We start from the raw sequence: 141118 nt of genomic DNA, 5'->3' as shown, positions 1-141118 counted from the left end.
ACCGCAACCTCCCTGCTCCAAGTTCAGGGCTGCGCCCTCTGGACGCACGCCCCACATGAGATGAAGGATGGACGCACAGGCCTGGCCGCTGCATGAGTCATCTGAGGAGCTCCGCAGACTGACCCGTGTCCAGGTCCCACGTCCAGAAGCTGATTTAACCCGCGTGGGGTAATACCTGGACGTCGGTATTTTATAAGGCTCTGCAGACAAGGCCAGTGTGCGGCCAGGGTTGAAAACCATTGTGCCAGAGAAATCTAACAGAAGGAGATAAAGCAATTATACGCAGGTCTCAGGGAGCTTTAGTGCCGGTCAAACACCATCCACACCAGAGACTGGAGTGTCACAGAGGCAGAATCCAGCACTGCCCTTCTGACGCCCATCTCCTCAATACACACGACACGCCCAGACATACGCACGGACATACCTGTAGACACACACACATGACAGCCTGATGATACGTAAAGGATACATTACGCTTTGCGGGAGCAGGACTGGCCCTCTTTTCTAAATCCTTCACACCCAGACCTAAACAGGGGATCACCAGGTTCCTACCACTCCAGGGTTAGAGGACCCCTTTGCGTCTACTGGACTCTGTTCATCACTCATGTCAGATATCAGAACTCAGGAATATCGCCCAGGCCCTGGCCCATTCCCCCGCTTTCTCCGATCCGAGGACCCCAACAGGTCTCAGGTCAGCAGGTCCACACCAACCAGTTGCCCCCGGAGATGCCCACACAGAAAATGGAGCAACTTGATTGCCTGAACTTTGGGTTTTACTTGGGTATGTCATGCAGCATTTTCTGTACCAGGAGAAGACTGGGTTGAAGTAGGACACCCGTCGCCTCCTGTCCCCCCCCCATCGGGCCGCCCCTGCATGGAAGCCAGTGATGCCGGGGTTAGCAGGGGCAGCTGCGTGTTCAAGTCCAGTCTCCACTTCACACCCAGGACCCAGAGACAGCACCCCCAACAAGGCTTCAGGCCCTCTGGGCATGATGCAGAGCGATCATTCACTCTTTCAACTGATATTTATGAAGCGCTTGCTGTGGGCCAGGCTCTGGATATATAGCAGTGACCAAACACACGACCCCCGCCCTCGGGAAGGTTCTGTTCTAGTTGGATGGACAGACAGGAAAAAAGAAAAAGATAAAAAACAATACATATGCACATCAGCTAGTAATTAAGGCTAAGGAATAAAGTCAGAAAAAGGACAGGATGAAGTGTGGGAATTTAAGATAAGTGGGAGAGAAGGTGACGTCTGGCATGAGAGGGGCAGCGTGCAAATATTTGAGAGAAGACAAAAGGAGTATATGTAAAGGTCCTGTGGTGGCTGCAGGTCCGGGGAGTTCAAGAAACAGTGAAGAGATGAGTCTAGAGGGAAGAGGAAAAAGAAGCAAGAGAGAATCAGAAAAGTCGCTCCCCATACATCTCTCTCACCATGAATGGAAGGATGCATTGGGCCCTGGACCTCCTGACAGTGTCCCACGTTTGCTGACCCACAACGTCCAGGATCCAAACAGTTCCAAGGTCACCCAGGGCAGAAGGAAGGCAGGTGGGACCACCCACTGACTGGGGCCAGCATGTGGGACTGGACCAGGGGTAGCGTTAAATGCTACAACAGGGATGAACCTCGAAACACTTATGCAAATGAAAGAAGTCAGGCACAAAGGGTTCCATATTTATCACCAATCGCATTGATAGGAAGTATTCAGAAAAGGCAAGTCCACAGAGACAGAAAGCAGACTGTCGGTTGCCAAGGGAGCACAGGATGGAGAGTAACCACTTCAAGGGGACGGGGCCTCCAGGCAATGAAGACAATGTTTTGAATGGATGCAGAGTCAGGGCCTGTAGGCAAATGCAGGCCTGGCCTTTCGGGCCCAGCAGTGGGTCTGTGTCCCCTGGGCAGCGAGGAGTTCCTATCCACAGCCCTGGAGCCTGTGGTCTACCCCTGATTAAATCTTCCAAGAGAGCCACAGAGCCTGCTGAGCGCACGTGTCTGCCACAGGCCAGACCCTACCGAGGGCAAGGTGGCCAGTGTGGAGCCAGACTTTGCCACGAAACCTCCCGAAGGATAAAGAGCCAGGAGAACAAAGAATCTAAGAACTTTCCTCTTTAGGAGGAAAGGCCATAAGGACTATGAGGTTTAGCCAGACAAGTGGAAGAGAGGGGGATGTCTTCAACCATCCAAACACCGGAAAGAAACGAGATGAGCTCTGCAGGGACCTAGATGATAGAATTAGGACAAATGGGCAGAAATGTGAAAGTGCAGGTTTTATCCGATGTGAAGAAAAATGTTCCAAAAACTTACGATCTGGGGGCAGGGAGGCAGCTAGCCCATATGGTACCCTTGTCGGGGGGGGAATGGGGGACCCCCTGGGACAAGACCATTCACGCAAGTGCACCCGGAGGCGGACAGAGCCCGGAGCTAGGGCCCAAGACTGGTGAACTGTGTGCACGCCTGTGTGGGCCACACATGCATGACCTCGTTGGGCAGCCCTACGCGTGAGTATGACAGGCTGTCCTGGAAAGCAGTGAGTCCAGGAGGCTCCAGTTACCGTGGCCTCATAGCCGCTCCAAAACCTAGTGGCTTAAAAACCGTACCATCCTTCATTTTGCTCACCAGTCCGCAAACCAGGCAGGGCTCAACAGAGATAGCGTGCATGTGCCCCGCTCCGTGTCGCTGGGGTGGCCTGGAGGCGGGGGCTGGGACCTGCGCTGCCTGTCCATGTGGCCCGGGCCTCCCCACAGCAACGCACCTGCATTACAGAGCCGCGCTGCCCGAGAGAGAAAGAGCCAGGGGGCAGCTCCGTTGCCTTTTAGAACCGGTGCTAGAGGCCACATTGCATCTGTCCCCCACGGTCTAGTCCTTGACAGAGTTTCAAGGGGAGGGAAAAGGGACTCCCCCTCCTCACAGGGGGAGTGGCAAGGTTCTAGAAGCATCTGTGGAACTGGGAAGAGTACTGTGGCCATTTTGGGGATAGAGGCAATGTGATTGAGGCAGCTCTGCTCGGTCTGGCCCACAAAGCCAGGTGGGCCCCCTCTTTCCAGAGGCCCACTAAGCACTCGATGCTGGGGGGATTCTTCTGTCCCAGACAGACAAGGGCTTCAAGTCTCTAGCAATTCCCTGACGCACACTGCAAGTTCTAGCCCACAAGCACGGACACATTGCAGGAACCTGTTTTGGATGTACCCCAACATCTCTGTAACTATTCGAAAAGTATGGAATTTGGGGTTGGCCCACGCTGGGTCAAAGCCAGTTCTGCTGCTGTGTGTCTTTGGGAAAGCTACCTGACTACTCTGAACCTCAGGCTCCTCGGCCTATATAGAGCTGTCACTACAGGATTAAATGACGTTCTGCAGGTTTAGTGCCTGGCGTCAGAGCCCTGAAGGGGCCAGCCCGGCGTGCTGCCAAGGACGGTGCCGGTGGTGGGGCTCCCACAGAGAGGGACGCGGCACCGCATGGCCGGCACACAGGTGTCTCGCTGGCCCTCTCTGGACACAGCCCTGAGGACTTCTGTCCCACCCCCGAGACGGCCAGACCCCGCGTGTAGCATCCCCACGGTGCAGCTCGCCCAGATGCAGCATTCCTGCGCCAAGAGCCCTCTGCTCCAGAGGGTCGCCTTCCCAGCAGTGCCATCGCTGAGCTAAGGGGAGCGGAGGAGTCTAACAGGATTAGGTTAATGAGGTCGTGGCCGGGTGGCCTGCCTGCTCCTTACATGGTTGCATTTTCCAGCTGGTGATTAAGAGGCAGGCCCTGCAGGATTCAGGCTCATTACCATGCAATTGAATCTCTTCCCAGATGCCAGCTGAGGCACGGAGAGGTTAAGTACATTTCCCAAGACCACGAAGCCGCCATCAGGGCTCCTCGGGGACAGTTCCGGGATGCTGGAAAGTGTCAGGCCCTCTGGGGACAGCCCTTGAGCCGAGAGCTCTTTCTGTCAACTGGCGGGGGCCCCAGCAGGTGCTCTGAGCCAGGGCTGCAGGTGGGATGCCATCCCCTTCTCCTCAGCAGCCAGCCAGTGCTGCCCAGGGCCTTGGGCCAAAAACAGGGGCTTGGTGCCCTCGCTGACAGGAGTGACAGCAAGAGCCTTGGAGATGGGGGTGGCCGGGCCAGGGTTGCTCAGCTGACTTGCTGGGGGTGTGGGGGTGGAAGCTGGAAGGGTGGGAAAGCGGCGTGAGTAAGCAGCTAAGGGCAGGGCTCTAACTCAACTTCTACCACTTACTGGCTGAGTGACCGTGGGCAAGGTACTAACCTCTCTGTGCGTCAGCTTCCTCATCTGTACAACGGTGAGAATAAAATTTCTATCTCAGTAACCGGCATGAAACGCTGGCCAGGGGCTTGCAGCTGGTCTCCTCTCTCTCGGGTTTCACGCTCCCCGCATGCTGTTTGGGAGCAACGGCTGCCCGTCAGACCTGAGTGGGCCTGCACGTGCCCGGGACTCCATGGGGCTATGCAGTAAGCACTTGACCATGTTCCAGATACTGAGCGAGGTACTCACGTCAGGACACCCAAGGGCAGGGTCTGCTACAAGGGAGCAGGCTCCGGACCCTGCCCGGGGTCTCACACCCACAGCCAGGGAGTGACCGGGCCTCGATCTGATCCTAGGTCTTCATGATTCCAACGTTCATGCTCTTGCAGAACACGTCTTGTGATGCTTGAACCGATGGTGGTCTTAAGTCCCAGGAGAGAATCAACAGGAGGGTAGCCAACGAGGCTCTTACACCTCTGTGTCAATGGAACACAGATGCCTCGAGATGGGAAACACCACTAGACGCTGTTCATGTGTTATTTGTGTCCGCATTGCTTTCCTCTCTTTATTCCGTGTTGACGCAGGCATCTATGTTCTTTATGCATCACCTACATCACTCTGTCTGTTAGATGCCCACAGCACACACATCTCCCCACCCACCACAAGTTGTGACAACCACAAATGTCTCCACACACTGCCAACTCTGCCAGGGGTGGGGTGGGGCAAGGGGCAAAACTCATCCAGGGGTGAGAACCACCGTGCTACATCTTAACACCATTCTGGTAAGTTCAAGCCATTGCAATCAGACAAGAAAATGAAATCAAGTTAGTTATACAAGGAAGTTAGTTCACTCTTAAGTTTTCAATTTTAGTTGTTGGTTCACAATTAAATTTCAGATGGATTAAAGAACTGAGATTTAAAAAGAATCAAAGAATTAAAAAGATAGGAGAATGTGAGCCCATGGTCCAAATTTAAGACTCTGTAAATCAAAACCACCATAAATAAAAGATAAAATTCAATGTTACTATTCTACATGACATATATAACAGATACGAATATATGACAGTCTACACTCATTATGATACATAAGGGATTAATGACCCTACATTATAAATAAAGTTTATAAATAGATAAAGAACGGCTACTGCCCCAGGGGAGGAAAAATATAAAGCAAAGTGTATGAACTGCAAAGGAGAGGCATAAAAGAAGAAAGGCAAGTAGTTGGCAAACTTCAAAATGTCTGTTTTTCGGTAACCAAAAAAAAAAGTACAATGAAACATCTGCAATGTACCTTGCATTGACAAAAATTGGTTTTTAAATAGTAATATCCCCAGTTGTGGGGAGAACATACAGAACCTTTTTCTGCAGATGGGAATTTATGTAGTAGTATCTTTCTGAAGAAGAATCTGGTGTTAAAAATGGCACATTTTTGGCCCAAACATTTCACTTCCAGAAATTTTATCCAGGGAAAAAATCATGAATGTGTACAAAATGTATCATCAAGATTGCTTATCAGAGCAGGAGGCAGTTGGCTGCATTAATGATGCCATATGCGTAAAGGTGGGTACGGTGCCGTCTGTTAAAAGGACGCGTAGGCAGTATTTTCCAAACCGGCCCTTCCCAAGTCCAAGGTGTTCCCTGAGCTGATTCACTGTTTGCCTCTGCTGGGGGTGGGGAGAATTGTAGGAAGGGAGAAAGCCAGGGGAAAAGAGCAGGTAAGACTAAGAGCTTCCACCCCTATTTCAACCAGTCTAGCTCTACTTCTATCTGTTTTATATATTAGGCTGGTGGGGAAAATCCCTTTAAGAATGCATGCTAGTTGGGGCGCCTGGGTGGCTCCGTTGGTTGAGTGCCCGACTCTTGGCTTTGGCTCAGGTTGTGATCTTAGGGTCCTGGGATCGAGCCCTGCATTGAGCCCCATGTCGGGCTCCATGCTCAGAGTGGAGTCTGCTTAAGATTCTCTCTCCCTCTCCCTCTGCTTCTCCCACTTGTGCCCTCTCTCTTTCTCTAAAAAAAAAAAAAAAACTAGAATGCATGCTAGAGCTAAGAGTTTGCAGAACATTGGTGTTGAATAACACCACGGCAGAAGAGGCGTGGGTCTGGAGGTCCGACAGATGTAATTATAGTCCTAGCTCTGCTACAAACCTAGCTGTGTGATCTTAGGCAAGATACTTGCTCCCTCTGTGCCCTGGTTTCCTCGCCTGTAAAACAAGAATAATAATGCTTTCCTCCTATCATCACTGGCGTGAGAAATGAGATAACACATGTAACGAGCCCAGAGCTCGGCACATAGTAAGCCACAACAAAGGACAGCTACTATTATTGTTCAATGAGATGCAAAAACGTTCACAGAAGCACTGGGCGGAGAAGACCACGCACAGTAGGATCATACACGTGTCAGTGCATGACAGATTGCGCGTGAGACGGTGTATATAAAATGCTAGCACGCGTGCTTGCTGGGAGGTAGCATTACAGCTGGTGTGGAGTTAAAACTTTTTGCTTCTTCTCCCAGAAAGTGCTTTCACAGATTACTGCATCTCTTCATGTGAAGGGAGGGTCATCTGATATTGACTCGCATTCTTTTTTTATGATGTTCCGACAGTCTAGACAGAGCCAGACTTCACCTTTAGCCTATCTGGTAGGTAGGATTTATATCGTCTTCAGCGTTTATCTCATCTACTGATGCTGGACATTTCGGAGATGATGTATTGGTGTCAAGATTTGGGGATCATTAAATCCAACTCAGAACTGTCTCCTGGGAGCTGATGGAAGGATGTTATACATCACTGGATGGCCAGCATCTCATAAGCCCAGAGGACAAGTATCTCTGAAATGGGGTGGAGAGGAGATTGCCGATGTACCAGCCTTTCTCCTGTCTCTTTTGATCTAAATGCAGCTGCTTATTATGGGATACCCTTGTTATTCCGATAGGAGGGGGCAGGACCGCAAAGGGGTTGTAGAATGTGAGAAAGGGCATGGCTTATATAAAACCATCTCAGATTTATCTCTTTGGGGCTGTGCTTGAGGCCACATCATCTGGCAGCCATCAGGAGGGCAATGAAATCTTCAAATCAGACTGACCCTTGTCCTTTTCAGCCCAGGAACGCCACAGCTACTGATGGAAGCACGTGTGCATGTGTCTTGCAAGGGGTTAGGGGGTCGAAATGGTGCAGAGCAAAGTGTCCAGGTCTACTGCAGAGCTGTGCAGAACTCTCTGGGAGGATGGACACGTCCTCTCTCTGTGCTGTCCAGTATGGTAGCCACTCGCCACATGTAGGTAGGGAGCCATTTGAAATTAGCTCAGGGGACTTACTGGATTTGAATGTTGTTTACTAGCAACTAATTCATATTTAAATAGCCATGTGTAGCTAGTGGCTACCTTATTGGATGGCTCAGCATAGCGGTTAAGAATGCAGAGCCTGGATGCATACTGTCTGGGTTTGAATTGCAGCCACTCCTCCGCTGACATCGGATGAGGTATTTAACCTCACGGTACTTATCCAGAAAATGGTATGATGCCAGTACCCGCGCCTCTTCTGAGAATTACATGAGTTGCTATGCATGTTATGTGCCCCAAGAGCCCATAGGAAGTGTGACGTACGCTACCAAGCTGAATACTCCCTATCTGTCCTTCCTGATCCACTGTCCACTCTTTCCCACCCCACTCAGTCTTCCAGAAGCTTGACCCCTATGGATACATCAATGACCCCCTGACTTGCCCTCTGGCTTCTAGTTGGGTTCAGTCACTGAGAAGTACTGACTGGAAGCTGGACGGCGGGAGGAGAAAGAGGTCACTCCCTCCCTGCCTGGCTGCCATGTTGTCCCCCCACCCCCGGCCGAAGGCCACGGCTCACCAGGCAGCTCTGTTACAACTACCCTCTCTAGTTTCTAGTCGCAGCTCCCTCTCCTTGCCCCTCAGGCCTAGAGGAGGCAGGGATTTGCTCCTGCCTGTTGTCCGTCCTGTTGCTTCACTGATGACAGTTCTAACTGGCTTCTCTTACTGTGGCTCACATCTTGATAAAGAGTCTCTTATTAAGTTCTCTTTAGTCGATCCATTTGAGGGTGCTTTCCATTTCCTGCCAGACTCTGACAGGCAGAGTTCATGCTATGCCACTGTTTCATTCCACACACACACACACACACACACACACCCCTGGTTACCATGGGACGGTGTGCGGGTGCCTTCTAGGCTCCCTGGCCCATTGGCTTTCTCTTTTTGACGGACCCCTAAGTCTTATTCACTGACTTCAGCTGGTTGGTTGCGGTCTTTACAAGTGGGAAAATGATCATCAGTGAAGGGAAAATGCGTTTTCTCCCCAAGAATCCCTGCCCCCAGAGGACAGCTGGATACATTTCATTAGCAAGCCAAAGCCAGAGAACATTCTGGTTGCTGCTTTTCTGTGCTTTGCATGGGAATAATGAAAGCCCGAATCCATTACCCGTGTCCCAGTGAGAGCAGCACTCATCCCATCCCCACCAGCCTGCCCGCTCGTCACCCCCCTAACCACGGCCATCACTGAGGACAGCTGGCATTAACTCTGTGTCCTTAAGGAAGAAACGCAGCTGTGTCTCTACCCACCTCAGGCTTTACTGGCTGGGGAGATGGCCAAGGGCAGGAGGTGGCTGCTGGGTGTTCAGGGTAAGGACCAAGCATGGGCTTGACAGAGAAGAAGGTAAAAGCCGGAACAGCAGCTTTGAGCCCAGAGTGGCTGGTCCACTGCACCAGCGAACGCTTACTGCTTGCAAGGGACCAGAGTGTCTGTGAGGGTGTGTACGTGCACGTGGGAGAAGTCAACTCTGGTCGATTTGGGGAGAAAAGTAATTCATTGGGAGGACATCGAGTGGGTGCCAGAATGGCCACAAACACTAGAAAGTCGGGTTCTGGAAATGGGCAGCTACAAGGGAGGCCCAAACAAAGTCATGCCAAAGAGCCAGTCATGTGGCTTCTGCCACCCAAATCCTGGGTCCCCAGCTCACTCTGCTACACGGTTGCCTCTGGGAACTTGATCCTGCAGGTGCCATCACCCAAATGCATTCTCCCCCGTCCCTGCTTCTCTGGGTTACCAGCTCCTGATTCAAAGCCCCGGGTGGGTGGGAATGCTTGGCTGAGACAAAGCCACATGCCCATGTCCCTGCCTCCCAGGGACTGGGAGGGCAGCATCTAGACCTTTCATCTTCTGTGGGGAAGTGGGCTTTGTCTCCTACCAGGACAAGATGGCAGGGAATTCACCAAACACGGGAAGGGAATGAGACTGTGGGCAGCCATTGCCCCAGGGTGTGCATGAATGACCAGCATTGCCTATAGCCTGGAGGAACTGACAGCCTCCAGACCAGTCGAGGTCAAACATTTATGTTAACATACCTAAGGACCAACTGGGGTAGTTAGGTAAAGATGCAGATTTGCCACGCCATCTTTTTTTTTAAAGATTTTATTTATTTATTATTTATTGAGAGTGAGTAAGAGGGGGTAAGGGCAGAGAGAGAGTCTTAAGCAGACTCCACGCTGAGCATGAGCCTGACATGGGGCTCAGTCTCATGACCCCAAGATCATGACCTGAGCCAAAACCATGAGTCAGATGTTTAACCGACTGAGCCACCCAGACACCCCATGCCACGCCATCTTTAAAGACTCTGACTTCTTGGGCTGATCATGAGGTCTGGAAATAGACACGATATTGAGGCAGGTGGTCCCCACACTGGTGTAGACACCTAAGCAAACGCTAATACCATGCCCAAGTTGCTCCGAGGGCACACAGGAGACTGGGATCTAACCCAGAGAGATAAGCTGAGTCTTGAAGAACAAGGGGGGGGGGGCGTGAGGAAGGGGAGAAGGACAGTTCAGGCAGAGCACATGGGACACGCCGCAAAGCACAAAGTGAGGACCAGTGTGGGATGCACACAGGAACTCGAAGAAACAGAGACTGACAAGAATCCAGAGCCGGGAAAGCAGGAGGCGGTCAGGGTCACCAAGCAGCCTTCCACGCCATTCCAAGGGAGTCCCGCTTTAACTTTCAGCCAGTGTTTGCAAACAAGTCATGGCTCAATCATGGATCGTGAAATCAGTTTAGTGGGTCCTGGCCAAAGGCTTTAAAAAGTGATCTAGAATAGAAATGCAGGCCACTACCAATTCTCGGAAACTTTGTGTCACGTATAGAAATAAGTGCACTGTAAAATCGACTGCAATGTAAAATACATTTCTTACTGCAGGTCAAGGTCACAGAAGTTTGGAAGCCACAGTCATGGGCAGAAAGGTGGTTTGAAGTTTTTTAAGGAGAATGGTGGGATCAGATGTGCAGTATTGGCAAAGACCCCTCTGCTGCTGGTTGGACGCGGACGAGAGCAGAGGACAGGCGCAGCGGGAGAAGCTTGCAGTCCATGGAAAGATGCTGAGGGCCTGAACATCAGTGGTCCTCACCAGAATGGAGAGGAGGGTTCCAGGCAAAATCAGTAAGGTCGGCGCTGGCTGGAGGCCCGACCGAGAAGAGGACAGGCTCCCTGTTGCCAGTGTGGGTGACTAGGAGGAGGATGAGGGTTCCAGTACCCGAGTTGGGGAACAGCGGGGAGATGCGGGTTTGGCTGTTAGCAGAAGCAGAGAAGGTGCAGAAAATGAGCCGAGAGGGGCGCCTGGGTGGCTCAGTTGTTAAGCGTCTGCCTTCGGCTCAGGGCGTAATCCCGGCGTTCTGGGATCGACCCCACATCAGGCTTCTCCTCTGGGAGCCTGCTTCTTCCTCTCCCACTCCCCCTGCTTGTGTTCCCTCTCTCACTGGCTGTCTCTATCTCTGTCAAATGAATAAATAAAATCTTTAAAAAAAAAGAAAAGAAAAAGAAAATGAGCCGAGGGCTGAACACTGTGATCAGGGAGGCCTGTGGAACCTCATGGGGGTTAGCCTGAGACATGGGCCACCTGCCCTAAGCTAAGCCATCCGATACTGTCTCTGGGATTGGAGCCATGGGCAGAGGCACGCAGGACCATCCATTCTGTAGGGTCGCCCTGGACAGAGCCGTGTTCCTTCCAGAGAGCTGGTCCTTCGGTTTTCTGCTAAATCAGTGAGCTTCCCTGTACCTGTCCTTTTCGGTTCGGTTAGCCAAAGCCATCTTCTGTTGCTTACCACCAAGGAGCTCCGACTGATAACCAGCACCCGCTCTGCTGACCTCACTGTGTCCGCGGGATTAATGTGCTACAGTTTCAAAGGTGCTGCAAACTGTGAAGTGCTGGACAGATGTAAGGAATGACATCTCCCTGAGGCCCCTCGCCTCCGCTAGTGCTAGGATGCCCCTCCTTTCTCCACCTCTCCTGCTGAGAACCTGGGGCATGGCTCAGGGCTAGGGTAGCAGTAAAGAACTCGCGGAGGAATGCCTAATGGTCCTTAACCTCCCACCCACAGAGCAATCAACCAGAACACCAGCTGCAACCCGCGCTGTGCACCACCACCCTTTCCAGACGGGAGCACATTCGTGATGGGCAGGAGAAAGGGGGAGGACAGTGGCCAAGCATAGGGACAGAAGCTGCAACTTTGCTGGCCAGCTCCGTCGCCGGGTGGAGTCAAGGCTCTGAAGTAGACGCTGGGTGTCTATTCTCAGAGTCCTCTCCGGCCCCACCCCAGGGCTATGCTAGTTGCCTCCTCTGTGTTCCCAACTAGGGCCCTGGACTTCCCCAGGGTAATCATCCTTGCTTGACTGTCTCCCCAGAAGCTGTCAGACTCGAGAGGGCAAGCACAGTATCGGCACCGTGTCCTTCATATGGTGCTTCGCCCTCAGCAGGCTCCACAAATGTCAAGAGAATGAATGAATAAGGGATCCTTATTCCTGCCAAGTGGCCCCAGGGTCCCTCTTCCCACTGAAGCGTCAGACCCGAAGGCTGTGTGCACACGGCCCCGCGTGGCCTGTCGCCCCCAGAATCTGCTGCCTTGGTTCCTTCCCTTGGGGCTGCGTGCAGAGCTCTTGTTTACCCGGGAGATAAGCAGAAGCCGGGTCTGGTCACGAAGCAGGCAGCGGTGGAAAATCCCCAGCCCAGCCCTCAGCTTGCCCGGCCGCTGCAGGAAACACCCCGGAGCGGGAGCTCGGAGCAGGGACTCCCTTCTCCAGCCGTCCTGGAGGGCGGGCCGTCTGTGAGCAGAAGCCCCCTTCACCTTCCCCCCGCCCGTCCTCTTTAACATCTGGCAGCGCGGGCCCAGGGGAAGGCCCAGGCCCGGGGCCTTCTACCTCAGCCCAACCCACCAGACCCCTGCAAAGGCCGGACAGGGGTTGGCAAACATTTCCTGTTAAGGGCCAGCTAGTAAACGTTTCAGACTTTGCAAAACCAGACGGCCTACGTCACAGCTACTCAACTTTGCTATTAGAGCAAGAAAGAAGCGTGCAACAGGCCGGTGAATGGGCTGGGCTGCGTTCTAGGAAGGCCTTAGTTATAAAAACAGGGAGCAAAGTAGGGAGAAGTAGACCTGCCAAGACTCCCGCAGAATCCCCCCCAACCCCTCCCACCCCCAGGGCAGAGTCTAGAGCAGTGGTTCTCACCCAAGGTGACCGTGTCCCCCAGGGGACGAGGGGCAACGCCTGGAGATATCGGGTGGATGGAGGCCAGTGAGGCCGCTCCTGCAACGCACAGGACGGCCTCCCGTCCCCCGCAACCATGAAGCCTCATCCAGCCTCCAATCTCCATGGGGCCCCAGCCTGAGAAACTGTGCTCTGAAGCAGGGGGTTTCAAAGCGTGGCCAGTATCAGCTGCGGAGCTGTTCGATTTGCACACTTTCAGCCCCTCCCCTCTCCCTACTGAATCAGCAACTGGGGATGGGGCCTAATGTCTGTATTTTAATACCCACTCCATTTTCTCCGCGTTGTCACCAACACGTGGCTTTCCTCTTCCTGATAGGCGCCGGCCGAACAGGTGTGAGGTGCTATCTCACTCCAGTTGTGATCTGCATCTCACCTGATGGTGAGCGATGGTGAGCGTCTGTTCTTGGACCTGTTGCCCTTTGTGTCTTCGGGGAAAGGTCTATGCAGGTCCTTTGCCCTGCTTTTAAATTAAATTATTTGGTTTTTTGTTGTTTTTTTTTTTTTTCCCCTATCAAACTGTATGAGTTCCTTACACGTTTTGTGTATTAACCCCTTATAAATTCTGGAGCATTAAGGTATGATAACGTGACTATAGTTAACAATACTGTACGTCTACTTGAAATTTGTTAAGTAGTAAGGGTAGATCTGAAGTGTCCTCACCACCAAAAAAGGAAAAGGGGGGGGGGAATGGTAGCTTTGTGAGGTGATGGATAATATGCTAATCGGCTCGCCCGTGATGATTATTTCACAATGGATAAGTATATCAAATCATCAAGTGGTACGCCTTAAGTATGTACCGTTTTTAATTGCCAATTGTGCACCAAGTAAAGCTGGAAAGAAACACAAACAAGCCTTCCAGGTGATCGGGCTGCGTGCAGAAACTGGACAGCCGCTGGGGCAAAGGGAACAGGAGGCACTGGAGAAGAGGTGAGGAAGGGCAGGGCCAGGTGGGCAGAGCTGGGAGCAGAGCAGGCTGGGGTGGGAGAGGCAGGGGTTCCAGAGTGCGGAGACCTACATCCTTATGACCTGCAGGGATGGGAGCCAGTGGAAGTGAGGAGCGCACGAGGGTGCTAACCCTTCAGGAAAGACTCAGAGGAAGAGATGGGCTGTAGCAGGAGGGGCAGGAGGGGCTGTCAAGGCAGAGGCCCGGAGGGTGCCTTCCCTCTGGGACACTGCCAGCCACTCAGCCGCCCAGCACATGGCTAGCAGGTGGGGGGGGCGCAGGAGGGCGCCGTGAAGCTGGACAGGCAACCACGGCCATAACGGGGGCATTGTGGCTGGCCCAGCAGCCTGCGGTGGTTCTCAGCCCAGGGGGGACCCAAGGGTCACCTGGGGGGCTTTTCAAAAATACTGGTGCCCAGGCTGCATTCAAGATCGAGGATCAGAAAGGGGTAGGAGAGGCCCGCAGAGCCCACTGGATGTTTACAGCTCTCAGGAGATGCCACCGGACAGCTGGGGCTCAGAGCACCTGAGTTAGGGCTGTGACAGGAAGGAGGTGGGAAGCTCTCACCGGAGGCCATTCCAGCCACTGATTTGTGGCTCCCCCACCCGCCAACACCGGGTTACAGATGAAACCATCAAGGCTCAGCGAGGACAGGAGGCTTGCACAGAGTCACAGAGCTCATAGGTGATGGGACTGGGCCCCAGGGCTGGCAGGCAGAGGCCAGCAGAGCTCCACTGCCCATCTGCTGGGGGCCTAAGGACACTGCAGGGAGAAGACAGGAAGGAATAAGAGGAGCTGGGCTCACCTCCAGCCAGGGAGTGAACAGCCAGGCCTGGAGAGGGATGGCCATTCTGGATGGCCATTCGGGAGTCCTTCCCACCCACAAAACGGGGCTCCGCATCCACTCCCTCCCTGTGCCCTTGACTCTCCCTGAAGCCTGGACCTGGACACACGTCCCTCATTTAGTGGGAAGAAAGGCATCTCGTACCATCTTATTTACTCCTCACAGAAATCCTGTAACATAGGGTGGACGATCGCCTCTGTTTCATGGATGGGCAAACTGCAGTCCAGAGGGGTTAGGGAACTTACCCAAGGTCACACAGCAAGGGCATGTCAAAGCTGAGACTCCAAGAGCTCAGGAAGGAGCCCATGCCCTTGGCTGGGCACATGGAAGTGACTAGAAATCAGGAGGGGACACAGAGCCTGGCTTTCCCCACAGGCTCCTGCGGTTCAAGCTGATGGTGACCCATTCATGTCAGCAACTGGAATGCCTTCCGTACCCTGCTCCGTTCGGCGGCATCCCCACTCCCTCCCCATCTCACTCTTTCCTTTCTCCTGTTACAGGAGGCTCAGCCAACTGAGGCAAGCAACTGTTACAAGTTTCAGAGAGGCCCAACGCTGGGAGGTGAGAATTCCTCTTGAAGTCTTTTCTCTGCCAGAGACACGGCCGGGGACAGGGACGCAAAGACAACGCTCCTGTACTTGTCCCCGACCCCTTCTGTCCCTATTCATCCTCTAAACTGTGCCATCCTTAGTCTGGATTTTAGATATCCAGATTAGATATTCTCCCCAGCTAAATTTTCCTTCCTGCCATACTTTCTGCTGGATTTCAAGAGCGAACCAGAGATTTTCATCTTTGTGATTTACTTAAAATGTGTTTGCTCAATGGTTAAGAAAGACAGCCTTCACCGCTGTTCACACCTCTTCAAAGGCCCTTCTCTGGCCTCTGAAGGATCGATCTCCTGGCTGCCCAGCCCAAGCGGGTGGGGAATGTGTGCGCTTCCGGCTGCTGGAGCCCTCACACCCCATTGCCTGGACCACGTCAGTACCATCCACCCCCCTCATTGGGGTCCAAATGAGCCAGAAAGGAGGGTCTATCAGATGCATCATAAGAACAGACAGGGCAAATGCCATTTGCTCTTTGGGGGAAGGAAACCACGAAAGCAGTGCATGGCTGCCTTAATGGGTGGCTTTGAGTTCGTGGGAGAAACGTGTAGAAAGGGGGAGCAGCAGCTGCCTCCGAAGCGGCCTCACCGGCCAGCCCCTCGGAAAGAGACGCACATCTCCTGGGGGCACCTGACATAGAGGGATGAACAGTCGGAAAGGAGGCGACCGATGGGTGTCCCCAAACCGATCACCCCAGGATTATTTTAACCAAGGGGACCCACACACCCTCACACACCCTCACACTCCCTCACCCGGCTGCACCCAGCCACAAACCAGCCACAAACCAGTCTGTCCCTTAGGTGGGTCTCGGAGTGCAGCCATCGGGGAAACAGCACATCGGACGGGCCCCACAGTGAGGCCAGTCCCAAGTTCAGGTCCCAGCTACAGACTTGGTGCTCAGGGGAGCACATATCTGGAAAAGTGGAGGAGAGAGGAGGTATTTGAGGAGACCCTGAGGTCAGCAACTCAGAAGCCGGGGGTCTGGGAGTGTCTGGAGGCAGCCAGTCGGGCTGATAGAAAAGGGGGACAAATCCTTGACTTGTCACAGCAGAAACGTACTTGGGCACATTCGTTTACCTCTCTGAGCGTCGCTCTCCGCATCTGAACAGTGGGACATCGTCCTGCACGGGACCGTACGGGTGCAAGTGTCCCCCGCACTCGTGGACGCGGTCCAGGCTGCCCCTCCGCCCCACCCACCTGCATCCCAGACTGCCTGGTCATCCCTCCTGCGTGCTCCTATTTTAGGGGATACTCGGATTGTTCTCTAGCTTTCCTGTAAGCGTAGGGTTTACCAACCAGATTAAACAAAACCTGGAGGTCAAGATGAGGGTTTTAAACTCCACAGTGCAGCGTAGCACACGAGACCCGTGTATTTCCAGAGACAGTCACTATCTGTGGCTTGATAAGTATACACAGCAGAGGCACCAAATATATCTACGGAGTGAGGGAGTGAACGAATGGATTTAAATCCTCTTGTAAACTGAGGGCCTCAGAGGGGACGGGGGTGGGGGAATGGGATAGACCGGTGATGGGTAGTGAGGAGGGCACGTATTGCATGATGCACTGGGTGTTATACGCAACTAATGAATCATCGAGCTTTACATCGGAAACCGGGGATGTACTGTATGGTGACTAACATAATATAATAAAAAATCATTAAAAAATAAAAATAAAAAAATAAATAAATCCTCTTGTAGTAAATCTTCCTGCGAGGACAAACCCAGGACATCTCCCCGGGCTCCTTCCTTGGGCCTCTGTAGCCCGAAGCTCTGGGCAACGGCCCCAGTGGGAAGGGCAGAAGCCAGCTGCTGTCCCCCAGCGGGGAGGGCCCACAGTGGGGCCAGGGAACCCAGGAGCAAACACACAGTGCCCCACAATGAGCGTGGCAGGACCCTTTGTTTCCTCCGCCCTCTGTGCACAGCCCGCGCTCCCCCAGGGCTGCCTGTGCCCGTGCCGTTGCTAAGGAACCATCTCTGGGAGCACCTAAGGGAGGGGAACTGTGCTCTCCAGGGCTCCGCGGCCCATCCCTGCTCCCCACTCCAGGGCTTTGTGGTGGGACCCGATGAGGCCTCACCTGGACCATCACCTACACTCACTGAGGGCTTTCTCCCAGGCCCAGTCAGGTTGTAGATCCAGGAAAGTGAGGTGCCCAGGTTGTCCTGGAAAGAAAGATAGCCGCCGATCCCTCCCCGAAGAGGGGAGAGAGAGAGATGGGCACTCCAGCCCACCTGGGAGGCAAGAGGATGATGGCAAGGCTACAAGCTCAGAGACGCTGGGAGACATTTGGTGGCGTTTGTTCCTTGGTGTGAAGCCCCCGAGGGAAGCAGAGAAATGCCACTGTTGCAGGCAGGGAGACGGGCCTGCTCTGTCCGGCACCACCTCTCCACTTTCTCTCTGTGTCCAGCCTCACTACTTCTCCAACAGCACCATTCTTCCCCCTGCCCACGAGGCTCTTCCTTCTCTTTGTTAATTCCTGCTCATTTTTAGGATCTCCTCTTGCCCAGGAACCCTTTCCGGAAACACCCCCAGGCTGGGTCAGCTGCCACCCCACTCCCCTTTTACTCTCTCGGGGCACCCTGCACTCAGCAGCCATCTTACTCACGGTGTAACCCCCAGCACCCAGAACGGACAGACTGATGAGGAGCACATATGTTCAGCATCGTACTCTTCTCCAAATCTTTCATTTCTTAACATGGTTGTCCCGGATTTTTAGACAAATGCCAAATGCCTCAAAGACATTTACTGAAACCCAGTAAGCATCCGTCCCCTCCCCTCCCCCACACCCACCCCTCAGCCCTTAGTCCAATGTCAAGCACAGGAGTGGGTAATCAACAACAGTTGGCTGAGTGCTTGCTGCCCGCTCGCTGCCTGACCTGGGCCTCCAGGACACCCCTGCCGGGAAACAGAGTGAAGGATTCTCGGGTGTCTGTAGGGACAGAGAGCCAGGAGCCTGGACTCGGCCCCCAGGCAGCAAGGAAGGAATTAGCTCCAATCGCATTAACGTGGTTCTCAGGAAACGCTGCTCAATCAGAGGTTACAGCCACCACCAGCTGCCTCTTTTTAATAGGACACTAATGCTCATTCTGAGCAATTACTCTATTTGCAATGGTTTCTTAATGTTCAGCCTCTGGAGCCCTAAGAGGAAAGCGTCTTGTGTTTCCAGTAACCAGCTCTGCACTGGGCAATGCAGGAAAATGAGCTGGGGAAATGCCTGTCCTGGCCGGTCCAGGGGACCCAGGCTCCAGACAGCCCGAGGAAGGGGCGGGAGGCTGGCTTTCCTGCCCAGCTTACCGAGGGTCAGCCTATATAGGCAGAGGCAGGTGGGTCTCTGTGCACAAAAAAGCTTCCGTGAGCCTTCTCTAGGGCTCCCTGCACAGTTATACCGCTGTTAAAGGCAAGTTCCTGCTAAGTGCTCTAACAGCATCCAGCACCTCTCCCAGTGTAACACTTATCACGCTTAGCATTTTGATGTTAATAGCATTTCCCATCTTGATTATTAGAGTAATTAAGGCTCGTTGGGTGGGAGGGGGGGAAGCAAAGTGTAAAGGAGGAAACAGATTGCATTACCACAGTACTCAAAGATCATATCTCTAACATATTTTCCATGCATAGGCACACATAAAGATCTGAAAATACCATTTAATCGTACCACCCACCCTGTTTTTTAACAATAGGATGGCCATACTTTATTGTAACTGCTTATGTAATCTATCTGCCTTTTCAATAAGTCTTTGGTGCAGTGTGGCTAGCACCTTCTGGGGAGGAAAAATTTTTCTTCTACCCCTCATGATTCCTCTGGTTGGTCTAAGCATTAAATTGCCCTAAGAACAGATTAACCAAAGAAAATAAAATTTAATTATGTACATACAGGGAATCCACGTAAACATTAGAGATTCCAAAGACAGGCAAAATGAGGTATATATGTCATTCTGGACTAAGGAGCAGGGGGTAGGGATCTGGGGCTACAAAGGGAACAAAAGCTATTCACAGCATAATGGAAAAGGTGAATATTTGGTAAACAAATGTTTGCTGGGCCATCCAGAAACACTGGAACATAGGATTTTGATCACACTGGCCTTGCTAGGTTCCTCCCAGTCTACCATACCTAGGTTCATATTATACTAAAGTATTCTATGATAATAGCTTCCTTCCCTGAGCAGGTCTTCTATCCAAATTCTTTTTTTTTTTTTTAAGATTTTCTTTATTTACTTGAGAGAGAACAAGCGGTGGGGAGGGACAGAGAGAGAGAGAGAGAGAGAAGCAGCTCCCCACTGAGCAGGGAGCCAGATGTGGGACTCGATCCCAGGACCCGGAGATCATGACCTGAGCAGAAGGCAGATACTTAGCCAACTGAGCCACCCAGGTGCCCAATACCCAAATTCTTTTAGGCAGTTAAGGGGAGGGGGGGGGAACCTATTGAGTCTTCTGTTTCTTCAAAATGGCCTAAAAAAATCTGCATGCCAAAAAAATACATTTTAGGGTAGCAAATTTTGCTCCCCTGTATACCCAACTCCCCCAGGTTCACTGGTGCTTACTGGGCAGAGAGCCTAGCACATGGCAGTCACTCCATAAATGCTACTGGGTGTGTCAGTCAGGATTCTCTGGGTTGCAAACAACCCAATTAAAGTACCCAATTAAGCACCCAATTAAAACTGGCTAAAGCAAAAAAAAGAACACTTTAGCTAAAAAATCTTGGCTGTTTGGAAATAATTCTAACTTCAAATAAGACTTGATCGAGTAAGTCATCCAAGACCTAATCAATCTCAGTCACTGTGTCTCTCTCTCCTGTCTTGTGTGGTGTTAGTGTCATCTTTAGGTTCCTCCTGGTGGCCCAGAAACTCTGGCTAGACAACATGTCACATCCTCACAATACATGGTCCAGGAGAAGAAAGCAAGTTACTTCCAATAACGGTAGCATATGTTCTGGAGGGAGAGGATCACTCCCGTTAGCCTGTATCAGGGCACATGCCTTTCTCTGAACTCACGCATGTGGTCAAGGGAATGGCTAGAGCTGGGCACAGGGTCAATCTCACCCAAGTCCCATGGGGAAGAAGAGAGAATAAATGAGTTTGATAAATCCCAATTTTGAAAGGGAAGAGAAAGGAAAACACAAATACCCACTAGAAACCTGAAGCTTGGGAAATAAGGGATTTTTGTCTGTTATCAACCAGGTGAGAAATAAATTAGGCCATCCAAGTGAGGATGAACCTCTAAGATAATTATGGAATTAATTTATGCAATTTTGTGTATGCTAAGGTCAAATAAACCTTTTTGTTCATTTATTCATTCTTTTACCATACTATCTGAACGGAGGCATTCAAGAGTAAATAGAAAAAAATTTAGCTGGTTTAAAAACTTGGGAATTCTGTTTTCTCAGGGATTTGTCTTGGGTAACTGGTTTCCTTTATGTCAGAAAAGAAACTGGAGTGCTGCCTCATTGAGCCATCAGATGTCTGGGTTTGCAAAACTCGCACTCAGGGCCGTTCATTTCCTCCAGAGCACTTGGCTTGAAGTGAAGTAATGAGGTTTCCCATAAGAGGCAGCAAGAGATTCAAACAGGAATCCCTCCCTAGAAGGAGAACTGCAGACCTTCCCACTTCATTATCCTTAACAATAAAGGCAATTCTGCATTAGGGAAGTCAGTCTGGGGTGGCCTGCCCTGCAGGTGGTCTAAGGACAAGTGCCCCACCCACAGCCCTGCTGATTGCTATGCCTGCAGATTTGGTTCCGGGTGACTTCCCATCCTCCCTCCCCCCACACCCCTCAACATCCCAGCTCTGCCAAAGCTGATTGGACAATGGTGGTCAGGTGACCCACAAACAGCCAATCCTGGGCTGGCAAGCTACATATGATGTGGCCTGGGACAGCAAAAGGAGCTGGACCAGTCAGATGTACTCTCTCAGGAATTTAATCGGGGTGATGCTGCTATTAGCTATGGGAGGAGAGCAAAAAAAAGGAGGAGAGTGGGGCATGGGGTGAGAGATGGACAGACCAATATAGCAGAGAAGAAACACAGAGCAGCTGAGTGAGTAAGCCAGCAGGGGCATGAGAATGAAGGGACAGTGAAGTAGCTGAGCCACGTTAAGGACGGGAAACCCAGCCCTGAAGTGGATGTGGATCCCAGCCCCATGTTCTACCTCCAGGCTCTGGGAATCATACCATACTGATTGAGTCCAGGTTCAAGAACCTGGGATTTCTGGGATTTCCATTTTCTCATTTTGCCTGTGCCGTTCTTACAATAACCACTCCACCCCCAACCATTTTACTTATTTCTTGAACTAGCCAGTGTTTTGTCTCTCTTCCAACCAGAAGGGCTAACTCAATCCAATGTCTTCTTTAATTTGACCAAGCATCGATATTAAAGGATGAAGTGGTTAGGTTGGAAGAACTTGTCATTAAATGGAATTCTGACTTCCCGATTGAAAAGCAGTTGGCAACAGCTGCTTAATCTAACATGGATTCCCCATCTCAGAGTTAAAAACAACTACCGTTTATTGGCTGTCTGCCATGGGATGTGCCTTTTCTGTGTGCTTTACATATTTCCACTTGTTTAATATGCTATGGGGTCCTACTGCTTTCATATAGCCCTTTTCAGACAAGGACATACAACTAGTAGGAGGTAGAGCTGGGATTCGAACCCACATAGCCCAGTTCCAGAACCCATGTTCTGAAGTCCTCTAGTTTTCAGTCCCCTTTCTAATGTACAAACTACCCTTTCTAATGTACCCTAACTCTGTGGTTGTTTCAAACCTCTATTCTCAGTTAAAATATTCCACAGATCCACAGTATAGAAAACAAAACTGGGTGGAGCTGCTCTGATTGAAGATGGGGCCGGGCAGCTAGAGTCATGGCCACCTGATCCCCTTCCATGCCCCTGGCCCCTTTGCAGTGGTCCCTGGAGAATCACTTCCTCCCTCCTCCCCAACAGAGAGAATGGTTTGAAAATATCCAGTGTGTGTGTTTGTGGGCAGGGGGAGGGAAGCTAAGCATCTGGGACCTAGGCTTCCAGGGGGGCTCTGCCCCCAACGCACTCTGTGACCCAACAAGTCACATCACCTCTCAGATTTCAGGGTAACACCTGTAACTCACAAGGGGACCCAACTTTCTACCCATCCCAAGCTGCTGCTTGGTAGTTGGGCCAGGCTGTTGCCAAAGCCTCTCTAGCAAATTATGTTCTTCCCAGATCAGCTGGAATCCAAAGAAAGGAAAATAAAGGAAGGAAAGAGCAAGGCTTACTCTGCCCCTAGCTCTCAGCTCACCAGCTGGGTGCAGAAGCAATAGTACCACCCATGTCAGTCATCGGCTTGAACCTTTGGCATTACTCCTTCTCAAATGTGAAGGGTTAACTCTCTCCCTCTCCCCCTTCCTCCCTCCTTTCTTCCCTCCCCCTTGCCCTACCTAGCCCCCCTGTATGTGTGTGTTTCCCAATCTCCCCTCTTTGTCTTGCTGCTTTCTATCAGGTATTTGGACTTTTATCAAACACAAGTACTACATTATCAACCGAGAAAGTGTTGATGGTAGAACTTAAAATGTCCTTTCCGATAAATGAATCCTGCTTCTTTCCATAAACTATGATGTCTTAAAAACACATTTACACAGAACATAATTCAATTTTTAAAAGAGCTATAAAGCAGGTTTCTCCACAGAGATCAAAGGCCCCACTTCCTGCAGGTCGTATGCAGGGCTGTATCTATTTGTCTGTAGAGATAAGAAGGGCCAACATCCAAGCTGAACTAATTTCAGAGCATGCCCAGCAGATCGGTGATAAATGCCTTTTAACAGACTCTGTTGAAATGTGCAATAGCACCGTCTTGCAGACACAAGAAAGCCCTATTCTCTGGCGTGTAATTACGGAGTGATGGTACGTTAGGGTCATTTCAAAAAAATGCTCCCCAGGCAGAAACAGGGACAGGGAGCCAAAGGAGGAAGGGGCTTAGGTAGGAGAACAAAACTATTTACCAGGAAGGGGGTGGCAGTAATTTCTGGGTCATGTGACACACCAGCTTCCAGGTCAATAAAGCAACTTCTGACTCACACCGACGATGGAAGTGCCCAAGGGATTAAGGTTTTTTCCACTCAGGTCTCATTTGGGACCAGAATCAGGTCTTCCCGCACTAATTCTGTCCTTTTTCTCCATAAAGGGCCATAATCATGGTAATGAAAATCATTTTGTGAAAGCATTTTCTAGGCTAGCACTGAGTTAGGTGTTTGTTCACTCGTTCATCCATCCTACAAATCTTTATTGTTAAGCCTACTGTGTGCCAGGCTCTATTTGGGGTGTTGGGGATACAGTGATGCGTAAACTATAGGAAGTTCATCTTTTCATGGGGCTCACATTCAGGTGGGAAGAGAATTTTAAAATGAGCAAGTAAAGGGGCAGCTGGGTGGCTCAGTTGGTTAGGCATTTGATTCTTAATCTCGGCTCAGGTCTTGATCTCAGGGTTATGGGTTCAAGCCCTGTGTTGGGCTCCATGCTGGGCATGGGGTCTACTTAAAAAAAAAAAAAAGCACATAAATATACAATGTTATGCAATGAGAAGTACTTAGGAGAAAAATAAAGCAAGCTAAAGGGGTAGAAAGTAAAGAGGGGTACTATGCCAGATAGAGTAGTACAGTCTTCAAGATAGGGTATCATCTGAGAGCAACAGAAAGAAAGTGAGACATCAGGCCATAGAGAGAGAGAGAGAATAGTCCAAGTAGAAGAAATACCACTGGGAAAGGTGACTGTATGCTTGGTATGTTGGAGGAATGGCTGGGAAGTCAGCAGGTGTGGTATAGAACAAACAGAGGGGAGAGAGGTAGGACATGAGATCAGCAAGGTCATGGGCCTTGTAGGAAGGATACAGACATGGCACTTTATTCTAGCACCAATGGAGAGTCTAGATTTTTTTTTTCTTTAGAACAGTTCTGGCTACTATGGGGATAACAGAATTTAGGAGGACAACGGTGGAAGCTGAGATGACATTTAGGCAGCAAATGGAACAGTCAGGGTGAGAGACTTCAGTGCTAACCACAAGGGTGGAGAAGCGTGGCCCCACTGTGAACAGATTTCAAAAGTGGCAGCAACAGATTTGTTGCTGAATTGCCTCTAGAAGATAAAAATAGGTCAAAGATGAGTCCAAGGAGTTTGGCTTGAGCAAATGGGAGAATTGGTGTTGCCACTTACAAAATGAAGATTTGAAGGGGTTGCTTGTGGGGAAAGATCAAGAATTTGGCTTTACCACGGTATGCCCTGCCCCCAGTGCTCTTTGCTGGCCTCACTAAAGCCAAGAGTGTGCACTGCTCCAGCACTCACCCCTTGCATCAATAAAGCTGTGGACATGCCCCACCCTCAACACTCTCCCACAGCCCTGCTAAGGCTATTGGGAAAGTGTCGTTCACTCAGGAAACACCTAGTGATCGCCTATCTCTGGTGGCCAGAGGGGGCTAGTGTTCCTGGGCCCCCTGGGACTGTAACAATCAGAAAGACAGTTTAGAGCACACTCAGGGTGCTCATGCACAGAGGCTGAAACACACACCCACTCTGACTGTGAAAAAGGCCCATTTACTTGTGGATAGGCTTCAGGTTGGCCACACATTTAGAGGTTACAAAGGCACTCTCAGGGAATGTAGGCAGAAAGATATCATTTTTACAGTGTCCTGTGGCCTTGCCAGAGCTTGCTGGTACCTCCCAGGAAAGAGCTTATATACTTTTCTGAAGCCCTGATTCTTTCAACTGTCATCCAGGGGATACCTCCAGATCTCTAGTTCCACAGGACTGCATACTTACATGTGTTAAAAGTTGCTGCCTAAGGACCTGGCTTCCAGTCAGCCTGAAACTAGGTGCTAACTGAGATCACTCCATCTGGAACACACTTGGCACACCCTCAACAACTGGAACCTATTGGAACCTATCAAGAATAAATCAGACTACTTTGACCAGAGTAAAGATACAAGAGACAACTAAGAGCTAGGGCAAGGTTGAAAGATAAGTTTCCCTCCTACACAAGCCCACTCCTTCAGGACTGGGAGAGGTGGCTATTTTGTATAATACATAGAAACAAACACAGAGAGTCCAGCAAAATTAGAAAACAAAAAAATATGTTCCAAGCAAAAGAACAAGACAAAATCTCAAGCGGGGGCGGGGGGGACACCAAAACACAAACCCTTAATAAAACAGAGATAAGTAATCTGTCTGATAAAGAGTTCAAAGTAATAGAAAAATGCTCACTAAACTCAGGAGAGTATGGATGCACACAGGGAGAACTTCAAGAAAGAGACAGAAAATATAAGAAAGTACTAAACAGAAGTCACAGAGCAAAAGAATATAAATACTGAAATGAAAAATACACTAGAGGGGTTCAACAGAAGATGAAACAAAAGAACAAATCAACAACCTGGAAGACAGCACAGTGGAGCTCACCCAAACAGAGCAGCAAAAAGAAAAAGAATTCTGAAAAGTAAAGATATCTTGGGGCCCCTGGGTGGCTCAGTCAGTTAAGTGACTGCCTTTGGCTCAGGTCATGGTCTCAGGGTCCTGGGATCAAGTCACACGTCGAGCTCTCTGCTCAGTGGGCAGCTGGCTTCTCCCTCTCCCTCTGCTGCTCCCCCCGACTTGTTCTCTCTCTCTAACAAATAAATAAAATCTTAAAAAAAAAAAAAAGTAAAGATATCTTAAGAGATCACTGGGACACCATCAAGCAGAATAACACTCACATGATAGAGGAAGAGAGAGAAAGAAGCAGAAAATTTACTTGAAGAAATAATGGCTGAAAACTTCCCTAATCTGTAGAAGGAAAGTCTGGGGATGGAAACAGACATTCAGGTCCAGGAAGCAAAGAGAGTTCCAGATAAGATGAGCTAAAAGAGGTCCACACCAAAACACATTATAAATAAAATACCAAAAATTAAAGATAAAGAATCTTGAAAGCAGCAAGAGAAAAACAACTTGTTACTAACAAAGGGATCACCATAAAACAGCTGACTTTTCAGTAGAAACTTTGCAGGCCAGAAGAGAATGGCATGATATAGTCAAAGTGCAAAAAGGAAAAAACTTTCAACGAAGAATATTCTAACCATTAAGACTATCATTCAGAATTGAAGGGGAGATAAGAGTTTTTCAGACAAGCAAAAGCTAAAGAAGTTCATTACTACCACACTGGCCTTATAAGAAATATTAAAGAGACTTTTTTTAAGTAGAAAAGAATAAATTAATAAGAAAACATATTAAAGTAAAAATGTCACTGGTAAAGGTGAATATATAGTAAAGGTATGAACCGCTTATAAAGATAGAATAAAGGTTGAAAGAATAAAGTAGTAAAAATTAACTATAATAATTAGTTTAGGGATACACAAAATAAAAAGATGTAAAATATGACATCAAAAACATAAAACGTGTGGGGGGAAGTAAAAATGTAGAGGTTTTACAATGTATTCAAATTTAAGCTGCTATCAACTTAAGAAAGCATATGAATAAATAATATATAATATCAACTTTATGAATAAATAATATGTAATATCAACTATATATATAGGCCGCTCTATGTGAACCTCATGGAAAAAAAAAAAAAAAGCAAAAACCACAAAGCAAAAACCTATAGCAGCTACACAAAAGATAATAAGAAAGGAATATAAACACTAAAGAAAGTCATCAAACCACAAAGGAAGAAAAGAAGAAAAGAAGAAAGGAAGAGAGAGGAACTACAAAAACACCCAGAAAAGAATTACTTTAAATGTAAATGGACTAAAATCTCCAATCAAATGACATAGAGTGACTGAACTGAGTAAAAACAAAACAAACAAAAAAGACTCATCTACCTATTGCCTATAAAAGATTCATCTCAGATCTAAGGATGCACATAGATCAAAAGTGAAGGGATGGAAAAAGATATTCCCTGCAATGGAAATGTAAAGAAAGCTGATGTAGCTATACTTGTGTCAGACAAAATAGACTTTAAAACAACGACTGTGATAAAAGACAAAGAAGGGCATTACATAATGATAAAAGGGTCAATCCAATGAGAGGATTTAGTTATAAATATTTATGCATCCAACACAGGAGGACCTAAATATACAAAGCAAATATTAACAGACCTAAAGGGAGAAATTCACAGCAATCCAATGATAGTAGGGGGCTTTAATACTCCACTTACATCAATGGATAGATCATCCAAAGAGAAAAATCAACAGGGAAACACCAGCCTTAAATGACACCTTATACTAGATGGACTTAATAGTTACATACAGAACATGCCATCCAAAAGCAGGAAAATATATTCTTCTCAAGTGCACATGCAACATTCCCCAGGATCGATCACATGTTAGGCCATGAAACAAATCTCCATAAATTGAAGAAAACTGAAATCATATCAAGCATCTTTTCCAACCACGATGGTATAAAACTAGAAGTCAATTACAAGAAAACTGAAGAAATCAGAGATATGTAGAGATTAAACAACATGCTACTGAAAAACCAATGAGTCAATAAGGAAACCAAAAGGGAAATTTAAAGAAAATACCTAGAGACAGATGGAAATGGAAAGAAACAATCCAAAATTGATAGAATGCAGCAAGAGCAGTTCTAACAAGGAAATTCATAGCAATACAGGCCTACCTCCAGAAGCAAGAAAAACTCAAACAATGTAGCTTTAAACCTAAAGAAGCTAGAAAAAGAACAAACTAAGCCGAAAGTTAGTAGAAGGAAAGTAATCATAAAGATCAGAGCAAAAATAAATGAAATAGAGACTTAGAGAAAACAATAGAAAGGATCAATGAAACTAAGAACTGGTTCTTTGAAAGAATAAACAAAATTGACAAACTTTTAGCTAGATTCACCAAGAAAAAAAGAGAGAAAGCTCAAATAAATAAAATGAAATGTAAGAAGAGGAATTACAACTGATACCATAGAAATATGAAGGAAGGATCATAAGAGACTAGTATGAACAATTACATACCAACAGACTGGACAACATAGAACAAATGGATAAACTCCTAGAAACATGCGCTCTTCCAAGACTGAATCATGAAGAAATAGAAGATCTGAATAGGCCAATTACTAGTAAAGAGATTCAATCAGTAATCAAAAGCTCCCAACAAGCAAAAGTCCCAGACCAGATATCTTTACTGGTGAATTCTACCACACATTCAAAGATGATTGAATACTTATCCTTCTTAAACTATTCTAAAAAAATTTAAAAATGAGAGAACACTTCTAAACTCATTTTTTGAGGCCAGCATTAGCCTAATACCAAAACCAAATAAGGAAACCATAAGAAAAGAAAATTATAGGCTAACATCCCTGACGAACATGGATGTGAAAATCCTCAGCAAAATATTAGCAAACTGAATTCAACAATACATGGAAAGGATCAAACACCATGATCAAGTGGGATTTATTCCAGGGCCGCAAAATGGTTCAACATCTGCAAATCAATGGAATATACCACCTTAAAACAATAAGGGATAAAAAAATCATATGATCATCTCAATAGATGCAGAAAAAGCATTTGGCACAATTCAACACCGTTTATGATAAAAACACTCAACCAAGTTAGTAAGAGGGAATGTACCTCCATGAAATAAAAGCCATACATGACAAACCCACAACTAACATCATATTCAATGATGACAAGCTGAAAGCTTTCCCTCTAAGACCAAGAACAAAAGAAGGGTGCCCACTCTCATCGCTTTTATTCAACATAGTGTTAGAAGTCCTAGCCATGGCAATTAGGCAAGAAAAATAAATAAAAGGCATCCAAATGGGGCGTGGGGAGGAAAACCCACTATTTGCAGATGATGCACATGTTACTATATACAGAGAACCCTAAACACTACACACACACACACACACACACACACACACGAAAACCCTGTTAGAACGAATAAATGTATTTAGTGATGTTGCAGGATACAAAAAAACCAATATACAGAAATCTGGTGCATTTCTATAAACGAATAATGAGCTATTGAAAAGAGAAATTAAGAAAACAAGCCCATTTATAACTGCATCAAAAAAAATAAAATACCTAAGAATAAATTTAGCCAAGGAGAGGAAAGACCTATACACTGAAAACTCTAAACCACTGATGAAAGAAATTAACAAAGACACAAATAAATGGAAAGATATTTCCTGCTCACAGATTGGAAGAATTAATATTGTTTAAATGTCCATATTGCCCGAAACAATCTACAGATTCAATGCAATCCCTATCAAAATTCCAGGGGCATTTTCAACAAAAATAGAACCAATAATTTTAAAATTTGTAGGGAACCACAAAAGACCTGGAAGAGCCAAAACAACCTTGAGAATGAGGAACCACATGCAAGGTATCGTGCTCCCTGATTTCAAATTATTCTATAAAGCTGAAGTAATCAAAACAGTATGGCACTGGCATGAAAATAGACACATAGATCAATGGAACAGAAAAGAGAGCCCAGGAATAAACCCACACATATATGGTCAATTAATTGGCAGCAAAGGAGCCAAGAATATACAACAGGGAAAGGGTGGTCCCTTCAATACATGGTGTTGGGAAAACTGGACAGCCACAAGCAAACACATGAAAGGAATCCACTATCTTATGTCATACACAAAAATTTACTCAAAATGGATTCAAGACTTGAATGTAAGACCTGAAACCGTAAAACTCCTAGAAGAAAACACAGGCAGCGAGCTCCCTGGCATCAGTCTTGGCGTTGAACTTTTAGGTTTGACTCCAAAAGCAAAGGTAACAAAAGCAGAAATAAACAAGCCAAAAAGCTTCTGCACAGCGAAAGGAACCATCAACGAAACAAAAATGCAGCCTACTGAATAGGAGAAACTATTTGCCAATCATACATCCAATAAGGGGTTAATATCCAAAACATATAAAGACCTCAAACAGCTCAATAGCACAAACCCCCACAAACAATCTGATTGAAAAATGGGCAGAGGATCTAAATAGACATTTTTTCCAAAGCAGATACAGATGGCCAACAGGTACCTGAAAAAATGTTCAACATCACGAATCATCAGGGAAATGCAAGTGAAAACCACAATGAGGTATTGCCTCCCATCTGTTAGAATGGTTTCATCAAAAAGACAAGAAATCACAAGTGTTGATGAGGATGTGGCGAAAAGGGAGCCCTTGTGCACTGTTGGTGGGAACGTAAGTTGGTGCAACCACTGTGGAAAACAGTATGGACGTTCCCAAAAGATTAAGGAATAAACTACCATATGATCCAACTATTCCACTTCTGGGTATCCATCCAAAGGAAATACAAACACTAATTCAAAGAGATATCTGCACCCCTATGTTCACTGCAGCATTATTCACGATAACCGACATATGGAAATAACCTAGAGTATCCATTGATGGATGAATGGGAAAGAAGATTTGGTACATACATACACAGTGGAATACTACTTAGCCATAAAAAAGAAGACAACCTTGCCATTTAGAACAACACAGATGGGCCTTGAGGGTTGTTAGGTTGGCTGGAGACACAGGTGGCAAAGAATTACACTGAGAGTAGACCAACGAACAGGACAGTTGATTCACTCTCCAAGGGAGGAGAGGAGCCAGACATTAGGAGAAATGTCGGCCCCGAGTTCCTGTGAGGCTGGGCCTTTTAAGGGGTTTTTAAGGATGTGAGAGGGTTGCAGCTGCATCTGTGGGGAGGGGCTTGCCGGGAGGGGGTCCCATTCTTGGTAGGGGAGAACAGGAGGTATGGCAGGTTTTCAAGGGGCTCTGTCCAGGGCTCTCCACCAGGATGCAGGTTGTGGTCAGGCTAGAGAAGAAGATGCTTGTAGTTGGGGGTCTACTTTCCGAGAACATAGGGCAGCAGGACCTGGAAAAACAAAGTTAGGGCCAAGTGCAGACCCCTGTGAGTTTTGCCCGTAAGCATGGCTGGGGGTAGGGAGGGAGGGCAGACTTTGAACAAACTCCTCTCAAGGGTATTATGCTAAGTGAAATAAGCCAGAGAGAGAAGGACAAATACTGTATGATTTCACTTATGCGTAGAATCTGAAAAACAACAAGGAACAGACAAAACAAAACTCACAGACACAGAGAACAGACTGGTGGGTATCAGAGCGGTAGGGGATTGGGAGGTGGGCAAAAAGGGCGAAGGGGGTCCAATGTATGGTGACAGATGGTAATGAGATTTAGCGTGGTGATCACCTAGTATTATAAACAAATATGGAATTATTACGGTGTACCCTGGGAACTAATAAAATGCTATATATCAATTTTATCTCAATTTTTATTTTAAAAAAATGAGGCTGAAGACCGAGCCCTGGAGCAGATCATCATGTGCTGGGAAAATGAGGAGAAGCCAGCAAAAGAGGCTGTGGGAGAGTGGCCGGGGAGGCTGGGCTCTGTGGCTGAGAAAAGCGAGTATGTCAAGGAGCGGGCCTGATCAACAAGGTCAAGAGCCGCTGGTAAACAGAGCGATGGGAAACTGAGACTCCACCTTGGAACCGACAAGACGGACATAAATGGAGGTGATAGCTGACCTTGACAAAGTCATGATCTGTAAGCTAACGTGCAGGCTGCCAGCTAAACATTACTGTCTCCATTTTACAGATAGGGAAGCTGAGGCCAGAAAGGGCCTGGTGAGGCCCACATAACCAGTGAGCAGTGGGGACAGGCAGGGGAGCAGATGCATGCATCTGATGTCACTCCTCTGTCAGAGTTGTCTCATCCTGGCCATCCAGGCGCCTCACCCCTGCAGCCCCTAAGAACGTGGCCTTTTTTTTTTTTTTTGAGATTTTTATGTATTTATTTGAGAGAGAGCGAAAGTGAGAGAAATCACAGAGGGAGAAGGAGAAGCAGACTCACTGCCGAGCAGACAGCCCGATGTGGAACTCGATCCCAGGACCCTGAGATCATGACCCAAGCCAAAGGCAGACACCCAACTGACTGAGCCACCTCGGTGCCCGAAGGTGGCCTTGAATTTTCAGCCAAGTGGGCAGGGTCAGGATGAGGTCCTTCTAGACGGTAGCTTGATCCGGCTCGAAACATAAGCCTGGTGTTTCCTTCGCGTTGTTTGTATTCCTGGAACTTACTAGGCTTTCTCTCAGCTTAGCTCTTAAGAAAAATGTCATTGATTCTCACTGGACCCACAGGTGAGCAAGTTTTGAGGGCCAAGTCTGCTGCCCTTGCAGCCTGGGGGAGGAGGTGGCTGCTGTCTACCGCCCAGTCCCAAATGCTATAACCCCTCCAGCCCAGAGAGAAGCCCACCGGGTCCTGCCCAGACTTAGCCCCACCTGCTTCCAACGTGCTCAGAGCCTTCTCTGGGTCCTCCTTTCCCCTCATGCCCTTGAAACTAGTGCAAAACAACAGTGAGTACATTTCGATTCCTTCATCTCTAGATCTTCCTACTGATTACAGTGAAGAGTAGCTACTTTGGAAATGCATTTTTCAGCTTATGATGCTTTATTTTTTCAATATTTTATGATGAAAAACTTCAAAGAGAGAGAGCAGAGTTGAAAGCATTGTGCCGTGAACACCCATATCCCATCACCTCGAGTCTACATTTAACATTTTGTTCTGCTTTCCATCTATTCCTCCCTCTGTCCATCATCAATCCGTCTTATGTTTTTTTAAGATTTTTAATTATTCATTTGAGAGAGAGAGAAAGCGAGAGCAAGAGCGGGAGTAGGGTGGAGGGTCAGAGGGACAAGGAAAAGGAGACTCCCTGCTGAGCAGGGAGCCCAATTTGGGGCTCGATCCCAAGACCCCGGGATCAGGACCTGAGCCAAAGGCAGACACTTAACCAACTGAGCCACCCAAGCGCCCCAATATGTCACTTTTTTGATGAGTTTTTAAGTAAGATGCAGACGTTAGGACCCTTCACCTGGAAACACTTACGTGTGTGTATCATTAACTAGAGTTTAATATTTGCTTACGGCTTTCCCTTTTTGAGATAAAGTTTACAAACAGAGAAATTAACAAATCTCAAACTTACGTATGCTGAGTTTGAACAAATACATACACACCCGGGTAACTGAAACCTCCATCAAGATACAGAACGTTGTCATCACCCCAGAAAGTTCCCTCATGCCCTTCCCCCCCCCACCCCAGAGGCAACCGCTGATCTGATGTTTTTCACCACAGATGATTTTGCCTATTCTAGAATTTCCCGTAAATGGAATCCTCCAGCATGTGCTCTTCTGTGCCTGGCTTCCTTGGCTCAGCACAACGCTTTTGCAATTCACTAATGCAATAGCGTGTTATTAGCAGTTCATTTCTTGTTTTTTTCCTAGTAGCATTCCATTATGTGACTATATCACAGTTTATTCATTCTCCTGTTCACTGCAATAATTATTTTGATAAAGGAAATGATTCTTTAATGAATTTCTAGTTGGGATGCTTCTGATTTCTGTTAAGAATTCTCTCATCATTCAAAGCAAACTGGGTCTGAGTCATGGCTTTTAGGAGCCGTGTCTCTGACATCACAAAGCTATGGATTTGCTATTTCAGTGCCGACCGTTACTAACTGGTGACCTCTTGCCAGTCAGCTCACCACCACGCTGTGCCTTACTCTTCCCATCTGAACACTGGGCATGAAAACAGCTAAAGGATGTGAGATGCTTATCAGAATGAGAGTAGCTAGTTCATTCCTTTGCTTCTTCATGTAACAATTAAGTAACAGGTGCCTGCTCTGCTCTGACTCTGCAAGCTCTGGGAAATAAAACGAGGCAGGTCTCCTTGGGGCTTTCAGACGGGTGGGTTACACAGACACCAGACAGCTAGCTGCACAGTTAATGATTTAATTGTCATTGTTACCAGCGCCGCAGGAGGAGAAGGGGCAGCTGCTGAGAGCCTGTGACAGGGTTTCTCAAGGACAGAAAGAGAAGCCAGGACTAAGTAAGCAAAGGGGAAACCTTCCAGGCAGAAGGAGCCACAGAGCTCCAGGCTCTCTGGAGGGATGGAGCAGCACATGTTGGAAGAACTGGAAGGCTGTGTCAGAGGAGAGCACGGGCAGATATGGGAGGTGGAGGAGAAGGCAGAGGAGCAGGGGTAAGGGGAGGCTGGTCAGACTGGGTTTCGTAGTCAGTGTTCCAAGCTCACAGCCATAGGCAGCGAGGGCAGGCTGGACTGGACCCTTCATACAAGACTGTCAGGTGGGAGCTGTCTGCTTTGTTCACTGTTACAGCCCCAGTGCTCAGAACAGTGCCCAGATCGATTTGGGGAAGGGAGGGAGGAAGAGTGGGAGGCTTGATTTGAAGCCAAGGTTTGGGATTTGTCTGACACAGGTCGCTGGCTGCACTGCAGAGACCGGGTGGGAAGAGGCTCACGATGCGCACACATCTGCTTGGGTGGCCATTAACAAAGTGGCACAGGCTCGGTGGCTGCAGCCACAGAAATGTATTTTCTCACACTTCTGTAGATGGGAAGTCCAAGACCAAGGGGCCATCAGGGTGGCTTTCCAGAGCGATCTCTCCTCCTGGCTTGTAGATGGCCAGCTTTTCACTGTGTCATTATGTGGTTTTCCACTGTCCTGCCATGAAAGAGAGATCTCTCTGGTATCTCTTCTTATAAGGACGTCGGTCCTATCAGATTAGGGCCCCACCCTTGTGACCTCATTTAACTTTATCTCATGAGAGTCCCCATCTTCCAGAGCAATCACCACTGGGGGTTAGAGCTTTGATATATAAGTTGGGGAGCAGGGCCACAGTTCAGGCCACAGCAGGGCAGGCACAGGGAAACCGGTTAGGAGGTGAGGGAAGAAATGCTGATGGCTTGGGTTAGGCGTTGGCATTGAGCAGAAAAGTCTGCCATCATCAGCGGTGGACTTTCACAGGGAGGGAGGAGTTGGAGGTGTCCAGGAGAACTTGTAGGTTTCTGCAGTGGTGTTAGTGAATTGAATGGTGGCCCCCAAAAAGATCTGTCCCCGTCCTAACCCCCAGGACCTGTTAATGTGACCTTATTTAGAAAAAGGGTCTTTGCAGATCTCTAGGTGAGATCACCCCGGATTACCCAGGGGGGCCCTACATCCAATAATCCAGTCCATCTGTCTCCATATAAGAGAGAGAAGAATGAAGACAGGGACCAGAGAAGGCATTGTGAAGGGACAGATAGAGACGGGAATCATGTGACCACAGGGAGTTCCCCCCCCTCCCAAAGCTGAAAGAGGCAAGAAAGAGGCAAGAAAGGAGTCTCCCCAGAGCCTTCAGCAGGTACTGTGTCCCTGCCCACACCTTGATTTTGGACTCCCGGTCTCCAGAATGTTGAAAAAGCACATTTCTGTTGTTTTAAGTCACCGGTTTGGTGATAACTAGCTAAGGCAACCCCAGGCAGCTAATCCAAAGAGTGACAGAATCCAGGGTGAAGGTGTCACCTGGGAGGGGGGCCGAGCTGGGAGGGCCAGGGCTTGTAGGATGGGAGGGAGAGTTTAGATCTGGAAATGCAGACTGGGTGGTGACTGTAGGGTGTGAAGGGCCTCCAAGGGCAGCAGCCCGGCTCCCCGTGAATACACAATCCCTGATGGCTACTATCATTATTATTTACTTTCAGAGTGCGCTGGCGTTGGAAGAAGTGATCGCTCCCCTTGAACATATCTGATGTGCCCGGAATCTCGGGGTGGCAAACAATCTGAAATGCCACCACCACTCAGCGGGGCTCGACTCTTCCCCTGCAACACTCCCCTTCGGACGCCAGTATTTCCTGGTACAAAGTTCTGTTTGCACCTCTTCACCTGGGCTGAGCCCAGCTCCGCACCCACCCAGAAAGTCTTAGGGCACAACCAGGCCGGCGGAGCCAATGGAAACTGTCAGCCCTCCCGGGCCTCCCTCCCTCCTTCCTCCCACAGAGCGGCCATTGGTGGCAGAAGTCCGCCATCTTGTGGACACCCACCGTCCTAACAGCCTGGTCCGAAATCGGTCTGGATGAGCGAGAAGAGGGCCCCAAAGTCCCTTCACTTTTCCCGCCTCCAAGTACAGCTTCGCGTAATCAGGCTCCAAAGGTCAAGGGTTTGGGTGGAACGATCTTTCTGGCCTTTAAAAGAACGAAGAGGCAAGCACAATGGCGTCGAAGCAGGCCAGGAAGGATCGCCCCTTCAGCGTCTGGTGGGTCCGCAGGCCATCCTTCAAGCCCCCGCCCCCCCCTCCAGTTAATGGGGCGGGAGCCGCTCCTTGGTGGGAGAGAGAGCATTGGGCCTACTTCCCTTTCTGCTTTCATAAGCCTACAGGCCTCTCTATGCCCCTGGAGAAGTCCCATTCTGAGGCACAGGTGAGACAAGCTGGGGTCTTTCTCAAGGACTGTATTTAAGCGCTAGTACGTGCCTCCGTGTCTTCATCCATTCAATGGGGATAATAGCAGTACTTACCTGATTGATCTTTTGTTGGCGTGAAATGAGTTCCTCTGCACACAGTGCTTAGAATACTGCCTAACCCCAAAGGCTCAGTGAATGTTAACTATCACAATCCACACACACGCACACACACACACACACACACACACTCTAACAAACCCAAGCTTTCAGCAACTTTCTTACAGCACTTTGATGTATCCCCACTCATGGCTGGATACCACCAGCATCCAAGTAAGCCAGGTACCGCGGGACAGAAATGCAAATAAGTGAGGTATGGTCCTTACCTCCTACAATGCATGGGATAGTCCGGGGGCAAGAACGGTGCCCACGCACTCAGAACGATGGCTGCAAGGTCAAAACTAAGCCGTGCTTTTAAAAGCAACAAGAGCAAAGTGTACGGAGAAGCAAGAGAAAAGGACGTTTGGCCCCGCGTGAGGACGCCACATAAACTACTCCCAGTTGCTGACCCTCAAGGGAATCTGGCTGCAGCCCAGAGAGTGGGTTCTCATGTTTTATTCCATGTAGCCCCATTGGCTGTATGTCCTCAGTGTCACTCACATGAGCTTCTTTCTCCCTGTGGCCACTGCCTACCCTCCCAGCCCAGCCAGCGTCACGTCTGTCCTGGTCTATGGCAAGTGGGTCCTAGCCAATCGCTGTGCCTGCTATGGGCTCTCCCAGCCTCTGCCCAAGCACACCTCCCACCGTGCCACCCCTGGCTCAGTATTCCGGGGGCTCTTCACTGCACTTGAGAGAAAACCGACCTCCTTAACCTGCACCCTTCCAGCTTCACCCCTGCACTCACACGGGGCCCTGCTGAGCTTCTAGATTCCAGGCCTTCCGACACGCTCCTCTGTCTGTGTGAGGCACTGCCCCCACGATTTCTCCACTGGCACTCACCCTTCATCTTTCAGGGTACTGTTCAAATTCCACCTGCAGGAAGTTTCTCGAAGCCCTTGTTGCACACGTCCCCACAGCGGGCCGCGCTTTCCCACAGTTCCCTGCTGGGATCACCTGCCTGTGTGGTTATCGTTGGGTCTGATGAGGATCCCGCCGCAGACTCTGTCTCTCCCGCTCCACCCCACCCCAGAGTGGCTGGCCACCGCTGGCAGGGCTGATGATGGGGACGGCTACAAGGTCAACGAGGCTGTGCAAGAGAACAGCACTCTCAGGATTACAGCGCACTTAGAAACGGAGCCGAGAGTGGGTGTTGACGCATTAGCTCATTCTCCACTCTGGAGAGCGGGGCCATGGTGCGAGGCCGTGCTCCCCGGACCTGGAGCTCTGGAGTCACAGCAAGAAGAGGAACGGAGCTTATGAACTGCCTCTCGGTCCACATCAGCCTCCACAAGGAGCCCTGGCAAGGAAATGTGAGTGTGCGTGGCCAGGGGAGCAAAGCACCTCTCCAGCCTGTGCCAGGATGGCCTGGGCCTGCCCTAGCCTCCTGGATGGACTTGACTCTGCGGGTTTCCACGGGCGCCAACCCCCCTCTGCTGACGCTCTTCTTTGAGACCTGTTCGAGCACTCATCAGCTCTCCCTCAATCCCATGGCCCCGGGAGGCCGGCTGTGTCTGCGAGTTTGCCAGTCTCTGCTCCGACTCTTAGCACTGAATTCATAATCTCGCTGGCAGAGAACAAGCAAGCACCTCTATTTGCAAATTGTCAGAGGACAGATCTCCGCGTGCTGGCCAGTCCCCCTCACTCGACACCAGTGACTCTCACTGCTCTCATGATGCTCTCACTGACCTGGCAGCTGGGGGCCAGCCCAGCAGGATGAAGGCCTTTGGAGCCCCTTCGGCAGAAGCCAGCAGGACGGGCCCCTGCTCTCTTCCACATGGCCTCATCCCTGCAGCCCTGTGACATTGCAATTAAAAAGGAAGATGAAGTGACTCTTCATGAAGAGCTCTCTGGGAGGCTGGATTCATTTAAACTTGTTTCTCATTACTTTTTGGACTAGGCCTTCTCTTTCCTATCTTTGCAAAATCTGGACAAACAGGATTTCAAGCATCACCTTAATTACTGAATCATGATTTTACAAGTCACCATTCGGTGTCACAGGAACAAAAATCCAACCCACACAGGCTTATATGTAAAAGTGGGACTTCATTGGCTGACAAAACTGAAGGGTGGAGAGGCAGTTCCCGGCGACAGATGTGGATGGTTCTGGAAGTGATGGCATCAGGTGCCCGCCCTCTTTATCTCCGAGCTCAAACACTCCTATGTGAATCCGCCCTCAGGAAGGCTTTCTCAGCAAACGTGCCATCAGCCCAACATAATCAGCAATAAAAGAAAGCCCCTCTCTAATAGCCCAGCTAGGGTTACTAGTCTCCGTAAATACTGGGGACACACTTATACTAAAAAGATTATTCCTTGTTGATCTGAAGTGCAAATTCTGTATTTTATCTGCAATCTCAGGGCAGCACAGGTCCCAGGACAGAAGCTGGCCAGTCTGAGGCACATACCACCCCAGACCCAGTTGCTGTGGTCAGGAGGATGGGTTATGCCAACCGGCAGGCCAGGGTCACCTCCCTATCTTTGGAAAGGGGGCAGCACGGTCAGCACTCTGGGTATCCACGCCCCAATAGCGGGAGACAGGTCCCTTCCCGAATAACTGGGAATGCTAACCCTAGAAGAAGGGGAATGAAGCCTGCACACGTGAAAACCACCCACGTCCACACAGTGATCTGGAAGGTCGCAGACAGTAGGGAAAAGCATAAGACTCCACGGTGGCTTTACGGCACACCATTTTCCACACGGTCCCTGCCCTGCCACGCACACTCCTGTCTGGTTGGCAGAGCCGGTACGAGAATCCCTCCCTGTATGAGTCTGCTACGGCCGCCATGACAATGCACCGCGGCCTGGGAGCTGCAGCAACAGACAGCTATGTTAGGACTATAATTCTGGAGGCTGGCAGTCCAAGGTCAAGGTGTGGACAGGGCTGGTTTCCTCAAGGCCTCTCTCTCTTAGGCTTGCGGATGGCCATCTTCTCGCTGTGTCTTCACGTGGTCTTCCCGCTGTGTGCGTTGTGTCTGTGTCCCAATCTCCTCTTCTTAGAAGGACACTGGTCATATTGGATTACGACCCACCCTAATGACCTCATTTTAACTTAATTACCTCGTTTAAGACCCTCACTCCAGTGAAGGGTGAAATAAAATGGAGTCACTCCTGTCAAGGGGTTTTACAAAGGGAGCCAGAAGACCGTTAAGGAGGGGGGCCTCAAGCATATCCTCACTGGGTAGAACTTCTGCACTGGGCCAAACCACAAATATGCCAAGGACTCTGCATGAACACCTGCAGCTTGCTACAGTGAGGGACTTTTGCTTATGATAGCCTTGGCAACCAACTATGTCTAGCCAACATTTGCTTTCTGCCACCAACATCAATCAAAATTCTTTGTAAACGACATATGCAAGCATTCCCTTTTGTCTTTAGAAAATCGACTTGTGTTCTCTCGTGGGACACAATTTGGGCTGCTACCCGAAACTGTGCCCCCCAAATTGTAATTAGGGTCATGACTTCAACATATGAACTGGCATGGGGATGTGATTCAGCCTACAACACTATCCTTTCCTTCATTTTTTTTTTCCTTCAGGTAAGGAATAGGACAGTGAGGGTGGTCATGACTTGTCCCCAGTCCCAGGGCTGATTCAGCGGTGGAACTCACCAAGGAGCCAAGTCCTCTGCCTGGCCTTTATCCCCAACATGTAGCTAGCCCTTGGCCAGCCTGCACACTCCCTGACGGAAAAGCACTCGGCAAATCCACCCTCCTGGGCCCTGCGCTCAGCACAGGGCCAGGCACCCAGCAGTTGACGTTCTTGAAATAAGCATTCCTTAAAAGGAATGAAACAGAAAAAAAAAAAAAATCCCTAAAGCATTTTAGGAGATTTAGCTAAAAGGAGAGCAGGACAGGAGCACGTGCTCATGATTTGAAGTGATAAAGACTCCTTAGAACAGCAAAAATGATGAGGCCTATGGATGTGTAAATGAGCCTGGGGAAGACTAATCAGAGGGTAAATTACAAAACAAAAAAAAGACCCTAAAACAAGTGAGAGGGGAGAACAGTGAATATTTCAGTGTCTTTTAGTTCATAAGAAATTCATGAGCAACGCGTGTGGAAATTTTGTTGGTTTTGGTGGTGGGAAAGAATTGTAAATATGTATAATATGTAAATACCTTTTATAATAAAAGCCCATAAAGATAAATGAGCGTGTCTGCAGAAAAGCTGTGAGCTGTGTAAGACGCCAGAATTAACTGTCCCCACAAAGAAATTACCATAATGCTTACGGGGCACTGAAAGTTCCTCCTGCTCTGGAAAGAAATGCCTAAATACTAATCAGAAAATGCACACAGACCCAGCGCCTCTTTCTTTCTCCACCACCCCCCACCCCCCTCACTCCCCGATCTCTTTTTTTTCATGTGAGGAAGGCAGCCTTGGTGACCAGGCAGCAGAGATGGACCTATAGGGTTCAAATAGGACCTCCTTCCACCACCCAAGACCTGCGCTGAAAGTGGACTCACCACCTCCAGGCTGACCTCAAACTTCCCAACTGATTGTGTTCTCCTTTCCAGTTTCTCTCTCTACTGGGGCAAAGCACCCCGTGATGGGAACCGAACCACCCTTCAAGGCAGTAAGGACTGCCCTGGGCCAGCAAGACCCCGCCCGTGACTGACCCCAAAACTTCGATCCACCTGACCTGCACGCCCACCTGCACAGTCAGCAGCGCACACACGCGTCCCTGCCCCTCGTTTTCCTTATGTAAACCTGGAAGTACTTTCAGCACTTTGGAGGCAGTTTTTGAGCGGCCAGCCGTCTGTGGTCTTCCCGGTGTCGGCCTCCCTGAAATAAATTCCTTTCTTGTTTCCCCACCAATCCGCTCCCTGCCTTTGGAGTTTGTCAGCGGAGTAGTGACCAAATCTCCTCTGTTTGGGGGCCCCGGAGCCAGGTGCTCTGCGCCCTGCTACACTGCTATCTTGGCCAAGTCATCCCGTCGCTCTGGGACCCGCTTTCCTCACCTGTGACATGGGGACACCACACCTTCCTTCCCCACGTTTTGGGGAGAATCTAATGGGAGAAGTAGTAAGGCTCAAGTAGTGCCACCTCCTTACCCGGCGAGCGGCGGCCAGTGGCCAGGCAACACCAGGGGACTAGAGAAACTGGCGCGGGACAGATCACGTCCCAGGGGAAGCAAGGGGCTCAGCCGGTGGGCCCCGCTCAGGCGCCCGCCCCCACGCCAAGCACCGCCCAACACCACCCCCGCCCCGCCTCCAAGCCATTGCCACGCCCCATGCCCTCGCCCCCACGCCAAGCCACGCCCCGGTGTGACTGCCAGCTCCGTCCCGACGCCACGCCCAGTGCCAAGCCCCGCCCCGAGCTGTCGGAGTCCATGGCGCCTGCGGCGGGGCGCTGGGCCCCCGGCCTGTGGCGGGCGTGCAACTGGCTCATGGCCGCGTTCTTCGCGCTGGCGGCCTTGGTGCAGGTCAGCGCCCCTGCCCCGGGACACGGGACGCGGGAGGCGGGCGAGGGGCCCTCGGGCTCTGCAGGGCGCTGAGCTTCGAGCTTCGTCCCTGGCCTGGCGCACGGTAGACTAACGGGGCGGGCGGGCCGTGTACGCGGAGGACGGAGATTGGGGGTTACGCCCCGGGACCCCCACCCCATTCCCCGGCCGAGAGGTAGGTGTGTCCACGTGACCGCCGGACCCCTCTCCCGTGCCACGTGCTGGGAGGAGCGGACTAGCAGACGCAGCCTGTGATGGGGACCCAGCCTGGTTCACGGCCGAGGCGAGGAGACAGACAGAACCCGATGTGGTGCGGGTACCCTCTCAAGTCTGCTTTGGGACCCCGTTCCAAAGAGCTGCCCTTATCTTAAGACCGGAGGCCCTCACAATACCGCGGTCAGACGTCTGTGCGGTCCTGTACGCAGTCGTGTGGCTGTGCTCAGCCAGCAGCTGCCACGACCACCATGATCCGCTAGACTAGGTCTTATTCCCATTTTGTAGCCTCGCTGCCTAGTGCAGCGTCTGGCACGAAACACACCACTGCGATGGATCCCGGAGCAGACCAAATGCAGGGCTGAGCGCCACAGAGTGTCTGCTAATGCCTGATGTTTTGGCATTCCAGGTAAATGATCCGGATGCGGAAATATGGATGGTGAGTATGAGCTGCTTTCCTCCGTTTCCAGGAACCGCGGAACGGCACAGCACACGGTTTTCTGTCTTTGTCCTGTGCCTCCCTGCCTTAAGTACATGAAAACTTAGATCATTTGTAAGCCCTTTTTCCTAAAATATCAGGGAAGAGGGATCAGAGTGGTAATGTAATGTGTGTGTGTGTGTGTGTGTAAGAATTCAGAATTTTCCAGAGACATTAGGGGCCTTTCAGCAATATTCCCTTTGAATAAAAATGGGCCAACTGAGGACACTTTTCTGAAGACACACAGTAGACTTCCCAAGGTCAACAGCCATTCCTCATGCGTTTCTACCCAGAAACTCCAACAAACATTTCACCAGAAAATGGCAGGCCTAGGGTTTGCCATTCTTCTAATTCAGTGAGTTATGTTTATAAAAAATAATTAAAGCCCATAAAATCTACAGAATACATTTAACCAATGCTCTGATTGAACTATTTGGAGGAGGTGGAGAAATCATTCCATACATTTTCTGAAATATCTGGATTTTGCCCAGTTTCTTTCAAAACAGGTACATAAGACTTTGCAGTATCACCAATGAGATGATTTGGCCTTTGGAATAATATTGACTGTGTACAGATCAGCAACAAATGAAAGCATTTGGCTCTGTCGTGCAAAATTCTGGTCAGTGTTTTGAGTGCAGAACTCATTCTGACACTGCTTATTGTCCAGTTTCACGCACCCTTGCATCGAATCACGCTGCCTCTTCCTCAGCACTCTGGCCCATATCCTGAGTTCCAAATATTATTTCCCTGCAGACAAGTCTCCAATACGCAGCTTAATGTAGAATTTCCAACACTGACTCCTCCAACACCCCAAAGTCCTACAGCATCTTTCCCTCCTAACCCCCCTCCTCTCCTGACTCACTCATTTCTGTCAACGGCAGAATCATCCTCGGGCTCATCCTTGCTCCAAACCACAGGCATCTCTAACATCTCTCGGTTCCTTACCACTGCCTTTGAGATCCTTTCAAAAAATAAAATGAAGAACAAAGCATCCAGCAAAACCCAATCTAGGTCTAACTGCTTGTCTGTCCGGTATGTGTATACTTCACCTCCCACTTCCTGCTTGGGTGACATAGCATGAAGAATAATAGACACCAAGTCCCCACAGACATCCTCCCTCCTCGCCAGTTTCACCCTCCATCACCTTCCACGTGGACTCCTTCAATAGCTTCCTAATTCTTGGAGCTGCCTCTAACCTCTTGCTCTCCTTGAACAATTTCCACATTATCACTTCCTGCTTCAAAAACGTCCCTCATTTCCCAAGATCCCTGAGTTACAACTCCCCAGGTTGGCGCTCAAGGCCACCCACAGTGTGGGTCCAATCCACCTTCCAAGCATGTCTTGGAAGTCCGATCTACCTATAATACTTACTGTGTCTTGCCCCTAGAATTCCTGTATGTCATACTCAAACTTCAGAGTCTATCTCAAGTGCTGTGTCCCTCAAAAAAAATCCCTCTTCCTCATTCCCATAGGTTCCAACCGTCCTTCCTTTGGACCTTTAACGCTGACACATTCTGCTTTACATTCGAGTTGGTTCTGTACATGCCAGCTCCTGGAAGAACAGCAACCAGTTCTTCCTTCTTCTTGGTAGTCCTCGGGCAACCTAACACAGAGCCTTCCTATGGCCACCCTTCTGTATTGACTCTTGAATAAAAGCAGCACAGATGAGCCAATACTAGGTAATTGGGCCTTGGGGGCTTGTACGGTGCCTGACTCATTTCCATGTCCCCTACTTCATCTTGCTCATGAAGGATGTGTGTATCAGGATGCATACAGGAGCAAATAGAAAATCTGACTAGCATCAGGTTAGAACAATAGAGTATCTCACTTTAGAAGTCCAGAGGCAGCTGCTTGATGACCAACAATGTCATCAAAGACCTGGGCTTTGTGGGTCTTTTCTCTGCCACTTGCAATGTGTGGGTGATATATCCTCTCATGTCCACAGAATGGCTGCTGCAGCTCCAAACATCATGCCCAGACAGGAGCATCCCAAGTAGGAAGAAACAAGACAGCAGCAAAACGATTTTTCCTCCTGTGCTTTCTTCCCTTTGATCAGGCAGGAAATGTTACCCAAAAAGCCCTTCAGACAGGCTGCTGTTCAGTGCGTGCATACCAATATGGTTTATGGTCTGGGACCCATCCTGCTTGGTCAGTGTCTGCATACTGGTTGTTGAAATGCTCTGAGTATCAGCTTTGCCCCTACAAGACTTCTTACATTTCGTGGCTGGAGCATGATCACCCCTAGCTGAAGATGCTGGGAAAACAAATTGGCTTTTTCAGCTTTTATAATGGCAGCTGGACAAGGGAGAGAGACGTTAAGAATGAATGCCGGTGGGGAGGCGGGGGGCACCTGGCTGGCTCAGCTGGTATAGCCTGTGACTCTTGATCTCAGGGTTGTGAGTCTGAGCGCCATGTTGGGTGTGGAGATTATTTAAAAAATAAAATCTTGGGATGCCTGAATGGCTCAGTTAAGCATCTACCTTAGGCTCAGGTCATGATCCCAGGGTCTTGGAATCGAGTCCCCCATCAGGCTCCTTGCTCAGGAGGGAGCCTGCTTCTCCCTCTCCCTCTGCCTGCTGCTCCCCCTGCTTGTGCGCACACTCTCGCTCGCGTTCTCTATCTGACAAATAAATACAATCTTTAAAAAAATAATAAAATAAAATCTTTAAAAAATCAAATGCCATTGTACTCAAGAACTATATAGTAAATTAAATATTGTAAATAAATGATGCTCTGGGTTTAAAAAAAATACACCAACATAAAAATAAAAGACCATTATCAATGGGTTCTACTGAGTTCATTATTGAGTATGCTGTATTATTTTACCTTGTGTACTAGAAACCATTATTTTCAGTCTCTTGGTCCTCAAAAAGAATTTTTTTATCTTATTCGAGATAGAGAAAAGCACTTAAGGATTAACACGGCACAACTGCCATGAGAAACCACTGTTTAGTTCAAAGGCTGGTTTTGTTCATATGTTTACAATATAAAGAAATAAGAAGGTCTCAGACCCCTTAATCTGTTAATGACAGGTATCTGATACATTTGAGTGTACATTTATTAAAAAATCTCTGCTGAACATTTCTTACAGAGGGCACAGTTAAATGTTGTATGGTGTGTGTGTAACTTCTCTTTCTTCCTCTCTTTCTCAGTGGCTAAGTCACGCAGGTTTTCATTAGGAGAAAACTACCCCCTTACTGCTCCAAGCGTGGACCTTAGCGCAGCGGCAGCATCCCCTGGGAGCTGGTTAGAAAAGCAGAATTTGGGCCATAGCCCAGACCTCTAGAATCAGATCTGCATTTTAACAAGTTTTCCAGGCGATTTGTATACACACGGAACTTAGGGAAGCCCTGGTCTTCCCTCCAGTAGCAAGAATGCCTCCCTGGGAGAGACAACCACACGTGCAAATGTCAGTCTTGGCCATCATTAGGGATGGAGTAGGAAAGATGAACACGGGGTCTGTAATCCAGATGCCCTCTCGCCCCGGGATCAAGACAGACATGTTTCTGTGGTGGAAACAAATGACTTCCCGTGTGCGGCTCTGACAGCTTCCGATAAGGGAAGATTTCTGACGTGAGCATCACAGTTGAGACGGTTAAGCAGCTACGTTTCTTGGACACCCACCATGCCTCCCGTGCGCCTAACCAGGCCTGTTCTACTCGCCCTCTGCCCACAACACACACGCCTGAGCGGGTCTGGCTAGAGTCACCTGCTGAGCATGAGGCTTGAAGACGGGGCCTCCTTGGGGCCCATCCTCCAAACTCCAAAAGAGCTTGTCAGCAGTTTCCAGAATAAAGAGCCTGATCTTAGTGGATGCAGACACTGTCAGTCAACTTTCTGTGGTCTCACCATCTTTCTGTGCTTCCTAGACCCCTCTGAACATCTAAATGGGGCATACTTCCTCACCCCTGTCATCTCCTCCCTCTTCGTGAACAGGTGGTGTACCTGATGCCTGCGGTGCTGAGCCTGCTTGTGGGACTTAACCCTCTCGTCACGGGTATGGACCCCAGATTCTGCACGGACATGTAGCAAATCAGATTTCTGACAGTAAGGACAGACTCCCGGGAGGAAAACGGGGCTCTCCAGGTCTCCTCGTTTCTGAGAACAAGAGGGGCTAATTCTAATCCAGGTCCCCTCACCCATCTTCAGGCAAACTTCACAAGGACCTGGCACACCAAGACAGCCTTTTTATCAGCTCAGAACCCGAGATTGCGAATGCTGGTGTGGAACAGGGGTTCTGCAGTGTAGCCCACGAGAGAGAAGGGCTTTGGTCACCACACTGATTTCTTACGCCACCACACTAATGGAAAATCAGCAACAGAGCGCAAACCTTGTGCCTCTGTAGTCAGTGGCCGTCAGTGTCCAGTACCACTCCCAGTAACCACTTTCTTATTTTGAATCCATTCAACACGTGTGTATACGGCCTGCTCCTTATTTAGGGAAATGGTGTATAATGTCCATACAAATGTCTAGGTTTTTCATTCATATATCTTGCTCTCCCTAACCTCCCACTGTACCGTCATAGTACCAACAGCGATTTACTGTGTGCTTTTATATGTTTTCCCCTGCTAGGCTGTAAGCCCTTCTCAAAAGTGGGACCATTCTAGCCCATTTTTGCCCAAGCCTTGCTAAAATACGGCCAGGAAGATGGTAGGTACTTAATGCTTGTTGAATGTGAACGGATGGCTCTAAGACACAGGCTTTACCATATATTTTGTAACCTGCTCCTAGGAATATACACATATCCATCCATTCCAGGTGGGTATACAGGTAAAAAAAAAAAAAAATCACTTAATATAGCTGGTTTGTATTATCCACGGGCTGCCTACCTGGGCAAAACATAGTTGTATTACCCACGGGCTGCCTACCTGGGCAAAACATAGTTGCTTTGCTTTTTAACGACACTAAAAACTCTCAACAAACCTTAACTTGGACAGTTTTATTCACATAAAACTGTTTTTATATATAAAACAGTGTCTTATAACCAAAAAAAAAGTATATTTTACATTACTGATTACTAACATTTTCTTATTAATAGGGACTGTCAGTCCTGACGGGGTGTTCTTCACTGTCATGAAAACAGCTTCTTGGCCAGGGGGCCTTCAGAGTTCTCAGGGCCTTAGAATAAGGACCAGTGGTTCCCAGCTGGGTGGGGAAGACTCTTGTCCGCTGGATGCACGGGCTCCTTGTATAGGACCTGGAAGGTGTATTATTTGTGCTCCTTTAGTTGCAGGCAGGGAAAAAAACAACTCAAATGGGCTGTGAACTAAAAAGGAGACGTACTGGGATACTTGACTGAGAAAATCAGGGATGGTGCTGACTTCACGTGCTGCTGGTGGCTCAGAACTTGAACTTCTCTGCACCTCACAGTCCCACCATATACTGCTCTGACTTCAGTCCTGGGCCCCTCGTGGTAACCACTTCTTCGTGACGCTCCGTCCGACAGAAGATACAATCTGCTTCCCAGATAGCTCCGCAGAAGCCTCAGAATTGAGTTGTAGGCCCTGATTTGTCATCTGTTCAGAACCAGATCATGGCTGCTAAAGGGATGAAATGTGTTGACTAATCACGCTAAGGTCCAGTGGTCTGGGACACATGGCCTGGGTGTGTGGGAAGGGCGGATCCCCAAAGAAAACAAAGGGTAGTTATCGTAGAAAGGGGACACGGTGGACAGCCAAGACACTAAACGTCCACCTAAGTTTATTGCTGCTGCTTTTACCTCTGTGATGTCCCTCAAAACAAAACGAAACTTGCAGAAGCCCCAGCTCTATTTTTTTTTAAAGTAGGTTCCACACCCCACGTGGGGCTTGAACTTATGACCCACGATCAAGAGTCACATGCTGTACTGACTGAGCCAGTCAGACGCCACCCCAGCTTTTTCGGAAGGTTTACCTGAAAGCAGATACTATGGCAGAGCAGATACGAACAGGTCGTTTCCCCTGGGGTGTGATTCCATGATTAACAGCACCAGAACCTCTATTTTTAGGCAACTTCATCTGGAAGAGTGTCTCTGCAATACACATATTGCTTTGTATGGCGTGGGCTGGCAGCTTGGCGGGCCACCTCTGGCTTCACTCCCAACAGAACATCCTACATGAGGAAGAAGGCAGGTGAGCCGTGACTTTTGCTCCTCGGAAGGGGTGGGGTAGAACTGAGAAATCTGTTCCTCTGTAACCCCTTATCTGCACCATGATGACTCAGCTCCCCAACTACACCCTGAGGAGCAGGGGACGCATTATCTCCTTGATAAGCTGAAGAAGCAGGAAATGAGCCAGGATTCACACCTAGCACCGTGCACTATGTTCCGCAACCACGGCCAAAGGCAGTCAACACCTGCATTACGTTACCGTCAGGCAGGTGACCTTGGCTCCCTTACAATGAACGAGCAAGGATGCCATACAGTAACACTCAGTCCAGTCTCACGAGGTGAAAGCTCCATCAGCATTCTGATTTAGTTGTGGTTCTGGCCAAAATCATCCCTACAAGAGGTCAGTATGTTAAGTCACCCTCTGTCGGCCTTGCCCCGCTACGTCCCATCTCCTCCCTTTGTAAAGGCCATTTGTTCTTGTTTCATCACCTCTTCCTTTGCTTCCTCCCACCCTTGACTCCCTGGCCTCATGCATAGCCCCTTTTCCTTCCTGTCCATCCTACTGCTAACACTAAGATTTAGAGACATAGAAGGTAACCAGCCCTGGTGAGGTGCTACTTTGTTATAGGCCCTAATCCTTGGGAAACTGGAGAGCAAATCAGGTTGGGTCTGCCCGTGGGATCGTCAACCCAATGGGTTGAATCACCTCTACCAACTTGAGGCCCATGAGTTATGGTGAGCTTCCAGTGGTACCATGGCCAACCATGACTTTTCTACTCTATGTAAAAGATGTGTGCTTTTAACACATATTTCTAGAAGCATAGACCCACCCCAAAATCACTCGTCTGACTCATACTACAAATCATTCCTCTCCCCTAAGATGTGACCCAATCTCCTGCAGCAGGTGCTCCATTATTTACGGATCGGAGTTCATCCCGCGTAACACTGAACACGCTAAAACAATGCAAAATTGATGCCTGATAAATCTGCGATAGTTCTCTTGCTTGTATTATATTCCTCCCAGTGACCTGAAATAAGTGATCTATTTGTGTTTTCGTTTTGCTGGGGTTTTTTGGTCACTTAGAAGTTGGGGAACAGGGATGGAGCTCACATCTGTCTCGTAAGATGAAACTTATTTTCATATAAGGCATTAAACTATCTGAAAAAAAGTAACTTTTTAATCTTGGCTAGACCTGAAAATATTCTGTAGATGCTGTGTATCTTGGGGGAAGTTCATCCAGTAATCAGCAGAAGCTAGTGGTCATGGAGAGAATGGGATGATATGCATCTCACTCGTAGCTGCTTCAAAAATCTGAAATGTGTGCTATTTTATAGGGAGCTGTTTGGTCTGGTGATTATCACAGTATGGATGGGCCTATGTCACAGTTCATCAAAGTAAGTTCTCAACTCATAGCTAAAATGTCTTCAAGGTGGGTCAGGTCAGATAGGCAAGTGCAAGTATTGACATACATATACAAACCAGAATCTTTGAAAGAAATCTTTCCTTTCCCTAAGGAAGGCCCATGGTAGTTGAATCAGAGGTTCACGATCACGCACACTTTTATAAATGCCAGTTTCTGACGTGGCCAGTGTAACAGGGAACTGTCAGCCAAAAGGGTGTTCTTTAGGGAGAGGGAATATGATCTCACAGAGAAGCTTGGAGATTTACGAAAGCATGAAGAGCAAAGAAAATATAAAAGTGTGGGTACATACAGATGAATATTAACTTTATAAAATAGTAGTAATAATGTTTCGTGGGGCTTAAACATATAAAGAATAAAAATACGTGACAATAGCAGCACAGAAGGAGATAAACAGAGTGAAAGTGTTCTAAGAACCTTGAAACAGCAAATTAAACCCAAAGAAACAAGAAAATACTCATAAAAGCAGAAACCAATGAAATGAAAACTCAACATAAAAAATGGAGGACTGAGAAGGCCAAATACTGGCTTTATAAAATGGTTCATAACATCGATAAGCCCTGCCAAGACTAAAAAGGAAAAAACAATAAAAGTGAGAGCAAGGAAGAGGAAGCAAAAATAGAGAATATCAGGAATGAAAACGAAAATGTTACTACATATGGAGTAGACCTTGCAAAAATCACAATAGGATATCATGAACAACTCCCTGGCAATAAATTTGAAAATATAGACAAAATGCATAAATTACTTTAAAAATACAAATTAGCAAAACTGACACGAGAAGAAATTCTCCAGAATAGTCCCATAGCTATTAAAGAAATTAAGTCCTCAATTTAAGTTTTTGCTAAAAAAAAAAAAACTCTAGACCAGATGGCCTAACTGGAGAATTATACCTAATATTTAAGGGAAAAAGAATGCCAACCTTTAACAAACACAGAGAACAGAAAAAAAGAAGAAACACTTTACAATTCATAAGGACAGAATAATCTTGATATCAAGACTTGACAAGAACATTTTTAAAAGGGCGGGGGTGGGGGTAGCAAAGAAATTACCGGGCAGTCTCACTCATGGCTGCAGATTGAAAAATTCTAAACAAAGCAATAGGGAATCAAATCCTGCAATATTTAACCCAACCACCAAGTTGGGGGTTATTCTAGGAACACAATTTAACATTCAAAAGCCAACCAATGTTTTCTATCACATTAACAGAATAAAAGAAAAAAGTAAACCATCTCCTCAATCTATTCAGAAAGAGCGTTTGGTAAGATTCATCATCTGTTCACAAGAGCTGTTGGAAAACAGGTGTAGAAGCTGATAAGTGTTATCAGCACCAAAGCTTGAGGCTCAGTGGAGAGCCACTGAAAACCTTCCTTCTGAGATCAGGATCCAGAAGGGGTTAGCCACCACTTCCACTTCTGCTCAACACTGCTCTAGCTAGGATCATAGCCAGTCCAATAAGGCAAGAAAAAGAAGTAAGAAGCGCAACAATTGGAAAAGAAAAATGTTCATTATCATGGCTGACGTGATTGCATATACAAAAAAAAGAAAAGCAAACAGAATCTAAAGAGTTACTAGAGTGAGTGAGTTCACCATGACTGCTGGGCACTAGGTGAATGTACTGAAACCAGCCGCATTTTTATCAACAAGTAACAGAAAATGATAAAAACAAGAAGTTAATCATAAATAATAACATCCAGAAATCAACTCCCTAGGAGTAAATCTAAAGAGATGGGCAAAATCTCTATAAATAAAACCATAAAACACTGTGGGAGAAATTAATGAAGATCTAAATAAGTGGAGGGATAAACCCGGACTGGTAAAAGGATAAACAAATGAAAGAGTGGAATCTAGAAACAGGTCCACACACAAGCAGACCCTTGACTTACAACAGACGTAGCAGTGCAGGTGCAGCAAAGAAAGGCCGACTTCTCAACACACAGTGCTGGATCAACGGAAGCCCATATGGACAAACCTTCCCTAGCCGACTTCCATATCTATCAGTTGCAGGTGGATTACAGCTCTAACGTGAGAAGCAACAGTAAGACTTTTAGAGAAGATAACCCCAAATCTCCAACACCTTGGGGAGGAAAAGCTTTCTTAAACACGACACAGAAATCATTAGGAAAAGATCAATTTTAACACTGCCTAATTAATCAGTGACTTCAGTCCCTCAAACGACATCATTATGTGAGTGGGAAAAGCTATCTGCAACACATCGAAACAACAAAGATTTGCATTAAGAATGAAGAACTCCTGGGGGCACCTGGGTGGCTCAGTCACTTGAGTGTCTGAGGCTCTTGATTTCAGCTCAGGTGTCAATCTCGGGGGGGGGGGGGGTTGAGCCCCACGTTGGGCTCCATGCTGGGCGTGGAGCCTACTAAAAGAAAAAAAAAATGTGTTCACCAAATTCAACCTTTGTACTTATTTCCAAAGCAACCCAAAATTTTTATTGGATTTTTATTGATAATAGTTCCTGTATGTCTTTATAGGAATCCAGTTGGTGGAAGAATTCAGTTGGCTATTGCCATTATAATTGCTCTCCTCCCGTTTATCTCTTGGGTCTACATCTACATAAACAAGGAGATGAGGTCCTCCTGGCCAACTCACTGCAAGACAGTAATTTAAATGAAGTCAAGAATCCTCTTCTTCACATGAGTATTGTCATTCAATTGTTTATACACATGGTTGTAACAAGCCAATTTCCTAGGAGTTTATTTTGCTAATTTGAGCTAATATTAGTGGTGATTTAAAAAAAAATCCTAAGGACTTTCTGAGGATGCCTATGACACAGCATGGGTTTGCACGGGACTGGTAAGAGATGGGGGCCTGGCATTCAGTTGTGTCACAGTGTAGTAGAAAAGGCCCAGAATGAAAGTTCGGAAATATGAATTCTAACTCAGCTTCTCACTACCTATATGACTTGGGCAAATATGTGAACCTCCTGGTGGATGTCTTCATCTGTAAAATAGGATTAATGCCAGATCTCCTACTTGCTTGTGCAGTTGTAAGGATTAGGCTGGAGGATATGCAAGCACTCCAAAAATACCAGGTGCTTATAAGGGGCTACACATGATTAAAACAGAGGAAAGCAGGGTTTGGTGATAGGGCAGATACAGAAAGCGCTCAAGAAACGGCTGTGCCCCTGCACCGAACTCACTATATGGGACCAGCGCAGTGCCATTAACTAAATGAGGACGCCAAGTGAATGCGTGTGTCTTAGAAAGAAAGGAGGGTTAGGTAGGATAAAGGAATTTGGGACCAAAAGAAAAGAGGGAATATCAACTACACTGTAAATTTAAAATAAGACCAAAATCTGTACACACTTTTTAAAAATGAGTGTCAAAGGTAACCCAGGGGAGAAGACCATTTTGGAGCTGTACTCTCCAAAGTCATAGCCTACAGTTCCATAACCTTGATGCCTACACACACACACAACATGGGAACATCACGACGGTGCATACTATGTGACATGATAACACAACCATAACATGTTGCATTGAGCACCTGAAATGTGGCCAGATTGAGGAAGTACAATCCTACTTTTTTTGTTTTAATTTTAAAACGTGTCAGTTCAATCATTAGAAAACTTATGTGTCTGGAACGACTGGATGTGTGAATCTACTTCTTTAACTGCAAGTTTTAGATCTAAATACAGATCAAGTATTTCCAGTGAAAATGTAATGTCCCATGCGTGGGTTATTAAGTATAAAATACATACTGGATTTTAAAGACACAGTACAAAAAGAATGTAAAATATTCTTATACTGATTACATGTTGAAATGATATTTTAGATACTATGTGAGTTAATATAAAATATTATTAAAATTAATTGTTATCTGTTTCTATTTACTTTGTAAAATAGGACTGCTTTTAAATTACTTCTGTGGCTCACGTCGTATTTTGTTGGATGGTGATTTTTTTGCATCTGCTAGCACGAAACTCTGGAGTTAAGATTCCATTTCATGAGATTTAGGAAATACTTCACTCAAAAAATATTACTACCAACCATATATTGGGAGACAACCATGTATCGGGAGAGTGGAAATAAGTATGGCCATTTGTCTGTTTTTACAGCCTTTAACACAATATTAAGTATTCTATAAATATTTGTTAAAGGAGGTATGTATGGTTTTTGTTTTACACAATGGCCGGTGGACAGGCAAAATTCTCTGTTAAGATTTAGATGAGGGGGGGCGCCTGGGTAGCGCAGTCGTTAAGCGTCTGCCTTTGGCTCAGGGAGTGATCCTGGCGTTCCGAGATCGAGTCCCACATCAAGCTCCTCCGCTGGGAGCCTGCTTCTTCCTCTCCCTCTCCCCTCCTGTGTTCCCTCTCTCACTGGCTGTCTCTCTGTCACATAAATAAATAAAATCTTTTAAAAAAAAAAAAAAGATTTAGATGAGGGGAAAAAATCCAGTCGATATTAAAGCAAATAACGTGAAACTTATTTTAAGGGTGAATAAAATACAGATAAAGGATTCCGTTGCTCCAATGTGCATTTAGCTTGCATGATGCTTATGGTTTTTACATCTTTCCTAATATAACTACTAAAACCACACAGGAAAAAACGGTTTCATTTGCAAATTCTATCTGGGATCTACCTATCCTCCAAGTAATGCTTGATTCTGTGCTTAAAAGACAGAAATGTTCCGACCAAAAAAGAAGTGATGGTCAAAATATACTTTCATGCTATCTGCACCTCCGGCATCACACTATGAATACTGTGATTATACGCAGTTCCTTTTATGTATCTATGGGCGCCACCTCCTAAAAGGAGCCTCTGTTACTGAGATTGTTGTAAACTCCAGTTCTCAATTGAATTCCGTAAGCTCGATGTCTCTATTATCCAAGCCTCTGCCTTCCCACCAGTCTTTTTTCTTCCCTCTGGCACTCCTCTCCGTCAGCCTCTCATTATCCGCTGCCAGGACTGAGCCACAGATCTAATCACAGCTTCCCCGCGGAAACGAGGGCTCCTTGCTGTCTGACAAGCCCAGTTCTAACTGTGGGCTCATCATTCAAGGCTCTTCATGACGCAGCCCTGTCCGCTTCCTGCACTACTTCTTGACATACCCCCAGGCGCCTTTCGGTGAATCTTCCCAGCGTTGTCACTCCTAAACTCAGCGTGCCCTTTAACCTCTGCGGAGGCTATTCTGCCCACTGTCGAAAACCATTTCCCCCCTCCTTCAAGTCATCACTCATCCCGTTAAACAAAATTAAACTCCCCCTCCACATTCCCAGGCCTTTCTTCAAGCATTTGGGATCTATGGATGGTAAGGTCAGTGAATGCAGGGAACACGGGACAGTCGCCTCTCTGCTGGGCTGAATCATGGCCCTCGAGGATATCCAGGTCCTGGTCCCCAGAACCTAGGACCGTTACCTTGCATCACAAAACAGACTTTGCAGATACGATAAAGTTAAAGATCTTGAGATGGGGAGATAAGGCTGGAGCTGATCACAACTATCACAACTGTCCTGATAAAAGGCAGGCAGAGGGAGGTTTGAAGAGGCCCCCTTGAGCCAGGAATGGAATGCAGGAAGCAGGCTCTGGAAGCCTGGAAGGGCAAGGAAGCAGATTCTGCCAGCGGTGGTGGGGGGGGGGGGGTTCGTCAGGCGCCTTGAGCTGAGCTCAGGTAAAGTGGTGCCGACTTCTGGCCTCCCGCACTGTAAGAGCACGTACGTGCTGTTGGAAGCCACAAACGTGGTGGCAATTTGCCACCGCAGCCACAGAACGCGAACACACCCCTGCACCCCAGAGCCTGGGCACCCGGCAGGCACACTGACACCGACTAGTACTGCTTTTTTCTCTCTTGATATTTTTAGGCCCTGAATCAAACTTTCTCTACATTTCAACCGTCCCTTTGCTATCGAGTCAATGTTGCCACAAATAAGCCTTAGCACATAGGACAACCGAGTTAACGTGCCCCATTTGTCTAGGAAGGGAGTCAAGAGTAAATTCATTGACCCACCCCCACCCCCGCCCCGTGGTCTCTAGCTGCTGGAGACGAGCTGCTGCCCGGAGACACCACCCCAGCAGGCACACAGCTGCACTGGCCCTTGATCCTGCTTTGCTTAGAATCACAAGGCCACCACGAGACTTCTCGGGACGCCCTTCTCACGGCCTCACGCAGGAGAGACCACACATTCACCTGTGAAATAACTTATTTGTTGCTTACAGAATAGGGATACAAGCCTATAAATGTACAAACATGACGGGTATTCTGAGCAAAAAATGTCCAAGGTTCATTCACACGGGAGGAGACACACAGAAAGTTTACCTGAGCTGATTTTATTTTTTTATTACGAATTTTAAGTTACACAGTTAATACATGAATACATCCTCCTTGTAAAAGGTAAAAAAATGTCAGGTAAGGCTAAATGAAGTCAGTTTTGAGAACTATACCACCCCCCTCAGTCTCCTCCCTGGCTGATGGAGGCTGCTTTCATTCATTTTGTTTCTAATCCTCAGCACTGGATCGATTATCCAAAAAGGACATTTCAGAGTATCTCATGAGCTAACGCACACTGAGGCCATAAATACATTTTGTTATGCAAATAGAATACTACACAATGAGCCTGAGGATTTGGGGGGGTAGATGGACACAAACACAACGCTCAACCACCACTCTCTTTCTGTAACGGTAAACGAGATAAATCAGACTAAAACTGGAAAGCGTTTTCCTTCTTATAATTCATAATTCTGTCTGGAACTCTGCCTCTCCCTTTCAACATCATTTTGTCAGGACAGACATAGACGGTGCCAAAAGCCTGGCTGTCCGGAGCCGTTTCAATAACCCCTTCTAGGTTGACGTGGTGCACACCGAAAGGATCCTCAGAGTAGCCACCATCGTGAGTGTGACCGGCGAAGAAACACACCACACACTTGTGAGACCAAATGACTGCCAGGGCATCTCTGTAATTCCAGGCCAGGCACACACTGTCAGAGGCCTCTGGGTAAATGGGAAGATGGCCTGTTAGTTAAAGAGAAGAAGAGTTATGAGCCAATTAGGAAATGTCTCTTTCATCAAAATAAGTGGCTAAAAACTAGTACTCAGGGGGTAAAAAAAAAGATATTGTTACTTATTTCAAATAGACCAAGACCAGAGAGAATCCACGTCCAGGAAGAATTACACCATCTACAGCCACATCTCTGCAGCACACAGAAGGGGGAGGCACCACACACGGGGAGCGGCCACGGTCCAGGCAGAACCCCTGAGACCCCTACAGCCTACAACATCTGAAGAGGCGCAAACGTCGAGAAAATACGAGGGCATCCTGTGCAGAACGGTCGGCGAGGGCGGCCAGAAGCCAGGCAGATGCCTGCTGGGGTCCAGTCTCTTGAACACGAGCGCTAGGTACACAGAAAGAGGTACCCCTAAATTTAAGAACAGTTTAGGGATGGATCATGGGTTATAGGTCATTTATATAGACACTCGGTGCTTTAAAAACTGATTCATGCCACTTTAAACACCTCCATGAGATCCGGGCAGTTGGAGCCATTTTACAGATGAGAAAAGTGAGGGAAAGCAGGGAGTATTTACATTCAGGCCCACAGGAAGTAGAGCCAGGAGGATTTCGAATTCCTGACTCCAAGACACATGAGGTCACATCATATCTCACTCTGGAGCGCAGACACAAAAGCTCCCTCAGCTTTGCTTCTTGCCCTTAAATCACTTTCCTATTTTGTTACTATTTACTTGTTACTGAAATTTATTCTGAATTTTCTTAATGAAGATTTTTATTGTTTAATATCTATCAGTTTGTAATACAAGTTAAAAAGGGAGGTGTTAAGAGATCCCTAAAGAGTCAAAGGAGTCAGAAGAACTTACGAGTGTGCGTGTATGCGCGCGCGCACACACACACACACACACACACACGTGCATGCAAACACACGACTACTCTTGTAGCCGTGATGACAGCTGAGAGTCCAAACAGGCCGGTCACTCTCCAGATCGAGAGGCCACACTGGACTCCTCTGACACAGTGACCTGCTCTCCTCCTTGAAACACTGGGCTGCCAGGACACCACTAGTCCCCCTCGTTTTCCTCCAACCTCGAGGGCCACGAATTCTCACTCCCCTCCGCGGGCTCCTCATCTCCCCACTTCCTACTGGGAGCGTCTGAATGCTTGGTCCTTGGGCTTCCCTATTGATACCTAATGGCTTGGTGATCCAGTAATTTCTCGAATCTAATAAAGTGATTGGTGATCTAGTAAAATCTCAAATGTCCCCGGCATTCTTCCACTCCCACATGCTTATACCCAGTCCAGACTTCCGCTCTGAATTTCAGACTCAAACATCCGATCTGCTTACTCAACATCTCCACGGATGCCTGACAGGCGTCTGAAACTTCAGCTTTCCGCAGCCGAACTCCTGAACTCCCCACCCCGCACCCCCTCCTGCGGCAGTGCCCCGAACGTCAGCAAACAGCGTGCTAGTCTTCCAACTGCATGGCCCAAACCCCAGAGGTGGAAGTGAAACGACCTCTCAGTACCCAAAATGCAAAGGCAAAGAGCAAACTAAAACAAAAGGAAATTGCTATTAGCCATTTAAAACTTCGCTATAGAAAACCTGACGCACTCCGTTGTCAAAGATTTGTTCACGCGGGTTCTGAGCTCACAGTGAAAGGGAGGAATCCAAGAGGTGGCTAATGTAGACAGGGGCCCTGACGGGACAGGTAACGGGAATCCAGGACAGGGTGGGAAAGGAGATGGGAGGGACCTGAGTCTCAGCCAAAATCATGCATTACTGACACAACTAGGTTGTTTAATCTCTCAGTCTCCTGATCTTTGAACTGAATGGGTTGACAATAAGGCCTGTAGTCCCTTTCAGCTCCAGTAGTCTCTGAAGTGACAGGCACAGCCTGGCAGCGGGAAGCCAAACAGCAGAGACACGTCGTCGAGAAGTGTCCCGGGTCTGAGGCCACCTACCGCAGAGCCAAAGAGGGTCACATCGCACCGATAGCTCCCGGGCACCCTGCGCTCTCCAAGCCTGGGATGACAGTATTCCCACGGCAGCACACACTCTCCGACTCCATCTACACGTTTTCCCACGTCGGGGAAGGATTCACAAGTACTCATGGTTTAGATCGTCAACTATCAGAAAAGCTTGCATTTTCAAGGGGTTTTCACGTTCTTAATTCCATTTGGTAAAATCCAAAGAAACCCCACAGTTTGCAGGTTCGACGTTTACCCCGACTCACACGGCTGACGGAAACAAATGTGCGCAGAGCGGCCTCCCGTCCGTGCGACCCCGGGCACAGCCTTCTCAGCCATTACACCACATCGGTCCTAAAGCGAGGATCTAGACTCAGTGCCCAAACCAAGTACACCAGCCACGCTGCGAATCCAAATTCAGTCCCCCGCGTGCACACGCGCACACGTGTGCACACACCTGCAGTTGAGTGTATATTAAGCACCTCCAGATTCCTACAACCTGGGATGACAGCGTGTCTGTAAAACACGATTCTAGGTGGAAGTAACAGCAAACTTATTTCCTTGCGAACACATGGCAGAGTCTAGAACGGAAGTACTCACTGCCAGGTGAGTCTCTAACACGCGTCCCGTTACCAGCTGCGCTTCCAACTAGACAGCAGAGGCCCCTGGCTGGCGGCCACCGCACCGACCAGCAGGTCTCCTGTCCCGAGGCTGGGCATGGGGCCTGGCCTGAACTTCTCAATCAGATACCACAGTTGACCTGTGAACAAAGGTTTGGACTGTGTGGGTCCACTTATCCACACATTTTTACAATAATGCAGCGAATGTATTTTCTCTTCCTTATGATTTTCTTAATAACATTTTCTTTTCTCAAGCTTACCTTTTGTAAGAAGACAGCATATAATACATACAACATACAAAATATGCGTCAATCAACTGTTACCACTAAGGCTTCTAGGCAACAGTAGGCCATCTGTAGTTAAGTTTCTAGAGAGTCAAAAGCTGTACGTGGATTTTTCGACTGTGCGGGGGGGGGGGGGGGGAGCAGCGCCCCTGACCCCCACACTGTTCAAGGGTCAACTATACTACGTAAAAGGATCCCATGTGCTGAAATTCTATTCGGAAACCTAAAAGGCCAAACTCACAGGCACTAACAAGTGCCAAGATGTTTTTTCTATTTTACGGCTCTTTCTTGACTCAGCTGTAAATGTCAGTCTTATACTCAGGTTCTCAATAAAGAAAGGTAAACATTCATTTGACAGCAAGAGGACATCACGACATAAATACTATTACTACACTTTCGAACCTCACTTTCCCATTCTCTAAAAGGCTGGCATAACCAAGTAATTTAAATACTTACTCACAATCACCACCTTTTCCTGGTTTGTGTCAGAGAACGTAAGAACTTCATTCAACCAGTTCAGCTGCTCTTGGCTGAATCCTCCATTAAACTGGACAAACTGGGGCTCAGAAAGTCCTGAAATGAATGCAGTACATCAGATGTCAGCTTTTTTCTCCTTGGGCATGCGTGCTTGGCTAATGTGGGGACACCTGTACTTTTCTGTAGAAATATGTGGTAGCAGTTGACTTCAAATAAGAAACCACAAGAATTTAGAGCAACAGACAAACGGCCCGTATCCCACTCATCTGCTTACCTCACTAACTCTGTGTTACACTGAAAACAAAACACGGGCTCCTGACCGTGTCCATGGGGCCATACTAAGGCCATCCCACTCATCTGCTTACCTCACTAACTCTGTGTTACACTGAAAACAAAACACGGGCTCCTGACTGTGTCCATGGGGCCATACTAAGGCACCCCACTGGCCTTTTCCTGAGTCCTTTAATGATGATAATGTGCCCCCCTGCTCAGCACCTTTCCATCTGCCCCCTTCTCCGTCCTGAACACTCCGCGCCCCCCCCCACCCCGCGCTTCCCAAGAACGACTCCTCCCAATCATTTAGGTTTCTATTTAAATGTTTTTCTCGCTGGAGAGGCCACCTCTGACCAGCTAAGCTAAAACCCTACCCTGAGTCCTTTTCTTTAACATTACACATAATTTTCCCGGTAACATTTATTGCTATGGATGTAATTCTATTTGTTTCATTTATGGTCTGTCTTGCCCGCCTACTTCTCTTGCTTCTTCCACTCTGTCCCTTAAAAAATAAATAAATAAATAAACGTGATGCAGTCAGCATTGCTTCCAGCTCTGAAGAGCTAGCCCTCGACAAAGGGCCCCGGCCCAGAACAGGCAGTCAGATGCCAACTAAATAAATGAATCTTGAACCGACTGCAACCAATCCACACGCCGTGAGGCCTGTGAGCAATCCTGCCCCTGAACAACAGCGACAATATACTTTTACCTTCATCATCCATCTTCCTGTTGAATAAAAGGGAGCTGAAGAATGGAAAGACAATGTATTAGACTCTCAGCTCAAAGGAATAATTCACCTTGCGGACTATTCAACTCCGAATTTGGATTGTGCTCCCTCAGTATCTTCAGACACTGCTGGTATTTTGGAGAGGACTGGTCCACACCTAAGACGCTCAAGTCGTAAGCATCCAGTAAAATGAACCGGAATTGAGGGAATGGGACAAAGTGATAAGCATAGTAATCCTCCGAAGGCACAGTCTCGGGATGCTGCACAATGTGGTCTTCCAGAAACTTTGTGTTAAGTTTAGAATTTGTTAGGTAGTTTCTGCTGAAGTTATAGAACTCGTGGTTCCCCCACGTGTGATGAACGGGGACTTTAAGCATCTGGAAAGTGTTCATAACAAGCTCGAGCGACTTTTCGGATGCTTTGTACTGCGCATTATATCCGTCAATGATATCTCCAAGCTGAAGCACGCAGCGGGGCAGGCTGCTCTCCGTATTCCAGTGTTCGATAGCGCCCCGCAAGTGAAGCAGACTGTGCCTGTAGTACCTCCGTCTGTTTCCTTGGAAGTTATAGCCATCTTCTAAATCAGCGTACTGGATATCTGCTATCACCCCAAAGGAGAAGAGAACTTCCGAATTCTCAGTCAGCGTTCCAGGGTCGGGCTTATCATCCATAACCTCCAAACGGGTTTCTAAATAGACAAAATAAAGAACATAACTACACTATAAACATCTTACTTTTCCAAATGGGCTGAAGAGGATGGTAAAGTATTAATAGTTAATTCGCCAGGTAGCGTGATAGAGAGAAAAGCACATGGGCCTGGAAGTCCAATGTCCTACGGCCAAAGTACGAAGTCCCAGGAACAGTTCAGTTTTCTTAGCTGTAAAATTACCTCTATTCTTCAGAAGAGTAATTTACAAAAGGTTATTATCCTATTAATGAATAGGCATTCTAAATCCAGGAAAGTCAAATTCACATCTGGTAGAACTTTTAATTTTTAAGAAACATACACTAGTTTTTTATACACACACACACACACACACATAGTACTTTCTTCCACAAACACCAAAATAATTCTATCAAAACTTTAGGATTCTTTTTACAGAAAATAACATATCACACTCATTCATTGTTCTTTATACATTAGTTTCCCACTACGGATTATTTTGTGTCAGGCTGGATCTTTCGGCTTCTTTGGTGGGTAGGTCACTTGAAAGAACTTCCTCATATTTTATATCTGGGATAATGGGGGGAAGAAATGAAGAAAGGAGCGGAATCGTTTTAAACAAACAAACAAAAACTAACTAGAATATTGATGTGACTATCTTCATTTCTGACACATGGTTCCTGGTTCTTCAGTGGTTGGATTCACATCCGAACCAGCTTTTTCTAACCTGAATATTAAGTACCCTGTCCCCAAAGCCAAAATGGAAAATACATCATCTTTTCTTCTCACACATGATCTGCACCCTGCTACACTAGCCAAGAACAAGGGATTTAGACCTGAAAAGCTATTATTTTACTAGATTGTTTACAATCTAAATTTATAATCATTTCTACTGCCTCAAAAGAGCCAAGAACACTAAAGATTTCAAAAAAAAACCAGGGGCGGGGCGCCTGGGTGGCACAGCGGTTAAGCGTCTGCCTTCGGCTCAGGGCGTGATCCCAGCGTTACGGGATCGAGCCCCACATCAGGCTCCTCCACTATGAGCCTGCTTCTTCCTCTCCCACTCCCCCTGCTTGTGTTCCCTCTCTCGCTGGCTGTCTCTATCTCTGTCAAATAAATAAATAAAATCTTTAAAAAAAACAAAACAAAACAAAACAAAACCAGGGGCACCTGGGTGGCTCAGTTGGTGAAGCATCTGCGTTTGGCCCAGGTCATGATCTCTGGGTCCTGGGATTGAGTCCCACCTCGGGTTCCCTGCTCAGTGGGGAGTCTGCTTCTCCCTCTGCCTCTACCCCTCCCCCGGCTCATGCTCCCTCTCTTGCTCTCAAATAAATAAAATCTTTAGAAATAAAAACCAAAGGCTCTGATCCTAAATGATGAACTATTCTTATTATAAAGTCTACAGTACTACACTGTGTTGCGGGATCGAAGCTTATTAAAGACTCGCTGTTTCTAAAACAACTTCATGTGGAATTTCTAAAACTACTTTCCGACTGCTGGTCTCCAGTAGCCCACTACAGCTACTGAGTTCTCTTCAATCATCCACAGATATGTGAAGTCCTAGTGGACAGAGCACTGCTGTCCCAGGCGGGGGTGACAACTCCACAGGCGGCCAGAAGGCCGGTCAGCAATCTGACTTCCTTGAGGATTAGAGGCCTCTTTTCATCCTGAAACTGTTGTCACTAACGACACACATTTTCTGGGATCCACCCAATTATGAGCTTCAGTGACTTTCCTTTCTTCCTTAATCGGGTTGGGTATAACTAGCTCGGACACAGGTATAAAGCAGCACCAGGAAGACTGGAAATCTTGAAAAAATGGCTTCGTGTTCTGACAGTTTTTTTTTTTTTCATTTGCTCATTTTGTCCTGCAGTCCCCACCTGAAAACCCTGGTAGATATCAAGCCAGCTAAAACATCTGCAGGATGGGTGAGATCATCTGATTTGAAAGGTGAAGAAGTCAGACAAAATAAACATAAGATTCATCTAAGTTAGATGAAAATCTGTAGTCTTATTACGTTTCAAATGTTTGTGATTCAGAGTACAGATTAATAGGAGAACCAGCCAGAAGATAACTGGGTACACATATCACTGGAACATTATTACCAAAGCTTAAGAGAAAACAAGTTTCTGGGAGGCTTTTATCCTTTGCCAAATGAGCTTGTTTGTTTTTGTCTTTAAACTCAGAGGCTTTAAGGTGATAATCTGTACTGCGGATCTCTGAGGGGGAGCTTTTAGTCCCGATTAATTTGGTCTTCTAGGAGAAGCTATTATTTGTGCCTGCCTAGCCAGTATTCATTTCCTGTTCTTCTGGTAAGAGCACCCCCTGGTCTCTGTAGGCATCTACACAATCATCGCTCTCAGTGCATGTGCTATGACCTTTCCCCCCTGGCTGTGCAAGTGTCCCAATGGGCATACACGTGACCCCGGCCTGGCGTATATGCGCCCAGTTCCCTCTGGTCATTTTGGGGTAAGCATATAACCCACACGGAGACAGCGAACATCAGCACAGGGCCTTTTGTTGCAAATACTCGTGCGAAGCTGACGACAAAGGCTGGAGCTGCTGGGGAAGATTACCTGAGAAGAAACCCAACCTGGAAGGAAGCACACTTGAATGATGTAAAGAAGTCAAATCCTAGAAACATGAGTTGGACACCTGGATCCACCTGTCTCTGCTAGAACTCCTCTTGGTCATTCAGTTCCATGGGCCATTAAATTCTCCTCTGGGGCGTCTGGGTGGCTCAGTCGGTTAAGCATCCGACTCTTGGTTTTGGCTCAGCTCACGATCTCAGGGTCGTGAGATCAAGCCCTGCACCAGGCTCAGTGCTCAGCACAGAGTCTGCTTGGAATTCTCTCTCCCTCTCTCTCTGCCCCACCCCTCCCCCTCGTGCTCCTGCATGTTCTCTCTCTCTCAAATAAATAAAATCAAAAATAAATAAATAAACAAATAAATAAACAAACTCTCCTCTGAGTCAAGCCAAACTGAACTGGCTCTAAGATTCCTGTTGTGTTGTACAAAAAATGCCATCAGATACACCTTTCACTGGAATACAGTTCAGAGAAACTCAAGGGTAAACTAAGATTTGCCAACTTTTTATAAGATAATTAAGCTATGTGCAGAGAAGCAGCAACGGCCACACACTTCAAAACAGTAATGTGTTTTGGAGTAGGAAAGAGATCTGTAATGTTGAAGACATACAGCTTTTAAAAATAAGGCTAAGGGCAGGGAATATACAGTTTTATGAAATAAAGAAATTGTTTTTTAAAACAAATGCAAACCGATACTGCCATCTGTTAAGAGAAAGATATGAAGCAAGGAGGAGGGACAAGGCCACATGCAAGGAAAGACCGTTAGGATCAGAAGTGAGTTACGCGGGTCCAAAAAAACCCAAGTCAGTAGGGAACAGATTCTCCCAACTAGTTTTTTATTTTATGGTTCTGGCAGATGCCAGGGAGCTCCAAAAGACTGGTCCTGGTGGACAGAGATAAAAAACTCAGACACCTCCAGAGGGGAAACAGAATTAATAAACATGCCAATGCTATGAACTTTTCAAAATACCCTCCATCCTCCACCAGACATACACACAGAAGTGGGTGAGTAGAGAACTGTTGAAGCCAGGAATGGGTACAAGGTTCACTCTCTCTGCTTTTATGTGGGTTTCAAAATGTCTATAATACAAGGTTTTTTAAAAGTATTTTTAGAGAAGATAAAGTCTGGACAAGTCAGAAGACCTAAGTAAATAATGTGTTTTTGAAAAGAAAGAAAAATCCCAAGTTTTAAGCAAACTTTGTTCTGAAAGTTTGGAGTGCACCATTTTAACGTGGAGTTACCTAAATTGTAGTTAAGAGGCAGTGGGACGGCTGTTGAAAGCTTTGAAATTAAAGACGTGGAAGGGAACTGTAGTCCCAGTTTTACCTACAAGGAAATAACTCATTGGCACTTGTGAGATTCAACTAGCATATACTTGTACGGTAATCTTTTAACTATATATCTGAAAATCTATCGGCCTAGCGAACCCCCAGATAACCGGGGCTCCTGCAGCATTTTATAGAACAGAATAGTGTAGAAAACTTTACCAGAGTTTCAAAAATGCTATTAATGAACTCCTACGGAAATTTACAAAGATTTCCAAAAATTCCAACAAAAGGTTGTGGTGCAGGCTGAGCAGGCAGCAGGGTGTGAAAACCTCTCTAGGCATCAACAATGTTTAACAATAGGAAGAAACATTCAGGGATGCTTATTTACTGGAAACTTCCTACAAGATGATACTAATAAAACTTTTGTAATAAGATGGCAGAAGGCCGAAGCTCCTTGTAGAAACCTCTCAAGCCTCTATGATCAACTAGTGAATGAAGACAGTCCTACACTATTGTCAAAGGAAAACGAAGGGGTGGGGGGGGGGCACGTCAGGACATTAGTAAGGAGAGACCGTCAAGGAGAACTATTGCAACAGAGACGCTCAAGGCCTAAGCCACAAAGCTCTCAGGGAAGAGGGCAGGTCAGGTAAGAAAAGTCTTTCTATGCAGAGCCCATGGGACAGATGGCCGTGGACAGAAAAGGAGGTGGGGGAAGTGGGAGTAGTCTGTGGACATTTAGTTGTGCTGAGTACTGCAATGACAGAAAAGCTGAGGCTGGAAATGGTTGTGGCGAGGGACAGGGGACAGGAGCAGACAAGTTACAGGACTGGGAAGGTCTCACAAAGTTAGGGCCTAGCTGTCCCAGTCAAGATAGCCTGAAGCTACCTCCAGCACAAAATCTGACCGGCCTCGTCAATACAGGTAGAACAAACATCAGATGATACTATGTATGTCCTGTCTCTTTCGAAAAAGGTATCTAAATTGAAGGGGAAAAGACTCATCTGCTGATCCCGATGGTTTAAAAGTAGTAATAAAAATGATAGGTTTATGGGGCCCCGGGGTGGCTCAGTTGGTTAAGTGCCTGCCTTCAGCCCAGGTCATGATCCCAGGGTCCTGCTTGGCAGGGAGCCTGCTTCTCCCTCTCCCTCGTCCCTGTTTGTGTTCTCTCTCTCTCTCTCTCTCTCTCTCTCTCCCTCCCTCCCTGTGTCAAATAAATAAATAAAATCTTAAAAAAAATAAAAAAGTGATAGGTTTAAGCTAGACAATGTTTTAGGTATCTTTTAACACGAGATTTCACTGGTCCCGGAAATCAGGCTCAGAGGTGTTACCAGCAACTCATCTCACGTGTCATTACAAAACACCTAATTTGAGTCAAGAACAGTTTTAGAAGCTAGTATTGTATCTAATATTATAAACTTAATATGAAGATGTTGTATAAAAATCCTTTGGGGTAAATAAATTTAAGGATAAAGCTGGTAAAAGAATCACTTTGGCAAATGAAATTTAACAGACCAGCTAAAAACAACACTGAATTTTAATTTATATAACTGACATCATTAACATGCAGCGGAGCAATCAGAAAGATGGAACAGGGGCGCCTGGGTGGCACAGCGGTTGGGCGTCTGCCTTCGGCTCAGGGCGTGATCCCAGCGTGATAGGATCGAGCCCCACATCAGGCTGCTCCGCTGGGAGCCTGCTTCTTCCTCTCCCACTCCCCCTGCTTGTGTTCCCTCTCTCGCTGGCTGTCTCTATGTCTGTCGAATGGATAAATAAAATCTTTAAAAAAAAAAAAGAAAGATGGAAGAAAAAATTTATATGCTCATTGCCTGAACGAGGAAAGTATTTTTGAGTCTTTCTGGCGATTTGAGGAAAAACTTCTCCCAGGCCAAAGAAATACACAGATATAAGTGGGTAAAAAAAAAATCTCACCCACGGGTAACCTTGGGACAGAAAAAATAGTTTGACTGAGAGCAATGTGAAGCGCACCACGTACTTGGAGCAGAACTTCCAGAAAATTCCAGTTCAACTCGGGAATGAAGAAATGTGGGTATCAGCAGAGTCCAGCTCGACTGTTAGGGAGGAGCACACCTACTTGGCCAGTTATGCCGGCTCGCAGACACAGTCGGCTCCAGTCCCACAAGCACTGGGGCTCAAGCTGCTTCTGCTCGGGGAAGCTCCGGAATCTGAGTTTAGGGAAGAGAATTAGGCTTTTTTCCTCCCCCGCCTTCTGTGTTTTGCCAATCGGGCGCGGACGTGGGCAGGGGAGGGGAGGCGTTAAGGGTGCTGAGAGAAAAACACAAGCAAAGAGGATGTGCGTGCAGGCTGCACCTTCGCCAGCCAGGAAAAGCAGCCCACGGATGCTCTGGGCCCACGAATACGGGGCTGTCCCCGGACGAGGGACGAGGGACGCGGGCCCAGGTGAGGACCTCATCCACATATGAACCCTGGAAACCCCAGCGCGGAAGAGAGCCCGCTAGAGCGTCCTAGGACGCGGGGGCCCAACGACTGACTTAGGGAGGGGACACGGCGCAGAACCGGCTACTTCGTGAGGCGCTGCTCCCAGCGAGGTGACAGCGCGACGCTCACCGCCCCAGCCACTCCAATGAGCCCTGTGAGCAAGTCCCGAACGGTCCGAGACTACGTCAAGTGCAATGGGCCCGCCTGCACCCCAGGAGGGAGGCAGCGGGGTTCGCGCCCTGCGGCTCCGGGCCGGCCTCAGGCGGACGACGGGGGGACGCGGGGGGGGACGGGGGAGGGGGGCTCTCCCGACGGTGACCGCCGCGCAGCCCGGCCCCCGCCGCAGACTCCCGCGCCCGCCCTGCCGCCGGCCCGCACCGCCAGCCCGCGCCGCGAAGCCTCCGCCCAGCCCCGACCGGGCCCGCCTCCAGCCGCGAGGAACCACCTACCGCGCGTCGGCTCCACAGCCAAGGGCTCCCTGGCTACCGGCTGGGTGACCTCGCCACCAACGAGTGGAGCGGAAAGAGCGGCCCCCGCGACTTCCGGAGGAAGTGGAAACGGCGCCGGAAGTCGGGGGGCGGGTCAAAGAAGGTGCGGTCCCCCGAGTGCATGGCGGGGCTCTGGCTGGTCCCCCGCCTCAGCATGCGGCTTCCGGGGGGCCGACTTTGGTGGCTCGTGCCTCACGGGCTCGGGGTCTGCGCCCCGGCGGAGGGGGCCGCCAGAGTCTGGCTGAGGCAACTCGGCGCGCGGCGAGAGGAGGCGTGGTGGACCTCCGAGCTCGCTTGCAGCGGCCGGGGAAGCCGGCCCTTGAGCACGGCGATGCCACCCCCGCCGGGGTCGTCCGGCCCCGAGCCGAAGGGCCGTAGGGACCCCACCCGCCCCTCCAAACCCGGGGTGAGTGCACACATGCAGCCCTCCCTTTGCTCGTCGCGCCTGCATACCGCCCTGCGGCCTCCCCGGCCCACTTGGTGGTGATCTCGGAAATGGTCCCCAGCTCAGCCTTACCCGCTCAGACTCTCCTCCTGCCTTTTTCTTGCTTTGCTGGTAGTCCAGCCCGAAAGGGAGAACGTGAGAACCGACGCCTTCTCCATGAGGCTGGGTTCTCGGGCTTGGGTTTTAGTGCACTTTACGCCTCCTCGCCCCATAATACCCCAGAATAGGGTTCGGGTTTACCTGGAGGTCTCAGCCTTAAGTTGACCAGGATTGAAGAGTCAGAGCCTGCTTATTTCTGTCACTTGAACCCCCTTAAGAGGTTCGGTGTATATGTTGAAATTGAGCAAGATGTGGGTCGTAGTTGCGTGCAGGGTATGCCTTTTTTCTTTGGGTTCTCTCAGGTTCTAGTTCTGACACCGGGAGAACTTGAAAGCCGCTACCCACTAGTGATGGGTAAGAGAAGTGGGCGTTAGGAGCTGGGGGAGGAAGGTTAATGAATGAGGTCGAGGTAGTCGACATCTTACTTACCTTGGGATTTGGAAAAGAGTGCAAAGAAATAATTTGCAAGAAGCTCCATTTCTACTTTGGCTTTGTTACTTCCGGAAGCCAGAATTAGGTCAACCTCCCGAATTTTATTTGATTTATTTTTGTTCCCGGTATCAACACAATCACATAATTAACCGGTTTTGAAATCAGCAGTTGGAGTCAGGGTCACACTTACTAACGGTTATGGGACCTGAGCTTTGGGTCGTTTTTCACATGAAATGCACTTAAGGACTTTCCCTTTGGAAATGAATGCTTCTGTAATTGGATCACATCCCAGATGTAACTGCTCCCAGACGCTGTCAGTACTTTCTCACCCCAGAGTAACCGGAAACATTCAACATACTAGACAGGATCAAGACCTGTATTTGTGTATATTAAAAGCCATGACAGTAAATTGAATATGGTTAAATGTTTGCATCTTACTAGTATTTTTATTTGAAATCTCTGCCCCAGTAGCCGGTTTCCTGGAAGTCTCTGGCATTCACATTTGCAATTGGTGGGGCTTTATTGGCTGGAATGAAGTACTTCAAGAAAGAAAAGACACAGAGTAAGTAGATATCCTCTGGCCGGCTCAGAATAAAATCCTTTTGTAACATCTTTTATTTTGTTTTTAAACTTATCTTGAAATAATTTTAGATGAACAGAATAGTTATAAAGATGGCAGGGAGAGTTCCTATGTACTTTTCACCTGGCTTCCCCTGTGTTAGCAAATTATATAACCATGGCTTATTTATCAAAACTAACATTAAAATTGGTGCAATACTATTCACTAAATGTTTTGGAATTAACCAGTTTTTTAAATTGTCTTTTATCTAGTCCAGGATCCAGTCCAAGATACCATTGTCTAACAATATGAAAAGACTTATGTGGACAGGTTTGGAGGTGGGTGGTGAAGCCCAGAGGGTACGAAGGCGACTAAGATGCGGTCCAGCCATTGAGGTGCACATGGCAGGGAAGCAGACACAGAAGTAAAGGATTTCACTAGACGAGGCTCTGCCAAGCCAGGGGGAAGCCCAGGGTGCGCGGAGGGCCAGAGAAGGGCCAGCCCGCACTGCAAACCGCTGAGTATCAGCAGAGGAGAGGCCAGAGGCTGACCATGGATGATGGACAGAGATTGGGAGAACCTGGTCAGGAGGTACCAGGAACGGCTCTGGATTAGCACGGAAAGTGTTTAGAAATTGTTTGCAAGAACTTTATATTTTAGTGAATATTCCGGGCTTTTAAGACTTGGTTTAGAAGTTTCCAGTAAACCTTTAAAATATCATTTAAATCTGTTTTGGTTCTTTAGAGTCTCTTTTGATGCCATGACACAAAGGATGTGTGTAAGTGTGTAAGAATTCCTAGGCTTTAGAATCTTCACAGTGTCAGATCCGTATCGATATATAGACGTGTTTCTTTTGTGTAACAACTATTGGTGTTTTATTGCTGTGATTTTCATGCTGTCATGAGAAGTTCTTTTAGTTTCACAAAGAAACAGATCTGAGAAGCTAGGAAAGTAGTGGCAGAGACAGTTCTAGGATATGCAGTCTTTTGACTTTAGTTTGGAATTTTGCCTGCAATAGTATTTGTTTTACTTTAAAAAATTATTATGAAACTATTAAAAGTATTTCTAAATTATCTGAGAGTATTTTCCGACATGATGCCCTCATCAAATATATCACTGTGTACTTTTTACAAACAAGTACGTTCTCCCAACATAATCATAGTGCAGCCATCAAATCAGAAAATTAACATCAACGTGTTAACTGTCATTCAGCCTTCAGACTTCGTTCAAGTGTTGCAGAAGGATCCGGGTTAGAACCATTCCTGTACCCACCCCTCTCTTTAGTCTCCATCCGTCTGTAGCAGTTTCTCAGTCTTCATGTGACTTTCATGACCTTGAAAACCTTGTTATTTTGTAAAATGTCTCCTAGTTTGGGTTTGTCTGATTTCCTCCTTGACCTCAGATTCAGGTCATGTCTTTTCGGCAGGAATGTCACCAAAGTGATGCTGTTTTCTCGCTGCTTCTAGTCTGGTACCACGTGACTGCGTTTTGTTAAACATACTGATAATGTTCAGGTCCATCATGCGTCTGTCAGGCTTCTCTACTGAAAACGTAGTTAACGTGTATTTTGTGGTGTGTATTTACAAACGTAAATATTCCCGTCTCCACCAAACTCTCCGTTTACGTATGTCCATACTGACTTGTGCTTTCCTATGTATTCTGAGAATTGTAATCCATATTCTCTTTATTTTGATGCTCAAATTGTCCCATGTTGGTCCCTGGGAGTCTGAGCAACTTCCCATTCCTTTTGACCTGCCTCCAGCATTCTTTGAGTTCTTCCTTAAATCTGGCTCATCTTGTCCTTCCTCTGCCGTGGCCCCGAAACCAGCCACTTCTCCAAAAAGCCATTTCCTTGTAGTGGAGGATGATATTTAGAAGTCAGGACATGGGCTCGTCGCTGCTGGGTTGTGTCTGCTCCTCGATGCTCTGCGTGGACGGAGCTAGAAACTAGACGTATGTCCTTACATGTCCGCTTACGTCTGTATCTGTATGTCTCAGCCACAAGTTCACACCAGCACCTGCAGTCTCTACACGATGTTACAGGGTGTGTTCTGATTCTCTCAGTCCCTCTTTCCACCTCTTCTGCCTTGTGTGACTCTTTTTTTTTTTTAAAGATTTTATTTATTCATTTGAGAGAGAGAGAGAGACAGCCAGCGAGAGAGGGAACACAAGCAGGGGGAGTGGGAGAGGAAGAAGCAGGCTCCCAGCGGAGGAGCCTGATGTGGGGCTCAATCCCAGAACGCTGGGATCACGCCCTGAGCCAAAGGCAGACGCTTAACGACTGCACCACCCAGGCGCCCCTGCCTTGTGTGCCTCTTATCTTTAATACACTTATTTGTGATCAATCCCTTATGTGTAACTAAGGTCCCATGGCCGCTGTCCCCACCCTATTCAGATGCCCTCCCCGGGACACTCAGGCTAAGATTCCAGACTCCAGGCCGCGCAGCCTGCCGCACTTAGGCCTGGACAGTCCGCTTTGGGCCGTGGCAACCCCTGCCTCACCCCCGCCGTGGTTGCGCCTCGCGATCGGACTGAATTGTTCAGAAGAGGAAGCAATCTCTTTACCATTTTGCTTTCTTAGAGTACTTACTAAATACCATAGCATTTGATTTGATCTTGTTCCTTGTCGTATTCTTATTTTTCTTAAAAGATTTTTTAAGCTGCTTGGAAACAGACTGTTTTCCAGTCTGTGCCCCCACAGTCGTGAGTATAGAACTGACCGTACATCAGGCATTTTGGTGCCTGTGGTTAGATTGATCTTTGTAATGTGTGTGTTTGTATCTCTTCAAGAGCTGGAGAAGGAACGGCAGCGGAGCCTGGGAAAGCCTTTGCTCGGGGGCCCGTTTTCCCTCACAACGCATACAGGAGAACCCAAAACCGACAAGGACTACGTGGGTCAGTGGGTATTGATTTATTTTGGTTTCACTCATTGCCCTGATGTCTGTCCAGAAGAACTCGAAAAAATGATTCAAGTTGTGGATGAGATAGGTAAGCCATCACCGACTATAAAAAGTACGTTTACTTAATGTCCTTAATGTGACCACGCTTTTCACGTTCTCGTATTACTGTCAGGTTGGGTGTCGTGATCATTTGGGCTCATTGTGAGAACATAAAATCTCAGCATCGCATTTGTTCCCTGCTTGGATTCCTGTGACTGTATTCTTTACCAGAGGGAGCTTGTTCTGACGCTGAAAGTCAGATTGCTTAAAAATGCCGTGAGGTCTGGTTTCCCATAGCTCTGCGTTGTGTCCCTTCCTTGATTGTAGACGCCCATCACTGACCCTGCCATCGTCCCCATGACAGACAGACTGGAAAATCACTGGTACGGTCTGTGATGTACAATTAGCAGCATTTATTACCAATGAGGAGGCAGGGTACATCCTTAAAATAGATTGTTTCGGGGGATCCAGGCCTTAATGATAGCTACCTTGCCCTTGAGATACAGCACGGGAGGCAAACTGCAAACATCGGGTTGGATCAGGACACGAGATAACCACACGATGTGATCTGGGTAACGTGCATGCACTGGTGCAGGTGTTGGGTAGGATAATTATCTGGTTCCACCACAGATACTGTGGACATCTGCTCCTCCTGCAGGCTGTCCCATCCCCTGCCCGTCCTCTCTGCTAGAATGTTCGGTGTCCCTCTGTTCCTGAACGCCTTGCTGTAGCACTTACTGCTGTCCACTGTCAATGCTGGTGTTCCTCTTTTCCCCTAGAGTGCAAATACTGACCAGTGAGAACTTTCTTCCAGATAATATTCCGACTCTGCCAAATTTAACTCCGCTTTTCATCACAATTGACCCAGAAAGGGACACAAAAGAAGCCATCGCAAATTATGTGAAAGGTATGTCTTATTAATAATATTTACATCTCGGAGCGCCTGGGTGGGGCAGTCAGTTAAGCATCCAAGCCTTGACTTCAGCTCAGGTCGTGATCTCAGGGTCCTGGGCGGGTTCTGTGCTCGGTGGGGAATCTGCTCAAGGATTCTCTTTCCCTCTGCCACCCCTCCCTCGCCAGCTCACACACATGCTTTCTGTCTCTCTCAAGTAAATAAATAAAATAAAAATACTAAAACGATAATAATACTTTACATCTGTTTGAGCTCTTAGAGTTTTTGAAAGATCAACTCATTTGACCTTACACGCCTCATGAAATAGGGAGGACAAAAAATGATACTATCCTTAGGTTTAGAGGCAAATAAAAAGGCGAGGCTCAGTTGTGACTTTGGCTGATAAGCAAATAACCACCAATAATAATGCACAGCTCTGTTTATTTTGTCACAGGAAGGACTGGACTTGGCCTTCATGTATCAACAAAGCTGACAGAACGTTGAGTAGAGAGTGAGGACACATTGCTTCTAATTCCAGCTCTGTACCTCATTCTCTCTGTAAAATTAGGACAAACGTACATCCTGGGAGTGTGTAGACTGGGAGATTAGAGACTTTCTTTACAGTGTGAGGTCCTAACACATTTTTTATAAATCCAGAACATTTATTATGACAGAGATACATATATAACTTTGCGTGGAAAGTGGAAGCATCTCCTCGTGCCGGTTAAAACCTATGAGAATGCACTTTTACAGACTAAGTAATGGTAGAATTAAGGATGAATGCTTAGGTTCTCATGAGCTTGGGCACATTGCATAATTTCTTGGGATTCAAGTTTCCTCAGCTGAAAAATGATGACAATAAAAATCTGTTTTGTTATAGGAATGATGGGCACGTGGGTACTGAAAAATCAGGAATTTTAATTTTGATTATAGTGAAATTGGTTTAGGCTCGTGGTCAAAGGGACTAATGAATAGTTTTACATTTAATTTTACATATGACCCATTGAAACACGTATCGTCTAAAGCTTTGAGGTTATTTTAAAGTGTGTTTCGTGGGGCACCTGCTGTATCTTCCTTTATTTGATGTATTTATTGAGATATAATGAACATAAACTAACACGTAGGGATATGAAGTCTGTAGTTTATCATCTTTCATCGTATGTCTGCACTTGTGACACCATCACCACAGTCGAAAACTGGACGTTCCCATCACCCCCAGCGGTTTCCTTGCGCCCTTGCTCCTCCCTCCCCCCTGCCCCCACTCCTGTCTCCGGGCACCCACTGATGTGCTTTCTGTCAGCGTAGGTTAGTTTGCATTTTCTAGAAGTTTACGTAAACAGAATTCTACACTGTGTACTTTTTTCTTTTAATGGCTTCGTTGAGCAGAATTCTTTGGAGACTCATCCGTGTTTGCGCCTGTGTCAGTAGGCCACTCTGCTGTTGCTGAGCAGTGTTCTGTTGACGGACACTGCGCTACCTCAGTTCGGGGCCGCTACAGAGCGTTCACGTCCAAGTCTTCGTACAGACACGGACTTTCCATTTCTCTTGAGTAAATGCGTACGAGGAGGCTGTGGGATCATGTGGCTGGTGCGCTTTCCTCTTTTCAAGAAACTGATAAACAGTTTTCCAAAGCAGTCGTACATTTTCACCTTCCCACCAGCCGTGCGTGAGAGCTCCAGCTCCTGCCCGGCCTCACCACACTCGATGTGGTCAGCCTTTAATTTTAGCCACTTCACTAGGTGTTCGGTGGTAGCTCATCGTGGATCTGACGTGCTTTGCCCTGATGACCCTTGGTGGTAAGCATCGGGGCGCCTGGGTGGCACGTTGCACAGTTGGTTAAAGTGTCCGACTCTTGGTTTCGCTCCAGGCCTGGTCTTGGGGTCATGAGATCGAGCCCTGTGTCAGGCTCTGCGCTCAGTGGGAGTCTGCCTGGGTTTCTCTTTCCATCTCCCACTGCCCCTCCTCCTACTCGCTCATTCTCTCTCTCGCTCTCTCAAATCTTCAGAAAAAAAATATTAAGCATCTTTTCATGTTCTTATTTACCATCTGTAAGTCTTCTTTTCTGGTGTCTTTTCACAGCTTTTGCTCATTTGGGGGGGCTGTTCGTTTTACTTGTATTTGTTCATTACATATATTCCCGATACGAGTCTTTTATCAGTTGTACGATCACAGACATTTTTCTCCCGGTCTGTGGCTTGTCGTCTCAGTCTTTTAATGTGGTTTGAAGAGCAGTTTTCAGTTTTGATGACATCCAGTTTATTAGTGTGTTCTTTTATAGATAATTCTTTTGGTTTCATTTTTAAGACATCTTTGCCCAGCCAAAGGTGAGAAAGGTTTATGTTTTCTTGAAGTTTTAGAGTTTTTATTAGATATTTAAGGCGAATTTATGTTCACAAGGGTGCAGGTTTAGCAGGAATTTGAACGACATAGTATTTCCTAAAGCAGTGAGAGGCGGTGTGACTCACTGGGCGACAGTGAGGTTTATTGGAGGTGTGATGTTGGCGGTTATTGGCGCAGGTTAACCAAATCCTAAATGTCCCCAAATGAGAGATCTGAGTTCTCGTAACTGAAATGCAAAAACCTCACAGTAGTATGCTTCACCAGTACATACATACACTGAGTGACAATATAATCTTTACAAGTTGGAGCCAGGGGAAATTTAAAAATATTTAAGTTCACGTGTAGAAAATTTATTGCGATTGCAACAATTTTTTTAAAAAGGTTTGGACGTGCAACTAATTTAGACCTCATTCACTTTTTCTCTCTACTCAGAGTGGAGAAGAAAAACAAGCCATCTGCTTTTTCAGTATCTGAACAGTTTTTTAATTCAGGATGAATTAGAAATGACAGTAGGCTTTTTTCCACCACCTTTGGAAGAAGGTCCTGCTGTTAGCTGTTGGACTGTCATCTCTGTAGTCTGATGAATCCAGGTGTTTTAGTGACCTCCACCAGCTCATTTCCATGAATCCCAGAAACCAAACAGCGGATGCATGCCGTGAGATTGTTTGCTGGAAAATGAGGTACAGCTGTTGGCGTGGGATGACTGAATCTGGAAGCAAACCGATACAATGAAAAACTGTACTGCTTAATTCATGACAATATCTGTAAACATCACAAGTCTCAGAAGTAATCAAAGTATTTAAAAACAACTAATAAAAAAAATGTGATTTAAATAATAAGAATCCATTCTCTCTAGATCTTTACAAGATCGTTTTGAAAGGATCTGATTTACATGTTACAAAGAAACAGCTTTGGGTTTCGTTGCTTTATCTCTACTGATTTCCTGTTTTCAGTCTCATTGATTCTGCTCTCATTCTTTCCTTCTGTTCACTTTGGATTTAATTGGCTCTTCTTTTTCTAGCTAGATTCCTGATTTTAGTCTCTTCTCCAGTGTACAAATTCAGTGCCACACATGTGCCTTGAAGCACTGCTTTGGCTGCACGCCACAAATGGCAAGAAGTTGTGTTTTCATTTTCACTTGGTTCAAAGTACTTTTCAGTCTCTCGAGATTTCTTTGATCCATGAATTATTCAGAACTTTCATCTCCGCGTGTTTCGGGATTTTCCGCTTACCCAGCTGTGGTCTGAGCACACGTCATACAGTTTCTGTTCTTTTAAATCTGTTAGGGTGCATTTGATGGCCCAGGACATGGCCTGTCTTGGCGAATGTGACTTTTTTATTACCAAGGAGAATTTGCATTTGTTCTGTGGGCATCTTTTCCTGCGAATCATGAGGGAGTGTTCAGGGACCCGCAGAAGAAAGTGGCAGTAGAGCTGCTTTATAACTGAGACTGGTTTTTAAAGTCGATGGGGCGGGGGGCGGGGGATTCGCTTGCTTCTGTTTTTTCACTGTGTTTCTCATTTTTTATTCAGAATTTTCTCCCAAACTGGTTGGCCTGACTGGCAGCAAAGAAGAGATTGATCAAGTGGCCCGAGCATACAGGGTGTATTACAGCCCTGGCCCCAAGGACGAGGATGAGGACTACATAGTGAGTAAATGCTCGGGTGTCGCCCACGGGCCGGCTCTCAGGCCCCACACAGTCGTACAGCTCAGACAACTGGCTTCAGAAATGAAAGAAAGGCTGAGATCAGCAGGAATTCCTCAGGAGTAGGGGATATTTGAAAGGACAATAGAAGCATCGATTTTTTTAAGGATGCTGGTTTAATGTATATTCACTGTTCTCATAACTTCGTTGTCTGTTTTCCTTTTTAGTGGCCCATAAAATTACGGGAAAATACACAGGGAGTGGTATTTTAGATTCAGTGGATATCACGTTGGAAATAAAAAGCCATCACTTGGGGACAGCGCTTTTTTGAGTTGAAAACATTGTGTAGGTTCTCCCTGTGTCCCCAGGAAGAGGCATAGGAAGTAGTGTGAGGCCCTGGGAACCGCATTTTTGGAATGCGTAAGAGTTCTGAAAAGCAAGAGACAAGACTGAAAGCCGTGAGAAGGTAGACTGTCTGTGAGGGGTATGGTTCTAGGAACTGTAGAAAGTTCTGTGTTTATATTTGCTTTCTGCTGATAAAGGACAGACAGGAGGTGGTGTTTGTACAGCTCTGCCTTGGCACTCAGCCACGCCGCCCCACGAGCCTTGCTCCTTCTCTTACCTGTGCTCTCACAGCGAAGCACCCACAAAGGGCATCCGCCCCGCCCACCCAGCTTTCTTCCCAAACTGGACATTTCTTCCTGTCAGTTACTAGTCAACCTTGTAGTAGTAGTTACGTTTTTTCCCCTCATGCTCTGGTTTCTCTGTAACATTGGTTGAGCAAAGCGATTAGTCATAAGAGTCTGTCTGCAGACCCTGGTTTGGGTCGGACCGCTGTCAGACAGATGCCCGACTCTACCATCCGCCGGCCTTCGTGTGTTTCGTAAAACACTTGGGAACATCGCCTGTGTGGTCTCCGTTGACGGGTTGGTCTTGACTCACGAGAACACATCATTTTCGTGGAGCCTGCCTGTAACCAGTAGCAACAGCCCCGTGCCCTGCAGGTCATAAACATGAAGGTGCCTTTGGGCGCCGAGATTTGTGTCATAAGGCAGTCCTGCACAGAATCCAGAATGGGAATGGTGACTTTCCATTTTAAAAATTAGAATGCGGCTATTTAAGTCTCGTAGAGAGTTGGACCCTCTGGAATTCATGCTTGCGACACACTGGTCTGCTGCCCTAAGAATTTGACCTTTTGTTCGGAACCAGTGAGCTGTACGCCTGAAGCTAATGAACACTGGGTGCTATTAACTGCCCTGGAATCAAAGTAACAACAAAAAGGAACCAATGAGGTGGTTGCTATACGTTTGCTACATCAGCCAGTAGGGGGAGGTGCTCTCCAGCTGGCTGGGTTTTTCACTGGTACGCCTTCGGTGCCTTGAAGCCACAGACCTTCATCCACAAAATGGTATGGGAAGCTTCTGGCAAGACTTACGGGCCTGCAGGGAGTGAGGGAGTGTCTTAAAGGCTGAGATGTAACCGAGCGAGGTTTTCTTAATCTCAGGAGCCGCAGAGTGGAAGCCTCTGGCTTTCGAGTGCCCGTGGAGTCTTCAGACAGTTAGTACGTGTAAAGTGGGCACACCAGACACGTGGGATTCCGTCGGAAGCTAAGCGTGGACTTCACTGCGTTATATATGTGTTACCACCTTAGTCTGTGTTACGCGGGAAGTGTTTTTGAAAACCCCACAACTTGGGGCGCCTGGGTGGCTCAGTCCATTAAGCATCTGACTCTTGATTTTGGCTCAGGTCACGATCTCAGGATCGAGCCCTGCGTCAGGCTCTGTGCTCAGCGGGGAGTCTGCTTGAGGTTCTCTCCCTCTGCCCCCCACCATGCTGTCTCTCTCTGTCTCTCTAAAAAAAAAAAAAAAAATAGAAAAAAATAACTGGCTTTCAAAGCCAAGAAAAGATGTTCGGTTCCACTCCGAATGAAAGAATGGGAATTATGCAATGTGATGCTGCTTTCTACCTGTTAGATCCGCAGAGGTTGAAAGTTTGAAATACTGTCGAAATCTAGTTTGGGAAAAGAGGGAATACACTTGAATTAGGAGGAACAGGCACCACCCTGCGTGGATGATAGGAATTTAAGTGATACACCCTCTTCGGGGGGCAGTGTGTCACATTTAAAGTGAATACCTTTTACTTCAGAGATTCTGCTTTGGGGACTGTTTCTACACCTGTGCCCTATAGCAGCGTTCTTGGAGAAGACTGAAAACCAGGCAACCGATTTTTAAAAGCTACTGTGTGTGTAGTCAGAGAACGGTGTCCAGTCCCTTGTAAAATGAGAAAGCAGCTAGAGTGTTTTGTTGCTTCCACACAGAAGGAAGCAGTGCTGGTGGTGAAGGAGGTAGGCAGGAACAGACACACTAGTAAGTGCAAGCAGTTCTCTGGAAGAATCCAGAAGGAACGGCGGCAGTGGTTCCCTCTGAGCACAACAGAGGGACGCTGGGCGTCTGGAACGAGTGACACAGTTCCACTGCATAAGTTTATGTTCTTGTGCTCATTTTTCTGTGCACGTGTTACCTTTTCAAAACATAAGGAACATATACATGTGTCTAGAAAACTCACACGTTCGAAAAGCCGCGTTGGGGGTCCGCAGTAGAACACCAGCGGGGATCGTGGCCATGAGCTGGTGGAAGGAGTGCACTGTGAAAGTGGACAGACCCGGGTTTAAGCTTCGGTCTGGCACTTAGTGATTCAGCTTACTCTCGAGCCCTTTGGGTCGTTTGTAGAGGAGAAGGATACCTAGTGAGAAAGAGCACGTCCGTCAACACCAACTTCCTATTTCTATCCTAGAAACTGCTAGCACTTTAAAGCACCCTGTGTTAGAGACAGACAGCGATTCGCTCGCCCGCAAGCCAGCCGCACGTGGAGACGTGACCACTGACAAGTTTGGTGGATGCGGATAGAACAGTATTTTCACTGTGTGCTAGAAAGTAACTTATAGTAAGAACACTCGTTGAAGAAATCCACTGGAATTCTAGTCTTTTAAGGGAGAGAGAGAACGGAGTGGGAAAAAGGAAGAAGTAGGGAGAACGATGCAGGCCACAGTCAGGCTCGAAGAGCGAGCCGGAGACGCCTCCGTGACTGTCAGATGTGCGGGGAAGTGCAGCTCCGCGTCCTGCTCCCGCGTTAGGCTCTTCCAAGACACATGAAACCACCAGCTGTCGGAGCTCTTGGCGTACATTCCTTCCTTGTGTGCGCAGGCAAGTGGCTCTTTCCGTTCACGCTCCCTGTACGAATGTGTGTCTATAAGGAGTAATGACCTCACAGACCTATACTGTGCGACGGGCACATTCGGGGGGCGGCTCCCGTTCGGTATGTGTGAGCACATGCCTGTCTGTCTTTTTGTCTTGCCAAATAGCAGTCAAGCCTGCAGTAGATTCCAAGGACTCTAGGCGCCAGGTCTTCTCATTTAAACTGGATTTGGTGGAAGCATATAAGTAAAAAAATGGATGACTAAGGTAAGCCTAAGTTAGAGCTAGGAATGTTTTCAGAGCTTTGCCTGGAAAACAGATAATAAACTGAAGAGGAGTCCTTGGAGGTGTAGCATTTACGGCTCCTGAGTGTTTCCAGGTCATCTGCTTCTCGTAGGATCATTCAACATAGTAGATACAAATTTCCTAAGGGAGAAAACCCTTGTTTTCACATTTCCATTTGCATCACTAATATCAGGACCAACTACTGTGCTGGAATTTATAAATTATATACTTACTTTTACTTCCTCCAGTGGTGAGTTTTCTGGATTCTTAAAACGTAGGCAACATTTAGGCATCATGAGCTACCTGGCTCTTTGTAAAGCAGCAGCCGGTTCTTGGAAGTAGATTCTCAGACATCGTGTGGATGCGCACGTTACAGGTGGAACAAGAATTCCAAATTCTAGCTGCTGTTTAAAGCAGTAGTCAGTGTGGAGTCCTGGAACACAGAAGATTTAGGTACTTGTCACCGTGAATTTGTTATAATAGGCTTAGACCCATTCTGTAAATGACAGAGATTACAAAGGCTATTTAAGCATTAATGTGAAATTCTCTTCTGCGGCATTTACTCAGTGAAATAAGCGGCGTATTTTGGTAATCTGTGTGTCCTTTCTCTCTCCCCCCTTCCCTGCAGGTGGATCATACAATAATCATGTACTTGATTGGACCAGATGGTCAATTCCTAGATTATTTTGGCCAGAACAAGAAGAATGCAGAAATTGCTGGTTCCATTGCCGCGCACATGAGGGAACACAGGAAGAAGAGCTAGCCAGAGCCACCGTCCCGGCCGCAGTATTCTCTTGTGAAAGAGGAGAAAAGCTTTGTCTCCCATAGGAGCCAAGATACATACACACACACACACACACACACACACACACACACACACATATGCAACCTACAGAATGGCCTTTGCACGAGAACATCTGTATTTTGGACAGGGCGTGTTACCCTTGGGTTCAGCCAGGATAGTTCTTGGAACTATAAAGATTCCAACCGAATAGTCACTTGAGCCCAGAGGACCAAGTTAGTGTGAAGCTGGTGGAGCGGACCCCGGGAAGCAGGAAAGGCACGGCAGGTGCATTTCCCCGCATCAGCAGGGCCCTTGGATCAGCGTTGCTGCCTCTCCAGCGCCCTGGACCCTTGTCCAGTGTGTGAGGCTGAATTTCCAGGAAGAGTGAAATTTCCATAGTGCCCTTGCTTTTCCTCTTCGGGTTCTTGGTGGCTGGTAACAGTCAAATCAGGCTCTTGGACATTCGTAGTTAATCTTTGGACTTGAAAGCGCACGTATGTATAGTGCTGCGTGTTAACACATCTCACGGTCAGGTTTGCATTGTGTTCCCGTCAGCACCTGCTGCGGTTACTAATGAAGAGGAAATCTGTTGTTTGGGGGAAAACCGCTAGATCAGTTTCTCTACAGATCTTTTATGTGATTTTTATTTAAATCGCTGGGTTTTCAGTGACCTACCAAGTGGACAGAAGGGGATCTTGATCATGACTGTGACACAGGGTACTTGTCTGCCTAGACCGGGTTGCAACAAGTGTGAAATAAAGGTGTGTTCAGTTTTGCAGTCATGACCTTTCTTGTGGGTGAATCGTGGGTGCACGCACAGCAGCACACAGCCCTCAGAGCAGAGACCCAAGGATTCGGGGGCCTCTTGAGTGCTTGTTAAAGCCGAGGTTCCCTGCCAGAGCTGAATTCTCGGGGTCCAGGGTGGGACGCAGACTCCTGCGCTCGCCAGTAACCTGTAGGTGCCTCGGGTGCTAGCGGCCTGGGGACCGTGCCTGGAGGGACTCGGGGGAAGCAAGGTTTTGATCTGAGCAGGTGACAATTTGACCACCTTTTGGTGTGACCCTTGAAAGTGCTCTGCACACAGCCATCCAGGAAAATGACTGTTGAGTGGTGTTGATTGTCGAATCTTCTGTTTGTGAATTCAGCTTCCCTGGGTGTCTGGGCTTGACCATCCCCTTTTTCCAGTCGAAGCTGCTCCCCAGGGCAGCTCCGGAAGGTTTTCAGTAAATCCTAATGCAACGAGTATCGTTTCTAGCCAGACGATAGGTCCTTACACGGCACTTGGGTTTCACACGCACATGATACAGGCCTCTCTTGGTTTTTAAACTCTCAATACTTAACATTAAACCTACTAAAAATACGTCAAAGTATGTGAAAAAGAAAAACCGTAAACTCTGCAATGGCTCTGTGGGCTGTATTGTGTCCCCCCCCAGGATTCGAATGGTGAAGTGCTGACCCCCAGTACCTCAGGGTGTCACGGTATTGGGACAGAGGGTCTTTTCAGACTGAAAATGAGGCCGTGCAGCTGGGCCCTCGCCCCGTCTGACTGGCGTCCCTGAAGAAGAGACACCAAGTCCACGAGAAGCCCCCTCTGCCGACACCTTTCTCTTGGGCTTGGAGGCTCGAGCCTTGGCAAGAGGGGCGTCTGTTTAAGCCCCGGTGTGCGGGGCTTCACTCCAGTGGCCATTCTCCCTCCTCGGGGCAGGCTCCCTGAGAAGCAGCCACAAGACTGGGTTTATGGAAACTCCAGGCTGGAATGCCTTTGCTAGGAACCTTGTCAAGAAGGCGAGGGACTTCACCAAAGGACTAGTCTCGTGTGACAAAAAAGATACTAAATAGGGGCGCCTGGGGGGCTCGTAGGTGGAGTGTCTCTGACTTGATCTCAGCTCACGTCTTGATCTCAGGGTTGTGAGTTCAGGCCCCGCTGTCGGGCTCCACCCTGGGTGTGGAGCTTACTTTAAAAGGAAAAAAAAAACAAAAACTAAATACCTAAAATGCCAGACATCAGAAAAGAGGGTCTGTTTTAAGCCCCAGAACATTTCTGTGGATCACTTTGCCGCAGGCTTGCTCCCGATAAAACACAGTCCTCATTCTCAGCTGTTCCAGGTTAGAACCGGTGTCATGATCCAGAAAGGGAACAGCAGCTTTTGAAGAAACGTCTTTGCTCCTCATTCCAGTGTCAAGTTCAAAGGCTTAGAATCAGGATGTTAGAAGCAGGGAAAGGGGCCTCAGAGATGACGTCCAAGTCTCTTTTTACTCGTGAGGGGACAGTCCCAGCCCTTCTGAACCTACATTAGAACTTGGGCACCCGTGTCCAGTCAAGCCCCAGCGTGTTCCCCTGCCATGGGGGGGCTCACAGTGACCCTGGGAATCCAACCAAACGTGGGGGTGTCATGTGCTGGGCGGGCAGCCTTTCAATCATGAATTCGGGGAAATCAAAATCGAGGCTGCCTCTCAACAAAGCTATCACTTGGGTGACTTAGGGTGCTTGCGCTGGACTTTCCACGGAGTTAAATTTTTAGAAATGTCCATTGTTTATTTGAAAATTCTTAAGAGTCGTGCGCGTGCGGGAAGCGCGGAAGTATTTAATGCATCCGGCTGTCCACGAGGTGGCCGATCACCTGAGGTCTAGGCGCCGAGATTCGCTGAACCACCCGCTGGGTCCGTCCGCAGTAAAACACCCATGAGTTGGGAGGCTAATCTGAACCCAGTAAGGTGATTTGAAGTTGCAAATGCACTGACATATTTAAAATATTTAATTTTATTAATCAATAAGTTAATAATTATTAATATAATATAAATGTTTTATATAAATATATTTTATATATAAATTTATATAACATAAATATAAATATAAAATATATAAAATATTAATTTTGATTAATTTAATTAATTAAAATATTTTAAAATATTTCTTACTGCTTTTAAATGTGTGAGTAAAAAATGAAACTTCTCAAATCATCCATGATCCCTCAAATAACGTCTTCTTTTTTCATACAGTACAATTTAAATCTTGTGTGAGAGCTACCTTTAAAAGAGCAGTCACCACCCATTTTTATTCCTTTAACACCTCTAGAACTTAGGTCATCATTTGCTATTCATTTTTAAAATGTATTTTAAAGGTGATTGGTTCTTCCACAATTACACTATATTCTCGGTAAAGAAAATTTGGAATATACAGAGAAGTTGAAGGAAGTAACAATATTCGGATGCATTTCCCTTGAATCATCATTTTAAAATCTCTCCTTACGCCAGAAACTCCCAAGTGTATCCCTTTATAAAGTGAGGCAGGACACAGCCAGCTCCAGCCCCTCTTGCCCATTGCCCCCTCTCCCCCCCCACCCCATGGGCACCTGCTGCTTAGTGTTGAGTGGTCGTCTTCCCAGAGCCCCCAGGGTCCAGTCGGGCTCAAGTTACAAACTCGAAACTAAACATGTTACTACCGTGACTCACAGATGTTGCCCGGTTTTTACATGACTGGTAATTGTTACATTTTTGTTATATTATTGCATATTTGTTTTATTACTGAGTTTGGTAAATATTGAAATTGGCCCAGTATTTCCGCCAAGGTGAGGTGGTGGATTAGCTGGGGAAAAAATAGTTTTCAGGGCGATCTTCACTCTCAGAGCTCCCGACACGCCCCCCCCCCCCCATGCACACACGCACAGGTAGGTGTGCGGTGTGCACACAGCCTGGGCACTCAACCATAAGCGTGGCACCGTTGCCCCTCAGGCACACGTTGCACTAAAACCAACCCTGGTTTCAGTACTGACAATGCGGGGGCGCCTGCGTGGCTCAGTCAGTTAAGTATCTGCCTTCGGCTCAGGTCATGATCCCCGGGTCCTGGGATCGAGCCCCGTGCCAGGCTCTCCGCTCAACAGGAGCGTGCTTCTCCCTCTGCCTCTGCCCCTCCCCTTGCTGGTGCTCTCTCTCTCTCTCTCTCTGTCAAATAAAGAAATAAAATCTTTAAAAAAAGAAAAAACCATGCGGGCTAGGTGAAACCTGCAAGTACCTGGGAACACTACCAGCACGGCCGGTGCAGGGCCAATGGGAGGGTCCCCCCGAGAAGCCATGCAGACACCAGCACATGCCTAGCACGTGAGGGCTGCCGTTATTCTGGTCCCGGGGCAGGTGCCAATTTGGGGCTTGCTTGACAGATGGTGTCGACAGGTGGGTTTGGTTATAAGTGCTTCCTGCCCTCCCTCGGTCACTGCTCCGCTTCAGCCTGCCTGGGGGATGCTGACTTCTGACAGGCTCCTGCCCGTTCTGCCCCCCACACCCTCATCCCGACACACACCTAAGCCTGGAACTGTGGTCCTGTTGCCTTCATGAAACGTTCACACCTGCTTGCTTAAATGGCATTCGAATTTAGAGACAAGTTTCTTGAAAGACACCGTAGGGTTCGAACCAGAAACCTGGGGCATTTGGTCTTGACACAGGAACACCAGGGCACGATCGTATGGGAAGAGCCAGCAGCCCTATGGGGTTCCTTCTCTAGGGCCAGTAGGCACAGAGGCCCCATGAAGCCCCCTTATCTTTAGTGCGGCAGACAGACTATAAACAGATATGTTCAATGGCATCAGACTGTTGTGAAGAAACAAAGGTTTGGAGAGTGATGGGGACGATGGGCATTAATTGGTCAAGGGAGTGTCCTTCGGGAGTGACCATCTGAAACCGTGTGAGTGAGTCCCGTGAGTATCTTGGGGGGTGGGGGGATCTTCCAGGACCAGGACCCTGACCCCAGAGTGTGCTTGGCAAGCACGAGCAGCAAGGAGCCCAGAGCCACAGGAGCTCCCTGAGTTGGGGAGAATGGGAGGTAGAGGCTGGAGAAGGGGCCGGGGGTCACATTCTGTGCACTGCCAGGACTCTGGCTCTACTGTGAGCCTGGGGGCCGGGGGGAGCCCTGGAAGGACCGAGAGCAAGAGCCTGGCCTGACCCACTCCTGCAGGGCCCGCTGTGATTGCTGCTTTGGTTCATGGAGGAGGCAGGATGCTAATGTCTCCCCTCATGGGGGGGGCGGGGGCGGGTCGTAAAAGTCACACAGCCTGTGTACTATATCAGGAGAAATCCCTGGCCATTTAATAAAAAAAAAACAAAAACAAAAACAAAAAAAATGAATTTTCTTTTTTCTTTTTATCGTGGAAATTTTAAAACATAATCAAAGCACAGAATAGTTTAGTGACCTTGGTATGCCCATCTCCGTGTGGCCGATCTTGTTTCATCTAAACCTGCACGCACTCCCACCCACCCCAATCCCACAAGTGTACTCCTCCCTGAAAGATACCAGCTCTCTCTTCTCAAAACAAAGTCACAATCCCATCATGACCTCAAACAAGCTGTGTGTTTTGTTTTTCACTTAATACTAGCAAATACCCAATCAGGTTTACCACTGGATCCTTTGCTGAAAGGAGCCACGACACCGTTCATCCTGGAGGCGTGTTCTGTCCGTGTGGCACATGGGACTCTGTGTCCATGTCTGCATTCAGCCTCAGACGAGCCCCCGCAAGCCCCTGCAAGCCTCTCCGCCGTTCCCACTCAGGAGTGGCGGTATTTGGGCTGGACCAGATAAGAAAGACCTCCACCCCCATCTTAGTTGTTTTGTTTGTACCATGGGAATAACTGTGAGCACGAAGTGAGGTGCTGTGAGAACAGGGAAGACTAGCAGACAGTCATCGCCGGGAGCTGGGCGGTTATTGATTGCAAAGCGCGAGGGGACAGCTCGATCCCATATCTAAAATGTACTAAGCTATAAACTTAAGTTGTAGGCATTTAGCTGCACGCAATCTACAGTTTAAAACGTGGAGGGAGGGAGGGAGGGAGGGAGGGAGAGTTCCCGTGAAGGTAGGCTCAAGAGAAAACCGTGATGCAGAGAAGTGGCTCCCTGTCACAGGGACGGTGACACAAGCTGACGGCTAGCGCCAGGCGGCCAGGGGGCGGTGGACTGAACAGAGACCACGTGGAAGGTGAAGCCCCCCGCGAGCTTCAGCAAACCCAGAGGAGCAATGTCAGAGCAGGGCCGGGACCCCGTGGGCAGGCAGGCAGGGCCACCGCGCTGTGCACGTACACGCAGTGTCATTGCCCTCCTGCCACCAACGGTATGAGAAGGAGCTCGGTGACTCCCCCCACCCACCCCGAGCTAGCAGAGAGGCAGAGAAACTTGCCCAGAGGCTTCTGGAGGCTCTCTGGGCCCAGGACACAGCAGGAGCAAGCGGAAGGAGGGAGCAGGCATGTTCCTTGCTGGCTGCCACCCTGAGCAGCGGCTGGCCGTGTCAGTCAAGCCGGGAGCCGCTCTGATGATTCCCGTGCCGGTCAAGTCCCTTTTTAGGGACTAACCCAGGGACACTGCCCTTATACTTGAGCCATCTCAAGTATTCTTGGGCGGGTCTGCAGTTGGCAGCCCGTTATCCGTTTTCCACTGAAGATGGCGCCAGGGCGAGGGGCCAAGCTGAGCTCTGCAGACGTGGGAGGGCCCCCGGTCTCAAGAAGTGGCACCAAGAGCCTTGGGCTCTGCATCAGCTGGGCGGACAGGTCCCGGTGGTGGCCTTGAGGCTGCTCTGCTGTCATGCTGTTGGCTGTGGCACGGACCGTCCGGCATGTCCTCATCGTGGAGGGGAGAAAGGAACTCGTCGGCAAGTCTGCAGCAAAACCAATGCTAGAACCTCCTGTCCAGCCTTCTGCCCACGCGTGGCCCCAGGGGCCAGCAGCGTCGCACCACCTGGGGGCTTTCTAGAAACGCAGGGTCTTGGCTCCATCCCAGACTCTGAACCAGAATCTGCATTTTAACAAGATCCCCGAGTGATTCCTACACACGTGAAGGTCTGAGAACAGCGCTCCGTGGCACGTTGACTTCGGAGCCTACTAACTTCTCCCCGGCGGGGAAGAGAGAAAGTAAAAAATAATAAAGTAATTCATCTTCCCCCTGCCAGGAAGCTCTTTCTTTAATTAATTTGGCTTCGGTGGAACACATCACTTGAAAGTATCTCTCAAGTAAACAAATTCCATTTTCTGGTGATGGTTTGATCGCTCCATTTTTTAATCAAAGACATAGATCACTCCCTGTCAGAACTTCTCCTCAGTGCAGGATGCCAAGGGTTTCGCGGTTGATAGAATTACAGCAAAAAGCAGAGAGAGATGCTGTTTGGTTAACCGGGGAGGCCTTATCAGGGCAAAATGCAGTATTTCCACTGGGGCCTTTTGGAGCATTGGGCTGAAACAAGACTGAGGACCGTTTGCCCTCCGGTCGGCCCGAGGCTGACGAGCGTAGCTGATGTAATTAGGTGGGACTGGGAGAGGCTGAAACTGCCTGTCTCCTGGTCAGCTCAGGCTCTGGTAAGACTCTTAGTTAGAGAAGACAGTGGAGCCACGGGGCCTTCAAGGATCACCCTTCCTTCTCAACAGAGGGCGGCGTTTAGTGTATCATTTGGGTATATACACACGACATACATCTCACCTCTGTATCGCAATAAACCTTACTTTAAAAAATTGCAATGGCATTTTTGGGGAGCTCAACAAAAAGATTCAGAAATCAATCCGGGAAAAAAATGTGAAGAATAGTTATAGGAAAGATACAAGGAAATACAAGAAGGGAGTAAAAATAAGAGCAAGGAGAAAGGACTTGCCTTACCACTATTAAAATATATTGCTGTGCCCCAAGTTTTTAAAAACTATACTATGTACACGGCATTTACCAGATCGAATCGCAAATGGAAGTATGGAAACAGAGACACGTTTTGCAAAACTCCCTAACAAAGGTGGTATATTGGATTGGTGAAGATTACTAACAATTAGTATCGGGACTCAGTGAACTTAATGAAATGAGAAAAGGGAGATAGTTATTCTATACCCTCCATTCAAATGGACGTGGGTAGATTAAGGATTTAGGTATAAAAAAATAATAAAAGCACTAGCAGGAAATACGTGTGAATAGTTACCCTACTGCGGGTAGGTTTGCCCCAGGGGTCATGGCGCACGTCCTGCCCACACACGCCTAATGGCAGCAGTGGCCCGTCTCCTGTACCACGTGGTCACAGCCACCGCAGCCCAGAGTCGGCGGTTCACAGGCTGGACCGCTCCGCTCCTCCCTCAGGAACATGAACAGAGGAAGGCTGAGCTGGTCGGCAATGGGAGCTGCCACAAGGCTGTGGTGAAGACAGACCCAGCCAGGCCACAGGGAGATGCCCTGAGCCACTGAGCCACGTGCACACGCATCATGCACAGCGGTGAGCAGAGTCCGGGCAGAGCAAGGAGCAGGCAGACGGAGACAAGCAGGGACCCCAACGGAGAGATTTCCTCCAACCTTTTTGATTCACAATTTTTTTAAACAAAAAATGTGACAAGCACCCTCCAACATACACGCATTTATTATTTATAAATTATCTACGCATACCGCTGCATGAATATGCAAGTGGTTGCCAGGTGTAGCACATTAACCAAAACAAAACAAAAAAACCAAAAAAAACAGAAAAATGAAAGGCTGAAATAGCAAATAAATAATATTTTTAGCCTGGGTGATATATACATGGGTAATTATTTTATTACTCTATAAACTGCACATGTCCATGTTTGTATATCTCAGATATGTTTGCTCTATTTTCCTATAAAAATTTAACACATATATACATCTAAGTAGAGGGGCTAATATCTTCTTCCCACATTCCACTGCTTCGTGTGCTCCTGACTCTGGAGACCCGCGCTTTGGAATGCCTGGGGTTTCCTGTTTTAGGTTGACTCTCCGCTTGTTCTTACAACGCCCGCCCTCCCCATCCCACCTCCTTTCTCTGGAGGTTCTGAATGAGTCCCTGTTTTTTGCAAGCATACAAAGGCCAACTAAGATAGTAGAAAAAGCTTTTGTAAATATGACTCTAAGCAGAAAGCACAGAGTAAGTCACTGTTGGGCTTGATCAGAAATAGATGTAACAAAGAGTGACCATCACTAATATATAAGGAATATTTACGGATCCCTAAGGAAATAGAAGATAACATCCCGAGGGAAAGCTGAGCAATGGACATAAACAGGCAGCTCAGGAAAGGAGAATACCAAATAGTTAATAGCCATACCCCCCCCCCAAAAAAGCATTACTAGTGATCAAACAATGTAAATTTAAGGAGTGGAATTTCTGTCTCTCGGGACGACAAAATGCTAAGAAGAACGTTACTCGCTGAGAGTGAAGGTATGGAGAAATGGACCCTTCCGTGGAACCGGGGGAATATAACGTGTGGCAGGCTCTCTGGATGGCAATTTTTCTTTGTATAGCAAGACTGCTAGTCCATCTATATGCATTTATCCACGGAAAGAACCGTAGATAACGCACAAAGATTTGGTCACTGCAACATTTTTGTAACGGTAGACAATGGAACGTGTAAATAACAGAAAGTAACCTAGGAGACCAGCTCTAGGGGATCTTAAGGTGCCCAGCCACAGGGGATAAATAAACCATGGTCCATTCTGAAGGGAAACACCACGAACCATTGAAAGGGAGCAGCTGATTAATGTTTAATGAAACGGAAAGACATCCAATATATACTTTAAGTGACTAAGTAAGCTCCAAAAGCTTGATCTCATTTTTTGTATAAACCCAAAACATACATACCAAAGTGATATTAACAATGATGATATTAGGGATTGTTTTTATTTTCTTTTTTTTCCAGGATCTATTTCCTAAACCCCCCTAAACAAACGTATTTTAATTTCGTAATAAGAAAGTGATCTTTAGGAAAAATATCCCAGTCTCAGGAAGATAAATAGTTTATCCCCGTGTCAATTTTAGTCAAATAGTCATTGCTTCCTCGAAGACAATTCCAAGGATTATGAAGCTGTGGCCGGGCTCAGATGGTGCGTGCTGTGATCCACTAATGATGTCTGCAGGGATTGTGGGAAGAGGAAGTAGCTTCCTCGACCTAGTACCCTCCAGCCATGACACAGAAACGCTGGAGTTTAGCGATGTGGCCTTGGGTTTTGGCTTGCTTTTGACTGGGGAGAGACATGGCCAGAGTCACGTTCCCAGTTCCAGCCCAGGGAGGTCTAGGAAGGAAACGCTCTTGGTAACTCACCATCATGGACACTTGGTACGTGGAGAAAGACAACCCAGCTGCCTCCCGCAAGCCACGTACGTGCTTTGAGGATACAGACAACGCCCTCAACCAAGTGGATCTCTCTGGTGCTTCAAATCACAGAAGCAAAAGATAGCAGGGCTAAAGAGAATGCAAGGGATCATTTGCTTCGACTCCATATTTTTTTCTTTTCACAGAAGAGGAAACCCAGGAGCAAATAGTTTAGACATTTTGATTTGTATAGGCGAAAAGTTATTCCTCCCAGAATCCTGAAGGGTGCCATCAGGACCTTGTTGGAGCAGTAGGATAGCTTGGCATGGCAGGCTCCAAGCAAGGAAACCCAAATATTCCTCACTGAGTCATAGTTTCCACATCAATTAAGTGGGGATAATTCCACCTGCTCTGTCTACCCTCCCCCCCCAACCCAGGGATTGCTGTGAGGCTCAGATGAGATAAGGAACAAATGAGAGAAACATGTGCAATATACACAAGAGATTACCAAAATCTTTGACATATGAAAGTTCTTAAAATAGAAGAATATTAACCTCTCAAGAAGAAAAAGACAAAAGACATGAAGACTATTTATAGAAGAACTACGAATGGGGCGCCTGGGTGGCTCAGTCGTTAAGCGTCTGCCTTCGGCTCAGGGCATGATCCCGGCGTTATGGGATTGAGCCCCGCATCAGGCTTCTCCACTGGGAGCCTGCGTCTTCCTCTCCCACTCCCCCTGCTTGTGTTCCCTCTCTCGCTGCCTGTCTCTCGCTCTCTGTCAAATAAATAAATAAAATCTTTAAAAAAAAAAAAAAGAAGAAGAAGAAGAAGAACTACAAATGACCAAAAGCATATGAGGTCCAACCTTGCTCATAATAGAAGAAAAACACACCAAGACATCAGGAAGTTACACTTTTTGCCTATAAAACTGGCACAGAATAGAGCAATGATGCCCAGACTTGGCAAATAGGTGGGGAAATAACCTTTACATGGCGGGGGGTGGAGAGTAAGTAGATGTGACCCTTCGGGATCAAGGATGTTCGTCACTATGGTATTTTTATAAGTGGGATTTATTAAATAAATTACGGTACACCTACATAATGGAATTGTATGGTACCATTACAAATGATGACACAAACCCGGAGTTCCTGATACGGAAGGATGTCCACAACAACATCGTGTAAAAATGAAGTTGATTGTAATACATTTTTGCATGATATCATCTGAATTTTACAGGGAGCATATGCTGCTTTAATAAAAAAAAATAGGTACACATCTCCCTGTTTATTTTGAAAGGAAAAATATGGATATGCACATAAAAATATTTGGAAGTAATATATAATACTAATGGTTGTTAGTCTCAGTGGGGAAACTACGACCTACCGTCATTGTCTTATATTTTCCTATAAAAGTTTAAACATGCATATGAACGTTGACTTTATTATCAGAAAACCACCTTGGCAAAGGGAACCTTTTCCCACAAGGTCTGGTTGCTACCTCGTTTCTAAATGAACTCTTCACTCACTGTCACTCCCAGTTTCCTGAGGACCCCAGAACCTGCCTTCGTAGAACAAATTATTCTGCTAGAGAGATGGTCCCTGGCCTGGAGGACTCATGCTTCTGGCTGGAGCCTCCCGCATCACGACAGTCACATCTTCACACCTAAGAAAATTCACAATAATTTTGTATCTCATATCTAATATCCAACTTATGCTCAGATTTCCTCAGTTTTTCCCCAAAATGCCTTTCCAGACGGTTCCAGATTGTTCTTTCTTCCCTCTCTCCCAAACTTTGTTTCTTTTCTTCAATCTAGGATCTCACCAAGGTTCACGAGCTGCATCTGGTTCTATCTCCGTGGTCTCTTTTAAGCTAACCCTGATTTAAAAGACAATAACAATGGCTCATTTTGAACTATCTTGGCCAATTTTTTTTTTCTTGTGGAATGTCTCGCATTCTGCATCTGACTGACGGCTTCTTCTCCATGGCATCACTCATCTGTTCCTCTCTCTACTTTCTGAAGGCGTGACGCAGTGCCGGAGGCTTGATTAGATTCGGGTTGGTAGACGGTATTTATAGTGCATCCTGGATCCCCTTGTTGGGACGCCAAGTTGTCCTGGCAGGATGTGATTCCTGGTGCTATGTTCCATCGCCTGGTTAGGGTGGCCACTATCCTTCTCCCTGACGCCTTCACCCAGTGCTTTTAGTAGCACTAATGATCCTTGCTTGGGCCAATTATAATGGTGGTGGCAAAATGATGCTATTTCTCATTTTCTCATTCCGTCTGGTCTGTTAGTGGCATTCTTCTGTGAATGCCCAACCCTCCCCCGTCCTACCTTAGGACTCACGGATTATTTCCTGTTCAATCTGTTGATATTCAAATAAAGTCATCATTCTTCCAGATACTCCAATCGATTCATACTAATAGGTCCAATTCAAATTAACATCACTAGATTTTTCTCACCTTCTCTTATACTTGTGTCTTTTTCTCTTAGAGTGAAATCTTGGTTTCTCATAAAGTATTTTATGAATATTTTATAATCTAGTTATTTGCATTATCCAAAAATGTATAAATTGTTTTGAATTGTAATCCAGTATTACAATTAATAATAAGCCTACTGAGAATTCCCAATTTCTTTGCAGTTCTTTTCATGCTTTGAATACATCTCTCTAAGAATGTACAGAGTATTTTTCAGAATTGGCAGGAATTAAGATTTTTCCATGTGTGGGTTGCTATGAATTCATATACATTAGGTTTATTTGTTTTGTTTCTATTCAATTTTGGGAATTGCTTTTTTCCTTCCTTTTTAATTTAGATTGATTTTTGAATATATAAACCCCTGTCATGGCTCAAGAGTCGAAATCATATAAAGAGGCACGGGTGTCATGATTCCTATCCCCCTCAATAGTAGCCATTTTTATTAGCGTCTCGTTGTCTCCTTCTTCTGTTCCCTTTTGCAAAAATGAGCAAATACATATAGATATTCTTCTATCTCCTTTCTATACACATTGTTCTGGACCTTTCCTTTTTCACTTACAGTGTATCCTGGAAATTACTCCCTATCAGTTCATAGAGATCTTTCTAATTTTCTTTATGGCTGCAGAGCCAGGGATCCAGAGTCTCTCATGTGGGTTTAGCATAATTTAATCAGTAAGCATCCTACCGATAAATCCTTGGGCTACTTTCAGTCTTTTACTGTTACATGTGGTGCCACAATAAATAATCTGGCGTTTACAACGTTTTACTATTTGTGGACTCTATCTTCAGGGTGGATTCCTAGACATGGTTCTGCTGGGCCAAAGGGAACCTGCATATTTAATGTTGTGAATCTTTGAAAATTCTCCTCCATGGCAGGTGCCCACTTTTCCACCCACCAGAAAAGCCCGGGAGTGCCTGTTCCATCGCAGCTCATCAAGGGAATCTGTTGCCCCCCCATTGGATTTTCTCCACTCTCACTGGTAAGAAAGTGCGATTTTCATATAAACTACAGACAGACGTTTTTTCCTATCTTTAAATGCCACATGCGTACTTTTCCTGTGAATTGCCTGCTTGTTTGTTTGCCATTTGTTTCTGCAGAGTTTTTTTTCTAATTTCTTTTCTTCCCAACTTTTAAGAATTCATATATTAAGGAGATGGGCCCTGTGCGATTTGAATTGCAAATATTTTCTCCCAGTTTGTCATTTGTCTTTTTTAAATTATTATTTATTTGTCATTTGTCTTTGACTCTGCTAATTTTTTTTCTTTTTTTTTCATTGTATAAACCTGGGGCCCTCGATAGGCATTTATTACGTTTCCTCCAGTGAATAATTTTTTGTCTTTTGACTCACCAAGCTTTAACTGCTATGAGGCTGAAGCTCTGTATGTTTTTATTTTACCGCTCTGGATCCTGAGGCATGGTAGGCCTTCCCCATTCCCGGACTGGGAAGGATGTTTGCTCATGAGTTTGTGGTGCCTGCTTCATCTTTACGTTCGGACCTCATACACCTGTTACTTCATCTGGTGGGTGCGATGAGGTGTGGATCTTTTTCCAAATGGCCTCCAACTCTATTATTAGAGACCCCATCTTTCCTCCACTGACTCGAGATGCCGCCTTCATCCTAAAGCACATTTTCATATAAACCTGGGCCTTTCTCTGACTTTTCTATGATGCTCCTTTGGTCCGTCTGCCTCTTCAGGCACCAAGATGACGGTCTTCGACAAGTAGACTTTACCGTGTATGTTTTAGTATCTGGTAGAATGTCCTGCCTGTGACGTCTCTTCTCAGGGTTGTGCATACATGGAATCTAGCATTAACTATCTAGCTCCAGAAAAAAAAAAATTGTTGGTATTTGTATCGGGATTGCCCTGGATTTATACATTAATGTGGGCATAATCGGCATCTTTGTGATGTTGACTCATCCTATCCAGTAGCAAGGAAAATCCACTTTTGCATCTTTCGCTAGTACGGCAAGGCTTTGGCACATATCTCGTTAAGTTTACGCTCCAGCATCTTGTCTTTGTTGCCATGGGCTATCTCCTGCAATACGACGTCATGTCTTCCAATTGGTTATGCAGAGTTTCGGGGTTTGTTTTTTTTTAACAGCTCCTCGGGTAACTCCAAGGTATAGCTAAATTTGAAAACCACGATCTTAAAATGAAAATTCACTGTTACCCTTCTATTCAAAGGTTATGCCTTTGGGACGCCTGCTTGGCTCAGTAAGTTCAGCCTCTGTCTCTTGATTTCGGCTCAGGTCATGATCTCAGGGTTGTGAGATCAAGCCCCACATTGGGCTCTGCGCTCGGTAGTGTCTGCTTGAGATTCTCTCTCTGCCCCTCCCCCCATGCTAGAAAGAAAGAAAGAAAGAAAGAAAGAAAGAAAGAAAGAAAGAAGTATTTAAAACAAAAAAAAAGGTTATGCTTTAAATTTTAACCAACTGCCACCGCCCAAACTGGCCACCTTTCTTCCAGGTTCTCTGTTGTCTGCCACTCGTCCTCCTTGTCTTCCTAGTGGTAAGCTCCTGGGGGGTCTCTGACCTTTGCCTCCATGCCCCGCATGCGGCCTGGGGACCGGTTTACTTGCTTCCTTCTCTATGGCGTTGTTCTGACCCGTGCGTTACTGCTCATTCCTGTCCCCAAATCCCCTGGCAAGGCCCCGGGCCATGCCTGTGCCTTCCCTTGGAATGCCCATCTTCTCCTAACCAGCTCGAGCTCGAGGCATTCTTCCCTGATTCAGTCATGCTCCGCGCTCCCAACCACACGGACCCATCAATCACCTGCATCTAAAGCAGGCTTGGGACATGAGCAGGGCGGCCCCGCTGCAGGTACGGGACTCACCCCCTCTCTCGCTCATCTCTGTAGGTTCTCTCCTTACGCTTGCAGTGTGGGGGCCGCTCCTCACCTCACCTTTGAGCACCTGCTCCCGCTTTCCCTTAGGGATTCAGGGTTGACATTTCAAGCAGTTTGCTCTGGTCGACTTCACAGACTCCTGGCTCACGTCCTCATTCCTAACCCATCCATTCCCTGAGCTCCTGCCACGCACCGTGAGGTGGCTCATACACAGCACAGCTTTGACCTCAAACCCAGCAGCATCGTGGTCCTGTGTGTTCCTTTACTCGGCTTTGAACTTAGCTGTACATTTGCTGTTTTTCATAACGGAAAGTTGGGAAGAGTGGGTGTTTGTTGAATTGGATTAAAAGACAGCTATGGGCCCTCTCTGCTTGAATTTCTGCCTGGGGCTCCTGGCACTGGCGCAGACCCCCACCCTTCACCCCAGTGCCAGGAGCGGTCTTGGCTTAGCATACGCAAGTGCCTTGATTGCAGTGACACCTAATACCCCTCACAGCGGGACATGGAGAAGATCCTTGATCTAGGAGGCATCTGCTCTCATGCTCTGGCAGAGAGCGGGCCTGCCAGCACCACTGTGAAGCTGGAGAAGCTGGAGCCCCGTGTCCCCTCGCACAGGGGGACATCAAACAGAAGCAGAGGGGGCCAGCTCTGGAGGAAGCGGCCAGGCTCTGCAGACGGGAGTCCGGCAGCTCTCCTTTACTGCCTCCCCAGCCAGACAGCATTCTTGAGACACCATACAGTTTTTGTCTCCAACTGCGAGACAGTTGGAGGAATCAGGAATAAAGGCAGCTCTCTGCCCTGGCTGTGGGGATTAACTCTAGCCGGGTGAGGGCTGAAGGAACAAGGGTGCCTCCTGTTCCCAAAAAGGCGGCTAATAATATACTGATAAGTCATCTGTCCCTCCCGATTGGAGGACAGATTCCACACCAGCAGAGCATTAGCTTAGCCCCTGAAAGCCAGCCGCCCCTTCATGCGGTGACAGGTTGTCTCCTTTAAGGTTCCTCTCTCTTCGGACATCTTTTTAAAATATTCATATTATATATGTCCTTTTCCCCCTCTTCATCTCAATAAACAGTCGCTATAATTTACTCCGGGTCATCAAGAAAACCAGTCGCTCTGTCCTGCGACACAAGGAAGTCTTCAGATGAGACGATTTAAACGTCTACGATGTGCCCTACACACGCCTGGCTCGGTGTGTCTGACAGTTTCAGATCCCGCTGAATGCACACACGTAGTCTGGGAGGCAGCTACCTTGTCCCCATTTTACAGGTGGGAACACAGAGGCTCCGAGAAGTAAGGCCCAAGCCCACCCCCCCCCCAAGCAATTTACAAGGGATGCTTCCCTCTCCTGAAGACACATTTTCAGAGAACCGGATCTTTTGATTCCTGATGTCTAGTTTTTAAGCTGTATTTCGCTTTGGAGGTTGTTCTTGTCCTTTCTTCTGTCTTCCTGGGGGTTTCTTTTGGAGAGCAGAATCCATCCCCACCTGGGATCCTCTCCCTTCGGGCCTTGGGTGAGCCCCTGGCCCCTCCTTCCATGTCCTCACATGCAGACGGAGCTTGGTTAGCAAATGGCCTGTCCAGCCGTTCAGGTGACACTCCAGACCCTATAACCACGAATGTGATGGAGAGAAGGGAGAGAGGCTGGTGATTCTGGAGAAATGGAGGTCGGACGCCATTGACATTTCAGAGCTGGTGTCGAGCGTGGCCATGTGACAAGTGCTCTTTTACAAGACACTCAAAGGAATTCTGTACCGAATATGTGCCCTCCATTTCCTGGGTGTGGATATGGTTGGACAGAGAGATGGGCACACGGGTTCCACAAAGTCCCTCCCAACCACTCTCAGTGCTTGAGAAGGAACGGCAAGGACCACCCCAGCACGGCCTGCCCTCCCTACCCACGACCAGAGGCAGCCGGGGCCCCTCTCACTGGTGCTTGGCCCCTTGTGCTTGCTAACACCCCTGCTCCCAGGGGACACGGTCCTAACCAGGCCTCCCGAGGAGATGGCCAACTGACAGCATAGGGATTTGGACTGACGTGTCACCGAGCAGGCAGGACAGGCTCCAGCGAGACCACTGTATTTTGGAGCATGGACGGAGACCAGGAGCAGCAGTGCTCCCTCCCTGCATGAGGAGGGTGTCCTAGTCCAAACTGGAAGAGAAGGAGCAGGGAAAAGGGTGCCTGGGTGGCTCCATCAGTTAAGCGTCTGTCCTCAGCTCAGGGCATGATCCCAGAGTCCTAGGACTGAGTCCCACATCCAGCTCCTGGCTCAGCAGAGAGTCTGCTTCTCCCTCTGCCTTACCCCTCCCCCGCCCCCAGGCTTGGCTCTCTCTCACTATCTCTCTCTCTCTCAAATAACTAAATAAATAGAATCTTTAAGAGAAAGAGGAAGAAGGAGGAGGAGGAGAGCGGGGAAACACAGCCATCCCAGCAGGCTGGAGGGGCAGGCAGGCAGGGTAGCAACTTTCTGCCCTGGCAACCACTCACAAATACGTTACTATCCATCTGAAATTGCCTGAATTTTGAAAACAATGGACTCATTATTTAGAGTATAAACTATTCCGAGTAAGGCTACATTTCATTTTCTTTGTACCTTCTTGAAGTGCCCCACGCACGGACCAGCATCCAGTGGGTGTTTCCTTAGTGTCCCTCCATCCGGGGACTGCGGCCCCAGGGTCTCAAGTGGGAACGCTGACCCACAGGTCTGGCCACAGTTAACCACAGGATGCCCACCCGGCCACCCTCCCAAGGGTGTGGCCAGGGAAAAAAAACAGGGGGAGGGAAAAGAAACAAACAAAAAGGTAGAACGAGAATGGGCAAAAGCTTCAAATCTACCCTTACTCTTGTTTTGGGGTTTTATTTTTCCAATCTCGATTTGGAAACAACCACATGGGTCAGACAGCACCCTGACCCTCCCTCTCCCTATGGGCCCCACCGCTCCCCCTTGCCCCCCACCCAGGCCGGCAGCTGTTCCTCCCTGGTTGGTAATATATCTTAATACAGCCGGCTCTCAAGCAGCTGTTGCTGAGAACACTGCCGGAATAACTCCCTGGCACTCATGTACTTGTCGGTCCTACTGGGGGTTCGAAACGGATTAAATTAATCATGACACAAATAAGACAGAAAGTTACATGGTAAACGGGGAGGAGGAGGCGGCATTATTATTATCAGTGTTGTTGTTGCTATTGTTCCTGGCACCGTTGCACGCTCACACAGCCCTGTCGTAACCCTGTGTTAGGACAACAGTCTTGCTCACCGCCCCCCAGGGATTTTAACTTTTCCTCCTGGGTTGCATTCACTGTGCCGTGTGCTGGGACGGACCATGCCCTGTACCCGCGGCCCAGCTCACACTGGCTGCGAAGCCCCAGCCGCCTGCAGGATCAGGCCCTCAGCAGCCAGAAGGCTGCTCCCAGCACAGCGAGCGAGGCAGTGCCAGCCCCAAGTCCAGAGAAAGGCATCTCAAACTTCCCACTTCTGCAGCTGGAAAATGGTTATGGATCCTGCTCATTTCTATATATACCTTTCCCTTGGCAACGACCAAAAACGTGAGGAAGGAGCTCCTTCTCAGCTTGTGGTGTCGGTCACTCTCTTTCCAAATATAGAGAAGGAATGAGCCAGTGGGGTTGCCGGGGGGCCTATAAAAGCCCAGGCGGCCGCAGCCCCTCCGTAGCTCCTCTCTCCTGGGCGGAGGTAAGTCACAGCGCCCCTCTCGTGTTTTCTGTCTCTGTGCCTCGGAGGACGCTGGCTTGGTGGGGCCGGGCATGCAGTGCATGGCCCTGCCTGGCTTTGGTAAGTAAGAATCACTTAGATGTGGGGCTGGATCTCTCTGGCCCAAATGGCCATCCCCCCCTCTCTGCCTCCAGCACCCCACTGAAGCGAGGGTCCTTCAGGCCCTCCTGCCCCCACTCCACTCTCCCCGTGACCTCATCTTTGGGTCCCGTCTTGGGTAAGATCTGTCTGCGTGCGCCATGGACCGCGGCCTATCCACAGTGAACTGCTGTTCTCCCTTGGCTGCTCCGATCTGAGCAGAGGGCTGGAGGGACTCCGTGCCTTCCCCTGCCCTCTCCTGGCCCCCCTGGGCTGTGTGCCTGTCCAGTGCCCCATCCCCTCAAGACCACTCTGGCTGTGCAGCAATGACCCACTGTCAGAGACTTCTGTCCACCAAAGACTAGGAGACCTCACCCTGGCTGGAACCACAAGCTTCTTACCGGGGATTCTGACCTTACTGCCCGGTTCTACCTGGGAGGCACTGCCGGTCGGGGCCAGATTTGGGGGCAGCTGGGGTTTTTCCTGCCTTAGTGGCTTACCTGTGGGTCGTGTCCCATCTGCTCCTCCAGATTGCCTCTGGGGCAAGGCTCTCTTTCAGTTATCAGCCTTGGTCCTTATGTAATGTAGTTATCCCATCAAAGGGGGTCTCCAAGCTGCACCGGACACTCCCCTGTATCCTGACTCTGCCTTTTGCATATTTATTGCAGGTCTGGTTTTTCCACGGCTGCTGCTTTGTGCTGCCATCCTGCGGGTGTGACCATTCAGGTGAGAAAGCAGAGCAGGTCCCTGGGCTGTTGGAAGTCTCCAGGTAATCCGAGGGTCCCCGTTCCTCCCACCTCCCAATGGCCTTGAAGGCTCGGAGTCTAAGAGAGCTCAGACAAGCACAACTTAGGCAGGAGAGGAACCTTCCAGACAGATGCTGGCATCCAATGCTGCTTCTAGTCTGAGCCGCTAAAGGAAGCCAAAGCTGGTTTCCTTGTGTGAGGAGGTAGCCACCCTGAATCAGAATAGTCCAAAAATTCCTTAGCTGTTTGCCACTTTGCACACTCTCTTTGAAGAACAGTTATTTTTTTTTTATGGTGTTTCCTTGTAAAGCTTTCCTCGGCAACCGCGGGATTTTGCAGAACAGGAGAGTGAGGTCCCAGGAGCTTCACCATCAGATCCAAACCTTGGATCACCTGTGTTCCATGCCCTTTGCACAGAAAAGCCACGGGGCAAATATGTGCACATGTGATTTTTGTAGCACTTGGGTCCCGTGGGTGGAGCCCCAGGGGATGGAGGGCGGCCGGCCCCTGGGCCTCATGGGGCCGCTGCAGGCAGGCAGAGCAGGCGGGGACACGGGCCTGGAGCCGGTGCTGTGGCTACGGGGCTCACCTGCCCGTCTGCCTTCCAGCGGCACCATGAGTAGCGACACCGAAATGGAAGTGTTCGGCATTGCCGCTCCTTTCCTCCGGAAGTCGGAAAAGGAGAGGATCGAGGCTCAGAACCAGCCCTTTGATGCCAAGACCTACTGCTTTGTGGTCGACTCAAAGGAGGAATACGCCAAGGGGAGAATTAAGAGTAGCCACGATGGGAAGGTCACGGTGGAAACTGAAGACAACCGGGTAAGCCTCGCGCATACCCTCTGGCTGCCCCGCAGGGTCCCTGAGCCTGTGCACCTTCCCACTCCTGCCACTTCCAGATGCGGCTCTGCCACCTGGATGCCTCGCATGGCTTCCCTGCCTTGGCTTCCCAGGTGGCCTCGGAGATGGCAGAGTGAACGCTGGCCTCGGGTTGCAGGGTAGAAGAAGAACCCAGTTGTGGCCACTCAAAGCACTCCGTGTTCAGGAAGGAGCCTTTGCCAATGTTCACGTCACTTTAGGGGCATCGCAAGGGTGTGGGGCTGGGAGTCCAACAGCGAGAAGACCCCCTTCAGTAAAACACTCTCCTTTGGTAGCCTGGGTTTCCCTACCTCTTCTAGCAGTAGCCGTCTAGCTTAGGAAGTAAGGAAAAGTGGGTAAGGGATCCTAGTGGACCACAGGCTCCATGTGAAATGGCAACCTCCTATTTCATCAAGGCCATGAGCCACGCAGCCTACTACATTCGGGCCCAGAACACGGTAGTGAAATCCTGGACTTCACTAGTTTCTGGAATCGAGACTAGAAGAATCTGGAAATGTTCCGAGAAAAGTTTAAAAAAAAAAAAGCTTAAAAGAAGAAAAAGAAAATCTGGAGGAAGACATAGTGTCATTGGGTTGGGTGTGAAGAAAGCAGGCTGTGAGAATCACCCTTTGAGGCCACCAGCCCCTGAGGCTCCTGGAGGAGGGCTCTCTGTACCCATCAGATGTCAGGGCTGAGAGTGGGTCTGCAAAGCAGTAGGGGAGGTGGAAGCCAGACGGTCCAGACCCATCACAAGGGGGGCTAGTTGCATGGGGTGGTTTAAATTAATCCTGCTTGAAGGTAGGAGAAGGCAGGTTTCCCACCCAACTTGCCCAGAGATGGGAGCGCTGTTTAGAGAAAAACGGCAAAATCCCTGAGTGACAGAGACAATCACACACTCTCGGCGCCCCCGTGAGCCGCCCCCCAGCCCTGTCTTCTCCCGCTGTCCGAGGGCTTTTTTCCCAGGGCTTGCTCCTCGGGATTCAGGCTCTTCGTGGGAAACAGACAAAAAATGAAAATGGGGCAAGACACACAGAGGACACTAGGTAGTCACCGTACCTCTTCCCACACAGACCCTCGTGGTCAAACCAGAGGACGTGTATGCGATGAACCCCCCCAAGTTCGACCGGATCGAGGACATGGCCATGCTGACGCACCTGAACGAGCCGGCCGTGCTGTACAACCTCAAGGACCGCTACACGTCCTGGATGATCTACGTCAGTGCCCAGGGTCCCCGGGGCGGTCGGTGCAGTGGGGGTGACCAGGGGGTGACGAAGCTGTCGAACAAAAGAGGGGAGACAGGAGGAAAAGAAGAAGGAGGGGAAGGGGAAAGGCAGGGGATGAGGGCGGAAGGGGGGATTAGGAAGAAGAGAGGCCAGAAGTGGGGATCAGGGAGTGAGGCAGGAGAGCCAGCTGAGGTCTGGGGCTGGGCAGGGTCACCTGCTAGTCGCAGGAGGGCCGGCTGGTCCCCTCTGCATCTCCGTGCCTCAACTCTAAAGAGAAATCCATCCCTCCTTTACAAGTTCAGCGTAAAGAGACAGAATAACAGAGACAAAGGGTTTTACACATGCACACGCGTGCATGCGTTTTTTTCCACTCCCACAGACCTACTCGGGTCTCTTCTGCGTCACCGTGAACCCCTACAAGTGGCTGCCGGTGTACAACCCCGAGGTGGTGGAAGGCTACCGAGGCAAGAAGCGCCAGGAGGCCCCGCCCCACATCTTCTCCATCTCCGACAACGCCTACCAGTTCATGCTGACGGGTGAGTCTCTGGGGGGGGGGCCTGCCGTGGAGGGCCGGCGCTGGGGCTGCTGGCTGGCATGTGCCCTCCGCACAAGGGGTGGAGGGTAGGGGTAGTTAAAGAGGCTGGAAGAGGCCAGATCTTCTAGGGCCTTGCAGGCTCTGCTAGGAAATCTGGATTGAATGTAAGCATTGGTTAAACCATATGAAACCGACATTTTGGTGGTGGGGGGGGTGAAGATGAAGATTGATAATTTCACACGGTTCAACCCAGTGGGATGCAAAGCCACTGACTGGTTGGTTTGAAGCAGAAGCTTCACCTCGGAGTGTCACTGTCAAGAAGGAGGCTCTTCCAGCTGCCCCAGGGCCACACAAAATGCTGTTGGGAGGAAGGCCCAGTGTAGGGAACCGTGACTACTTGACAAAGGGCGGAGGGCTGGGGAAGCTCTTCATACTGCTGTCACCTCTGCTTCGTTCTTCCTTTGGCAGATCGTGAGAACCAGTCCATTCTGATCACGTGAGTATCCAAGACCTCGAGCAGCTTCGAAGCTGTGGCTCTCTGTCTCCAAGGCAGGAGGCAAAGATGCTGTTTGCTCAATTCTGTCGATTAGAAAGTACTTAGAGCAGGGGCGCCTGGGTGACTCGGTGAAGCGTCAGCCTCTTAATTGCAGCTCAGGGCATGATCTCAGGGTCGTGAGATCGAGGCCTTCGTGGGGCTCCGCACTCAGCGGGGAGTCTGCTTGAGGTTCTCTCTCTCCCTCTGCCCCTCCTCCCTCTTTAAAAAAAAAAGTACTTAGAGCAGAGTCTGTGATGAAAAGACGGAGATGGGGATGCACACACAGGAGGGTATATATAAGGCTTGAAACCTGGAATCACCCACTGCCAGGGCAGCTCAGCTCTGAGGGGGTCTCCCTTGGGCCTCTGCCTCTCCAAGTAGTTTCTCACATTTGTTTGGTAGGTGTGTGTCTGATGTGGCTTGCAGTACGTCCAGGCCTCTGTGGGACATCTCGGGGAGGGTGTTTATACTAATGGGACACGTTTCTCTCTCCCTCTCTCTTCTGATCACTCCGAATAGCGGAGAATCCGGGGCAGGGAAGACTGTGAACACCAAACGGGTCATCCAGTACTTTGCAACAATTGCAGCCACTGGAGACCTCGCCAAGAAGAAGGACTCCAAAATGAAGGTATAGGGAAGGGAAAAGAGTGCTGTTTCCATCTCCGACCTTGGTGTTATCTTCACAGCGAGGGGCGAGGGCAGGTCAGGACTTGAAGTCCTGAGGGCGCCAGTTACTGCCGACAACCCAGGGTGTGGTAGATCTTCCAGGACCAGATCCTCTGATTTCCTAAAAAGCAAGGCTCTGAGGGTTAACTAAGGAAGGTCATTTTGGGAGCAGCTCAGAGAGCTTGTTCTTTTGTGGCAGAATCACATGTACCCACTTAAGAGAACTGTAGCAGTACCTGCTTTTCAAACAGAGAGGTTACAACCGGTAGGAAGTGAACGCAGACACCCAACTCACTGAAGCATTAAGGGGATTTTACAGCAAGACACCCACGGACGCCCAAATGTCACAAAAGGACGGAAGCGTTTCAGCTGAGCCTTGCGGAGGATTTGACTGGGACTTGTCCCGGAAAGCCAGGGGGACGGGGACGGGCTCTGCCATGGACTGCCAGGCAGCAAGGGCGGGCAGGCGGCAGAGCTGGGGAGCATTTCCCAGTGTCATTCGTGGCTGCCTCCTCCCCTGATGTCTTGCCTTAGGGGACACTGGAAGATCAAATCATCAGTGCCAACCCCTTGCTGGAGGCCTTCGGGAACGCCAAGACCGTGAGGAACGACAACTCCTCCCGCTTTGTGAGTCTGAGTTCAGTTCCGCTGGGGTTTCTCTGGGGCCCTAAAGACTGGTGAGTTTCCTGTCCTCACGGAGGCTGCAGGCCGGGGCGGGGGGTTAGCCAATGACGGAATGAAACACAACACAGCAGCGAGACAACTTCATGAAAAGCTCAATAAACAGGGAGTAACTGCAGGCTGGGTCTCCTTTAGACACAGTTGGCAAAAAAGGCATCTAGGGTGGCCTATGAACCCCAAGATCTGCAGGACGAGGAGGGACAAAGGGAAGAACAAGCACACACTCTCTGAGGTGGGGAAGGGCCACGTGTAGTCAAGGGATCTGGGAGAGTTTGCATGGCGGCAGTAAGGTGGGCAGGAGGCGGGTAGACGGAGGTCTGGTCATGTAGGAGCGTGGAGGCCATGAGAATAGGGGTGGATTCTATTCAGGAAGTTCCTGAAGGATTCTGCAAGCCGAGAAGTGATATGGTTTGATTTGCATCTTGAAAAAAGTCACTCTGTTACTTTACGAGGGGATGGGGTTGGGGAATTGGAGGAATGGTGGAGCGAAGGGCATGGAAGCAAGGGACACGTCGCACTGGGCAGAGAAGGGAGAAGAAGGAAGACACACTGAATTTTAGGTAGGGGAAGAAAGCTCCTGTTCACGTTGCCCAGCAGACTAGCAAGAGCACTTGGAGCCACGTAGACACTGGTGTTCCTTTCCCCCCACAGGGCAAGTTCATCCGAATCCACTTTGGAACCACTGGGAAGCTGGCCTCTGCGGATATTGAAACTTGTAAGTCGGCTACAGAGCAGATGGCATCTCAGGGTGGGTGGGGCAGTTTGGAAAACAGTGCCGTGTTTGTGTCCATAGATCTGCTGGAAAAATCAAGAGTGACCTTCCAGCTGAAGGCTGAGAGAAGCTACCACATCTTCTACCAGATCCTTTCCAACAAGAAGCCTGAGCTCATAGGTGAGGCATTTGGGCCCTGACGTCACTGGACCAAGGAGAGTTGCACCTGCCTGCACATAGGTGACTCGGCAGCCCACGGCGGAAGTTTGTTTTAGAAGTGGGAGGGGGCTATTTTTGACAGCGATGTGCCAATTTGGAAGAAACTGAATCCCCTGGGCAGGAGCAAGATTAAACCACGACTGAATTCAGTAAGGGTTCATGAAAACCTGAACAGCCAAGCATTTAATTGTCCTTCAGCGCCCCCTAGTGTTCTGAAGCAGGAAGCAGCCTCCCACCAGACCAACAGTCCCCAGTCCCCCACCCAACACAGGCCTATGTGCACGCGGTCTGCTTTGCTCTCTGGTGCGGCTTGCTCCGCCTTCTGGTCCCAAAGCCTGGAAACAGGCTGCAGCCCTTCAACAGGTTTTGGGAAAGGCTGTGATGATACCAGAGCACCTGTGCTTTCCCTCAGTGTGGGCTCCTCTTCTGACCCACACTCACTCAGCCAGCTTTCCATATTAAATTTCCCCAACCTACACTGATATGCGCCATTCACGTGCAAAGCAAGAGAACCTAAATGTTCTCTCTGGGGCTCTTAATCCACGTGGCATGGGCAGGCTGCAGGAAAGCAATCTCTCACTCTAAATTCAATTTGGGCTCCAGCAGTGAAAGTCTCAGCCCAGAATCTAGGAGCTCAGATTCACTGGCTGGGTGTTTCCTTTGTATCCATGTGACCTCTTTATTTGAAATTTCTCGCTTCAGAGCTGCTGCTTATTACAACCAACCCTTACGACTACCCGTTCATCAGCCAGGGTGAAATCCTGGTGGCCAGCATTGACGATGCGGAGGAGCTATTGGCTACAGATGTAAGTAGAACGAAGAGGAAGGTGCGGGGTGCTTCCCCTCCATCGCTAGGGTCAACCGACTAACATGCTGCTCTTCAAATGTCAGAGCGCCATTGACATCCTGGGCTTCACCCCAGAAGAGAAGTCTGGGCTCTACAAGCTCACGGGGGCTGTGATGCATTATGGGAACATGAAGTTCAAGCAGAAGCAGCGGGAGGAGCAGGCAGAGCCGGACGGCACCGAAGGTACGAAATAACCACAACGGGCTATTCACCAGAGCTGGGTGGGTGGTCAGTAGAGACCATTTGGTGCGTCTTTTGAAAGCAATGAATCCTCTCCCAGGCTCCGATTTCTAGCATTACCAGCCCCATTTGCTGAATCACTGGGATGGGCCTGTTTCAAAGGCAATGAGACATGACCAGGGCTTTCCGAACCCAGTCCTGCTTTCCCATAAAACCTATCGTGTTCTCGGAGTGACTTAGCTTCCACTGGCCACATACAAGCAGTTTAAAGATAAGGGATGTAAAAACAGCTGAGACAAGCTTCGCCAAGCTTTGAAATATCTGCATGAAATATCAGGGGTACCCCTTTGTGATCGTCTTTCTTCTCTTGGCAGTGGCCGACAAAACGGCCTATCTGATGGGCCTGAACTCGTCGGACCTCCTGAAAGCTTTGTGCTTCCCCAGGGTGAAAGTCGGGAATGAGTACGTTACCAAAGGTCAAACCGTGGATCAGGTGAGCGACTGCTTCGAGGCTGCAAGAGACACAGGCTCCCGATGGCCACTGCCTTCTGACTCCAGTGATCTTTCCCCCAACAGGTTCACCATGCCGTGAATGCCCTTTCCAAATCAGTTTATGAAAAGCTGTTCTTGTGGATGGTCACTCGCATCAACCAACAACTGGATACAAAGCTGCCAAGACAACACTTCATCGGTGTTTTGGACATCGCAGGATTTGAGATCTTTGAGGTCTGGGTTCCCTAGTTCCGTGTTTTCTTGTGGGGAGGGATTGGTCATCATGATCCCATAGGAAGATGTCAAGGTGAGCAACATGTCAGAGCATCACATCGTGTAGGAAATCGTAGGGCAGATCAGGCAGAAGAGAAGCACCTTGCAGGGAGGGGGGTTGTATAATTTCAAGAGAGCAGAAGACATGGCACAAGTGGCATTTTATAAAGGACATTGTTAATTGGATAAAAGAAAGAACTCAAATGCAATCATTGACATAGGAAGAGGCAGGCATATTGAGAATCTGATAAGCCAATCACTCCATCTTTACATAAATACCCTGCTGGTTCTGGGTTAGAAGCATATGGCCATTCTTAAGAGCATATATTTTATGTGTGCCAGACACAGGACATGCCGGCGAACGAAAGATGAGTTTGTAGTTTATAGAGGAAAACGGAAGGTATATACGGTACACAGAAGAGTAACTATAAAATAAGGCAGACCGTGGTCAATGCATAGGAGAGTCCCCGACCACAGGGACGCAGGAGACAGAGAAACACCTTCTAGCTGGACGTTCAGAGAAGTCTCCAAGGAAGAGACGAGATCTGGGCTAGACCTTGAAGAACGTGCCCATATCTGAAGGAATAAATGAGCTGGCAGAGCCTGAGGCAAAGAGGAGGAAGGTTGATGGGTCTTTGATTTTGAAGGAAGTCTGACTTGGCGTGTGAACACTGTGTTTCGGTATTAGTATAACAGCCTGGAGCAGCTGTGCATCAACTTCACCAACGAGAAGCTGCAACAGTTCTTCAACCACCACATGTTCGTGCTGGAGCAGGAGGAGTACAAGAAGGAGGGCATCGAGTGGACGTTCATCGACTTCGGGATGGACCTGGCCGCCTGCATCGAGCTCATCGAGAAGGTCTCCTGATCTGTCCACTCAGTAACCTCTTCTCGTAAACTCTGGCTCATCCTGCAGCTCGTATTTACCCTGTATGCATTTTGCTTTGCTTTCATCCAGCCCATGGGCATCTTCTCCATCCTGGAAGAGGAGTGCATGTTCCCCAAGGCCACAGACACCTCCTTCAAGAACAAGCTGTACGATCAGCACCTGGGCAAGTCCAGCAACTTCCAGAAGCCTAAGGTGGTCAAAGGCAGGGCCGAAGCGCACTTCTCGCTGATCCACTACGCGGGCACCGTGGACTACAGTGTCTCGGGCTGGCTGGAGAAGAACAAGGACCCGCTGAACGAGACCGTGGTGGGGCTGTACCAGAAGTCCTCCAACAGGCTCCTGGCGCACCTCTACGCCACCTTCGCGACAGCGGATGGTAAGACTCCACAGACTGCCTTGTATTCATGCTTTCTCCTGCCACTCAGTTCACAGGGCTGAAAAACCCCTGGGGATCCGATAACAGCGCACGCCATCTTTATCTTTCAGCTGACAGCGGAAAGAAGAAAGTTGCCAAGAAGAAGGGTTCTTCTTTCCAGACTGTCTCTGCCCTTTTCAGGGTAAGAAAAATACAGGTTTATTTGCTTGTAATTGGTTTAAGAGATCTCAGAATGAGCAATGTAGAGATTCTGACCTTGGTTTATTCAAGAATAGTAATGTGGTCTTAATCTGCTGTTACTTAGTGAGGCTGAACAGCAGTATAATAAAATTTACATATATGAATATATAATATATAATAACTATATAAATATATGTAATATATAAATGAGGTTTAACAAACGTTGGTCCAGAATTCAGTTATTTTGTGTTGCAGGTAGTAGGGTTGGCTGGCCTGGGGGATGAGTCCTCGGCACAAACTTTCCCACTTGCCTGAGGGACACAGCCAATAGCATCTCAAGCTCCCAGCAGAGCCAGACACATTTCTGGAATTGGTTTCAGAGAGCATTTTGTACGTGGTTAGTCTCTGGCTCACCATGAGGCAAAAGACCATTATATCATTATTTGCGTGTACCTCTGGTCATTGAGCTATTAAAGAGTTAAATAATTTCATTCGTTAGAATTCATGATATGTTGAAAATATAGATCTTATTTTTCATCACAGTATATCTCCGTCTTTGTAAGCCTACAGCAGACTGTCAAATTTCATCTTTTAGGAAAACCTGAACAAGCTGATGTCAAATTTAAGAACGACTCATCCTCACTTTGTGCGCTGTATAATTCCCAATGAGACCAAAACCCCAGGTAAGAGCCCTGCTGATGCTTGCCGTAGGCGGTGCTCAGTTTCTGGGAAATCCCGCGTGAAGCTGGTGTCTCTTGCTTCTCTTCTCAGGGGCTATGGAACACAGCCTTGTCCTGCACCAGCTGCGGTGTAACGGGGTGCTGGAGGGCATCCGCATCTGCAGGAAGGGGTTCCCAAACAGGATTCTCTATGGGGATTTTAAACAAAGGTGTGTGATAAAAACGTTTTATATGCTGCTTGCTGCGGTGTATAGATGCTGGAATTTGAGAAGGAAAAATACTGGTATGAAAAGGCCCACTTCAACAGAGCAGTTGTGGACTCTCATGTAAAATGATTGACCTACCTCCCGGCCAAGGTATACATATTTCTTTCTCCCATGTTTTCTCAAGAGCATGTCTGATATATGGTACGGAGGAAAAGACCATTCCTAAGCGTCAGGAGGCTTAGATTCCATGCCACCACCTAGCAGTGTGATGATGGACAAGTTTCTTTCCCTCTCTGGACCCTGGCCTTCTTGCCTGTTAGATAGAAGAGAGCCTAAACTAGTTGGTCTCTAAGGTTAACGTCTTTGCTAATAGTCTGTGATTGTTTCTGTGTCTACAATGGCAGATACCGAGTGCTGAATGCCAGTGCCATCCCTGAGGGACAGTTCATTGACAGCAAGAAAGCTTGTGAGAAGCTACTGGCTTCCATTGACATTGACCATACTCAGTACAAATTTGGACATACCAAGGTAATGCCTCAGTTCTGATAGATGCTGGCCTGCAGTCCCTTCTGGACTTCTTCATCACAGGGACTCATATCATCCTTCTCCCCTGGAAGGTGTTCTTTAAGGCTGGCTTGCTGGGAACCCTGGAGGAAATGCGGGATGACCGCCTGGCCAAACTGATCACCCGGACGCAAGCGGTGTGCAGAGGGTTCCTCATGCGTGTGGAATTCCAGAAGATGGTGCAGAGAAGGTCGAGCAGGGTCTCTATTCAAATATGAGCTCTCTGGGGGGAGTGGAGGGTCTCTCCTGGAAATAACCCATATTTTGTTTTCAGGGAGTCCATCTTCTGCATCCAGTACAACATCCGCGCCTTCATGAATGTCAAGCACTGGCCCTGGATGAAACTCTTCTTCAAGATCAAGCCACTCCTCAAGAGCGCGGAGACCGAGAAGGAGATGGCCACCATGAAGGAAGAGTTTCAGAAGACCAAAGATGAGCTCGCCAAGTCAGAGGCGAAAAGGAAGGAACTGGAGGAAAAACTGGTGACTCTAGTACAAGAGAAGAATGACCTGCAGCTCCAAGTACAAGCCGTATGTGTTTAGGATTGTTTACCTTTGCTTATAGATTTGATTATTTAGAAAGACTGGATTTGGGGTGGGGTTTTTGCTTTGCAGTTGGGATGCTTTCTAAAGGACTTCATTTATACCAAGGTGATGGAATGTAACAAACCTTATCTCATTAAAGGAAATAGTGATTCTTTTTTGTTTTTTAAAGGAAAGTGAAAACTTGTTGGATGCAGAGGAGAGGTGTGACCAGCTGATCAAAGCCAAATTCCAGCTGGAGGCCAAGATCAAGGAGGTGACTGAGAGAGCAGAGGATGAGGAGGAGATCAATGCTGAGCTGACGGCCAAGAAGAGGAAACTGGAGGACGAGTGTTCAGAGCTTAAGAAAGACATTGACGACCTTGAGCTGACCCTGGCCAAGGTTGAAAAGGAGAAGCATGCCACGGAGAATAAGGTACTCTCTCCGCGGGTCTCTCCAGTTTCATGTAGTCATTGCGAACCAGACTTTATTTCTTCTTATAATTTGCTTGTGGCCTCTTCTTAGGTTAAAAACCTTACCGAGGAACTCGCAGGGTTGGACGAAACCATTGCAAAGCTGACCAGGGAGAAGAAGGCCCTCCAAGAGGCCCACCAGCAGGCCCTGGATGACCTCCAAGCTGAAGAAGACAAAGTCAATTCTTTGAGCAAAATCAAGAGCAAACTGGAACAGCAAGTCGATGATGTAAGTAAATAATGCTAACGGGAGTTCTAGAACTTCAGGGTGGGAAGAGACCCTCAGGAACCCTTGGGTGCAAAGCATTTGTTCTCAAAAGGATACGGTGCCCTTTTCAGCTGGAAAGCTCCCTAGAACAAGAAAAGAAGCTCCGTGTTGATCTGGAAAGGAACAAAAGGAAGCTCGAGGGAGACTTGAAGCTTGCCCAAGAGTCCATATTAGATCTGGAGAACGACAAGCAGCAGCTGGATGAAAGACTCAAGAAGTATGTCCTAAAGCCACTGATTTCAATCTTCCGAGTCTCTGGCTATTCTGTCTTCACACATTCTGCATTTCCCTTCACAGGAAGGATTTTGAATACAGTCAGCTGCAAAGCAAAGTGGAAGATGAGCAGACTCTGGGCCTCCAGTTTCAGAAGAAGATCAAAGAGCTACAGGTAGGAGGTGTCCCACATTTTTCTTTCGCATGAAGGTCTTGAATGTGGGCTGGGTGCCATTTGCTGTAAGCCATTTCAAGCAAGTGGGCAGGACCATGGGTCTGCCTGCCTCATCACTTTACTTTCTGCTCGGCTGACATAGCAGAGATGAACAATTTTTCCATAACTTAAAATAAAATACATAATGAAGGTATTGGGGGGGGGTCAACATTTAGTTGAATGGACAATGTCCTAGGTTGGTCACTGCAGGGGTAACGACCATGTTGGGGCAGGACACATTCATTGTAAAGGAAATTAACAACAGTCCTATTCCCCTGGGAGAATCCCAACCATTGGTTTGTTTAAAGAGAATGGAAACTAGCTTGTACTTGATGTTCAGAGTGAGTCACCCCGGGGAACTACTGCCCATGGTGAATGGTCGCCCTCCACAGGCTCGGATTGAGGAACTGGAAGAGGAGATTGAGGCAGAGCGGGCGACCCGTGCAAAGACAGAGAAACAGCGCAGCGACTATGCCCGGGAACTGGAGGAGCTGAGTGAGAGGCTAGAAGAGGCGGGAGGAGTCACCTCCACCCAGATCGAGCTGAACAAGAAGCGGGAGGCTGAGTTCCAGAAAATGCGCCGGGACCTGGAAGAGGCCACCTTACAGCATGAAGCCATGCTGGCCACCTTGAGGAAGAAGCATGCAGACAGCATGGCTGAGCTTGGGGAGCAGATCGACAACCTGCAGAGAGTCAAGCAGAAGCTGGAGAAGGAGAAGAGCGAGTTCAAGCTGGAGATTGACGATCTGTCCAGCAACGTGGAGAGCGTGTCGAAATCCAAGGTGCTCGGGCAGGATGTGGCCCAGTGCTTTTGAGGAGAGATACCTCTGGGTCGTTCCAGTCTGAATACGGACTTAATGTTCTCCCCCTTCTCAATCCTTTAGGCCAATCTGGAGAAAATATGCCGAACTCTGGAGGATCAGTTGAGCGAGGCCAGGGGCAAGAATGAGGAGATTCAGAGGAGCATGAGTGAGCTGGCAACACAGAAGTCCCGTCTGCAGACGGAGGCTGGTGAGCGATGGGATGAGAGGGGCCACACCTCGTGGTCACCTCCAGTGGGGGGGACAACTGGTCAACCTCAAAGGGCAGCCCTGTGTGGGGGAGAATCTCTAGGAAAGCATATTTTCGGAGAGAAGCAATCAGAATAACTCAAGAAAGAGTCATTCAAAATATCGTGAAGGAGGGAACTTGAGAGTTCAGTAAAAACATGAGCGAGAAAAGCAGATCGGAACAAGAGGGGAGTCAGAATATCACTTGGTTCAAGCTCTTTAACATCGATAATACTTTGCATTGAAAAGAATCTAAATGGCAGAAACGATACTAGAAACGAATTCCCAAGGCTTTTCTATTTCTTGCTGCACAAAAATTCAGATTCGTGGTCTGCAATCAAGTGTTTTAGATAATAGATAAAGAAACACAGCCAATTTGGATAGGCTCCTGGTGTGTAGGAGAAACATAAGGGAACATTATCTGGGGCTTTCACCTAGAAAACGTGGCCCCGCCCAGCCCTGGTCTGCCAACCCATCATCCCAGTGAATCAATCAATCCCTTGCTGGCAGCCACAACCAAGATAGCGAAGAAAAGTGATTTAGTTGCCCCCTCTATAATCATCTTGGGGATTCATCTCTGGAGTCATAAGGTCTCTCCCTCCACCTTTTTCCTCTTGCATATAAACATGAACCCACCACATTTACCCAAGAGTCTAACTTCAAATTATGAGCTGAAAGTCCTAAGGAAGGCACTGTTTCTCTTAATGACAAATCAACAAGCAGCTGGACACACCAGCCCCTGGAAGGTCTGATGGGTGTTTTTAGATGGTAATGTTTAAATTTACAGCTGTTCCTGATGGGTTTTACCAACAAAAGTCACTCCAAGCTTCTAATAGTTTATAACAATACCCTATCAGTTGTGTCTTTGGTTTCTTTTTCATGGACACCTCCCTTCTCCCCCAAGAAAGGACCAACCCTGTCATTTACTCTCTCCCTGGATCTTAGGACGGTGCCTTACACACAGTAGGAACTTGATGAATGGGTAAGTGCATGAATAAAATGAAAATATTTCCTTCTGGACACAGGGGAGCTGAGTCGTCAACTGGAAGAAAAGGAAAGCATAGTGTCCCAACTTTCCAGGAGCAAACAAGCATTTACCCAGCAAATAGAAGAGCTCAAGAGGCAGTTAGAGGAAGAAAGCAAGGTAGGTCATTTGAGGGACTGCTTTCTTGGTCTAACCTTCAGTTACCACCTGGTCTTACCATTCTTTTCAATGTAGAACAGGGCAACTTTATTCAGTAGGTGATGATAGCAGGAACATGCTTGGACTATATCATGCACATGTCACCGAAACGCTCATCCATTGGGGTTCTCCTCTTTCTTGACTCCCACAGGCCAAGAACGCCCTGGCCCACGCCCTGCAGTCCTCCCGCCACGACTGTGACCTGCTGCGGGAACAGTATGAGGAGGAGCAGGAGTCCAAGGCCGAGCTTCAGAGGGCGCTGTCCAAGGCCAACAGCGAGGTGGCCCAGTGGAGGACCAAATACGAGACGGACGCCATCCAGCGCACGGAGGAGCTGGAGGAGGCCAAGTATGCAAGTCCACTTGCCTGTAGAAGAACAAGAGGACTCAGATGATGAGATGATAGAGGGCAGTGGGTTAGAGCTACTTGGGAATGGTTTTGTTACATTACGAGGTGTTTCCCCACCTCCTCCGTCTCTTAATGCAGTGCTGTGCGTGCGCGGTGAGAGGGACCTGGCATTAACACACTTCATTAAGACAAACAACTTTGATCTCAGTTAGAGACAAGGCAGGTTATCGATCACTGGTTTTTGGCAGACAGGAAGTTCTCCCGGGCTTAAGAAAGTAAATGAGTATTTGAGTCACACAGATGAGTGACTCCAACTTGATGAACAGTGATGTTCGAGAGGACTGAGATTTGAATAGCGTCTGCTTCTCTTTCATATTCCTTAAGGAAAAAACTCGCTCAGCGCCTCCAAGATTCAGAGGAACAGGTTGAGGCCGTGAATGCTAAGTGTGCTTCCCTGGAGAAGACCAAACAGAGGCTGCAAGGGGAGGTCGAGGATCTGATGGTTGATGTTGAAAGAGCCAACTCTCTGGCCGCCGCTCTGGACAAGAAGCAGAGGAACTTTGACAAGGTGCGGGGTCAGCTCCATGCAAGCTGAACGGCGCTCCCAGTAGTCATGGAAGGAGGAGACTGGGTCCCAGTCCTGCCTCTGCCCCACCAGCCGTGTGGCCTTGGGCAAGTCCTGAGCTTCACGGGGCGGTTGTTTCCTTGTGTGTAAAATGAAACGGGCATGGGATGGGGGTGGAGGTCCCTTTCAAGCACTGTTAGCAGAGACAAACCAATTGCTAGCATGTGTTCAGTTCCAAATATTTTTGTTTCCCTGCACTGCTGGTCTGTCTGGGTGGCTGACATGTGGGAATCTAACTTGGGTCCCATTGAGAGACTCTCTGAAAGCCTCCCTTTCAGTATGACATTAAGGTTGATTTGAACCAACGTTTTAAGGAAAAATTTAGAAAGGCAGGGCCATTCATTCTCATGTTAAGAAAAGGGCAGTCAGGCCCAGAGACTGCCTTCTCAGAGGATCCACGTGCTTTTGAGAGATGGCAACTGTTGCTGATATGTTACTGATCTTGAGTAAATTTATGGAATGAAATCTGGGCTCCTGAAATCATCAAGATCACGGCACCAGGCAAGAGACGCTGCCGAGGGTTGCCCCAGTTCTGGGAGTATTTCTCTTAATGCTTATGCTCAGTTAGGAGCTTGGAGCAGAGCTAATCAAGGGCACTCCTCCCCTGCCCGTGTTCCAGGTGCTGGCCGAATGGAAGACCAAGTGTGAAGAGAGCCAGGCAGAGCTGGAGGCATCTCTGAAGGAGTCCCGCTCCTTGAGCACCGAGCTCTTCAAGCTGAAAAATGCCTACGAGGAAGCCTTAGATCAACTCGAAACTGTGAAACGAGAAAATAAGAATCTGGAGCGTAAGCAGTTTGAGGCAGCCTGACCTCCCCCTTGGCACTGTTGCCGGAGCGGGCATGGCTTCGGGACGCAAATCCCTGCACGTGGCTCGGGCATGCATGCGCGGACGGTGCCCGGCAGACGAGAGGGGGGGACTACAGAGCCTCTGCCTGGACACAATGTTTTCTCTCAGAAACAGCCACCTTAGAAGGGCGGTGAACTAGTTACAAAGCACTCAGTAAGTGTTTAGCATGTTGGAAACCTGGGCAGAGGCCTTCAAATGCAACCCGAACTTGTGTCTTCGCAGAGGAGATCGCCGACCTCACCGAACAAATTGCGGAGAATGGTAAAACCATCCACGAACTGGAGAAATCAAGAAAGCAGATCGAGCTGGAAAAGGCAGATATCCAGCTGGCTCTTGAGGAAGCAGAGGTGAGCAGAATGCGAGCAGGCTGCCGCGGGAGGGGGTTGGGCGCAGCCTCCCCACTCAGACGGAGCTGCAGCCCAGCGCAAGGCGGGGAGAGGTGCTAGCTGGCCTCCCTCTGTGTCAGCTTTCCTGCCTTCTGTCTCTGTCAAGCCACACTCCGGAGGCGGCCGGCTCCTTTCCTATCCAATGGCATGAAATCACACCTGTGGGGTATCTTGGACTTAACTGAAGAAAAAGCATTCCATTAAAAGAGGTCTAGAAATGAGATTTTACAAAACCGTGGATGAATTTAAAGTATCCATAAGGTGCTTTATGCTCCTAGGAAATAGGATGATTTAAATGTGATTATTATGTGATAGTAAAATAAAAAACAAACAGCAATGCAAGAGATGTTATTTTTGCCCTTAAGGTAAATCAGGGATTTTTTAAGATCGTTTTGAATATTGTAGAGTTAGAGGTATGAATAGCCCACTGAAGCTTTATCCCCACAAAGGGTGGTGGTGTAGCAGGCTCTGTCCCTTCATTGGCACCATTTCTGTTTTGCTTTGTTCTCTAAAGGCCGCCCTTGAGCATGAAGAGGCCAAGATCCTCCGAATCCAGCTTGAACTGACGCAGGTGAAATCAGAAATCGACAGAAAGATCGCAGAGAAGGACGAAGAGATCGAGCAGCTGAAGAGGAACTACCAGCGAACAGTAGAGACCATGCAGAGCGCCCTGGACGCCGAAGTGCGCAGCCGGAACGAGGCCATCAGGATCAAGAAGAAGATGGAGGGCGACCTGAACGAGATTGAGATCCAGCTGAGCCACGCCAACCGCCAGGCCGCAGAGACCGTCAAGCACCTCCGCAGCGTCCAGGGGCAGCTGAAGGTCTGGGACGGCTCCTGGGCGGGGACACCTCTCCCGCCCGCAAACACTCAGAGACGCGGGCTAGACTCGCGGCCCTCCCGCCCCCACGCCAACCCGACTTCTCCTCGCTTGTCTGGCTAGGACACCCAGCTCCACCTGGATGACGCCCTCCGTGGCCAGGAGGACCTGAAGGAGCAGCTGGCCATGGTGGAGCGCAGAGCCAACCTGCTGCAGGCCGAGGTCGAGGAGCTGCGGGCGTCTCTGGAGCAGACGGAGAGGGCTCGAAAGCTCGCCGAGCAGGAGCTCCTGGATGCCAACGAGAGAGTGCAGCTGCTGCACACCCAGGTGAGGGGCGGGCAGGTGGGGTGGGGGTGGGGGGCAAGACCCGGCCCGAGGCAAGCCCGGGAACACCGCTCCTCCTGCCCTAGAACACCAGCCTCATCCACACCAAGAAGAAGCTGGAGACCGACCTGACGCAGCTCCAGAGCGAGGTGGAAGACGCCAGCAGGGACGCAAGGAATGCGGAGGAGAAGGCGAAGAAGGCCATCACAGATGTAAGGCTCTCCCCTGCTGTGCCTGTGCGCTGGCCAAATTCCTACTGCATTGAAGCCCCTCCTCCTCCCGACCCTGAGATTGTTCCCACTAGACGGGTGGGGGCCTCCCCAGGGGGCACACTGGGGTGCATTCTGCTCCCGAACTGCAACCCCCCTCCCCTGCATCGGACTCAGCACGTCCCCTCCGGCACATTTAAAAGGCCAATATAATAAATAAGGGAGCATAGGAAAAAAAAAGAAGGGAAAGGATTATAATCCGTTTCTAAGGCCCACTGAGAGGTATGGCCCTCTGTCCTTCAACATCTGACTTATTGCAAACGTGGAAACGAGACCCTTAGATGTCGACGTCACACCCAATGTCACCTGGTGTAGAGCTGGCTTCCCTCCCACCTGCACCTGACTCTCCTGGGCTTGAGCAGCCTGGTCCCCGCCGGCCACAGCTCCCACAGCGCCACCTGCTGCCTGATGGGGACCACTGCAGCTTTTCTGCTCTCGCGCGTCTGCAGGCCTCAATGCCCTACTGGCCTTCCCTTCACTCACTACCCCCAAACCTGCCCTGCGGGGTACCAACCGGTCTTCTCCAGGTCTCAGGTTCTTTTGAAAACATATTGGGGACAATGAAGTAAAGAATTTCTGGGGGCGGGGGGAGGGGGGAGATAAGGTCCCAAAGAGGCCAGTTTAAGAAAGGGAAGAAACCATTTTCCCTCCAGTCCCTGGACGCTGCACTTCTTAGGTTCTGTTACGTACCCGGTGTAGCTCTATGTTCCACTATGGAAAGGTGGGCTCAGTCACTGCCTTACCCGCTGTCCTTCTCTAGCGTGGCTGTGGCCCTCTGGGTGCCCAGGTTTGACAGTAGGGGCACCTAATCTTTGTCTGCATTTCCAGGCGGCCATGATGGCCGAGGAGCTGAAGAAGGAGCAGGACACCAGCGCCCACCTGGAGCGCATGAAGAAGAACATGGAGCAGACGGTGAAGGACCTGCAGCACCGTCTGGATGAGGCTGAGCAGCTGGCCCTAAAGGGCGGCAAGAAGCAGATCCAGAAACTGGAGACGCGGGTACTGGCGGGATGAAGCCCCGGCATAGGCAGGGCCTCCGGCCGCAGCCGCTCGTCTCCAGCCCTGGACCGACTTCCCAACTGTTTCCCCAGATCCGGGAGCTGGAGTTTGAGCTTGAAGGGGAGCAGAAGAAGAACACGGAGTCTGTCAAGGGCCTGAGGAAATATGAGCGGCGGGTCAAGGAGCTAACCTACCAGGTAAGAGAAAGAAAGCCCGACAAGCCTGTTCTATGCAAAGCGCAAACCCCGCCCTGGGTTCTCTCTCCAGAACATGGGGAGAAAGCCATTGCCCCAGAAAGGTGGCCCGACCTCGTGCAGCTCTGCCCCCTCCTCTAGCTACAGGCTGTGTTCTTGCTTTTAGAGCGAAGAGGACAGGAAGAACGTGCTGAGGTTGCAGGACCTGGTGGATAAGCTCCAAGTGAAAGTCAAGTCTTACAAGAGGCAGGCTGAGGAGGCCGTAAGTCAGACTCGTTGTGGTTCTGGAACAGCGGCCTGGCCTGGCCCTCACTGGGAGCTCTGAGACAGGCGCACGCTCGCCTGACCTGCCCGGCCTCTTTGGTTTTAGGACGAACAGGCCAACGCTCACCTCACCAAATTCCGCAAAGCTCAGCATGAGCTCGAGGAGGCAGAAGAGCGTGCTGATATCGCAGAATCTCAAGTCAATAAACTGCGCGCTAAGACCCGCGACTTCACCACCAGCAGGGTAGGTGGCTCCCGTGGGCCCTAGATGCAGAAAAGCAGGTGCGTGCAGGGGTTGTGGCTCCCGGGCCAGCTGGGAAGAGCCCACAGTGGCGCAGACCCTTCTGAGCTGGAAAGAACCTTGGAGAACCCCGTACTTTAGGACTCGGTCAGTCTCAGGCTCAGGAAAGGAAGGGGTTTGCTTATGCAAGCTGCAGTAAAGCGAACACCATCCTGAAAAGGAAGGAGCATTTTCCCGCCGCGATCTCTCCGACGCCCTCTGCTGGTGCTAGTCTTCAGTCACTGTGCGTGTCGGTAGATAACCGGAGGTAGGAAGTCCCTGAGGATGGGGCTTGCTCTCTGGGGGCCAGTTCCTCAGGTTTTGGGGTGACTCCCTCCACGTATGCAATCGTGTATCTTCCTGAGGTCCAGAAAATATCCTGGGTCCTACTGAAAAACACAGGCGAGCAACTCCCCGATGCTTGCAGGGAGAGGGGACAGGAGGGAATGGGTCTCTGCCATCTGCTGTAACGAAAAACGCCCACTTTCTTTCCAGATGGTGGTCCATGAGAGTGAAGAGTGAGTGATTCTCTTCTGGAGCAGGACAGAAAATATGCAAAATGTATATTTTCATGGTTCCTGGCCATTACCGTGAATTTCCATGTGACTCCTTCACATGCATTAAACTTTGCTTTGTTTTCAACTTGAGGCTGTGTTGCTGTATTTGTTTTCTCTTCCCTGTGTGGAAATGGTTCACTGCTTGGTGATTTTTGTGCCTAATGTTGAAATCTCCGTCGGCAGATGGCTTGATAAATTCCTCTGATGAGTGTATTTGAGGACAGGGAGAGATTGCTTTTATTGTATTTAGTTTTAAAAATTTGTTGTTGTTGTTGTTGTTGTTGTTTTTAGAGAGAGAGCACAAGCAGGAAGGAGCAGAGGGAAAGGGAGAGAAAGAATCTTAAGCGGGTGCCACATTCAGCGCAGAGCCCAATGCGGGGCTCGATCTCATGATCCTGAGATCATGACCTGAGCCAAAAGCAAGAGTTGAACGCTTAACCGACTGTGCCACCCAGGCACCCCGAGGGATGGCTTTTAAATGTGGGATTAGATCGTAAAGGAAAAATACTTTTAGATGAACCACTGCTTTGGCAGGGGGAGGAGGGTAGGGGAGTTTGTCGGAAGAGTTGCCTCTCAGTGTGATGTGAAGGAACACAAAGGCTCAGGTCGGGAAAACTGTGCGTCAAGTTGAACAGGGTGATAGGGCAAGGGACAGGTTCCCCTCCTCCACACTCTATCAGGAAGGACCCCTGGGGTCCAGCAAATGTTTGTCGGGCAGCTCTCCATGCAAGTGCCATGGTAACTATTAAAAATACCCAAATAAATGAGGTAGCATCAGGTACCTCCAAGAGTGTGTCAAAATCTACTAGTGAGGGGCGCCTGGGTGGCACAGCGGTTAAAGCATCTGCCTTCGGCTCAGGGCGTGATCCCGGCGTTACAGGATCGAGACCCACATCAGGCTCCTCCGCTAGGAGCCTGTTTCTTCCTCTCCCACTCCCCCTGCTTGTGTTCCCTCTCTCGCTGGCTGTCTCTATCTCTGACAAATAAATAAATAAAATCTTTTAAAAAAAAAATCTACTAGTGAGTCCCGGGCTCAGTCTGCACTATTTCCAAGCCCCACAACAGAAAACCTTACCCTTCACTCAGGGTAAACCTGTCTTTACCTTAGGAGAGAAAAAAATAGCAGGAAGTCACAGTAACTCTCTGGCCGATGGGCTATTGGAAAGACCATCTGCTAATCTGGAATCATCCCTTTCTTGTCATAATTAAACTTATCAGAAATAGTTGCCAGGTTCCCTTCTTTGTCCGATTTTAGGAGATGAGGAGACACTCAGTGGGCATCCAGGACCCGGGGAGGGGGAGTTCTCCTCAGCACCCAGTGTGGAGTTTAGCACCTCCTGGGATCTGTCACTAGAAAGGAGGCCAACATCAATGTCAGATTTGGCCTGTCAATGGTTTCAGAGAATTCTGTTTCCAAGACCACGTCTCTTTGACCTGCTCTCAATACTTCCTGGCCACACGGGACTAAACAGTGGCATGTCTCTCTGGGGCAGCTGCTGCTGAGACGAGTCACGGTGAGAACATTCTGACCAGGACCCAGGCCTGAGGCTGGACCAAAAGGGCGGCGGTGGCTCAGTGCCGCTCAGAATGACAAGGACTGCTACGGGCTGCCTTCCGTGGGAAGTGGGAGACACAGAAAGCAAACGGTTTCTTGTTACAGGGGTCCTCAAGCTGGTAAATAAAGAAATGAAAGAAACTGGAACATCACAATTGGGGTATGAATTACAAGCCCCTGATGAATTCTGGCTCCTAGGATCACAAAAATATAGACCACTGGACATCATATGCCTCCTGACGGAAGTATGCACTGTTGTCCGCGAAGAATTCCTGCCTCAGCCTGACCTCGTGATCTGGTGACCACTTAGAGGAAAGGCAGGGGACAGGGGCCCGAGAGTCAACCAATAAACTCCAGGATGTGGGGAAGAAGAAAGAAAGAAAGAAAGAAAGAAAGAAAGAAAGAAAGAAAGAAAGAAAGAAAGAAAGAAAGAAAAAATCCAGTTTTCTCAATAAATAAATTGCAAGGAAAAATATACAAAAGAAATGGAAGGAGGAACTATAGATTAAAAGATATTTAACAGACCTGCCCACAAATGCTCTACATGGGCCTTGCGAGGGCACAGGTGTGCTCACACACACACACACACACACACACCCAGCTGGTAAAATTTGAATACTGACTCAATATTTGATAGCCCTATAGGGTTCTTGTTCATTTTCAAGTCATTGTGTGATATTATGATTATGTTGTCTGAAATAATCCTTATAAAATACATACTCAAATACAGATAAAGGGAGAAGGCAGGAAGGAAGGGCCATCTTTGAGGTAAACTTATTCTATAGAACTCCAGACTTAAAGAATTGATAGACGAGGCCCTGATGTATTTTACGCAGACCAGGGGCTACACACATGAAAACTTCCGGGGCTGTGGGACCCGATAATGTCCTCCTACCAGCAAAGCGTGGTGTTTCTCACAAAGGGGAAGGTGAGCGGTTGGTTCTGGAAGCTATCCATGACTGTCTCTAGCAGGCTCCCATTTTGTGAAGGATAAAATGGAAAAACCATTTTCTAAGAGTTCATGTTATCTGCCCCATGAAGCGAGGGACAGTCATGACCATAGAAAACATAAGCCTTGTTACTCTAGAAAATGAAACACGAGCTCCTTCCAAATTCCGAATAAGGACCTGACGGCCGCACCGGCAGGAGAGGGGAAGCCTTGCCCGGGGATGGAGAGGAGGAAGATGATCTCAGGCGCTATTTACTGAATCTCACCGTGGGCTCTCAGCACGCACCACCCCATGTCATCCTCAGCGGAACAGCGCAGTGAGGACAAGCCAGGCCATGCGCCCTGCTTGACAGATGAAGACACCCAAGCAGAGTGACTTGCTTGAGGTCAAAATGGCAGGGCTGGGAAGCTCTCTAGATCCCAAGACTCTTAGACCACAAAGCACTGCCTACCTATCTGGCAAAACACACTTGAGAAACACTGCGGGATGGGGCTCGGGGCAGAGGGGTGTTAGGACTGGGCAGATAAAACCCAAAGGGTGCATTTTTTTGTGTTCCTGACTGTTGACCGTGTGGGGGCGTTGCCCCACAACCCTTCTCTTGCCCACCGACTCAGCCCGCCCCGTCCTCAGATAGCCTTCCCTCGGGCCATGCGACCGTCCAGCAGGAACCCGGGTGATCTTCAGTCGTTCGCGATATCTCCTGGTTCTTCTGCACAGGAGCCCCCTACCCAGATGACCACAGAGGGTGCACGGGTCCCTCCGCTTCTGGCTCAGTTCTTTAGGAGGAACCCTGCCACCTCCAAATTAAGGGCCATTGCAAATTACTTTTCCTTTTGCTAAATGGCCTCACGCTTTCATTATTTTTCTTCTGGGCTCTGGGCTTAGAATTTATTTACGTCCCCCAGCCCTGTAATCCTTACACTATCCAGAAACCTTGGACTCTCTGGATTCTTTACTGAGCCTCAAATCTCTTAGCAGATTTCTCTTTCTCATTACCTTTTATAATTTTTAATTACACAAGAAATACATGCTTGAGCACAGGACTAAAAAATAAATCTCCGTCAACTCTAAAGGGACTGCCGGCTAAGACGGTAGACTCCTTCTTTATTTGGAACAGATGAGCTCTTGATTTATGATTGGCAGGTGGCCCCCTTCTTAAGGACATGCGAGGGACACAGCTTCTAATAAGAGTAACATGTCCTTATGGGGGCACACTGGTTGCTTTGCAGCCTGCTGGCAGCTGGTGAGGGCTGCTTTTCCTTTCTCCACGCCTGGATCACCGCGACAGCTGAGAGCCTTAATAAAGCAAGGTGCGCCTAGGAATGTGGGGTGAGGAAGCCACTAGAACACGGCAGTCTATTTCTGCCCCTACCAATAATCCCACTGTTAAGACAGCTGAGGCCGAGAGCGTCTAAGGCTGCCTGCTGGTGCCCAGCCGGGATCTAGTTACCCTGAGCAATGCTGAGACATTCCGGAGGCTCTCCTGACCCTGGAGGCAGGCCTCTAGCAGCCAGGGGCCCAGGGTGGCATGGATTATTTTTAGTTAAGATGTTTCAGGCTTTCCATGGCAGCGAGGAGCAAGAAGCCCCACCACCCGGGCATTTGCGGGCCTTCTCGGTATTTTACCAAATTAGACATGGCCCTTGCTCAGGAGCCCTAAGGAGAGTCAGGGGAGCAGGAGACAGACACCCGTAGACCACCTTCATCCAGAAACCTGACACTAGCTTGCCGAGAGTAGGGGCAGCTTACAGAAAGTGGACAGTTGTCACCAACACAGGTTACCCAGTGAGCTTCGCACAGAAAGATAAAAGTAAGACAGAACCTCGGACCGAGGACAGGAAAGCAAGTAGAAGTACTCAAGCAATAATGATGAGAAACAACACAAAACCCAGGGTAATGGGACACGGAGGAAGATGAGGCGGTGACATGCTTTTACGGATCGTAAGAAAGTCCACCCCATTAGCCGTGAGCACAGAGCTCTGTACGCAGCAGGAGCTCAGTGCCTCTGCTGAACTGAGTTCCCAGCAGGAAAAATAAAGTGCTGGGAATCTGTGTGCCCTTGGGGAAAGCGTTCCTTCTGTACTGACTCTCTGCCTCCCAGTACCAGGAATAAAGGGTGATTCCCCAGCGGGGGGCTCTTTACAAATCTGTGAGCCATCCTAACCATGAACCTGATTTTCTCGGCCTTCGGAAACAATGGGTGTTTGCTGTTCACACTAGCTCCTAAGCCTACAGAGAGAATCAAGTATCCAAGAGGACGCCCTTGAGGGTGAGGTGTTGCCGTGTGAAGGCTGGAGACTGGCAGCTCCTGAGCCCTAGGGCCAGAGCCTCCATCAGCCCCACACTTTGCTGCTAGAAGTTTCTTCCAGGGGGCCCAGGGACCGGGAAAGGGAGAAGCAGCAGTTCCCAAGAAGGCTAGACCAGGACCAGGAGGGAGAACTCCTCTAAGGCCTCAAGGCTCAGAGTGGGGAGGACAGGGGAGCGCGGGGGCGGGGGGCAGGGGCATACATTTCCAAATATGGCTCAGCCTCAGCTCTGGATGCCATTAGCCTCCGCAGCAGCTGTGTCTATTTTGGGCCTGGGGTCTCTGTCCCGTGGGCAACAGGTGTTGAGGCCTGAAGAGCAAGGCATGCCACGTGAGCGCCCATTTTGAGGGCATCCTGGCACCATTCGCGGGGCAAATGCCAGCTTGTCAAATAATCACCCTCAGCTAGGAACTTCAGATTTCCTCCTTTTTTGTTTCCCCGTGGGCCCGCCAGGTTGTGACCTTGCCCGGAGGGCCTGCAGGTTTCTGGGAGGGGGGTAGGTTTGGGATGTGCGCCCCTCTCTGGGCTGTGGAGGGTGGGGTACACGCTCTGCTCACAGTGACAAGCAGCTCCAGGGGAAGCCCACCAAGCAGAGTCAAGTCAGGAGGCAGAGAGAAGTGGGCGCCCCGCTCGTCCCCCACGCTGAGACTTGGCACCTGGTGCCTGACCAGGTTGATGAAGGACTGACAGGAGAACTGCCAGGCACTGTGTGAGGCGCTGTTCCCGATGACATACACTACCCAGATCGTTTCCACCGCTGCCCCAGGAGGCAGCAAAGACCATCAGCCTGCAGGCATACAGGATGATCGCTGTTGGAAAGTTAAAATGACACGAGTTTTTACCTAATAAGTGACTTGCTTTCAGTCCCACAGTAAATACAGACTGTAACAGGGTCTTACGTGTAGTGTAACGGATGATCAATAAATGCACCTGATAAGATCTGTGGCCACCAATAATCTCCCACGGCCGGAAGTGTGCAGCCCCATGAGGCTCATTCTCACCTTCTGAGAAATGGGTTCTGTGGGACATGGCAGAAGAAGGCCATCCCCTCCGGGAAGAGCAGAGTGTCAGCTGTGACCTCAGCAGGTCCTCTGTACTCAGGGGGAGCCTTAAATAGAGTGTCTCCTGCCACCTCCTTCTTCCCCCTTCCTCTCTGCCCACTTAGGGAGGAATCAGAGCGGCAGCGCCAGCAGGGCTGCCCTCAGTCCTGTCAGCGATGAGGGGCCCCCAAACTTCGGAACCCCAGACAGCTCCACAGGCTGGGATTCGAATTCCTGACTATGGTCCGGGAGCATTTCTGCTGCCCGAGGGACCTGGTGCTGGGCACACAGTCAGGGCTCCCTTGGCCTGGCTCCCGCCCACCCTTCTTCCCTGAAGCTCCATTTTGCCTTGTAATCCTGAGTGATCTACTGCCTTTGATTCCTTGCCTGAAATTTGGGGCTGAAGATGAACACGGGCTCTGTGTCTGTGTGCGGCTCTAGGCATCTCTGTAACGAAATAGCGATAGTTCCGTGTTTTCAATCATTCTGAGCTCCTGAGATAAAGACAGTGTGGATGTCCCTCACTGCTCCACAGCAAAAGGAAGAAGCGAATTTGCCAGGCTCTTCCTGCCTTGTGTGGTTTGACCTTTTTGGACATTTAAGGTTACTGATTTGAGGACGTGGTGATCTGGGGTACACGCAGGTCATAGGCCATTCGGCCAGGAGTATAGGGTTCGAGGCAATGAACGTCACAGCCAAGTCCATTCAAATTGGGTCGTACAACTTAGTCCTCCTTAGGCCAATGTGAAACACGACTCCGATCTGTCCCTGCTCTGCCCAGACACCACCCATGGCCCCCTCTGCCCCTGGGCTGAGCCCACAGGCCCCAGACTGATAACCACCCGACACCCCACACGCCTGAGCTGGTCCTCCACACCCACCACTGGTCACCCCCTGACCCTTGTACACATCTCTGGGGACATGTTCTTATTCCTTTGACCCCCTCTAAGTAGGAGTTGTGAGTTAACTGCCTTGCTTACCTTCGTACCTCAGTTCCTACCCCAATACCCTGCGTTTTCTAACTTACACACGCACGCACACGCACACGCAGAGCCTGGTCACTGCAGGAACGCCAGACCAGCAGTGACGAAATCTGAGTTCTGGTGTGAGCTTTGCTCCCAGTTTCCTTCATAATCGTGAACAATGGCAGGGCATGTGAGTGCTTCGAGGCCCCCCCACAGGCTGACTGTGTCATGGGAACTTTCTGCCCTGGGGGTACCGGTCCCTCCCAGTGACACTACCTCACACTTCCCTATCTCCTGGCCCATCTGTTCACACGGTCCCTGGCTGCCCCGCCTCAACCGCCGCCCATGCAAAGCCCCAGATCTCCCCTGCACGGCGGCCGGCTTCACCCTTCACCCGTTAGTGCCAGAGTCTCCACTAGGTGGCACCACTGCTCCGCCAGACGCCTCAGGCCCTGGCGGGAGGAAGGGACCACCGCTCTCTAGGTGCCGCGGAGACCCTGGGTGGCTCGGGCGGAGCGCTGGGGGGAGGGGGAGAGGACCCCCCTCTGTCCTTTGCCTGAACTTTGCTCGAGGAGTCCAGAGCAGGGCCCCGTGCTGCATATGGAAGCCGAGGCAAAAGGAGAACACGCCAATACCAATCCAGTCTTAATTTAAAATGTTGATATTCTGTTCATCATGGATTCTTGTGCCTTCATTTGGGTTGAAAATATATTGCGTTGAAATATCGCTAATTTTATTCATTACCAAGTATTTTGTTGTTCCCTCAAATTCTGGGCTCACTTCGCCCGAGGCCACAGCAACGTGGTTTGTGCCCCAGTGTCCTAGGCCTATGGAAATAGCCATTTCTGCCCTTATGGAACAGCAACCCTGGGTATCACCCTGCCTTCTAGAATATTCCCCTGCCCCCTGCATGGCTTGATTTAATTTGTTTCCTGAGGGAATCAGGGCCTACCACTCCTGGGCGCTGGCTGGGCTCTTGTGCCTTCTCTCCCTTTTGTTTTGGGAGCAACCTTTTCATTCCCCTCCCTCAGGTAAGCCAGTGTTCTTTACAGCATCTGGGGGCAACCCCCGTCCCCAAGCTCCCCCTGCAGGGTTCAGAGAAAAAAAAAAAACATGAAACAAGCTGCCCACTAAACCAACAGAAATGCCAGCCACTCCCTCCAGAAGCACTGGGAGCTCAAACCTCCCCAGGCCCGGGCCACACCCATGACCAATGACACCCGAGAACGAACGGCTGGGGGAGCACTCCTGCCCCCTCCCCTCAGTCCTCAGTAGCTCCTAAGTCCCCTCAGGTGCAAAGACAGCTGGCCAAGGGTGGGAACCCAGGCCCCAACCAGGCTGGGACCCAACTGAGCGAGGGCTGCCACCTGTAGGCAAGAGTCAGATGACAGGGTGGGGGAGCGGGGGACATCAGAGGATTTAAGGACTTAGAGCCCATCTTCTACCCAGCAGTGGTTCCCCCGTACAAACTTCCCAGTGACCTCCAGCCTAAGCCCTTTCAGAAGCTGCACCGCCAAGTCACCATTTTCAGGGGTGGGGCAGCCCCCAGTGGCTAGCAAAATGCTTTGACGTGGAGCTGAAATCCACCTCGAGAAACCCGCTCCCCTGGCTCTGGGTCTGCACGCTGGAGAAACAGGCAGCATAACCCTGCTCCCCTGGTTCTGTGGGGGTCATAAAGCAGCTACCATTTTCCTATAACACTATGTCTACCGAGGGAGAAGAGCCCCAGTTCCTGTTCCCTGCCCTTCCTTCCCGGTTACCCTCTTCCAAATATGCTTGACTGGTGATATCCCTTCATCACCTGCATCATCCAGAACTTAGTCTAAATTTAAAAGGGGGGGAGTGCCAGGGTGACTCAGTTGGGTGGGCGTCTGACTCTTGATTTTGGCTGGAGTCATGAGCCGGGTCCGGGTCCGGGTCGTGAGATGGGACCCCAGGTTAGGCTCTGTGCTCAGTGGGGAGTCTGCTTGGGATTCTCTCTCTTCCTCTCCCTCTGCCCCTCCCTGCTGGCAGTCTCTCTGTCTCTCTCAATAATACATATTCATTATTAAAATATATTTGTAAAACATAAAATAAAACAGAAGTGCCCCTGCTCCCTCCACTCCCTTCTGACTCCCCTGGTCTGAGGCAGGGGTCTGGGGGAGGCGACACCATTGTTAACAGGTTAGTTGCACCTAGAACCGAATGTCATATTCTTGCAGCAAGAGGGCAACTTCCTCTCTGAGCCAGAGTCTTCATCTGTAACCTGAGTAATACAGCACCTGGCCTAGAGATCAGTAGTAAGACACGAATACAGGGCCTCGCACAACGCCTGTCACACGCTGTGTTAGTGCGGTAGTTCCGAAAGGCTAACTGAACTGTCTGGAACCAGACAGATGCACCAAGTATGTTTTTTCCCTGCTTATTATGCTCACATCACAGCAGGATTGGGCTCGTGTAGATTAGTTAAATTAGTCCCAAAGCCCAAATGCCCAGGGCATCTGCTAAGTTGTAAGCAAAGGAGGCTCCGTCTAAGCCAGCCAGCATTTGACCGACTTGACCACCAGAGGGCAATGCCGGGCCACGTATGGAGGGCTTGCTCCTGGTCAGTCAGAGGCTGACCCCAGAGCAGAGCAGCTGGGGAGGCCGCCTCAATTCTGGCCGCCTCCAGGTGAGGCTGGGGTACCCGTCTGCTAGTCTGCCCAGATCTGCGCTCAGCCGAGCCCCCTGGTACCAGGGCATCCAGAACAGGGTGCACCCAAGCTCTTCTCTGGTGCCCAATGGCAATTTGGGGCCATCTTCAATGCCTTCGAGTTCAGACTCTGTTCTCACTCCCAGCAGGACTTGCCCTTCTGTTTGTCCATTTTGTTCCTCTCCACTCGCTCACCTGCACCTGCGGCCATCAATCCTAAGTTACAGCATTTCCTGCCGAGCCTACGCTGAAGCTCTTTCTCAGCAACTCGTGGAAGAGTCGCTACCAATGGCTCAGGCTCCACACCAGAGATCTGGTCACTCAGCAGATATTTACCATCTGCTCTGTGTCAGGCACCCTCCTCCCTGCCACCTTTCCCTCCCCAAGGCAGGCCAAGAAGGGGTGGTTTGCCTGACATGGAATGAATTTTCTTGGGTCTCCAGATCCACAACGTCTCAGAGCTGCTCATGGCAAGGGTGCCCCAAACTTCTGGGCTTATCCTGACACTGAGCATAAGACAAGCTCCAAAATCTTAAATTGCAGGACACACTCCTGGTCAGACCCTGCCATGTTCCTCTAGCTAAATTCAGAATGGCGACCATTCCCTCCCTGCAAACAGACTCAAACCTCAAACAACCTTATGAGAGTCTCACCCAGACGTGAGGCTCTTCCCCCTTCACTCCATTCCTACCAAAAGGTAAAGGAAACACTTACAGAGACTCTACTTTCCAGGACAGTTCAGATGTCAAATAGCCTCTCTCTGAGCCAGACATTCAAATGCTCTTGGACTTGGCAGACATCTGCCCTGTTGACTTAGGGGCTGCCCTGCCCCACCCTGCCTGGAGGTTTGCATTAGGGAATGCTTTGATTATTCACTGCTCTTCGAGGGAAATAAGAGAAAGTGTTCTTTCACAATTATACGACTTCAGGAAAAGGGGAGTCAGTAGAATCCTTGACTTGAGAACTGCAGACTATTTTAAGAAAGGGGAGAGGAAGGATACAAGGAATCAAAGTGTTTAGTGCCACTTAAACCAGAGAGATCATAAAATACTTGTGGGGGATTTATCTCTAAGATGGAATTTAGCTGACGGAATGATACGAGATACTCAAGACAGCAATAAAAGAAGGGAAGATTTCAGGCCTTTTAGTCATTCCAGGAGAAGGACAGAAATGCACCAAAGAGGTTCACAGTTGAGCTCCATGGAGCCTGGGGCAAGAGAAGCCATGGGGACCTGGGGTCTCATCCAGTTTATGCACTAATGGAGGACTAATTTGCACAAGTGCGAGGATCAGAAAGGACATGATTGTTAAAATAAGAGTCAAAGGTCATACGACAACATGTTTGAGAGGTCACCTGACGGCCTGGGTTGCAGAGCGTTGACAAAGTCCCATTCATGCAGTGGACCACGGAATCTAGAGGCCGACGGTCTCCCTGCCTCAGCAGTCTTGAGGTTCTCGTGAGCACACTGTCAGTGATAAGAAGCCTGAACTCTCAGGAAATGGTAAAATACTGTTTACTCTGTGTGAGAGGACAGAAACAAAAGACCACATGTTACACGACTCCGTTTGTGTGAAATATCCAGAATAGGCAAATCCGTAGAGGCAGAAATAGGTTAGTGAGTGACTGCTTCATGGGATGGAGCTCCTTCTGGGGTGTTGAAATGTCCTAATATTAGGCTGTGGTGATGTTTGCACATCTCGGCGAATATATTAGCTGCTTCTGAACTTTGGATAGGTGAATGTTGTGATATGGGAACTATAGCTCAATAAAGCTGTGAAGAAACAAGGGAGAGAGGAAGGCGTGTGATAAATATAAATAACTTATAAATATTCCATTAGAAGTTATTCCAAGCTTCAGCTAGACTCCTTTACCTAGAGAACTCACAGTGCGGAAAATACCATTCTCGGGCAATGCTGGAAAAAAGGAGGTGTTTCTAATATAGGCAGCAGAGCTGAATTCTGTTAAAAAGATTAGAGAAGGAAATACAACATATACCTTCAATTCAAGAGAATTATAGACTCTCAGAAAAGGGTCTCAGAAGACCATATGATCCTTCAGATATAATCCCTTATTTGATGGAAGAAGAAGCAGTCCAAAACAGCACAAAAGGTTTTAAAATAAAAAATGTCTCTTTCCCACCTCAGTTCATCAAGTCACCTTCCCTAAAGTAATCACCGTTTCCAGTTTCTTGAATATCCTTCCGTAAATGTTCTATTGGTGTGTGAGGACATACACACACCTCCCCTGGTCCAACTAGACTAAAAGGAGGAAAAATGCACATTCGTTTTAAGGAACGGTTTCCTTAACATAAGAGCAAGTCCTCAGCGTTACTCTAGCATTTCCACGTGGAGGAAGCACTGTCCTGCATTATCTAAGCACACTGAGAAACGGGGCAGCAAGTGCTGGAGTCTACAAAATTCATCCCCCAAATCAGGACTGAATCTGAGTAACACTCACGCAGCTCATTGAGTCAAAAATGTATAAAGCTGTAGAACTATATCCACCGCTCAGTTTGGACCCTCAGCCTCACGTTCCACGTTTTTCTTCAGACGAACACCAGCAGCTGCACCACGCGAGCACATCTCTGTTCCTCTGACCATAGGTGTATGTGGCAGCTCACCAGCCAGACAAATGGGTCGGGGGGTGGTGGTGGCATGTAGGAGGATTATGGCTGACGCAGAAGGATGGAAACTTCCATTGGCAGGAGGAAAGTGAAGCAGTGGCGTGGCGCCCGTGGAAGGGGGCTACGTCTGTATGTTGAGGCTAAGTGGTGATGGTGTTATCAGGGAAATCACAGGCAACATGATTATTGGGTGTATTCACGGGGGAAAGGCAACGTCAACGCAAGGCTCAGCATAAAGACTGCCTTCTAAACAACTGCAACATGAAATACCGCTCTCAGGTCGCGTGCGGCTTGTTACGGTAAAAAGGCTCCTGCCTTGCAATATGGTAGCAAACGATGAGCAATAGAGCCCAGGCTGCAAAGTCCCCTTGAGGACTGTTCACCCTCCAAAGTATTTTTAGTTGAGGTAATTGTAGACGGTGGACAAAGCGCTGCTGCCCTCAAAATAAGACGGCTCCCAGAACGAAAGGTCAGCAGATGCCATCTCTGTAAGTCAAGCTGCAAGAAGGATGGGATTAGCTGTTTACAGGACAGCTTTCCAGAAGTAACCCATCTTGCAGAGTGACTTGGAGTGACCTTACCGAGGAGATTAAAGTGCCTGGCCTGAGTATGTCGTTAGCCGGCAGCCAAACTCAACGTGAGCCAGTCCAACACTTGGGAGACAGTTGTAACAAGTGTGAAGGGCACGGGGTGGGGTGGGGGGTCTGCATGAATATCAGAAAAGGGAAAATGGCACAATGAGCATCTGTCGGTGCGTCACTGGGAGGTCTGAAAGGCACTCTGGTTTTGGATGGTTGATTCTCACCCTTTACATTGAAAGAGCCTTAAAAAAATGGAGACCAGGCCATCAGCTCACCAGAACTTGGTAACAGTGGCACATAAGAAGATCCGACATCTGTTTGGTGCTCACCGACTAACCTTTGATCTCATTTGCCAGGAAGAGACTACACCGGGACAAAGACTGGTTTCATTCCTTGGACCCTGAGAGCTCCTTTTAGAAACAAATAAACTGGAATTCAGGCATGCAAACAGTCTCTTGTGAGTTTGGTTACTAATTTCTGATGACCTAATTAATCCTAGATGTCTTCAGAAAACATGTGCTTGAACTTCAATCTAACATTATTTCATCCAACATTTATTAAGCACCTTCTGTATACCACGCACCATGATAGGAACAGGTAAGACCCACATAAAGCTCCTCCGGGAGCTTCCAGACACCAGTGCTGACCAGGCCTGCACAGTGGTTAAATAACACATTCGTTATGGCTGAGCCCGGAGTGCACAATGAGCCTTCTCCGCCATCACTGAATCAGTACTTGATACTCTACCCATGGGATCAGAAAATCAATTCATCCTAGATCTGCAAGGAAGTTCAGACATCATTATACCTGCTGGTTCTCAATCCTGCCTGCACATAATCACCTGAAGCAGATTTTTAAAAATTCTGATGTCTGGCCCAACCCCCAGAGACATTCACTGAGTTGGTCTGCAGAATGCCAGGCCTCAGTAATTTTAAAATTTGCCCAAGTGACTCAAAGATGAAGGCGGGGCCAAGAATCACTGACCTAGTCCAACCTCTGTATTTTCCAGGTAGGTAAGCTGAGACTCTGAACTGAAGAGGTGTGCCCAAAGCAACACTCACTAGGTGTAATGCTCAGTGAGCTCAGCGACTTACCATACACTGACCCAGACTACACTCTGGTTGAGGCAATGTCTCCTAAATGTAGTCATTTGTATAATACCTTCCTAATATTTGCCATAGACACATGCATCTTTATGTATTTAATATTTTTCCTTTAAAACTAATGACTTAATGATTGAATTTCAATGCTTATCTTAGCCTTGCCCTCTGCAATAAAATGTGTGAAATACACTTAAAACTTAACAACAGTTAAAATGCAACAGATTTAGCAGGAAGCCACCTTAGTTCATGCTGCCTATCACGCCTGGTGCATGTGGCACACTTTGCAGCCACAGGGCCTGGGACCTGACAGCAGTGGGAAGCTTGGGAAGGTCTGGGACAGGTGTTGCACCCCTTTGCAGCAGGTGCCCACACGTGGGGCTGAAGAAACTTCAGGTGACCCCAGGTACTAGGCAGCAACTGATCCTCATGGGGTCTGTCAGGTCTGGGAAGTCCTCAGGTTGGGAGGACTGACTGACCACAAGGTTGGAGTGAGGCAGGAGGGGGCAATGTCAGGAGGATTTATTTTACCTCTTCTGGAAAGGCCACAGTTCATTCCTATAACCAACAGAATCTTAAAATGAAGCTGCCTATCCATCACCTGGAATCTGCTGATGGAAACATGCTGAAATTGATCTAGAAGGAGGGAAAATTACCATCACAGCATGCTCACCAAGTAACAGCCCAGGGACATCCTTCAGTCTGGCTCATAACGATTCAGGATCTTGAATTTATCATTCCTCTTAGCAAGATATTTTCTTTCTTGAATAAGCTCATTGAGCTTGATATCTTAGTTTAACATGTTCTAAATCAATATGCAATATTCCAAGAGAAAGTAAAGAAAGCTCGGCTTCAGGAAGAGTCAGTTCTCTGAGTTCTGACCAACAAATTCTTCACAATCTGAGCTCTGATTCCAAGAGAAAGTAAAGAAAGCTCGGCTTCAGGAAGATCAGTTCTCTGAGTTCTGACCAACAAATTCTTCACAATCTGAGTTCTCAAATTTGAGAAAAATGTAGTGACACGAAGTGGGGAGCACACTCTTGCACAGAATGAAATGACCTAGGGTCCTAACTAACCCTGCTTCCCGAAGACGACCAAGAGTTTGTGTGCGCGTCTCCCTTTCTCTTAAAATTCAGCAGAGCTTTCAATGGCCCAGTGGTTCCCCCGAGAGGACAACCCCTGGGATGGGCTGTGGTTCAAGTGCATTAGACCACACAGACAAGGATGTTCAGTGCAGCAGTTGTTATAATAGAGAAAACCAGACATGTCTTGGGTGTCCATGAGAAAAAGAGTGGATAAATAAACCACAGAGAGCTATACAGTGAGATGTATACACACTGAAAACAACGAACCAGAGCTACAGATATCAACATAGATAAGCCTCAAAAGAAAAGAAAGTTGATGGGGCACCTGAGTGGCTCAGTCAGTTAAGCATCTGACTCTTAATTTTGGCTCAGGTCATGATCTCAGGGTCGTGAGATCAAGCCCCACATTGGGCTCCACGCTCAGCGGGGAGTCTGCTAGAGATTCTCTCTCTCCCTCTGTTCCTCCCCACACCTCTCTAAAAAAAAGTTGATGAAAAACAACAAAAAGTAATCATATACAGAGCCATACTATTTTGGTATAGTTTGGGTAAAATATAAAATAACGGTGTGTATTGTTCATGGATACACACATAAAACGAAAGTCTAGAACACTGGACAGTAAGATACCCATCACTTTCAGGGACACAGTTGCCACTGCAATAAATGCAGGAGATAAATAACTACTCTTACTATTACTATTGTTATTATTAATTGCAATGATTTTTAAAGCTCTAAAGCAAATATGGGAAAGTGACAGTTGTTAAACCAAGGTGGTGAGTCATGGATATTTGTTAAATGATTTCCCAGACTTTTTTGTCAGCTTGAAACTTCATAGTCAAAAAAACATCCCTTGAGCTATTGAAGCTCTGAATTAAATGCACATATTGAATCCATTTGGCGGAAACATTTGCTTGCGGCAGAAAGGCCTGCACGGTCCATATTGAGGGAAGAATGCAAAACTCAACTTTTGCCAGGTGGGCTGACACATGTAATATTGGCAGAAAGGATCTGATGAAGAGTTAAGAAAATAACATTTAATTCACAACATTTTATACAATTTAAAAAAGTGAATTAAGAGCTGCACTTAATGAGACAGATTTGCTTTTGAAAAACACATGGCAAAAAAAAAATCTTTTTTTATTTTTCTTTCTTTCTTGAATTTCCTTAAAAAATGACAAAAGTAACATATACTCATTTGAATGATCTAAGCAATATAGAGAGAGTTAAAAATTTGGCAAACTCCTATCTCTTCTTCCAGTTCTACCTCCATCTCACAAGTTAAACAAGGCCAACGATTTGAGATGTATCCCTTTACTCTATTCCCTGTAAAACTTTACAAAATTTTACAAAACTGTTTTCAAATCTTTTCAAACCAATTTGATTTTTACAACTGAAGATAATTTATTTTTATCATTGCTTAACACAACCCATACTCATGGTAGAGAAATATCAAATATGCCCATGAGTCAAAACAAGGTAAACTAAAAGCATTTAAATGAGTGGGCATTTTAATTTGCTGTTTCAAAAAAGCCTAATACACATTTAAATCCTGAATCCAAAATTCAGGATGAACTCCGCTAGCCAGCTCGCAGATGGCTGGCTTTGTGATTTGCAAACGTCACTTGCCATGAGAGGACATTAACGACCCCGGGTGAGTCACCCAGAATGGTTTCCACTTGAGGCAGGGTGTAATTTGGGTTGGTAAATCACTGATCACACCTGAGGTTCAAGGCGGGGCACCACCTCTGTCCCCCGAAAGTGCAGTGAGAAGTATGGTGGGGACGGGACACCCCACTCCCTTCCCCAGGCTGCCTGCTGGCTGTGGCTCATGGCGTCCTGCTTCACTCCCTGCCACCTTGTCCTTCCTTTCTCCTCTGTCTTACTCTCCACCACCTCCCTCACCCCACTTCTTCCCTTTCTCCAACTGGCAAAGTGTCCATGTCACTCACCTCTTGGGTAACTGGAGCCCTTCAGCTGCTTGGGTCCCTGTTTGGAAGGACATCTCAGCATTGCCTAGGGCTCCTGAAGCAGCCAACTTCCCACAAGGCTTCATCTGTCAGAGCAAGAGGCTGACTTAGGTTTCCTTATAAGAACTTTGCAAGAGCAGTTAAAATAAGTTATCTTAGGTGCTGAGAGAAATCTCTCCAGAGTTGCTCCCATTGTCCCTTTCTGAGACTTCTGGTTCAAAAAATGTGCCCCTATCACGGTTTGGAGACCCCATCAGGTAGCCCTGGAAACTATGTGGGGAAAAAAGCTGCAAGGAAAAACCTCAAATGCAGAGTTATCTCTCCAGGAAGAGGAAGGCCCAGAGGCAGGTGCAGGACGGTTGAAGCAGATTTAGGAAACAGAAGAAGAGTAGGGACATTTTAGGCAAGAACTATCACTAACATTTCCTAAGAGCTTCTGAGATTGAGGGTGGGACTTGTCTGGTTGAGTGGATGGTCCTTTGTCTCCTCTCTCTCTCTCTTTCCTTCCTTCCTTCATGCCTTTCCCCCTTTCTTTTGTACTTCAACTCAATCTTAAATGTCCTTCTCCAAAACAGGTTACTGGAAAATAGCATCACCAACATTACCCCAAATTATTTGGATAGGCCTTCCTGAAACAGTTGCTGGTCTAAAAAGTTAACAACTCCCATAGAAGGTACACCACCAAGAGTGAACCCTCATGTGGAATTATGGAATTTGGGTGAGATAATGCATCAATGTAGGTTTGTCGGAGTGTAACTAATATACCATTCTGCTGGGGGACGCTGTTAGTTGGGGAGGCTGTGTGTGGCACGGCAGAGAGGTAGGGAGTATGGAAACTCTATGATTTTCTGTTCAGTTCTACAGTGAACCTGATATTGGTCTTAAAAAATAAAATCTGTAGAGAATCTCTTTTAAAGGCAACAAACAGGGGCGCCTGGGTGGCACAGTGGTTAAGCGTCTGCCTTCGGCTCAGGGCGTGATCCCGGCGTTGTGGGATCGAGCCGCACATCAGGCTCCTCCGCTGGGAGCTTGCTTCTTCCTCTCCCACTCCCCCTGCTCGTGTTCCCTCTCTCGCTGGCTGTCTCTCTCTCTCTCTGTCAAATAAATAAATAAATAAAATCTTCAAAAAAAAAAAAAAGGCAACAAACACTGCCAGGAAGTAGAGACACACTCGGTACTCACCTGTATAAGGCAACTGTTGAGGACACAAAGACAAAAGGGGAAAGAAACAAGAACTTTACAGATAGTCCCTAGGGCCTAATATCAGCAGGCACCTAGTAACCATGTGGGGACAAGGAGCCTTGGATGGGGGACACATTCCCCTGCTTGGTGCCAAGAACCTTTGGCATTATCATTTTACACAGGGAGATGCAAGTCTTCATAATCCAAGGCTTGGGCTCCCCCTCCTTGATCCCTAGGGGTAAAGAAATCTGAGGACAGAATGAGCCTGCTGGGCATGTCCTCCCAACACTGCAAATCTGGCTGAGAGATGGGGCCCAAGCTGTAAATCCCACCAGGACTGTTCTCAGAAACCAAGTGATGGGATTATCTGACCTCAACTGATCTACTGGACCCTGGGCTTCTCTACTGACCCTGACCAAGGATACCTTAGTATCAATCATATGTTATTCATCAGATATTAGTAGGAATCGTGTACTATTATGAGCTCAACATTTGCTGAGTACTTCCCGTGGACCAGTCAACATATGTTGAGTGTGTCACGTCCATTCTCTCACTTGTTCCTTATGTTCCTAGTTACGAAGAAAGTACTACTCTTGGAGCTATTTTACTGGTGATACAACTGAGGTTTGGAGAGGGTTAATAATTTAAGAATTAAATGCCAATGTTGGGGTGCCTGGGCTGG

At 48.4% G+C, this 141118-nt stretch overlaps 4 protein-coding genes and 3 long non-coding RNA genes across 10 annotated transcripts; 3 read left to right on the top strand and 4 right to left on the bottom strand.

The window, feature by feature from the left end:
* Positions 1 to 41795: 41795 nt before the first annotated feature.
* On the top strand, positions 41796 to 54345 carry TMEM220 (transmembrane protein 220). 2 transcript variants are annotated; one of them, XM_045797222.2, is made up of 6 exons: positions 41796 to 41936; positions 42577 to 42606; positions 46582 to 46642; positions 48632 to 48755; positions 50069 to 50128; positions 52644 to 54345. In XM_045797222.2, the coding sequence occupies exons 1-6, from the start codon at positions 41844 to 41846 to the stop codon at positions 52777 to 52779; spliced, it is 504 nt and encodes a 167-aa protein (XP_045653178.1). In that variant the 5' UTR covers positions 41796 to 41843; the 3' UTR covers positions 52780 to 54345. The 2 variants fall into 2 exon arrangements, with proteins under 2 accessions (XP_045653178.1, XP_045653179.1); XM_045797223.2 differs by lacking the exon at positions 50069 to 50128.
* A 1808-nt stretch (positions 54346 to 56153) lies between these two features.
* ADPRM (ADP-ribose/CDP-alcohol diphosphatase, manganese dependent) lies at positions 56154 to 68949 on the bottom strand. 3 transcript variants are annotated; one of them, XM_087867618.1, is made up of 5 exons: positions 68892 to 68949; positions 61535 to 62152; positions 60444 to 60560; positions 59684 to 59843; positions 56980 to 57120 (listed from the first exon to the last, which is right to left on the bottom strand). In XM_087867618.1, the coding sequence occupies exons 2-4, from the start codon at positions 62133 to 62135 to the stop codon at positions 59713 to 59715; spliced, it is 849 nt and encodes a 282-aa protein (XP_087723744.1). In that variant the 5' UTR covers positions 62136 to 62152; positions 68892 to 68949; the 3' UTR covers positions 56980 to 57120; positions 59684 to 59712. The 3 variants fall into 3 exon arrangements, with proteins under 3 accessions (XP_045653181.2, XP_045653182.2, XP_087723744.1); XM_045797225.2 differs by lacking the exons at positions 59684 to 59843; positions 68892 to 68949 and adding an exon at positions 67979 to 68692 and having other exon boundaries at positions 56154 to 57120; XM_045797226.2 differs by lacking the exon at positions 59684 to 59843 and having other exon boundaries at positions 56155 to 57120.
* A 52-nt stretch (positions 68950 to 69001) lies between these two features.
* SCO1 (synthesis of cytochrome C oxidase 1) lies at positions 69002 to 83322 on the top strand. Its single transcript, XM_045797229.2, has 6 exons — positions 69002 to 69336; positions 70378 to 70468; positions 73256 to 73453; positions 74219 to 74311; positions 78169 to 78284; positions 82389 to 83322. The coding sequence occupies exons 1-6, from the start codon at positions 69052 to 69054 to the stop codon at positions 82521 to 82523; spliced, it is 918 nt and encodes a 305-aa protein (XP_045653185.2). The 5' UTR covers positions 69002 to 69051; the 3' UTR covers positions 82524 to 83322.
* On the bottom strand, positions 77157 to 140504 carry LOC123792080 (uncharacterized). The gene is made up of 4 exons (XR_015726775.1): positions 140437 to 140504; positions 139237 to 139340; positions 81994 to 82193; positions 77157 to 77345 (listed from the first exon to the last, which is right to left on the bottom strand). It is a non-coding gene; the product is annotated as an uncharacterized LOC123792080 (long non-coding RNA).
* LOC148109019 (uncharacterized) lies at positions 99224 to 104627 on the bottom strand. Its single transcript, XR_015726774.1, has 3 exons — positions 104472 to 104627; positions 102217 to 102422; positions 99224 to 99515 (listed from the first exon to the last, which is right to left on the bottom strand). It is a non-coding gene; the product is annotated as an uncharacterized LOC148109019 (long non-coding RNA).
* Positions 102381 to 122484, top strand: LOC123792079 (myosin-3). The gene is made up of 40 exons (XM_045797230.2): positions 102381 to 102442; positions 103071 to 103281; positions 104388 to 104531; positions 104920 to 105076; positions 105544 to 105571; positions 106130 to 106238; positions 106811 to 106903; positions 107609 to 107672; positions 107751 to 107849; positions 108591 to 108694; positions 108780 to 108918; positions 109290 to 109408; positions 109492 to 109641; positions 110369 to 110539; positions 110639 to 110945; positions 111056 to 111126; positions 111721 to 111808; positions 111897 to 112014; positions 112416 to 112539; positions 112629 to 112765; positions 112850 to 113105; positions 113290 to 113532; positions 113623 to 113799; positions 113910 to 114055; positions 114136 to 114226; positions 114658 to 115047; positions 115150 to 115276; positions 116340 to 116458; positions 116649 to 116845; positions 117230 to 117413; positions 118090 to 118255; positions 118540 to 118664; positions 119218 to 119526; positions 119647 to 119850; positions 119934 to 120059; positions 120945 to 121115; positions 121208 to 121312; positions 121476 to 121571; positions 121680 to 121817; positions 122349 to 122484. The coding sequence occupies exons 2-40, from the start codon at positions 103078 to 103080 to the stop codon at positions 122373 to 122375; spliced, it is 5823 nt and encodes a 1940-aa protein (XP_045653186.1). The 5' UTR covers positions 102381 to 102442; positions 103071 to 103077; the 3' UTR covers positions 122376 to 122484.
* On the bottom strand, positions 111979 to 134725 carry LOC148109018 (uncharacterized). The gene is made up of 3 exons (XR_015726773.1): positions 134356 to 134725; positions 116517 to 116863; positions 111979 to 111993 (listed from the first exon to the last, which is right to left on the bottom strand). It is a non-coding gene; the product is annotated as an uncharacterized LOC148109018 (long non-coding RNA).
* Positions 140505 to 141118: the final 614 nt, after the last annotated feature.

This window comes from Ursus americanus, chromosome 14 (genome assembly GCF_024610735.1).
Source record: "Ursus americanus isolate L20-20 chromosome 14, mUrsAme1.1.p, whole genome shotgun sequence".
NCBI lineage: Eukaryota > Metazoa > Chordata > Mammalia > Carnivora > Ursidae > Ursus > Ursus americanus.
This window is presented reverse-complemented; position numbering and strand designations above follow the sequence as displayed.

What these genes read in the sequence shown, in the direction of transcription:
- TMEM220 (XM_045797222.2), top strand. Translation starts at nt 41,844, where the DNA reads ATGGCGCCTGCGGCGGGGCGCTGGGCCCCCGGCCTGTGGCGGGCGTGC. An exon ending in ACTTAACCCTCTCGTCACGG is followed by an intron (nt 46,643 to 48,631) that starts GTATGGACCCCA and finishes CTCTATTTTTAG; the next exon opens with GCAACTTCATCTGGAAGAGT. An exon ending in CTATGTCACAGTTCATCAAA is followed by an intron (nt 50,129 to 52,643) that starts GTAAGTTCTCAA and finishes ATGTCTTTATAG; the next exon opens with GAATCCAGTTGGTGGAAGAA.
- ADPRM (XM_045797226.2), bottom strand. Translation starts at nt 62,135, where the DNA reads ATGGATGATAAGCCCGACCCTGGAACGCTGACTGAGAATTCGGAAGTT. An exon ending in GGAGTTGAATAGTCCGCAAG is followed by an intron (nt 60,561 to 61,534) that starts GTGAATTATTCC and finishes CATTCATTTCAG; the next exon opens with GACTTTCTGAGCCCCAGTTT. An exon ending in GGAAAAGGTGGTGATTGTGA is followed by an intron (nt 57,121 to 60,443) that starts GTAAGTATTTAA and finishes TTTAACTAACAG; the next exon opens with GCCATCTTCCCATTTACCCA.
- LOC123792079 (XM_045797230.2), top strand. Translation starts at nt 103,078, where the DNA reads ATGAGTAGCGACACCGAAATGGAAGTGTTCGGCATTGCCGCTCCTTTC. An exon ending in CTCTGCGGATATTGAAACTT is followed by an intron (nt 107,673 to 107,750) that starts GTAAGTCGGCTA and finishes TTGTGTCCATAG; the next exon opens with ATCTGCTGGAAAAATCAAGA. An exon ending in CAATGAGACCAAAACCCCAG is followed by an intron (nt 111,809 to 111,896) that starts GTAAGAGCCCTG and finishes TTCTCTTCTCAG; the next exon opens with GGGCTATGGAACACAGCCTT.
- SCO1 (XM_045797229.2), top strand. Translation starts at nt 69,052, where the DNA reads ATGGCGGGGCTCTGGCTGGTCCCCCGCCTCAGCATGCGGCTTCCGGGG. An exon ending in TCAAGTTGTGGATGAGATAG is followed by an intron (nt 73,454 to 74,218) that starts GTAAGCCATCAC and finishes ACTTTCTTCCAG; the next exon opens with ATAATATTCCGACTCTGCCA. An exon ending in ACGAGGATGAGGACTACATA is followed by an intron (nt 78,285 to 82,388) that starts GTGAGTAAATGC and finishes CCTTCCCTGCAG; the next exon opens with GTGGATCATACAATAATCAT.